The 144,179-nt window shown below is 37.2% G+C and overlaps 1 protein-coding gene and 1 long non-coding RNA gene across 6 annotated transcripts; one reads left to right on the top strand and one right to left on the bottom strand.

The window, feature by feature from the left end:
- Positions 1 to 32,244: 32,244 nt before the first annotated feature.
- LOC136015258 (uncharacterized) lies at positions 32,245 to 43,787 on the top strand. Of its 2 annotated transcripts, XR_010613129.1 has the most exons (4): positions 32,245 to 32,445; positions 34,192 to 34,277; positions 41,409 to 41,505; positions 42,418 to 43,787. It is a non-coding gene; the product is annotated as an uncharacterized LOC136015258 (long non-coding RNA). The 2 variants fall into 2 exon arrangements; XR_010613130.1 differs by lacking the exon at positions 34,192 to 34,277 and having other exon boundaries at positions 32,246 to 32,445.
- On the bottom strand, positions 43,329 to 127,495 carry TBC1D32 (TBC1 domain family member 32). 4 transcript variants are annotated; one of them, XM_065680980.1, is made up of 34 exons: positions 127,307 to 127,495; positions 124,885 to 125,039; positions 121,013 to 121,174; positions 119,924 to 120,101; positions 119,229 to 119,300; positions 117,940 to 118,065; positions 117,024 to 117,102; positions 116,815 to 116,915; positions 116,669 to 116,730; positions 116,041 to 116,185; positions 115,258 to 115,317; positions 113,708 to 113,807; positions 113,000 to 113,137; positions 111,527 to 111,619; positions 111,142 to 111,284; positions 107,615 to 107,742; positions 106,332 to 106,533; positions 103,476 to 103,558; positions 101,703 to 101,841; positions 101,023 to 101,110; positions 99,374 to 99,492; positions 98,640 to 98,756; positions 95,423 to 95,511; positions 83,570 to 83,692; positions 82,243 to 82,351; positions 81,349 to 81,442; positions 73,251 to 73,376; positions 66,162 to 66,245; positions 55,202 to 55,271; positions 54,264 to 54,379; positions 53,416 to 53,570; positions 51,520 to 51,660; positions 49,170 to 49,358; positions 43,329 to 46,063 (listed from the first exon to the last, which is right to left on the bottom strand). In XM_065680980.1, the coding sequence occupies exons 2-34, from the start codon at positions 125,037 to 125,039 to the stop codon at positions 45,944 to 45,946; spliced, it is 3,906 nt and encodes a 1,301-aa protein (XP_065537052.1). In that variant the 5' UTR covers positions 127,307 to 127,495; the 3' UTR covers positions 43,329 to 45,943. The 4 variants fall into 4 exon arrangements, with proteins under 4 accessions (XP_065537052.1, XP_065537055.1, XP_065537054.1 ...); XM_065680983.1 differs by having other exon boundaries at positions 121,013 to 121,081; XM_065680982.1 differs by lacking the exon at positions 127,307 to 127,495 and adding an exon at positions 126,882 to 127,055.
- Between the last annotated feature and the right edge of the window lie 16,684 nt (positions 127,496 to 144,179).

Here is a 144,179-nt window from a genome sequence, read left to right as displayed (position 1 = left end):
ATGGAAGCTTTGTTCCAGGAAAGGTTATTCTCAGTTTATTATTCACACCTTGTGGATGATCAGCATAGCCTAGAAAATGCTTTTCTAAATGAGCTTACTATGCTAGCAGAGCCTGTATGAATAAACTTGCGGGCTTTCAAAGAGAGGAGAAAGGGAGAGGAGTGTCCAAGACAGCAGAGGTTCTCATCAGAGTGCATTCAACCAGGAACCAACCCCTTCTGCGTAAACACACCTTCACAGGACCTAGATGAACTCTAGTTTTCTGCCCTATGTTTCAAACCTCTGTTTCAGCTCTGAATCTGTCCATGACTGCAGTCTATACACAGAAAAAGGTTTACAGCTCCTCACCTGTCAGTTTTGCTGGCACAAGAGAGTTATCAAAATACATAAAAAAAGAAGTAAATCCATTCTGTGTGCCATTGTATAGAGGTAATTTGAAACTTAGGACTCTGAAAATTTGCTATTCCTTCTCTGAAGTTGAAGAGGTCATTTTTTCTCATTATTCGTTATTTCTATAATTGGCTTTTTTGGTTTCTTTCTGAATACTGACTGGGTCAATGATCGTCAAACCACCAAATTTTGAAACTTGGTAAGATGATATAATCTTAAAATGTTTTGGATACTGTAGTAGAATCACACGTTTATGGGCTTTATGACAGGAAACTGTTACTATTTGTGTAGACGAAAAAGCAAACTTGAGATGTTGTCAGCTTATTTTTCAGACATTTTGAGCTTGCCTGGGCAAAACATATCTTTTTTCTGCTTCAGGCAATAATTATCAAAAGCTGTGCTACAGTTCAGTTTCCTCACCAGTCATTTTTGATGCTGCTTTTCGTCTCTGATTGATCTGGGTTTTTTTTTCTTTTTTTATATCTTATAGTCCACTATGTCCGGTATTTTTCAGACACCAGTGGCCAGGGTGGTCTCCAATACCAGGCAGAGCTGAAAGAGTTTGGGGCAGACTGCAGGGGCTGCCAATGGATGGCAGCAGCCCACTGCATGCCAGAACACGGTGCCTTGCTCAAACACACTTAAGGGCAGTAGCCATTGGGGTAGGAGACATAGGGTGATGCAACCAAAGGAAATATAGCCAGAGATGCTCTGTGCTGGGGAAGGTATGTCTCTGAGGGGCTGGGACTGCAGGCAGCCCATGCCAGTCTAGGGGCACTCCTGAGGGACTCTGGCCTGATACCTGGCTTGCTCCTGACTCTGTAGCATTACCTATTTAACTTATTTTTGCTTGTTAAGTTTTGAATCCTAGATCACTCCAGCAGGTATGAACTGTAAAATGATGTTTCAGTTAACTGCTTTTTAAGGTGTCTTTAGATGCAGTCGCCATCTTATTCAGGTCACAATATTTTTTTAAAAAGGCAAGAACAGCCCGTTTTCAAAGTTACACATGGCAAATGAGCATTCATACAATCAGATCAGTCTTTGCAGAATGTTGTGAAGGGTGGGTTTAGTACACTTTGTAACTTTAGCATGAGTAAAGAAGTAGTCATATATTCCCATATCTCCTAATATGTCACATTCAAACTTTCTTGTTTTTACAGCAATCAGCATGTCTTAGATTTTCCTAAGCCTTCTGCTGAACAGGGAAGTACCCTTCTTCCCTCACTTTTCCTCTGCCAACTCTACATGAGTAGGCAGCCTGTTAGCTAATACCAAAACCAGTATCTGAAGATATGGGGCAGTAATTGTGTTCAATTACTACTGTCCTTCATTGCTACAGGTAATTAAGGAGGGCATTCAGTAAGTTCATCTACAGCTCCATTGTGTTACTTTTGGGTTTCTTCCCCTCCCACCCTCTTGTGGCATTTTCTTGATCAGATCTTGTGTCAATTCACGTAGTTGTTTTCCCCTACCATTATTCGCTCTCAAAACTTACAAGCAGCAAGGAAAACACTTTTCTTCAGAGATGGAGGAGAAGGAAGGAACCAAAGCAAGCCATCTCTTCTGGAAAAAAAAGAAAAAAAAAAAAAAAAAACAAAAAACTGCAAACGCAACAAAACTTCCAATTGACATCTTCATCTCTACATTAGATTTTGAGTATTAGGAGATTTTCCCACAAGATTTGTTTTTGATCCTGTATGTTCAGGGAGTCAGTTAAAAGGATGGCCTCACAGATGCTTGCCATTGAAGTGAAAGGCATCACTGCAGGAGCTGCTGCTGGAGACCCTGTATCATAGAGCTGCTACTTTGCTACATAATTGCTTCTTCTAAGTGGTGTTCATCTCCATACTAAAAAGCAGAAGGAAGTGGTTGGGAGGACAACTAAGTATAGAAGCGTAGAAACTAACAGTTTTACTTACTCAGAGCTTTGTCGTTCAAGTGTGTTTGTAAAAATATGAAACCTTAAATGTTTGTTCTTGCACTATATCATATAACAGTTCCTGAAGGCTTATTCAGACTTCCTCTTTTCCTTTATCTAAAGAATCAGGTGTTTGGTTGGTCACTTTCATGCCAGGTGCTCAAGGTGGTGTTTTCGCCTTTCTGCTAGTCATTTTCAACAGATGATGTTTGTGTTGTGGAGACAGTTTTTCCATCAGGAACATTCTGGCAGTCTGGAATTTCCATTTATGCATGGCTCGCTGGCTTACTAGCTGTAGTTTTATAGTTACTGCAATTAATTAAGGCATAAAATAAAGGTTTCACTGTGCACTGCTGGGGCATTTTACACCTTGCTGGCAGAACAAGCATATTTCTAATTATAATGCCATTCTCACACTGCCATGTCTGACCTTGCTGATAAATCTGAGTCAGAGAAGTGTACAGGAACCTGTAATTCAGAAACTGTCACCATTCCCAAAACACTGAAATCAGAATTGAAACCCGTATTGATTTGAAAGGGAAAATTATTCTTCTTAATGACTTAAATGTAGCTTTACAGAAAGAAAGTAATAACATGGAGAAAATCAGCATTTAAAGACATAATTTCATGTGGAAGAATGTGTTATTTTGTTTTCTTCTAAGTATTGGTATTGGTTTAGCTAATGGTAGGTTTATAAATAATGGCTTGATCCTGAATTCAGACACACAAAACAATAAACTACCATCTACATACTTGTATTTAAAACAATGTAACATGCTTTCCTCTGTTGTATATCTTCTGGATTTGGAAAACAAAAATGCTGCATACTATATCACCTGGTATCCTGTAATACATCTAGCCCTGATTTAAAGAGAAACTTTTGTGTGGTTACGTGGACTTGTAGGTGCTTGGCTGATACAAAAGGTCAGCAGCAATATCACAACCAGGTTGCCAAAGCATTTGGATAAGTTGTAGATCCATGTTTGCCAACAAAAAATGTACAGGATCCTGGAAATGAAAGAGGCAGCAATACCCAGATGCCTGACTCTAGTCTGTTTGTTAGGACATTTGCTTAAGATATTTTTCATTTACACACGTGCTCCTAGGTTAACTTCCTTCCTCTTTTCTCCCCCTCTTCTCGTCCCTTTCCTCCCATGGATATGAAGTGTGGAACTTTGTGTGCCACTAAACTTTTTAGACATTTAACTAAGATTTAGGTCATGACTATCAATTGCATCAGGCCACTACTTTCAAGACTGAAATTATAGGCATCTTGAGAGGCTGGTTTCACCCACCTAAGTCATAGAATCATAGAATCATAGAATAGTTAAGGTTGGAAAGGAACTTAAGATCATCTGGTTCCAACCCCCCTGCCATGGGCAGGGACACCTCACACTAAACCATGCCACCCAAAGCTCTGTCCAACCTGGCCTTGGACACTGCCAGGGATGGAACATTCACAACTTCCCTAGGCAACCCATTCCAGTGCCCAGTAAAGAATTTCTTCCCTATATCCAATCTAAACTTCCCCTGTTTTAAGTTTTAACCCATTACCCCTTGTCCTGTCACTACAGTCCCTGAGTAAGAGTCCCTCCCCAGCATCCTTATAGGCCCCCTTCAGATACTGGAAGGCTGCTATGAGGTCTAATAAAGTCCTGTATTGCTGTCTAGATACTATTTCTTACTGAGATGAAAGACCTGAGAGAGGTGGGCTTGTTCAGCCTGGAGAAGAGAAGGCCCCAGGGAGACCTTATAGCAGCCTTCCAGGATGTAAAGCAGGCCTACATGAAATCTGGAGAGGAACTGTTTACAAGCGCATATAGTGGTAAGACAAGGGGCAATGGCTTTAAACTGAAACAAGGTAAGTTTATATTAGATATTAGGAAGAAATTCTTTACTGTGAGGGTGGTGAGGCACTGGAACAGGTTGCCCAGGGAGGTGGTGGGTGCCCCCTACTTGCAATTGTTCAAAGCCTGGTTGGACAGAGCTTTGAGCAACCTGGTCTAATGGAAGGTGTCCCTGCCCAGGGCAGGGTGGTTGGAACCGAGTTCTTTAGTCCCTCCAACCCAAACCATTCTGTGATTCTGTGATCTTCTAATTTGCTTAAATCTCTAACATCTATGAAACCTCTCCATGTTATACATTTAACCCTGTATTTGGGTTTCTACAAGATTCCCTGACAGTAACCTTGAAGACATAAATCATTCAAACACCAGTTTGAAACTACTGAAAGAGGAGTTAAGTCTAATCAACTAGAACTAGATTTTCCTAGATTTCTGGTTCTTTGAGAAAAGAGGTCCTGAAGTAGTTATTTGAATGCAAGCTAGCAGAAGGCCTGACTTGATCAGGATTTCCTGATTGCTTATAAGCACCAAATCTTATTAAAACCAGTAAAGACATCATAGAATCATAGAATAGAATCATAGAATAGTTAGGGTTGGAAAGGACCTCAAGATCATCTAGTTCCAACCCCCCTGCCATGGAAGGGACACTTCACACTAAACCATCCCACACAAGGCTTCATCCAACCTGGCCTTGAACACCGCCAGGGATGGAGCACTCACAACTTCCCTGGGCAACCCATTCCAGTGCCTCACCACCCTAACAGGAAAGAATTTCCTCTTTATATCCAATCTAAACTTCCCCTGTTTAAGTTCTAACCCATTACCCCTTGTCCTGTCACTACAGTCCCTAATGAAGAGTCCCTCCCCAGCATCCCTATAGGCCCCCTTCAGATACTGGAAGGCTGCTATGAGGTCTCCATGCAGCCTTCTCTTCTCCAGGCTGAACAGCCCCAACTTCCTCAGCCTGTCTTCATACGGGAGGTGCTCAGTCCCCTGATCATCCTCGTGGCCCTCCTCTGGACTTGTTCCAGCAGTTCCATGTCCTTTCTATGTTGAGGACACCAGAACTGCACATAATACTCCAGGTGAGGTCTCACGAGAGCAGAGCAGAGGGGCAGGATCACCTCCTTTGAGCTGTTGGTCACACTCCTTTTGATGCAGCCCAAGATTCGGTTGGCTTTCTGGGCTGCGAGCGCACAGTGAAGCTGGCTCATGTTCATTTTCTCATCGACCAGCACCCCCAAGTCCTCTGCAGGGCCGCTCTGAATCTCTTCTTTGCCCAACCTGTAGCTGTGCCTGGGATTGCTCCGACCCAGGTGTAGGACCTTGCACTTAGCATGGTTGAACTTCATAAGGTTGGCATCAGCCCACCTCACAAGCGAGTCAAGGTCCCTCTGGATGGCATCCCTTCCCTCAAGCGTATCAACCGGACCACACAGCTTGGTGTCATCGGCAAACTTGCTGAGGGCGCACTCAATCCCACTGTCCATGTCAGCGATGAAGATGTTAAACAAGACCGGTCCCAACACCGATCCCTGAGGGACACCACTCGTTACTGGTCTCCAGCTGGACATTGAGCCATTGACCACAACTCTTTGTGTGCGGCCGTCCAGCCAGTTCTTTATCCACCGAGTGGTCCATCCATCAAATTGATGTCTCTTCAATTTAGAGAGAAGGATGTTGTGTGGGACAGTGTCAAAGGCTTTGCACAAGTCCAGGTAGATGACATCAACTGCTTTACCCTTGTCCATCAGTTCTGTAGCCCCATCATAGAAGGCCACCAAATTGGTCAGGCAGGATTTCCCCTTAGTGAAGCCATGCTGGCTGTCACCAAGCACCTTGTTGTTTTTCCTGTGCCTTAGCATGCCTTCCAGGAGAATCTGCTCCAAGACTTTACCAGGCACAGAGGTGAGACTGACTGGTCTGTAATTCCCCGGGTCATCCATTTTCCCCTTCTTGAAAATGGGAGTTATATTTCCCTTTTTCCAGTCATTGGGAACTTCACCTGACTGCCATGATTGTTCAAATATGATGGCCAGTGCCTTAGCAACTTCATTCGCCAGCTCCTTCAGGACCCGCGGATGGATTCCATCAGGTCCCACGGACTTGTGCGCGTTCAGATTTTTAAGATGGTCTCGAACCAGATCCTCTCCTACAGTGGGCCCAAGGTCTTCATTCTCACAGTCCCTGCATCTACTTTCTAAGACCTGGGTGGTGCAGTCAGAGCCTTTGCCAGTGAAGATGAGAATCTAAAGTCTGGAAAAGCTTTTTTGATATGTTGACTATTTAATAGCTGACTTCAAAGCAAAGGTACCAATTGATGTAGAATGTGAAGAGTGGAAAAGGTAGCCCAAAATGCACAAAAAATCCGAAAACCAAACACACAAAATTGCATACAAAAAATGCATAATAATTCAAAATAACATTACGTATTTAACATGTTTCCAATGGGAAATTATTCCAATTTATCCTAATAAACTTCTAAAATAAAATTTATTTTTAAAATTGCAGTGCTTGAGGAGGGAGGCTATTCTTGGTATAAATTCAAGATATTCTGAAAATGCTTGTAAGAGGAAAAATTGTTGTCTTTTAAGTTGCAATGACACTTTTAATTTTAGGTGTCTTATTGTAATTGTAAAATAGTAAATTATTTCACAACAAATTTGACTGCATATTCAATTTAATAAACTTAATTTGCCATCAAAACAATTCAAAGTGTTTCCCAGCTCTAATAATAATCTTCAGCCATGACATTACTATTTAATTCTTTTGTCTAGTGGATGATTTAACTCTGTATAAGTTGACTCTGTACAAAAATTTTAGTTTTGAAATAGCTGTAAGAGAATCACCAGAGGACTGAGGTAGGAAGAAATATTACAACGTAAGGGAGGGTTATGGAAGACAGGTAACCCAGGGACAGTGATATTCGAAATTATAAATATCAGAGATTGTGTGTCAGTTGAGAAGGTCTAGGCTTTTTTGCAGTCCTGGTTACTGTGCCTTCCGATAGGAAGACACTAAGTGGCTTAATAATAATAATAGAGTTAATAACAGAATTAATAATAATAACATAAATAGAAATATTTATATGTTAGTGTAATATTTCATCATAATAACAGATTTTTATCTTGAGCATTTCTTCATTTAACATCTTATTTCAGCAGGTGTAGGAGAGGTGGTGGTTTAGAATTATTTGTTATACCTAAGGCAGTGAAAAAAGTTCTGAACAAAAGTGGAAGAGAAATAAATATGGAATAAAAATGTAAAATGCAATAATTTACTGAGAATGAGGTGGTGGTGAGGCTTTTAAAATTTACAGAATGCTTTAGAAGGCTTTTTTCCTTTTCAAATATATTCATTCTGATGATCTCATTCTGACCCAGAATTTTGAAGGGGAAGTAATCAGTTCTGGAGAGAAGTTCAGTGTCTGCTATCTGTGAGGTACTCAGGAGCTTCACATGGTTCATTTATAATGTGAATATATCTCTGTGGACAACGGTTAGTCCGTCCTTCAGTATTCACAAAATATATACATGTGGATTCCCTATGAACAAAGAACAAAGAAGGACAGAAGGAATTATGTAAAACAAACAGAGAAAGACCCTAGCTAGTAGGACTTATATTGACAACTAGAATTGTAAGGTTTAAGAGATCCTATTTTACAGCAATGGTATTCTTAATAATGAGTTATTTTGGAGATATACCACACTTCTTTTTTTTTTTTTTCCTTTCCCCTTTCACTGTGATTCCAGGTCCTGAACTTCACATGTTAAGAGATGTCTGTAAGAAATAATTTTGCTTGTAAGTCCCCCATGCAGTTCTAAAATGTTACCAAATCAATATCTGCATAGCTCATCAAAATGCATAACACCTTGTGTTGCATGATCTTTTTTACCAGCACTCTGGTGACCTTTACTGGACACCTAAATAAGTATTCCTCAAAACCAACCTTGATATATATAATGCGACCAGCTGAAATTCAGACACATTGACTGCTTATATATCACATTAATATGCATTTTATTTGGGGAAGAACATCTCTTACACATCAACATAGAAATGTGTGCTGTGTACACATTGTGCGTTTCATCTTAACATTGCAAAGTTAAAAATCTAACATTTACAAAACGAAGTATTATCTAGAAATGCTTCAAAGTTTTGAGTCCTCTATAGAAAACACAGGGATATTTTTTGCTTCTATACAACAGGGCTCTTCACATGCGCAGCCTCCTTGAGTTATTTTTTTTTATTAATCATTGGAGATCGTTCTTCAGTATTTGATGAAGAGCGAGCATTTGCTTTTCCTCTTGCATCTTACTGTATGCTGCATACTGTGACCTGGTGTCTGGTAATATATCTAGGCCAGATACTAATATAAACTTTTGTGTGATTATGTAGACTTGTAGGTATGGGCTGTAGCCATAGAACGAGGAGTAACTGTTTTAAACTAAAAGAGGGGTAAATTCAGACTAGATAGAAGGAAGAAACATTCTACAGTAAAGCTGGTGAAACACTGGAGCAGGTTGCCCAGAGAGGTGGTGGATGCCCCATCCCTGGCATTCAAGGTCAGGTTGGATGGGGCTCTGAGCAACCTGATGTAGTTGAAGATTTCGTTGCTCATTACAGGGTGTGGTTGGACCAAATGACCTTTAAGGGTCCCTTCTAACTCAAGGTATTCTATTATTCTATGATTTTCAGCGCTGGCTGTTTCAGTTTTCACTTTTAACTCAGTATAGTCTTATGACTAATGAATGAATATTGAGGTGTTCTGATGTTGTTGGAGAAAGTGGAATCTAAATTTTGTGGTGCATGAGCAGCTGCTCAAGTTGTAGATGCTACTTCTGCACACCTCACCTATTTTCCTCTTGCAATTATGGCTCCATTTTTTTAATGGAACTATTACATATTCTCTGCCAGAAGTGATGGTCTAAATTCTGGCATAGTTCCCAACAAGAGTATTTCCACAGAACTCTTCTTCATTATGTTGACATCAATTAGCTTTTTGTCACTACGGGAAAAAAGGTTACTTACGGTAAGAACTTCAGTATGAATTTAAATTACTGTTTGTAAAGGAACTTGATTTTGAATATTAATTATAGATTCATGTATTTGAATGTATTAAGGATCATTTTCTGCATCAAATCTACTTTCATCTTTAGATCCTCTTCAGTTGACCCTGTAATTGACAGTTGCTGGGAGAAAAGGTGGTTTCTGCAAATAATTTATTCAACATCAGATGCAATGGAGAGCAAGAGGATTGTCTTTCTGATCCTTTCAGACTTCGCAGCTTCATTATCTTTGTGATCTCTCATGCAAGTAAAACCTTGACTAGCTGCAATAGAATAATTCAACTCTGAAGAGTGTTGCAGGTGGGCATTTGAGGTGTTGACTTTGTCCCCATCAAATCTACAGTTTTAGTATACATTGTATGGAGGGGTATTCTCTTGAAATGGTCTAAAATGACCACTTTATGATTTCACCAAATTTTTGCTTTGTTTTATACAACCAGAAAAGCTATAAAGTATAATTTGATCAGTCTTAAGTGTGCAGATTTTGATTACGAACATCTTAATTTAATCTCCATTAAATTGCTTCTGTCCTCACCATCTAATTCTCATAGTTAGAATCTCCTGGCATATGTAAAATCTACATTGTAAAAAAAATTTCTGCAGATATATCATGAGGTAACTCTGCCATAAAGGTTATATTGAGCTTTTCAATTAAAGCAGACATAAATGTCTCTATTTCACACTTTAATGATCAAATGTAATCTTCAAAGTTTCTAATACCCATTAAATTTTTCTGAAATGTTTATAGGCTAAAACAAACTGTTTCATTAGTAGCAGAACTAATGAAAATACTTTCCTATTGTCACCAGTCCTTGTACACCAGCCCACATTTGTATATTTTGTCATGCAACTGCCACAGCAGGCAGTGTAGTTTGTCTGAAGCTGTGCACCTGCATAATAGATAATAGATTTTTTTTTTTCCTTCCTCTATGGTAACTGCTGCCTCTTAGAATAGATTTGAACTGAGCTCTCTGATTTTTCCATTATCAAGGGAATAGCACATTTATCCCTAGAAGAAAATTTCTAGTGGAAAAAAATATATAATAATAATTAAAAAAACCCAAACCACACCGCAAAACAATTTTAATATCCTAAAACTTTGTCTGCTTTCAAATGTGAATGAAATTAATGTATCGAGGGAACAGTAACAGACAATAATCGCTTGAGTTTTATTTTTAGGGAAGCTCTGATATGCTCTATAACATTAGTGAATTGAGAAAACATTTGGTTTCAAAATGCACCTTTAAGGGCATCATTTTACTTTAAAGTTATGCTAAGAATTCCTAAGTTAAAGTCCTAGCTACATGGAACCTGGTGAAAGTTTTCTATTCATTATCAAGTTGGAGAGAACTGGGTGCTTTAGGAGGAGCTTCAGCTGGCTTTAATGTTGCTGAACGTTTGCTTTGCAATGCAGTTAACTCTGACTAGCTCTATTCTGATTCCAAAAAGGGTCCATGTTGAATGATTCACATACTGATGGTTAGTTAAATCCATCCACAGCCATCTATCACCTGCTCTTTGGGTTTGGGGGTTTTATATTAAAAAAAAATATTCACCCACCCAACCTCATGTCTTCAGGCTTGATCCGGGATGTTTCATTTAACAAATCTGTTGCAAATAAGCCCAAAGCTGAGTTCTGAATTTGGGAGTTACAGTTAGGACGCTGTTTGAAAAGGGACCTGTGAGTGACATTTTGGCCCTGTTTAAGCTGATGGGATTTTACTGAAGATATTTTTGTAGGGAGGAATTCACATGGAATGCGTAGTGCAGCTCCGAGCTCTTTGTGTTAGGGTTGCATGGTGCTTGGCAGCCCTTTCTACTTCAGGTTGGTGGGGCAGCATTGGTGGTTAATCTGCCTTACTTGTTTTTAGGTAGAAACTTAAAGATCCTTTTGCTGTATATGGTATAATCATACTTCTCTAGTTTTCTACTTCAGTTTTCTTTCTTGTGCTTTCATAACACTCTGAAAGGTAAGAAAGAAGAGACTTTGTAGTATCTTTTCTTTTTTTCCTGCTGCTTAGAAAGCCCACCCTGAACTATTAAGATTAAGGGCATGTTTCATTGCAAAATTTCCACCTGAGAGTCTAGTGTTTTAACAAAGCCAAATGATATGATAGAACCAGTTATTTAAAAAAAAAAAAAGATACATAAAGTCCTAGTTTCTGTGATATTTCAGGCAAACTTAGAGACGTCTTTGACCTGAAGGAGTTACTTTTTATTCACAGTTCAGTTTTTGTTTCTTGATTTGAAAATACAGGGTCTTGATTTAAACAGGCTGTAAAACTGCATTGGTAATTCACTTTTTATGGGGGTAATTATTAATTTGCAGTGATAACATTATTTGCAAATGAAAGAGATGCTAATGTTCTGCCTTTCTGCTAATGAGTATGGTAACCTGAGGGCTTCTTTCGGGGTTTTTTTGTTTGTTTGTTTGTTTATTTGTCCCACAACTTCCCCTCTGTCCCTGATTTAGTTATAACAGAAGTTTATCCCAGTTGCTTGTAGAAACCACAGGTGAGAGGGGTTGTGGTCTGAACCAAGGAAGGGATGGGAGGGCAGATTCTGCATATGCTGACTGGCAGCACACCCAGTACCAAGACACAGTGGTGTGGATGCTGTTGCGCATTCGGTTTGCCCAAGAAACGCGCTTCTGCCGGAAGCAGGGAATCTTCTAGTTTGGATAACAGTTTGTTGCTGCAGTAGCTACTTAAAAGCAACAGTGACTACATGAGAAGTAAACTGATAAGAAAACCAAAGATTCAAAAGCCAGAAAGATAAAAGAATTAGTTTTTCCTGAAGCTTCTGCACTGTGAAGTATGAGTGCTGAAACAACTCTCAGGCTTGTTGCAATTAGCTTCCACTAATTTCTAGTAACGCAGTGTTATGTATGCAGTTGCTACTTTTTCCTGTGATTTTTTTTTTTGTTTCTCAAAACAGTACAGCAATTAGCACTGGTACTGCTGGGGGGGTTGTGTTTTTGTTTAACGAATCGTCATCCTCTATTACTCTGACAGGTGTATGAGCCGTTTTGTCAAAAAGATTTCTCTGAAAAAGAATCAGTGTGCTTTGTTGCTTTTCAGAAAACAACTATGATTTAGAAGATAAAAACAGTTAAAAACAAAAGGCCTTCATTTACATTCAGGTATCATTGCTCACACAAGTATATGAAAGAAATCCTTTTTATTATGTATTTCAAAGCTGAGGGAAGAAAAGCAATTCTACCCATGGATTTAAAATGTACTCTTGTTAGTGTTGAAGAAGCGAGTAATTTAAAAGGATGATGAAGTCTTAAATTATCTTAAACCTCATTTGCTGGTGCAATCTCTGATGACAGTCCTCAGTGGGAAGCTGAGATTTTAAAACTGCAAGGCAGCTAGAACATGAAACCTTGTGCTTCTGACAAACTCCTGTCAGTCCCAAGAGATACAGCTGAGATGGAAGTTTAGAGTAATGAAATGTTTGAATTGAGGAGATTCCAGACTCTGGAAGGAGATAGAGATAGGAAGCAATTTTGACTTAGATACCACTTTCAGACAAAAATGTACAATGTGACTTTGTGCAGGACTGTGTGCAGTTAAAGAACAGGATCTGTATTTTCTCTCAGCACTTGCTAGAAGGAAAAGATTCTGAAGTTAGGTCATGACTGTTTTTTGTTTTGGTGTGATATTGTTCTAATGTGGTAGTGAACCTTATAGCTTGGTTTTTCCCTTGTGAGAAAGTTTAAGATCAAAGGCAGGAGCTGTGACACAGCTGGTGATTATGATAACACTGCACTTGTTGACACACCAAGTTCAAATTATTTTGAAATAGAAGCCTCCTATGCTCATTAATAATCTGCTTGGATGTTTTAAAGAACTTCTTTGTTAGAAACTAATAGTAATGTAATAAAACAAAATGAAACAAAACCCTGTTGCATTTTACATGTTCCATCAGTTTAACATTGTTCAAATTGTCAGCAATGTTTACATTTTATTAGACTGCCACTTAAGAACTCACTGTGAATTCTGGGCACAGATTGGAAAAGGTGCCTATTTCCTTTTATTTTCTGGAACTAACTAAGACTCTCTTTCATCTTGTTTCCTCCTTTAGTTGTAGATTGCTAAGACATTGTGGCCTAAGAGGTTTTTTCTACACTGCTATCTTGAAATGGGAGGTTAAAAATACTGCAGTGACCAGGAACATACCACATTTTCATAAACAGAAACAGAGTTTCAACCCTGTTGGTTGTTTCTTAGTTCTTGGGTTTCTTGAACTAACTGCTGCCACCATATACTGGCCTGTAACTCAAGGATCTTCTTAGCCTTCTTTCTGTTCTGTGTGTATATCAATGTTTCAATGACAACTCTAAGCCAAACTGCAAAAAGGGCTGTTATTTTCAGTTTTTCCTTGAGGCCACTGTGAATTTGGTATTTCCTTTTGAGTTAACTGTTATCAGGTCATGTGTAAGGAAAGCTGAAGTGCTATAGAGACTATTAACAGGTAGCTGGATCTTTATAACTTTTCATTTTACACAAGCCTAATAAATCTAACTTCTGAAGAAAAACCCATGTTCATAAAGGTAACTTTTTAATCCTCATTTCTTCTTTCTATTTTTGATGAGTACAAGGTATTTAATAATAACAAATCTGTGATATCTAAAAACTTGGTTAATTAAATTAGCTAGTGAATATACTGGCTTTAAAATGTGCAAGCTTTGATATTCAGCATCTTTATTAGTATTCCTTTGCAATTATTAATCCATTTATACTGAAGTCATGGGAAAAGGATGCATCTCCCTAGAGGTAATGTAATATCTGTGATCTCCCATATCTATTAACTGATGAAAAGGTACCCTACTGGTTAATGTAGCAGTATTGTATGTTGGAAGGCTGAGAGTTCAAATTCTACTGTGATTGTCTTAATTTAAAATAGGTTACTATTTTGTTACATTTTGCAGTCAATTTATATATGTGTAAAATGCTTTTTGTATAAAGGATGTTTGCATCTTTAGCATTACAATAATTCGTGTTACCAAAACAATTCTCCATATTTTATTTTTTATTGAAAAATTTTGCTTCTCAGCCACAATAAGTTAAAATAGTGTTCTCCCTTTGAAATAGACAGAAAGGGGAATTTTCTTTTTGTGGTTCATGGTTTTCTAAGTGGAAACTGTTCTGTTGGCTTGTTAGAAGTAAATTAATGTTATTTGTCTGCTTTAAAGACATTTCAAAAGGGCTTTTGCTCGTGAATGTGCGTTATTTATTTGTAGTGCTACAACAAGACAAATAATCTAAACAATTTTTCAAACTTCTGCATGTTGTAATTAAGGAAACACATTTATCTTATGGTATCTAATATACGAGATACAAAGAAATTTCTATTTTCTATCCTATATTAAAGGAAATTCCATTTTGCAGTTGGAACATATATGCGGTCTGTGTTTCTATTATTGCACAAAAATGCAGAGTATCATTTCCAAATATATAATTCTTTTGAGCCTCTGTATATTCTCAGCCTGTGTTGCATCCTTGAAGAAATCTGATACCTGCAGCCAACTTCTCTCCTTTCCAGAATCTAACAGAATACCAAATATGTGTAAAGCTTTTTATCTCCAAAAATATTAACAGAAGGATTTCACTCTGTGTTTGAAGAATGAACTTTTGAAATTCTCTTCAAGTCTTATTTAGTATGATCTGACAGAATATGTTGTAGCTGACTAAGATAGTCAAAGACTTATACCTAATCACTGTAAGTTTGTAGTTCTACATGGACTCAAGGCAACAGCACAGGACTATCTTGATGGAAGAGCCACAATAACAGATGATAAGAAAGCTGATTACTATCATCACTGGTGGCTGGGTTTACATTATTGAACCACTCCTAATATATTGAGAGTTCCCATTCAGAAAATGACAATCACAACTCGCACACCTGTCAAGCTCTTATTACCAAGCATGGGTATTATGTGGACTAGATACTGGGAGTCTCTACAGAAGAAAAATGTGGCTTCACAGGTCTATTGGTTTTGACAGACAGAAATAATCTTTGTGGAAATACAGCTTATTAGCTAAGCAGGTAAATATTTCTCATGAGTATTTTGATTTTTTTTTTTTCTGAATAAGTTCTAAACTCTAGAAGAACTAAGTTCTCAGTATGGAAAAACTGATTTAAGTATCTTGAAACACATGGCACTCACACGCACACACCTGACCCTGTCACAAGAGGGTTTGGATAAAGCTGCTGGAATCTTCACTCTTAAATGTTTCTCTTAGTGTAAACTTAACTTTGTTCAGACTAGAAGCATATGTTTGCTCTTTGAAGATGTGGAAATGAAATGACTTTTCAAAGTGAGTAGAACAACTCTAATGTCTGTCAAGTGAGCATTGTTCCACTATCTGAAAGCCGTTGTCACATACTTACGAAAGTCAAGAGCTGTGTCTCTGCCTTCATCAAATAGATTGTAATGTTCAGCAGTAAATTTCAGAAGGGTGAGTGGCAGGCACATGAGACAGTTGTAAAGCATAGAGGATTTGGAGAATCCTCTATGAATAGGCAAAAGTAACTTTTGGAATCCATGTATTAAGGACTGTATAAAACAAAACAGCATTAGTGGGACTGATATCAAGTCCTTGGCCAAGTCTTAAGTCCTTCAGCAGATCGGAGCACCTATTATTTTGGTTTCCTTTCAAAAGTGTTTTATTAATGGACTGAACAACATATAAAAATTAAAATGTGTATGTGCCTTAAGGGACTTTCAGTCATTTTAATAAACTACCAAATATCTTATACAAAACTTGGTACTGACATTGTGGTAGATAAAGCTGACGCTGAATCTTTGTAAAATTTGTTTTAAGTAATGCAAAATTTTGCCTCTTTATCTTAATATTTGGAGTAGATTGAATCAAATTGTTTTTAAAATAATTTACTAGAATATAGTAAGATCTGTTGGATTTTATGGACTGTTATAATCTGAATCTAAACCACTGAATATTAAAACCTTTACTCTTTAAAGTATAATATGCTTGAATTTAAGTAAGTACAGCATCTGGTTAAAAACTCTATTGTTCCTAGAATATTTTCTTACTGTCTTTAAGTCCCTCTTTTCTAAACTTCAGTGATTTACTCTGAATAGTGAGGTAAGTTAGACTTTCAGAAAGGGTGACTGAATATAGTTGATATTTTATGTATAGAGAAAAAATTCAAACATGGACCTTGAAGGTAAGCCTTAAACCAATCTTTTTTTTTCTTTTATTTTTTTCTCATTTTTTAGACATCTAAAATTAGGACTTCAAATGTAAGTGATAATGAGATGCATGGTGTACAACATCAGATGATAAGATCCTGTCTGTTCATTCATGTATGACAGGTCACTGACTGACAGAAATTCGCTAAGTTCAGTAACCAGTATTCGATAGGCATATCTGATCAAGAAGACATAAGTTATTGATGTGAAGATGTTAAGAAACCAACATCTACCACTTTGGATAGCTTGTTTCAAGCGCTATCATCTTCTGATTTTAAATATGCTTACTTTTTGAACTGAGTACTTTGTAACTTTCTTCCAGACTGTAACATTGAATGCTTGGAGCACAGAGGATGTAAAAGATTATCTTTCTTCTAGAAAAGGGAGTAGGATATTTGGATGCAGATGGGAAATTTTAAGAGTGGGTCTGCATGGGTGTAGCGTATCTTACTGGCAGAACAGGACATCAGAACTTGACCCTAAATTCTGTTCAAGTAGAATAACAGAATGGTTGGGGTTGGAAAGGACCTTAAGATCACCTAGTTCCAACTCCCCTTCCATGGTCAGGGACACCTCACACTAGACCATGTTGTTCAAGGCTCTGTCCAGGCTGGGCTTAAACACTGCCAGGGACAGAGCACCCACCACCTTCCTGGGCAATTTATTCCAGTGCATCACCACCCTCACAGTAAAGAACTCATTCCTTATATCTAACCTAAACTTCCCCTATTTAAGTTTAAACCTATTACCCCTTGTCTTCTTGCTACAGTCCCTGATGAAGAGTCCCTCTCCAGCATCCTTATAGGCCCCCTTCAGATACTGGAAGGCTGCCATGAGGTCTCCATGCAGCCTTCTCTTCTCCATGCTGAACAGCCCCAGCTTTCTCAGCCTGCAAGTACAACTGCATGATCGTGTTGTTTTCTGAAAGAGTTTAGAAATGTCTTTATGCAATGTTTGGAAGATAACACATTCGAAAACCTTTTTCTTTTAATGTAGATACATTTTTGTGTGTATGTATGGGCTAAGAAATATTTTGCCTCTGGCTCTAACATAATATTGCATATCCTAATGTTTTAACTAGTGTTAAAAAAGTGGGCCAGGTTCTGAGTTAGATGAAAGGCAGCTTTACCAAAATCACTGGACCAACCTGAACTCCCGGAGCTAACGGTTCTACTTGAAAATCTGTCTGAGTTTAACCTGGTGAGTTGTTTCTTTTTCTGCTTTGGGGATTTCTGTTTTTACCAGAATATGGTTTCTGTCCATTTTGTCTTCTAACTGATATAGAACCTTTGAAAGCAAATCCAACACTGTTTGTATGAAATTTCTTTCTTTCTTTTTCTTTCTTTCTTTCTTTCTTTCTTTCTTTCTTTCCTTTCCTTTCCTTTCCTTTCCTTTCCTTTCCTTTCCTTTCCTTTCCTTTCCTTTCCTTTCCTTTCCTTTCCTTTCCTTTCCTTTCCTTTCCTTTCCTTTCCTTTCCTTTCCTTTCCTTTCCTTTCCTTTCCTTTCCTTTCCTTTCCTTTCCTTTCCTTTCCTTTCCTTTCCTTTCCTTTCCTTTTTTTCTTTTCTTTCTTTCTTTCTTTCTTTCTTTCTTTCTTTCTTTCTTTCTTTTACAAATTGCTTTTCCAGAGTGGTTCTCAGTCCTTTACTTACGATGATAACATATATGTGGGAGAAGGGAAAACTGATTTAATTTGGTTGAATGTATCTGTATGACAGTGCTCAACCAGTTAAAAAAAAATGCAGTTAATGTGTGTTGGAGCATGCCCTCAATGAAAGTTCTGAGCAAAAAAGCTCTTTTGCTTTCACTGATGCTGGGAAATTAGACAGGAGAGGGCTGAACTGCAACATGATTCAGCAGGAGGAATGAGCTTTACTAGAGTGAATCAATATTTGAAAGTGTGCAACTTGTGTTACCGGTTTTTCTAGCATGTATTTAGCATGTGCTCTGATATTGTCAGAAAATTCTTACTAGTACTTCATGTTATAGAGATTTGATGAATGATCAATTTGTAATCCATGGAGACGTGAGATCACCCTTCATGAGAAATTTAAAGGCTATCGTTTCACTTGATGAACAAACACAAGGTATTACAAGGTGTTTTATTTATATAACTAATATTTACACCATATAGATATATAATTTTGTTGATACAGGAATCACGATCAAGAAATATGTACCATTGCTTATTTTGTATGACATACACTTCCTATTCTAGATTGTCTACCTCCTGCATACAAACATAGACGTATTTGAGTATGATAAATATCTAGCCTGGAACAATTTTCATTTGGGGCTGTGTAATTCTATCAACACATATTTGCTCTAATGTTGTGTTGGATTTATAAAAAAATATGTATTGCAATTGACAATGAGTTAATACAACAAAGAAATGTAATTAGGTAATTAGTAATATAAATAGGGAAATGTAAGTAGTTAAAGATCTCAAAATAATGCTTACTTGCAGTAGCACTGGAAAGGTCCCTTGTTAAAGGGTACACTGAAAATTTGTTTTGTAATAACAAGCCAGATTATTAATCCAGAATCAAATCTTCACCACTAACCTTTGGGGGGTTTCCCTCCACTAATATGAAGCGGAATATCTGTGCCTCTGGGACACTTTTTGCATGGTCCTGAAGGACTCTCTTAATGCAGTGAATCAGGCAACCTTTCAAAAATACCCTATCCCCATTTTAAGAGTCTGAGCATGCAGCTGTTTTGGAGAAGTATCTCTAAATGGTCTTCGTGTAGACTTTCTTTTGTTTCCTAAGAGACTATGATCCAGAAAGTTTCATGGAAGTTGTATAAGTCATCATTATATCTGATACAATAAAGAATAAAGTAAAATAGAAGTAAATGTAAGTTTAAAAATAATAGTAAGTAATAATGTTTTGGCCTCTTATAACTGAAAGTTTATTATTTGTCAATTACATTTTGCTGTATGAGCCTGTGAATATGTATATACATGTGTCTACCTCCATTTGTTTTACATGCAGTGTTTGAATCAAGAACTAGTTGCAGACAGGATTCTTATAAGCCTTGTCCTACTCCCCTCTGCAGAACCTTAACCTGCTTATGGCAGGCCAATGGTGATAAACAAAGTCTGCAGTTCTGCTACTGTTTGTTTGCAGCTGAACTGCGTATCCTGGAAGTCCCTGTGGTGACATACTCCTGTATTCAGCTATGCAATCTGGACATCTGTAAATCGATGGGTCCGGATGGAATGCACCCACGGGTGCTGAGGGAGCTGGCGGAGGTCATTGCTAGGCCACTTTCCATCATCTTTGGTAAGTCGTGGGAAACGGGCGAGGTGCCTGAGGATTGGCGGATGGCAAAGGTCACACCAATCTATAAGAAGGGCAAGAAGGAGGACCCGGGTAATTATAGACCGGTCAGCCTTACCTCCATCCCTGGAAAGGTGATGGAACAACTTATTCTTGACTCCATCACTAGGCATATCAAGGATGAGGGGGTCATTAAGAACAGCCAACATGGTTTTATGAGGGGGAAGTCATGTATGACCAACCTTATAGCCTTCTATGAGGAAGTGACTAGGTGGAGGGATGATGGTAGAGCGGTAGATGTAGTTTTTCTTGATTTCAGTAAGGCATTTGATACTGTCTCCCACAGCATCCTCATAGATAAGCTAAGGAAGTGTGGGCTTGACGATCAAGTAGTGAGGTGGATCGAGAACTGGTTGAAAGGAAGAAGGCAGAGAGTTGTGGTCAATGGCGCAGAATCTAGCTGGAGGTCTGTGACTAGTGGAGTTCCTCAGGGGTCGGTGCTGGGACCGGTGCTGTTTAATATTTTCATCAATGACCTGGATGAGGGAACTGAGTGCACCCTCAGCAAGTTTGCTGATGACACAAAACTGGGAGGAGTGGCTGACACACCAGAGGACTGTGCTGCCATTCAGCGAGACCTGGACAGGCTGGAGAGTTGGGCGGGGGAGAAACTTGATGAAATTTAACAAGGGCAAGTGTAGAGTCTTGCATCTGGGGAAGAACAACCCCATGTACCAGTACAGGTTGGGGGTTGACCTGCTGGAAAATAGTGAAGGGGAAAGGGACCTGGGGGTCCTGGTGGATAGGAGGATGACCATGAGCCAGCAATGTGCTCTTGTGGCCAAGAAGGCAAATGGCATCTTAGGGTGCATGAGAAAGGGAGTGGTTAGTAGGTCAAGAGAGGTTCTCCTCCCCCTCTACTCAGCCTTGGTGAGGCCGCATCTGGAATATTGTGTCCAGTTCTGGGCCCCTCAATTCAAGAAGGACAGGGAATTGCTTGAAGGAGTCCAGCGCAGAGCCACAAAGATGATTAAGGGAGTGGAACATCTCCCTTATGAGGAGAGGCTGAGGGAGCTGGGTCTCTTTAGCTTGGAGAAGAGGAGACTGAGGGGTGACCTCATCAATGTTTACAAATATGTAAAGGGTAGGTGTCAGGATGATGGAGCTAGGCTTTTTTCAGTGATATCCAGTGATAGGACAAGGGGCAATGGGTGTAAACTGGAGCATAGGAAGTTCCACGTTAACATCAGGAAGAACTTCTTTACTGTAAGAGTGACAGAGCACTGGAACAGGTTGCCCAGGGGGGTTGTGGAGTCTCCTACACTGGAGATGTTCAAGGCCCGCCTGGACAAGTTCCTGTGTGATGTACTGTAGGTTACCCTGCTCTTGCAGGGGGGTTGGACTAGATGATCTTTTTAGGTCCCTTCCAACCCTTGGGATTCTGTGATTCTGTGATTCTGTGATTCCCAACATGTTAGTTGAGATTTTTCCAAAGGGACCAAACAGGCACAGGAGGGTTAATCCATTATGCTAACACTGTTAAAGCATTTACCAGCATTTTTATTTCTGAAGCAGGCTTTGAAAAGGATATGTGCCTCACTTGTTTCCCCCAAAATGAGTGGAGTGGTCTTTGGAACAAGACTGGGCTGAATCTTGTGACTGCGTGTCCGGATCAATACACGAAGTACACTGCTATCAAGATTTCCTTTTTCACCAAAAAATGAAAAGTTTTGACAAGCTTTTGGTGAGTAAAAAAATAAGGCAGCTCTTCTGTAAAGCTGACCTCAGATGTAGTTGTGGCAAAGACCAGGATTCTATCTCAAAATTTCTCCCTGTGTTTTCAATAGACCGTCTTAAAAATGAACTACAGATATTTGCTACCTGTGAGGTGCCTGTGAATGAGGGAAGTGATTTACACTTGGACCGTAAAAAGTAAGCTATTCCCTGCCTAACTGCAGCTCCTAGGCTTGTATTATAGACTACAGTGTTCTGCAAATAAGCAACTAAACCCTGACTGACAAGTGACACCATGTAGTGCTTAATATGTGCAGCTGCAAAGCAAACTAGGTATTGAGCTGGGCAATGGGTATTCCTGTAACAGTCCCTCTGCCTACCTTGTTTTGTGTGACCCTAGGCTAACCATTTTGTTTCTCTGTCACTGCTTAGAATGAGAGTAATATGTGACATACTTAATTTCTTAATATTGTTGCTTGGAGAAACAATTCTCCAGAGTGTACATAGAGTTCTGAAAATGTAAAATTCTGTATGAATCCACAGATGGCATTTGATTCCTCATCTAGAGAGACAGCTGTGTTTCTTAGCATACTACTTTGTTAATTGCTCTCAACGTTTCAACAACATGAGTAATATCTTAGAAAATGTTTAGGTAGCATCAAAGGATTATTATAAGGAAAAAGACAAAAATGACTGCTAGATCACTGGTTGGAAAAGACTTGATAACTTACTGCAAATAATACCAAAGGTTAATCTACAAATTACAAAATACTGATTATTGCTTAGGTTCACAGTGTTTTTTAATTTTTCCTAATTTAGTGCCAGATTTCTGAGTCTGAGGTTTTAGACAACTACATCTATTGTTTTCACTTTTGAGAAACAGAACTTCTCCTCATGCAGTCAAGCTATAAAATCGTCCTTTCTGTAGTGTAGGGTAAGCTGTTTCATGGGTTTGAGGTTCCATTAACCTTATAAGCCAAGGTGCTGATGGGTTAGTGTCCTTAGATGATTGTTTTAAAGTGTTCGCCTATTGCTAGCTGTAGCTTTTCCATTGCACTGGGAATTAAAGATTAAGGAAGCTTGTTTAAAGAATGCTTACTGCTGTCTTTTACCACAGAGAGTACTAATTTGCCATTGTGAAAAGATATAAAATACAGAGATTCTTCAGCATCTTGGGGTCTGCAGTGAAATAAACTCTTGTGAGAAGAGAAAGGGATTTGGGGACACTTCGGGAAGTGTAAAAGCGTCAGATGGGTCATAAAACAATCAACAGTGGCAGCTATGTATGAGACTTAACTGCCACTGTAAAGGTGGATGAGAATAATCTGTTATTTTCACATGTAGAGTCAGGAGTTAATAATGAAATGGTGTCTTAATTCCTCAAAGATTCATCAGAGAAAGAAAATAGCTGGAGAAGAGGCCTGAAACATCTTGCTAGCTGTAGACCTAAGAACAACCTTTTTCTAAGGAAATCTGGGAGGGGCTTTGCAAGCTGAATAATTTCAGGCAAAGGAACAATGTAAGCCCTTGCATTAGTTTCCCTGTCCACCTACAGCTTCTTTACTGAGAGGCTACAGGGGCGCTCTTGTCAGATTTTTGTTTAGACTTCTTTCGCCAGCCCTGCTCCTTGTCAGAAGTTCTCTACACTCAGGTTCTGCAGTTCTCATATACGATTTCAAGAGGTAGTTTAATATTTTCTATTATTCTTCCAAATAAGAGTAACTACTTCGTCTATGCTTGTGACAAGTATAGTTTTCCAAGTTTAATCAAAGGCAGCAAGCAAGAAGCTTTAAGACCTTTAAGACCTTTGAGCCCAATCGTTAACATAGCACTGCCAAGTCCACCCTAAGCACCACATCTACACGTCTTAAACACCTGCAGAATGGTGACTCCACCACTTCCCTATGCAGCCTGTCCCAGTGCTTAACAACCCTCTCTGTGAAGAAATGTTTCCTAATATCCAATCTAAACATTCCTTGTTGCAACTTGAAGCCACCTCCTCTTGTCCTATTGCTTGTTACTGAGGAGAAGAGACCAACCCCTACCTCTCAACAGCCTCCTTTCAGATAGCTGGAGAAAGAGATATGGTCTCCTCTCAGACCCCTTTTCTCCAGGCTAAACTACCCCAATTCACAGAATCACAGAATCACAGAATCCCAAGGGTTGGAAGCTGCCCCAGCCCTCGGAGCATCCCTGTGGCCTCCTCTGGACTCGCTCCAGCAGCTCCACTTCCCTCTTGTGTTATTGCCCCCAGAGCTGGACACAGGGCTGCAGGGGGGGTCTCAGCAGAGCAGAGTAGAGGAGGAGAATCCCCTCCCTTGACCTGCAGGTCACGCTGCTGGGGATGCAGCCAGGACACGGTTGGTTTCTGGGCTGCAGGTGCATGCTGCCAGGTTGTGGTGAGCTTCTCATTAACCGACAGCCCCAACTGTGAACGGTTTCAGTGGGCAGCACAGGCAGAGAAGCCCAGTCTCCTGTTGTGCTGTGTCCCATGGCTCAGCTCTCAAGTGCCAGCAGTGTTCCCACTCTGCTTGAAGCTTCTCCTGCAGCCGGGAGCACCCATGGCCACCCCACCAGGTACCCGCTATTCCTGCACCCACACTGATGGTCCCCACCATCCCCTTTGCTAGTTAACCTGCAGGAACACAGTATCTTGCAGACTTCCAGCCTTCTGTAACCTTTGGCCAAAATGAAACAGGAGGTTCCCAAGTCGATGAGGACAGACCAAGAAGCAGACTGTGTGACTGACAGAATCACAGAATCACAGAATCACAGAATCCCAAGGGCTGGAAGGGACCTAAAAAGATCATCCAGTCCAACCCCCCTGCAAGAGCAGGGTAACCTACAGTACATCACACAGGAACTTGTCCAGGCGGGCCTTGAATATCTCCAGTGTAGGAGTCTCCACAACCCCCCTGGGCAACCTGTTCCAGTGCTCTGTCACTCTTACAGTAAAGAAGTTCTTCCTGATGTTAACGTGGAACTTCCTATGCTCTAGTTTACACCCATTGCCCCTTGTCCTATCACTGGATATCACTGAAAAAAGCCTAGCTCCATCATCCTGACACCTACCCTTCACATATTTGTAAACATTGATGAGGTCACCCCTCAGTCTCCTCTTCTCCAAGCTAAAGAGACCCAGCTCCCTCAGCCTCTCCTCATAAGGGAGATGTTCCACTCCCTTAATCATCTTTGTGGCTCTGCGCTGGACTCCTTCAAGCAATTCCCTGTCCTTCTTGAACAGAGGGGCCCAGAACTGGACGCAATATTCCAGATGCGGCCTCACCAAGGCTGAGTAGAGGGGGAGGAGAACCTCTCTTGACCTACTAACCACTCCCTTTCTAATGCACCCTAAGATGCCATTTGCCTTCTTGGCCACAAGAGCACATTGCTGGCTCATGGTCATCCTCCTATCCACCAGGACCCCCAGGTCCCTTTCCCCTTCACTACTTTCCAGCAGGTCAACCCCCAACCTGTACTGGTACATGGGGTTGTTCTTCCCCAGATGCAAGACTCTACACTTGCCCTTGTTAAATTTCATCCAGTTTCTCCCCGCCCAACTCTCCAGCCTGTCCAGGTCTCGCTGAATGGCAGCACAGTCCTCTGGTGTGTCAGCCACTCCTCCCAGTTTTGTGTCATCAGCAAACTTGCTGAGGGTGCACTCAGTTCCCTCATCCAGGTCACTGATGAAAATATTAAACAGCACCGGTCCCAGCACCGACCCCTGAGGAACTCCACTAGTCACAGACCTCCAGCTAGATTCTGCGCCATTGACCACAACTCTCTGCCTTCTTCCTTTCAACCAGTTCTCGATCCACCTCACTACTTGATCATCAAGCCCACACTTCCTTAGCTTATCTATGAGGATGCTGTGGGAGACAGTATCAAATGCCTTACTGAAATCAAGAAAAACTACATCTACCGCTCTACCATCATCCCTCCACCTAGTCACTTCCTCATAGAAGGCTATAAGGTTGGTCATACATGACTTCCCCCTCATAAAACCATGTTGGCTGTTCTTAATGACCCCCTCATCCTTGATATGCCTAGTGATGGAGTCAAGAATAAGTTGTTCCATCATCTTTCCAGGGATGGAGGTAAGGCTGACCGGTCTATAATTACCCGGGTCCTCCTTCTTGCCCTTCTTATAGATTGGTGTGACCTTTGCCATCCATCAGCTGTTCCTCATAAGATTTGTGCTCTAGACCCTTCAACAGCTTTGTTGCCTTTCTTTGGACATGCTTAAGCACCTGTTTGGCCTTTAGATTTTTTACTTTTCTATAAATGCAGGTTTCTTATTAGTGCTTTAGTCCTTATTCCCTTTGATCCTCAGTTTACCTACAGCAAGGTTTGTTCAGAGCATTTATTTTATTTTGTCCTTTTGGAATGCTCCTGATTGAATACTTACACCCTAATTCCCTCAAAATCGTCAGTCCATCCCATTAGCATTTTTGATATGGGACTACACAGAGCATATGGACTGACAAGCTATCATAACACAGGAGCTATTGTCCTCTTATTCCACATTTTCTACGTATGTATTCATTTCTGTTTGTCAATAATTAAACAGGACAAGACCATATCCTTTGACTGATGTATTTATTACTCAACTGCAATGATAAAAGTGGAGACCAGGTGACTGCAGATGGAATAATTTCTGTTGAAGTAGGTTTGTGTCATCCCAGTATCTAGGTTTTCATCTTGGCAAGGACAATGCCACATTTCTATATGCAGCCAGTATGTGTCTGTCCATCAATAGAGTCAGTGGGGGCCTAGCAGTTCACAGATTAAGTGACACCTAAAGGATATGGTCTCTATCATAATTTAATTTAGCTCTTGATTGATGAGATTTGACCAGTTTCCCTTCCATTCCAAGATGAAAAGCTTTTAACCACACCCCAAATAGAAGAAAGCTACTCTGTTTCCCACAGAACACCCAGCAAGGTAGAATAAATTTTGAAGTGATAAGAACAAAACAGCGCACCCCCTTTACACACCCTAGTAAGATTAATTTTTTCCAACTCTATGCACTACGCATCCAGAGGTTGAGTATCGGTTCTGATGGAAACCAGAAGCACTAAGCCAGTTTCACTTCTTTCCAGTGTTAGCACCATTTGGGTTTAGAGCCCCTTCACTAAATCAGGAATGCCACTTAAGTCTAAAGTTACAACATCTCTTTTCCTAAAGCCAGAAAAAAATCACTTGCTTTTATGAGGAAATGTCATTTGCCACATGGGCTATGCTTTCTAGATGTGGCCTGAAACTATTTTCACAACAGTTAGAATCACCTGTATTAATTAAGTGTAGGGGAACTAGAGGCCAAATGCACTACATCTTTTCAGCTGAATTCAATTTGTGATTTTAGAATGAAGACTAGACATTTACTAATAAAGATTGTAATGAGGTGAAGAACAGAAAAGATAAGGCCTTTTGCTACTTGTTTTTGTGTTTGAAATATGAAGTCTGAACTTTTGCAAAGGTGCAAAACAGCACTTCAGGATTTCTTGAATAGCTTATTCTTCTTAATAGGCTTTTAAAAATCCTGTTCTGAATGTTTTCCAAATAGTAGTTTATTTCAGCTTTAATCTAGAGTTCTACCATTACTCCACACTAACTCATTGTGATAGTCAGAGACTGCATTATATATCTGTGTTTCAGGGAAAGGCAAATAGAATTTTTGTTTGCCTTTTTATTTTTACTTAAGGCTTCACATCTTTTAGTAGAACCCAAGGAATTTACTTGTTTATTGATGTTCACATTGCTTATTGCTAAAACTAGTGTTCGCGTTTAATCCTCACTGCAGCCCTAGGAGCAGATTCTCATATGGGTTTATTTCTGTAGTTGCCAGAAATTTTGATGAAGTGCTGACCACTTTATGTCAACAGAACATTGTCTCTGCTCAGATTTAACATTCTATCCATCTTGCTGGGAATTTTCTCATCTCTTCTTGAAGGAAAAATGGAGATATAAGGAAGAGACAATATCCCCCATAACTGTAAATCATTCTGGGATTGATTTTGGAGGAAGAGGGAGATGGGAAGACAAAGGTATAAGGGTTTATAAGAGTTGAGATATCTGGCCATAATAGGCAGGCGAAATAGGAATTCATTGCAGTGCAATACCATATATTCCTTCTTTTGGGAAAGATCTTTCTCACACAAAGGTGGCATCTATATGAGTTTGTAATGTGTCCAGGCGTCATCTACTGCAGTGGGTGAGGGGACTGCGGGGAGGAATTGCACTTAGCCCTACCTGCTGCCAGTATTCTGTCCACAGATTTGGCCCTGTGAGGACAGTGGAAACTCAATGCACTATAAAAAAAACAGTGAGCTAAATTAAAGTCAGGAAAGGGCAAATTTCTCATCAAAGTGTGCTAGCTGAACAGAAGAGCATCAGTATTTAATATGAGCTGATAACAGGTTCAAAAGCTGTAGTGTAACCACCACTGCCAGGAGACAGCACAGGTGAATCATCTCTTGTCTGCTGCTGTAGAATAGAAATTACGCTGTCCTAAAAGGCTGTATTGAAATAGAACTTTGTATCTGTGTTTTGTGCTTTATAAAAAGCTGTGATACTTGGAGATCGCTGAACCAAAAGTTCTTTCTGTTTGCTGGTTGGGGTTTTTTTTCTGGTTTTTTTTTTTTGTTTGTTTGTTTGTTTGTTTGTGTTGTTTTTGGGGTTTTTTTGTTTTTTTTGTTTTTTGTTTTGTTTTGATTTGTTTGGTTTGGTTTGGTTTTTTCAATTTCATACCTATCTGAGGAAGTGGGTGAAGTTTTAGTGTTGCGGTATTTGCTAACAGTTGTTGGAGGTGTAACAACATTTGCTAACAGTTGTTGAAGGTGTAACAACTTTAACAGCTCAGTGAAAACTTTTAAGCAGGCTCCAGGGTACTCAATAGGCTCTGTTTTGAGGGATGCTCTTGATTTTACCAAAGTTAAAGAACGAAAAGCATGAAAGGAAATATTTTCCAGGAAAGGTCTTTCTGAGTTAACCTTATTAATGTCTTAATCTCCAGTCTCTGCTGAACGAATAGTGAGGGGTTCAATACTGTAAGTTGTGACACATGCAGAAAAAAAATACCAGAATGTGAAAGAGAAATAGTTCTCTGTAGTTCAGTCAAGAATCATGAGAGTTACAGAATTATGTGAGGCATATAAGACTCTGTGCACCTCGTTGAAAGGAGAAACACAGTCCAGAGGCCTGTTTCATTAGGTCTGATTTTACCTCTGACTAGCTTTTAAGAGTACGTCAGTCTGGCATTTGAAATCCACAGTCACCTCATAGTGCTGTGCTACTGTGGAACATCACTTTTGCATAGGTGATGTAGACTGAGGTGAGCATTGCTCTTAGGCAAAAGACAACCTCAGTGTCCTGGTTTGAGCAGCAGCAGTCAGTTTTCTCCTTCTTAGGAGCTAGTACAGTGCTGTGTTTTGATCTTTTGGCCTTGGAACAGTGCTGATAACGCCGATGTTTTCAGTTGCTGCTCGAATGTTTGGTCTGGCCAAGGACTTTCTGAGCCTCATGCTCTGCCAGGGAGGAGGGGAGGCCGGGAGGAAGCAGAGACAGGACACCTGACCCAAACTAGCCAAAGAGGTATTCCATACCACAGCACGTCATGCCCAGGATGTAACCGAGAGTTACCCCGGAAGGGGTAGGGGGACGGCAGGGTTGGAGAAGGTATCGGTTGGTGCTCGGCTGGGGGGAGTGGGGCGAGTTATGGGTCAACTGGTGTTGAGGTGTTGTATTCTTTCCTCTTGTTATTTCCTTTAGCACTATTATCATTGGTGGTAGCAGCAGTGATTTGTGTTATACCTTAGTTACTAAACTGTTCTTATCTCAACCCGTGGGAGTTGCATTCTTTTTGATTCTCCTCTCCGTCCCTCCAGAAGCAGGGGGAGGGCAAGAAAGGGGGGGAGTGAGTGGACGAGGTTTGTGGTTGGGTTTAAACCACGACACTCAGCTATGAAATTTGGATCCTGAGATGGTGATTCATAAAGATTTAAAATGCCTGAGGGTTTTCTAGTTTTGCAGATAAACACGAGCCTGTAATTTAGCTTCACTGTTATTACAAAAATAAATCATGATTTGTTATTCTTCCTAAGGTGCTAAAAATGTATAGAAATTTTCACTTTCAACTTCTAGTAGAATTGAGGAAGAGAGGAAATTTTTTAGTTTTAGAGATTTTTATCCTTTTATTGTGAAGGTTTCCGCACGCACTGATGATGTTCAGAATCAGAATTTTACAGAAATGTAATCTTTATATATATATAGGCTAAAGACAAGATTGATTCTGAGTGAAGATAAGGAGGGTTGATCTAGTGAGTCAGTTATGTTCACAGCAAATAAAAGACAACTTGTAAATGAAAACTCTCTGGATAATGGCATCAGTTCTTAAATGTTCTTACGATATGAACAGTTCTGATTTACATCTGCCTTTTTAGCTGCCTGTGTTTTGCAATACCACATCAATTCATCAGCACTGACATTCTATACAAATGTCATTGTCCATCAGTTATGCACTAAAAACCCTATTGTTCAAGACCACAGTGGTAGATAAAATGGACGCATTCTATTTTACTCCTATCTAAAAGTCTGAGTTTCTGATGATGACTGCTGCTTTCTTAGAAGGGATTATGTTTCAGATATTTGAGAACACAGAGAAATATCCTAAGTACCTCAAAGAGGCTCCACTGAAGAATGATCAATTCTTGTAATCAACAGGAAACAAATATCTAATTTCCCTGACAAGCTGCACATCCAACATTGATTTATTTCTCATGAAGTCCCTCTTCTTTCTCACTGCTGCTATTAGACTACCAGGCACCCTCACAGAAGAGTAGACCATTTTATTCCCCATCATGGTGTGGAGTAAACTCAGGTAGGATGACATTAAAAATCCTGGGATGAACTAAACACCTGGAACCTTCAAAAATCCAACCCTTGACAGAGCTGACCATGGTCTGGGTGTAGGTATGGCATGCTAATGTCTGATTCAGAACTTAGGACTGAACTAGAGCTAATCACTGCAGGCAGAATTGCAAGGCAGAAACAGAGCAAACTGTGACATTCAAATAAAGGAAACGGAAATTGTGCTAAATAAGGATAAATTGAATAAGCAGCTTTTTTTATTATTATTCTGTAATGAAACTTTGGTTTTGTTACTGACCTATTGCTCAAACCAGTGGCATTAAAGTGGAACTGGAATGTTAATAACCTAAGTATTTATTCCTGATGATTTTGGCTTAATGCACCTTTAATTAAATTTATTGGAACAAGTGCTTTGCTTTTCTTGGAAAGGTGAAAAAAATTTCATAACGTTCCATTGCTAATTTAGGGATTGTATTTTTGTAACAATCAATTCAATTAGTGAAGTTTGCTTAGATTCTTTGAAGCAAAATGTAATGTTAGAGCTTTGAAATGTTTTCTGTAATCTTCATGTTTAACTCTTAGCAAACTGCTATAATAGGATAGTGATAACAGTGAGGTGATTATTCTTTTTTGTTAATTTTTTGGTGCTTTCCCTTCAGCAAGTGCTGCCAGGTGTACTATTAAAACAACAACAACAACAACAACAACGACAACAAAAGAGTTGGAAAAAGAGAAACCCAAAGCATCTTTATTCTTTCCACTTTATTCTTTCTGCTGGACATGTGAATGATATGCCACTAAATCTTACCTTGTATATAACAATAAAGGCAGAAATCCAAACAGTGGATTAGCAATGCTGTTGAATTTGATGGGAAAACTACCCTGACAGAGTAGAGGACAGTGTGGACTCTGAATGAACACTAAAAGAACACTAGTTCAGTTCTGGCAGTAGATACAGGAAGCATGGCAGGCTGGCTGGCTGATATAACTCAGCATTCACTGGTGCCTCTTCACTTGCCTGTAACTTCCAGCCGCAGCTGTGGTGGAAGGGTAGTGAGCTTGGGTAGCTGCAGAGGAGCCATATTCTCCTCATTTGCTTTTTGCATGGGGACAGTGCAGAAGGGAAAGCAGAAGAAAAAAAGGGAGAAAATGAAACCTACTTCTGAGTATTCTTTTTCTAAAGAGGAAGAAAGTATAACGTTTAATGGGTGATGATAAGCTCCTTCTGGAGTCTAACAGAAGAGCCTATTCATTTCTATTCAAGAATATAACTGGGAAAGCTTTTCCACTGCTCCAATATCCATGGGAAAAGATAAAAAATTGCTAGGAATATCGTTAACACAAAGGAGCTTCTGTTCTCATTAAAGTCCCCCCATGCTGGTATATAGCTCAATTTGCTGCTATTCAGTGTTATTTCGATGTCTGGCATGATGCATCAACATGGAAAGAATCCTCCTAAACTGTAATCACTGGGCTATGGCAGTGGGTGGTGGTAATGACTCCCCTGGGGCTGTGTTTGCAGACAGCAATAAGGTCTGCTGTGGAGTATCCAGTATTGCTTTGCTTAAGACAGAAGAGTTTGTACCAGGAAGATACCTTTAAAACAAAACAGCTGGTATCCAGTAAGATATCATTTGTAAGATACTTGTGTATTTCCAGACCAGTGTGGTGGGTTAGCCCTTGCTGGACACCAGGTACCCACCAAAGCTGCTCTGTCACGCCCCTCTTCAGCTGGACAGGGGAGAGAGAATATAATAAAAGGCTCATGGGTTGAGATAACAACAGGGAGAGATCACTCATCAATTACCACCATGGGCAAAACAGACTCAACTTAGAAAACAGCTTTAATTTATTACCAATCAAATCAGAGTAGGGTAATGAGAAATTAAACCAATCTTAAAACACCTTCCCCTCACCCCTTCCTTACTCTTGGGCTTGACTTCTGATTTTCTCTACCTCCTCCTCCCAGCAGGAGGGGGATGTGGAATGGGGGTTGTTGTCAGTTCATCACACTTTGTTTCTGCTGCTCCTTCCTGCTGAGGGGGAAGGATTTCTCACACTCTTACCTCTTCCAGGAAGGGGTCACCTCCCACAGAAGACAGTCCTCCTGGTCAGGTAAGAATTTAAGAAAGCATTATTTCCAAACCTAGAGAGAAAAAAAATGTCTGCGGCAGCATATATAGACTGAAATTTTGAACCCCAAAGCCCTTCCCAAAGTCCTTTTGCATTCAGATTTAACACCCTGTCCTCAAAGGCATATAACCAAACTAATTTTCAAAGCATAATCAGTGAAACCCTAACTGAATACCCGGACGGAGTTTTATTTAGAGATAAGATGATATTTGTGTTTGTATTAGTACAGCAGAGGGTATCAGACTGATAAGTCTGCATGTTGGTTTCTGAAGTATGGTAACAGTGAACCCAGCGATTTGTTTTCCTGACTTATAAAAACAATATAAAGACACCTCCACCTATGTAATGAGTTATAGTCAATATATATATAGTGTCTAGATACCCTTTTAAGTGGGATAGAATAAATGAGGTTTTCCAGAGCAGAGTTGTTAGATTGTTGTTAAGTTGAATGTGGCCATAGTTTGCCCATTGATGATGTTGCAAAAATGGTGGAAATAGTATCACTTCCTCAGTATGTCAGAAAAGTAACTATTTGAAAGAATAGGAATGAGGTAAACATTATCAGTTTTTAAAAAACAATTGTATCATTTACTCCAGTATTATAAAAATGTGGAAAATACCAGAAATAGTTGTTCATTTTGCTGGGTGGAGATAAAACAAAGCAACTGTCACAATTAAAACCAAAGTATTTGATTTCCTCCTAAAGCATGGGGAAAAGGTGATTGATAATATCAGAGCAAACACCACATTGTGGTGGGTTGAACGTGGCCAGCCCCCCACCCAGCCAGTTACTGTCATGGGCAAAACAGACTGGACTTGCGGAAAATTAATTTCATTTATTGCCAGTTAAAAATAGAATAGGATGGTGAGAATCAAAGACAAAACTAAAACACCTTTCCCTTGGCCAACTTTTTCCCTTCCTCAACTTCACTCTTTCATTTCTGACTCCTTTTCTTCCTTGTGCCATGAGTGATGAGTTTCCTCTCACTCTGTACAGCTGGGCAGTGTTTTCCCCTTCCTTAAACATGCTTTAGCTGAGGGGCTCAGCTGTGTCCTGTGGTAGGTGTGTTGGAGCTGGCTGGGCCCAGTGTCCAGCACAGGACAGCCCTGACCACTCTCACAGAAGATGCCCTGCAGCCCTCCACCAGCACCTGGGCTGCTGAAAGGGATGCTGGAAAGAACAAAACAAGAACTTTTAGCATATGCTGCAGAAGAGGGGAGGATAATGCAGGGAGAAAGAAACTAGTACTCATTTATATGGATATCATAGCTTTGTTCTTGGTGTGGTTTCCACGGCAGACTGAAGGAGTGCCTTCCTTGCTGCTTTTAATTTTTAAAATGCAAGCTTTGAATGCAAAATGCTGAGTTTAGTTTTGGCAAAGGTTCAGAAAGGCATTGTATAAAAAACCTAAGGACCTCTATGTTTCAAATAATGCGCTGGAAACAAAGCAGGGTTGAACCCGTGTTGGAAGCAGCATATGGCATCACGGAGCCCCTTACAAACTGGGGGCTCATGCAGCCTGCAGCTCTGAGCACTCTTGCCTGACTTCTGGAGATAAAGCAGAAAAAGAATGAGTAGAAATGCTACACAAATGAGTGTTTATCTAAGGACTAATATAATTCTAGGTGGGTGATCAGTTATAAAGCTTATGTCAGAGAACTCTGGCCTGTAATGACTTAATCTCTATAGCTTTAAATTGCAGGTATTCAGATATTCATATATTACAGGTGCTACAGGCAAACTGAGTTTGAGGGAAATGGAAGCAACACAAATGAGGATCAGTGTCATGTGCACAAGCAGTATGGAGAAAGAGGTAAAGTCAAAAAAGTAATCATAGTAAACACAGGAAGAGTGTTATCAGTGGTCTTGGGTTGTGAAAAAATAGGTCCTTAGAGTTTCCTTTGAAATGTTACACATGTAGTGGTAGTAGCTGGTATAAATTTCTTTTACTGACATCTTCAGTGCACAGGCAGGAAAGCTGATATTACACCCAAGAGTTAGGTATTACATAGCACAGATTTAGGAATTACAGAAGAGCCAGGTGTAAATTTCAGAGTTTTAGTAAATCTAAAACGTTTGGATTAGGTTTGGAGGTCTCCCTATCTGAAATCCCAGAGACTGAATTATCTACAGGGTTACATCAGAGATCAGCAGTGATTTTTATAGTCACAAAAGTAGATTAATCAACAGATTTATAGGTAATTGGGTCCCAGTTCTCTTGGTATTGTGAAAAATGGCCTGTCTTATAATGTCATCACAAAGTATAAATCCCTTTCTCCTATTGGCGTTAGACTGAGATGCAGAAGAGAGAAAGATTCCCTATCCCCATTTTTATTAATCTTGGTGGTTTGAGGGCTTACTTATTTGTTTGTTTTATTTTACTTCTCCCCTCTCCAATTAGCTTTTGTTGCTTACTGGGAAATTTGAGAAACCAGGATAATTTGTTATTAATTCCTCTGTAATTTCTCTTTTGCAAACATCTTATCTATAGCAGGTTCTAAGAGTGGTGTTTTGCTTTCGGTCTGACAGACAGCAAGAAAAATGTTCTCTTATCAAATTGGGCATGGGCTTAATCCTTACTTTTTTGTGGGTAAAAGGGATTAATTTATCTTTTTTTTTCTAGTCTGAAATCCTTCTTTTTGATGAATGGCCTATGCTGCTTAAAAGCTTTTGTACCTTTCATCTCTAGATCAGGTGGAGTCTTGCACTGCTGCATTTCAGAACACATTTTCTTTCGGTGTTCCCTATTCACAAAAAAATAAATCGCTCTTGCAGAGTCACAGCAAAGCAGAGCAGGAGATGGGGACAGTCACAATTTGAAAATAGTCAGAAAGAAGCAGTCTCCTGAATGAATGCTTTCTACTATATGTGGCTAATTAAAATCCATTACTGATTTCTGCTTTGCAAAAAGCAGTTGAATAGATTATTGGTGGCTTGCAGATAAAGCCTGAAAAAGAACATGTTGAAAAGCAGTGAACTATTTGGATGTTAATGTATGAGAGACGTATATCTGAGACTGAGTGATCAAAGTATTTTAAAGAAACTGAGCAATTTCTTAGGATGCACATCCATAATTGGCAGTGGAACACTTACTTGAAACACCAGTTTTAAAGCCTTAGATCCTTCTAAAGATGTGAAAAATATACGGCAATTTGAATGTCTATACAAAGAATTAGATGCCAAGTATTAAGTGACCCAAACTTTGAAACAAGTACGTTTCTTGAAGCTAGTTTCCAGGATTTGCTATCTGTTGTAGTGCTGTTGGACTACCTTTGCCTAAACAAATGTGTAGACCTGTGGCTTCCACGTGATATTTTTAATTGCTTTTTGATTCAAAAGCCTGCAACTGTTTTAGCACTTCCATATAATAAGAAGTGTTTGGAGCTTGCAGTTTCTCAGGGAGGTTGGAACTGGTTAGGCTGCCATGGAGATGTACAAATATGTGCTAACTCAAAGCTGATCCCTCTTGCCTGGAAGTTGTATGGACATAGCATGGGCGTATGTGCATTCATGTCTTTGAAAGACTTCCCAACCTGGACTGGGCTGTGCATTGTCAGCTAACAGCCAACTTGTCTAGTCTTACAAGGTAAGTACTTTCTTGTTCACTCTCAATGAGGTTGCCAGCACTTCAGATGGGTCAGGAGGGTAGAAAAGATTGATCCCAGCTAAGGCAAGCTGGGTTTTTAAAATAGCTGCCATGGGTTTATGGAAAACTCTTCACTGTAAGATGTTTCAAAAGAGCTGCCTGAGGCCAATACACTGGCAGTTCTAGTAAAATGGTTCTGTCAAGAAATTGGCAGCATTGCACAGATACCATTCTACAGTTGGGTGAGAGCTCTGTTGATTTCATATGCTCGTTGGGGCTGATTTTTGTTGCAAGTGGCTGATACTTTCACATCCATTGGAACTGCAATTTTAAATTCAGATGGTCTCTGTTGTGCTCTGATTATTTTATGAAGGGCCTTGTTTTCCAACTCCATGCTGGCATGCTAATTTGATAGTTATTTCTTTTCTAATTTCTTAGTCTCAGACCTAATGTTTACACTCTCTCTAATTGTTTTTTATTATTGCATTTACTATTTTAAATTCTGGTTTCTCTCTGTACCTTAAGTAGCTTGTTGCCACTGCAGCATCTTTGCTACACCACTGTGCACACAGTGTTCACTGTCTGAATTTGCATAATGAGCTAATCTTTGTTGGCTGATTACTTTGTGGAAAGAATTGAACATTTAACTGATAATAATTGCAATCCATCAAACTGCACAGTCACCTCACAAATGACCACAGTATGCTTGCTGAAACCTCTGGTGAATTTGATGAGCTCTCACTCTCCATACTGATACCTGGCTAGAAACTTTACCTAACATTCAACTCTGTCAGAAGAAAGCCTACGAATTTATCAGATCAGTTGCTCAGGAATTAATAAAAGCAAGAGATTTCTCCAAAAATCCCTGTTCTTTGTTAAAGGTAATGATGTGTCTTAATATAGAACAGCTATGGGGGACACGACATTACTGTGGGGATCTGTTACAGACCACTTGATAAGAGGACTCTGGATGAAGCACTCTACAGACAGATAGGAGCAGTCTCATGCTTGCAGGCCCTTGTCCTCTTGAGGGACTTCCACCACCCTGATATCTGTCGGAGGGATGGTATGGCCCAGCACAGGCAATCCAGGAGGTTCCTCAGTTGTGTGGAAGACAACTTCCTTCTGCAAGTAATAGAGGAGCTGACAAGGAGAGGTGCCATGCTTGACCTTGTGCTCACAAACAGGGAAGGGCTCGTTGAGAATGTGGTGCTCCAGGGCAGCTTTGGTTGCAGCGACCATGAGATGGCCGAATTTGAGGTCCTCAGGAGAGTGAGAAGAGCGTGCAGCAAGCTCACTGCCATGGACTTCAGGAGAGCAGACTTTGGCCTCTTCAAGAGCCTGCTTAGTAAGCTTCCACGGGATATAGCCCTAGAGGGCTATACTGCTCTGTAAAGTCAAGTCAAGCTGTCTGCTTACAATCCAGACTACGGTATGTCATGAAGTATGTTAATGTATTTCTTTGAATCTTTCACACTCCTCCTTCAATAGTTGGAATTTATAGTAGGAATACATTCAGGGGGAGGGTGAGGAGGGTAACCAAACTACTCTTACGTTGGAGTTCTGACAGTTTCATGTTCTCTACTGTAACAAATAGCAGTTTAACTGTGCATGACGTGTGAAGGAGAGTTTTTTTCATGCGTGCACTATTACTCATGTTACGGGTTCAGCTCACAACCCTGATGGGGCTCCCACTCCCCAGCCAAGCATCTAGAAAACAGCTCCCACAAAATAAAATGTCCTTCTACTGTTTTAATGATATAAACCAGCTAGTGGAAGGATCTGATAAGAATCAGAGTGGTACAAGAGGTGGCAATATTTAACATAGGAGCAGGGATTACAGCCAGTAGGGCATGCTATTTGTGTGGGAGACATTTAAGAGGGTTTCCCTCTGTAAAGAAATGCATATTTGATGAAATCTGATGTCGAAATTTTGTTGTAGTGAACAATTCCATTATTATTCTCAATAGAGAATGAGCTAGTAGCTTGTGGTTCAAAGATCATACTGTTTTCCTCAGCATAGCATGTTAGGATTGCATGATGCTCTCAGTAGCTGTTTGAAACTCCAACCTCACAGACAAAAAGCAGTTGGCATTAAGAACTGCCATAGTGGTAGTCTGTAGCAGCATTGCAGAATAAATCCGGAACAGTGGTTGCTACGAGTTAGACTGAGATTTTCCTATCCTGCAGCTCAGGAAATTTTGGAAAATTCAAGTCTACTGCATGTTGAAAGATGAAGGCAGTTATTCAGGATACAAAATTAGTTTCTCTAAGGAAGAAAGCTGTTTGGCTCCATGTGATTTGGCCGAAAATTCATTAAATTTAATTTTCATGCAAGTCTGAAAGGGTTGAGGTATCTAGAGGCCATGGTTCCCCCTCTCCCCCAAGATCTGTGCAAAATGAATTTCCTGTGAGTATCTGAATGACTCCAAAGTGATTTAGACAGATGGTCTAGCTGGCTTCACGGGTCTATAATTTCCCTCAGAAGGAATTCCTTGCCAAAACTGTATTTGTTCCAAACTTTGGTTTCCTATTTTCTAGCAGCAGGCTTTTCTTTCTTGATTTAGAGCTGGAGAAAAATAAGATTGTAATGAAACACCATCCTGAATTGAAATGGGGAATAATTTCTGTTGGACCTGAAAGCTTTACCTAGAAGGTCCATGACACAAATTGTGACAGTATACAGCATTGTTCACAACAGTGCATAAGAAAAAACGAGAAAAGATTGATCTGAAAAAAATACCTGTAATTTGCCTTCTAAGTGAAAATTGTGCCACAAGAGGTAGTCTTGATAACTCCAGGAAATGTACCATATTTACACATTCGTAAATTTGGAGGAGAGGGAAATTCAAATAGATGAATGCAAATATGACAGAATGGGCATCTCTTTTATGCTTTGTTTGAAATTTCATCTTCTACTGTAGAGAAAACCTGACAAATCCATTCTGTTATTAGGCTACTTCCCCTTTGAATGTATGTTCATTTTATCAAAATGGTGAGACCCTCAGCCTCCTGGTTTTGTTAGAACTATTGCCTTCTTTCAGCAGTGACCTTATCTGCAGCCATGGTGCAAAGGAATGCTGCATTGTAAATGGATTGTTGTGTTGGCTTATGAATGTCTGTATTAATTTAAAGAAACATTCTCAAAGGTAAGTCCTTTTTAAAAGCAGCTAATTCCCATATCATGGGTGAATGTTGATACCATGGCAGGCTTTGAGTTAGAGGAAATGCCAAGAGCAGATGAAATCTTTTGAGAGAGCAAATATTGATTTCTTTCCCTTGGAGTTCCCTTGGTTAATTTCACCTGGAGTTTTAATTTTTGTTATGTTTGTTTCTTTAAAAATCTACCACAAAAATTAAGTATACCAAACAGAAAAAGAAAAAAAAAAAAAAGCCTGCTTTCCCCATTCATCATTCTAAGTGAATTTCATGTATTCCCCTTGTCTCATTCCATTTCTGAGCAGGAAACCGACCTGATGAAATATTAGTCAAGTGTCAGTTCTCGATTTAACCCCATCTAAACTAATTTTTCAGACCATGTTGTTACCTCCCTATGCACCACTGCATTTGTATGTTCAGCTTTAAGACCATTTCTTTGTGTGTGATGAAACAGAATCAAAAAGCATTATGCTCTGGAGCTGTGGGGCTTTTTTAATTTACTGGTGGTTTGGTATCAGAGGAACAGGGAAAGCATTTTTTTCCCTTATCCTCTGCTGATTATGCAAAACTTTTTGAACCAGTTCTTGTTAGATGAAGTAACAAAACTAATACCTCATTCATGATCTGAAATTAAAATATTTGTTCTGCTTTAGCTTAGATTTTGAACAAAAATAAAATGAAAAATGAAAGACATGGTCTGAAAATACCTGGAAATAGTATTTTAAATTATGGGAAATTAAGTTGAATAATCTAGCTTTGAAGAGCCATACATCTGTCCACTTATGTGTGATCAGTAAATAAACAGCGCCAGAAGAGGTGTCGTGAATATACTCCAGTGATTTGAGAAACAGTACAAACAACATTGCAGCTCTTCAAATGCCTTCCTTAGAGGAAATAAATGCTAGTTACTCCTTCTGACACAAATATAATGTTATGTTTCAAACAAGTTAGATTTTCTATCTGCTCAAAACTTCACTTCTAGTCCAATGTTATCTATAGACATGTAATTTGAAAGGGAAAATGTATGCTGTCACTACTATCTATTCTTGAATTCTATATATTTTTGCAATACAATTCCTTGTATTGATTTTGGTTTTGTTATGATTTGCCTAAAATGCATCAAAAAACTGGAAGATATCACAAACTATTGATACTGATTTTTATTATTTTTTTATATGTATTTTAGGGAGAGAAAGGTCACGTATAAGTTACTTCACTATAACTTGGTCTGTGGAACTTCAAATAAATTATGTATTTTAGAATTGCATGTGTTCAGCACAACATCTCAACAAAACAGATCAGGACTGATGATTTATTATCTCAAAAGTAACTTTGTTCTACTGGATGGTTATCTTCATTGTAAAATGACAACCTCTTCCAGTCTGTTTCCACAGCTCCTCACTGCTAGATCTCACAGATTCTTGACGGCAATGCGTTTTTCTTGGTTTTGGGGTAGGGTAGAGGGGAAGACGTTTGGCTAGGTTAAAAAGATGTTACCAGAAATCTCTTCCCCATGCAGGCAATCACAGACAGTGAGCAAATAATCTTCCAAAAACCTAACCTAAGAGTCTTCTAGTGAATGGCCTGAATAGACTATGTCTCATAGGTCCCTAAGTGTATGAGTTATTTAGTATGACACTTACTGTGGCTTTTTTTACAGCATTCTGATTTTTACACATGCTTCTTGAAGTGTGGGAATAGAATAAGATGGTATTTCTTTAAACAGTCCCTGATGTTACAAATAGAGGAAAATAGTCTCTTTTATAAATTAGGATTTCTTTGTTAGCCACAACTCATAAATTTCTCTATTGTGATAGTACAGGATTCTTTCAGACAGCAAACTGACTGGTCTTTGTCACTGCCCTTTCATAGCAAAGTAAGTCCTTCATGCTGTAAACATGATGTTTGGCCCCTATTACTCAAAACACATTATACTGAGATTCAGCCTATTTACTGGGATCTTTTACTGTTACTCAAACTTAGTTCCTTTTGTAATCTATGGAATATTGCTACGGATTAGCTAGAAACTATTTAAGACAACACAAAATGGTTTAGAGAAGCCGAGAGACCCACTGATTGAGCTGGACATCTTAAAACAGTGGAAAAAGGAGTCTAGAATGTAACTATTTAACTGTTCTATTTTTTTTTTCCTACCAGATCTAAACCATTATTTATTTTTTTTTTTTTTTAACTTTCTAGTTGCTTCCACTGCCAGGATTTCTCTTGCTGCATGAACACTGCATGAACACATGGGAAAGTGTTTCCACCTGCAGAACTGTCATTTCTACAAAAGCAAGTAAGCAGTATTAATTTAATTAGATAAGTACTCAAAGTTTTCAGAAATAAAATAACTTGGCAAAAGGCAACATGGCAGACATGAACAGATGAAAAATATATTTGTAGGTTACTGATTTTATCCCAAAGGGCTGAGTCATATTGCAGAGGCTGCTGGAAACTGCATGTCTTTTAAGGAAAATATCTGTTCAGAGTGGCATCCCGGATGACGGTTAGGTGGACGCGACAGGCAGAGTCAGCAGTGCTTACCTCTGCCCAGTGGAAGACTGGGTCAAGACTGTTGATGGCTTACTTGGGGGGTCATGTCTGGTTTGTCACGAATTGAGGAATTTAGACTACATGTGATGGTTAAGTTAATATGTTAGAGTTACTCAATCTGTCCAAAGAAAAAAGAAAATCTTTATGTATTCTGCTTGCAAAGAAACACCTAATTTCTCAGTCTTTCCAAGTTGGGATTTTTAGTGTTTGTGTTGCCTTGTTTTATTTGTTTGGGCTTGGTTTGTTTGGGGTTTTGTTTTTAAATGCTATGTCTATTTTAAATCATATTTAGTTACAAATTTTAGAGACGAGCGAGGGAACACTTATTAACCATTAGGGCTGGGACCCTCACTGGGGATTGTAAACAATGAAACATCTGAAAATAAGAGAGAAGAAGCCTGAGAGAGGTAAATAAAATCATGGAAAGCAGGGAAAAAGAATCTGGAAGAGGCAACCAGAAAAACACATAAAGATTTAGAGACAGAAAATATCTACATCTCAGTAGACTTTAGTTTCCTGAAAGAAAAGAGGGAGTGGAGTGGAGAAGCTATATATAAGCCCAAAAAGCTGGATGAGGAAGGCTTCAAACCAGAGGTAATAGAGGATGTGAGCATGTCTTCAGATGCCTGTTGCTAAAATGGTAATTTGTTTTCAGACTGTTATGGATCCACATTGATGGATATGGATATGATATGGATCCACAAGATGCCATTGCTTTCCCTGACCACCACCACTTCAAGCTGCTTCAGTATACTTGTAACATGTGCCAGTACCCTGCTTCTGTTGTAGGGCACAATGGAATTTCATATTATCTGGTATTAAGATTTAGCATTTACATAGAATTTTCATGCACTGAATGTTTTACAAATACTCTCCAATTAATCATCTCAGTACCTACATGGATTGTATGAAAATATAGCTGTTTTGCAGACGGGGAAACTGCAGCTGATGGAATTGCTGGAGGCAAGGCAAAATGTGCTTTTGTCAATAGCAGCATATGGTACTTAAGCTGTTTGCTTTATATTTGTATTTGACTCATCTTCCTGATTATTGTGTGCTGTACCTCTTTGCATTGATTTGGTGCAGTATTGGTAAGTCGTTAATACTACAGTCAGCTCTGCAGTGCCTCTCTCTCGGGGGATGATGAATAGAAAGTGGCACCTATTTAGATGGCGAGACCCAAATACCTAGCACAAGAGCTGATTTTCCTGACAAATATCTGCTGCTGATTGATACAAAGGAACTGATGAGTTCCTAAATGGCACCTTAATGAACTATGGTATCTTTAAAAATGTAGAGAATTTCCAGAGAGACATATATATTAGTTCTCTAATATTATTCACATCTGGATGTTTGTAATTTGGTTGAGATAGATGCCAAAAAAGTTATTTTAAAAACAGAGAGTGCTATGAAGGTTAAAAAAAAAAAACAACCCGAATTTTATGGGAGTCTTAACATTCTTTACCCTGGTGTCAGGCAAACACTTGGTTCCATCAGTTGTAATCTTTTCCTCATACTTGCCAGCCTCTTTTATTAATGTAAGAGAGCCAACACAGTTCACAGAAGTCAAAAAATATTTAAGACTTTTATTTTTTTATAGACAGGAAAAAAGCTAAATCTATGAATGCAGTCAGGAAAACATAAATTAGTGGCAAAGCCTTTGTCAGTGTTCACTCTTAGGTTGGTTACATATAATTACAGAAATTCACTGCAGGTTCTAATGTATTTTATAATTTGAATTTGTGTATGTGCTCACACATTCATTTTAGCTAGTGAAGTTGTTTTTCAAGAAATTTACAGTAATGTTTAGTTTGTCTCCCAGGGATGTGGCAATAATATTGGATAAGTTTACATTCAACACATGTGGGTTTTGTTGGGACTCCTAAAACATTTATTGTATGACAAATTGTCATCAAAATACTTTGAAATTCCAGACATTCTGTAAAGCAAGTGCTACTGCAGCTGTTCAGAAAGCATAATATTTTCTCTACTTCTTTAATCAAATAAAGAACTACTTAACTTTCACTATGTAATATCATGTGGTAATGTTGCCTAGATAACTTGGATGCATTTGGGGAATTTATAATGCTTAGTTATGAAATTAGCTACAGCAGGGATTTGACCAATTACGCCGGCTCCTTACCACCCCACAGCGTAAAGACTTCTTGTGAGAACACAGCAAGTTTTTGCTAAAGAAGCTAGATCTTTTTTCATTTGATAAAGCATCAATGTCACTGGAAACATCAAAGTACCAAGGGTCTGATATTGCAAGGTATAGGGCAATTTACCAAACTTCTATGCAAAATAATTACCAAGACCAAAAATCTCTTTGAATGTAATTGCAGGGATAGGGCGTATCACTTTAAACTGAAGTAGTGCAACTATTATTTTGGCTGAAACAAAACTGAAATCCTAAGAATAGATCTCCTTATAAAAAGATGTATTTGGCATCCACCTGAGGCTCTGGGTGGTTAAAGGATGAAGCATGAGTTTAAAGAACCTTCAGAATTATTGATGCAAATTTACTTAGGGAAAAAGAGTATTTCAGGATGAGAACAGGTCTGTTGTCCAAAAATAATCTTGTTTTCAAGAAGCGGTTTAGAAACTTTATACTGATGACACCAGAGAATCTCTTATACTCTCAAAGTAATCAGGTATTTGCTGTTTTCTGCGAAGTCTGTTTAGATGCCATCACTGAACGTGCCATTAGTGAGTGATACTATGTTCCAACACAGGATCTTAAAACCTTAAATGAAAGTTTTGTGGGAAGACATAGTAAATACAGGTGCTGGGTAAGTCTTGTTGAAGGCTGGGCAAGGTGAGAGGGCAGCTGGGTTAAATCTGAGGTTTTCCTTTTTTTCCAAAGAACACAGTTTGAAACAATGCACTATTATTAGTGCATGGTGAGGGGGGAGGGGAGGGTGTCTACAGATGAAGCCTTCTAAGCAAAATCTCCACTAAAGCCATTTCTTTCTTCCAGTAAGTCAACTTTCACCTAAGTCTGAGTTTTTGAAACATTTTTTTGTTTTGTTTTGGGTTTCATTTTGTTTTGGGTTTTTTTCAAAGAATATATTGTCATCCGAGTATTACTGACTCAACATCATGCCCAGTGCTTTGAAATTTGGATTCAAAAAAGAACTATTAATTGGTGCACAAATACATACTGAATTCTTAATATTTAACAATTACTGATATAATATGGAAAATAAAGCTGCTAGTAGAGTGTTTCCTCACCTGCCCACTGATCATTATCAGAAACCTATCCTTACAGTGAATGGGGTGCAACAGTCCCCAAAAAAACCATGTTTCTTTTGAAATTGGGAATGTCAATCAGTCAACTTCAGTAATGTTGAAATTTTACCTACACTGCACTGGTGTTAGAAAATACCTAACAAACAGCCTTAATTCTTGCTTTTCATTTATAATGAAAGGCAAGCATAAATGAAGCTTCTTAATAGTTTTCCTGTCTGAATGAAACCAGAATATTTAAAAGTTATCATTTTCCAGAGGTATGAAAAGCAAGCTCCTCAGGACTTCTCATTTACTTATGCAGCCAAAGTGTGTATGTTTCAGATAAATGTTTTATGATGTAAAATTATTTATTTTTTAGAATCACAGATTCTATGACTTTATTTTTTAAAAAGACAGGAATATCAGTCTTTTTTTATTGCATGTATTTGAGCACTCCATTTTCTCAACCTTGCCCACAAAGTCAGAACAGCTGTCTACATGGAATTTGTTTTTCATTTGTTGACTTTTCATGCATGTGAATACATACTAGCATTGTTTCTCAGAAAAATCACTTTGTCAGACCTTAGCAAAATATGAAGGCTTTAGGACCATGCTACAAGGAGGTGACAATGCAGAAAGTTGGGAACAGGCCCAGGACTTTTTAAGGAAGACACTTCAGCATCCTACAGGTGGGTTTTGAAGCTGCCTTCTGCTAACTGAAAATGAGGCTGCGTATACACTCTTTTGGGGAAAATGTGTAACTTAAGGTCCTTAAATGTAGATTAAGTCCTTTTGCAAAATCTATATTCTGAAACCCCTCATTTATTTATTTTACAGGATGTATATTCACATAGCCTGACTTATTTTTGGTGAAACTGATATATCAATCAATCAGCATCCCTTTAAAGGATGTAACCAAAACAGGAAAATGAAGTGCCCATTTGTTTCATCTATGCATTTTGCACTCTTATGTTCCTCATGTCTTCCAGCAACATAGGTCTGTAGATTGCCTCCAAGCTTTCCATGTATTCTAAATAATCACTCACTCGAAATCCATGGAGTGGTTCTTCCTGCACAAATACACACAGAAAACATTTATAAGCTAGGAAAAAAGATGCACAACTCAAATTTAATGAATTCAAAGCTTCTAAAGATAGCTCATTTTGTTCTGCTTGGGTGTTTAAAATACATTTTATTACATTTTATTTAGAAACAAAGAACTGCTAATATCTGTTTCCAGACACTTCTTTTTAATTAAAGTCTTAGTATCAAATAGTTTTTTCAGGTGGGTGCTGTTCATCTCATTTTTGAAGAACATTACATACTGAAGATTTTCAAGATTAACAAAGTAAGCTTTAAGAAGACAAAACCATGTACACAAATATTCTTCTAAAACATTTCTATAAAAGCACATGGCATGCTGGAAGTTTGTTAATGTGGTTTTTATATTCAACTAGATTCTCAATAAAACTAGGACAGTAACAGTAGATACTTACTTTCAAAATCAATGATAAAGATTGTTATAAAGTGCTTAAAAAAATACTAAAGACTTCCACATCACTACACATCATTAAATTTTCACTAATTCCAAGACATAGAGTAAAAAAGGGGACCCTCAGGAAAAAAAAAAAAGAAACAGACCATGTTCTTTCTATGGCTACTAGATTAGAGGGTTGGGAAGGGAGCACAGCAGAAAGTAGGACCTAAAGAACAGTTTAGATAAAACGGGTGAATTATTTGCTGCTTTGAACTGGAAAAATTAGTGCGCCCAGCATCTACTAAGTAGCATTACCACTGTCAGCACCATACGCTGCAAAAAGCTCAGTGGAGCCAGAGAGTCATTGTGGACACATTTTATCTACTGGTGTATTGACTCTACATCTCTGTTAAGTAGAACTTTCCTGAGAACGTCTACTCAGGCTTGGAAGGCTGCACTCTGGCATCTGAACAGGAATACAGAGGAAAAGAAAATGGACTTCAACAGAGAATTGTAGTAGGTATTTCACTCTTTTTTTTCTTTCCCTTTTTTTTAAGCAAATATTATATTGATTAACTGTGCACACATATTAAAACATTGGTTAGTGATTTAGCTGTCAATAATATGGCCCATACCCACAGAAATTAAAGTGAGCAGTAGCTAAGTTACTTCCAGAAGACTGACATACTAGCTCTGTATGTGTTATTACAAGTCACAAACCCTGTAGCCCAAGTTTCTCTATTTTATCCAAATTAAACCAACGAAATCAAGATAGTCAAGATGGGATCACTGAGGTGGCAGTTTACAGTATTCTTGGTTTACATGTAGAAATTACAAATCTATGCACTTTCACCCTTCCATGAAAGGATTAATAAAGGGCCAAGCAATAAATTTAAAATTCAGTTAATGCCGAAACTCCAAGATATCTCAAAGGGATCATAACTGCTAGCAATCCATCTCAGCCAACGGAAAGAACCAGAAAAAGGGACAAAATGTTCATGGACAATTCATTACTTAACTTTCCTCTTGGCACAGAGGAAAGGCAAATAGTAGAGTACTAGAAAATGATCTCTTTCACAGGTGGTCATGTTTTTATCTCTAGAAGGCCATACTGGAAGAATGAAAGTTTTACTAATTAATAATGTTTCAACTTTAAGTGCTAGTGAATTGACAGCAAAGTTGTTTCCAACTTTGTGTGTGCAAATAAAAGTACATTAATAGTGAAGAAGAAAATATTTGGGTTTAATTTTAACAGCTAGCTGGAACTACTTTTTAGATAATACCAACAAATGTGTATTGCTATCAAATCATCATATTTCTATTACAGACATAAAGCATGTTAGAAGCTTAAAAATAGAACATACTATTGGTTCTTGGAAGGAAAACAGGCAGCAGGACTTGTTTGTATAGCAAATGGTCATTGCTAGTATGAAGTCCAAGATGTGACATTTCATTGAAAAAAATATAACATGAATATTCAGAGATTGTAGGTGTCTTCACTTGGAGTTTTTCTTCACTTGGAATATGTTCTCAGAATAGTTTATACTTCCACTTTTAAAAGAATTACTCCATAACAATAATCCAAATTCATGAATGTTGTGCTGAGAAATAGGCTAAAACTTGAAAATTAATTTGGTTATTTCTAAAAAAAAAGGGCAGCTAACGCCTTTGCAAGTATTAAACCCAAGTAAAGTCACATACAATTGAATGAATATAATAGCAAAGTATTTTTTTTATTTTTTTTTAGGTTAATTAAGAGCAATTGAAACCAAGATTACTATTTCAGTATGCCGTTAACGCCCCCTTTTCTACAGTAGTCACTTAAGGAATTTTAAATACTCCAGTAGTGCACTAATATACAGCATTTCTCATTAACAGTACCATATTAAATCTTTGGCTTGTTTATGCTGTAGGTGATGACAAGATATGAAGTCTCTTAAAACTTCCTAAAAGTTACATACCCCATCCAACTAAAACCATCAAGACGAAGTAGTTTTTAAGCCACATTGACCAAAACCAGGTCAAACAAAACAATCCAATCATTAGACCTTAGCAAACATTTCAAGGAAAATGATCAGCTTATTCATATTTAAGTATACGTAAGTTGGACGCAAATTAGTCAGAAAACTGTTGTTTTTAGGATAGAGTAAGATGTAAATATCTAGCTCTCAGAAGAATTTTGACTGAAGAAAAAGACCAGTGAAAATAAACAGAGGTGTCTCTGGGAAGAAGAGTTATGACTGTATCTGTAGCTGAGCACAAAGAATCCAATAAGGAAATGTAATTTATAATATGGCAAATATGAAATTTTGAGGCTGGCTATATAGTAATTGGTGTCTGTTCAAAATAACAACTCACTGAGCTTTGTGCCACATCTCTTCTCTTCAAGCTTCAGGAAGAGACCACTTTGTAAACCCACCTCTCTGAAGAACATCTAGTTTAATGAGACTGGGATCACTTACAGAGAACTGAATTAACTGACCTCATGACTTAGTGTGGCTATTTACTTTGCTGACAAAGGGAACTGATCAGGACAAATGCAGGAAAGCTATTCTCTGGAAAATACCACAATTTTCTGCAAAGAAGTAAACAAAGTATCATTTCACACAAAATCTGTGAGTGAAATTCAGTAAGAGCTTTCAGTACTGAGAGTTTTGCTTCTCTTCAGCAGTTAAAAAATTTTAAAAAGAAACCCTTACTTTAAGGAAAACCTGGAGATCTTGGGCTTCAGTGTGCTTCAGAATGTCTTGCTGAATGTGTTTGAACACAGAAATACACATATATATTTGATAATCGGGACCAAGCAAGATACATGTAGCAATGTAGTGGCAGATCTCCCTCCAGTCCATGTAATTCCAGAAACACTGAGTTATCCATTGCAGACAAATCTAGATGAGAACAAAACGATACATAATTAAATTGCTGTAGACATTCAGTCTTAACTGGTCAGCTTTATCTCTTTTCTATACTATGGACCCCTTTTTCTATACCATTACCCTGCTTATGAAAATAAAAGTGATAAAGTACAAAAGAAGCCAAGAATCGCCATTTTTTAAATCACAGCCTCCAAGTAGACTTCCAGTGGGTTCTGCTAAACATAACATCCTGCATGTGCGCATCTCACTTATCTAAGTATATTCTGGCGACTGAGGTTGACACATAAAGCTCAAAGTCCAATAAAAGCAAAGGGGATTTTTTCAAGATTTTTTAAAAATGTGGCCTAAAGTGTAATGAGGGTTATGAAGGTATGTTTAACACAGATTTTCCTCTAAATAAAAGCAGTTCTTTGCTTATAAATTAATGTTAACCCCTTCCCTAAGACATGTTTTCATTTAATGAAGTATGTATGAAACACACTTAGTGACTCCTTTTACCAGTTCTAAATCACAACCTATTGAGAAGCATACAGCACATTCCACTTCATTTAGTTCCAGACCACAGATCTTTTGCTAATCAGTCCTTAAAGGGTTTAAAAATATGCAGAAGCACCAAAATTCTAATTAGATGACAGCATCCATACTCTGGCATTGAATCTGTTTTCAGGTATTTATTAATGTACCCGCACCTAACTACATCAGAGTTGTCTTCACAATTCAGGGTTCATTTGTTTTTAATCCTGCAGTAGAACTGCAGAAGCATATAGAAGATACAGTAGCACCCACCAGTGCCATTTCAATAACACATGAAATAAAAATAAAATCCCCAAACAAAAAACCTTGTCAGCAGTTCAGAACAATAACTAGTCTATTACTAATTGAGTGTAAAAAAATATAAAAGCAGTATAACAGTATACAGTATAACTTACACAAGACTGAGGAAGGAGTGATAGTCCCTATGTGTTTCCCCACCCCAAAACAAGAACCTTATTATGAGCACCTCATTCCTATGCTGAGATAAAAGTCCCTCATCTGCTGATCTTCTCTCCTCAAAGGCCAAATCCCAAGCTGACTTTTTAAAGTAATATCTGTACCACACTGGCATCTGCTCCCATTAAGAAGTCTCTAAAGCTGCAAAGGGATTTTGAAGGAGTAAGATGAAAAATACTTCCCTTGGAACAGCACTAAGCTTTCCTATTGTGGCAAGAGGTCCTTTGCACTTGCAATCTAATTTATTATTGCATGACACTGTTTACACTTCATCATGACTGTAGTCTTCACAAGTAATTCTCCACATATATTACCATTCCGTATTACCAAAGAATCATAGAATCATAAAATCATAGAATAGTTAGGGTTGGAAAGGACCTCAAGATCATCTAGTTCCAACCCCCCTGTCATGGACAGGGACACCTCACACTAAACCATCCCACACAAGGCTTCATCCAACCTGGCCTTCAACACCACCAGGGATGGAGCACTCACAACCTCCCTGGCCAACCCATTCCAGTGTCTCACCACCCTAACAGGAAAGAATTTCCTCCTTATATCCAATCTAAACTTCCCCTGTTTAAGTTTTAACCCGTTACCCCTTGTCCTGTCACTACAGTCCCTGACGAAGAGTCCCTCCCCAGCATCCCTATAGGCCCCCTTCAGATACTGGAATCATAGTAAGTAGGTGAAATGAAAGCTAACATTATGTATAAATACTCTTCTTTAGTAATATCTCTTTAATATAGAAGGTTAGTGTGTTGACTGATTGTAACAGTATGGGTAGTTCATATAAAATTAATTTTGCTATCATATTACCTGAACTAGTTCCTATTATACAGCTATCCAAAATTACTCCCTTCCTATGGAAAATTTAAAAAGTTATTTCAGGGAATAAGATATTCTACTTATTTTTAATGATAAATTTGAAGTTTTTAGTAAACAGTACTTTTATCAGGTTTTCTGCATGAACATGTAATAGAAGGTAATTAGCTGCAGTTCACTGTCATTATTCCACCAAAGTCAGTTTCTTTCTATTTTCAGATGCTCTAAGTCACTCACTTTCAATACTATCTCTCACCCACACTCTCATAACCGCACACACATGCTGTATGAACATACTTGATTTGGTGGATTTAAGTGCAAAAATTTGATGATACTTTGATATGCTTTCATCAGTTACCTGGGATGGAGTAAAACCAGACCTTTGGAAGGCTGCAAAGACAAGTGGCAACTTAGCTTTCAGCAACATTTCAATGTAGTGAGTGCTGCAGAAATAGACTGGATGGATGCCAGATTCCACTGTGGTAGCAGGTAGGTGCATCTGATTAACAACAAAAACAGCAGCAGCAGCAAGAACAAAATTGAGAAAAGGATTACAGAAAATATGTTACTTTAAAATATCTTTGTGGGAACAATATATAAAAGTACACATCTTTACTTGTAGGATAAGTAATCCCAGTTATTTTAGAGATAGGAAATATAATTAATAAAAAAAGTATTACCATTAGGAAAAATGTGTAGTTATACTAAAGAAAATTAAAAGTTAGAAACTGATATTAAATATATCCTGACTATTCCTTTGCAATAGCAACCTAGTTCTTTATTTCTTTTCATGTAAGCTTAAACTGTGAAAGCAGGGATGGAGAAACTATCATATTTTAAACAAAAGAAGGGAAAAAAAAGACTATGTTGCAATTTTTTTCCCCCATTTACTGGTGAATAGAGTTGAACTTGTATTTGAAGTTGTTCTGTGTGTACATGTTTCTTTGCAGTACGTATGGCTGGTGAAATTCTGTTCTGTGCAGCAAAGGTAACAGAGATCTTATCGGTACGGAAAGCTCTGGAAATCAGGGTCTAGTTTCCAGGTAATGCTGGGCAGTCAAGGTACATCCTTTGGCATTTTGCTCCTTTCTGAAGTAGGCAGCTACATAATCCAAAGGCTGGGTAATTCGTCATTCATGTTTTGACATTTTAGTTGACATTGCAGCAGTTACGCAAATAGGTCAATAACTTTCTCGTTGTGTCTTGAAGATATATTATGAAAAAGAAATAATTTAGGCATTGAGAATGAACATTAGCACTGCAGTAACCTGCCTGCACTGCTGTCTAGTTCTTGTAAAGAGAACTGTACAGATAACTGAAGTTCTCAGGAATGATGGTGTTCAGCACAATTATATTCACACAATGGACCAAAATTTCATTCTGCTGGAAAAACCTCATGGCTAGACTCAGTGCTATGAGTGGACCAATACAGTCACTTCTGGTGACAAGAGAGACCAATTCATATTAATATGGAAGACTGCATACAGAAGAGGTAAGGAATCTAATCCGTGCTTCTTGTACCCTGGAGTTCTCTAATAAAGACTAGAGTTGTTCTACAATTTCCATTCAAAACATGTAAGACAACATAACAATGTACAAAGTAAACTCAAGGGGTTTTACCTTAAATAGATGGAATCACACCTAATGAAATATGGAAATGTTGTTTCCTATACTACAAACTTGAACCAAAATGCTAATAATTTCAAACTGTCAAACAATCAGTATTTGGGCAGTAATAATTTTTTTTATTTACCAAATATATCCTAGTTTATTTAATAAATTCTAAAACTGATTGGTAGTTTTACTAGAAAAAAAAAATCAAAAGGATGAACTTTCACTCTATAACAATAATTACAAAAAAAAGATCATTCCCCAGTACCGCAGCCTTCACACAGAATTTAATAGCACTAACAGTTTATTTTACTAGCAGCTTTAAAATTAAATAGTGTTCTCTTTATTATCAGTCGACCTGTATTTTCACTACTTTTAAACAACCATTTGAGCAAATGTCAAATCTATATTTTTCTGAGAGACTTTTTCAGGGTGTCTTGGGTTGAGCAGCAGCAGTCACTTAGCAGACACAGGGTCACTTATTCAGTTAGAGGTCTTTGAGGAAAACTTAATGCATTTAAAAAAATCAACAACAACAAATAAACACACCAAAAACACCCCACCCAAAGCTAAGGAAATTAATAGTCTCCTTTAGACACTTTCAAAGTTGCCTTTCAGAAAGAGACAGCTTTTGAGTTCTTACAGATATATGCAGTCTTGGTAGCCACAGAAATGCTGAAACAAGAAGACGTGAAAACTGTTTAAGAAACATCAGTGTCTTCTCCCCGTCCCCTGACATTATGAGGAAGATAGAAGAAGCAAACCAGTCATAGCCAGGACAGTGTTCCTGCAAGCAGCCTGCATGAGAAGGTTAAGGAACTTGGGCAGAAAACTCCTCACTATCCTTCGGGAACTGCAGCCTTCCTTTTCCCCAGGCCCATGCACAATAAAGGCAAGAGCTGGTTTGTTAGAGATGGGACAAAGGGAATACAGCTGCACAGAAGCCAGGCTTCCTGAGGCACAGATGCCTCTCAAACTGAATTAAGAGAAACTTAAGCTATTTTCCCAATACACTACTTTTTTTCCAGTCTGGAATCTAAACATTCCCATTGATCAGTTTATACAGACACATATCATTACATGGACAATACCATTAATACTGTTGGTATTGTGGGAGTACCACAAATACTCATTAATGCTCAGAGATTCATTGCTGCAGACTCTTTATCACATACAGAATGATGTGATCCTACTCCAAAACAGTTTATGACAAAAACGAGGAAGACTTACAATTTTAGCAAAGTATAGGAACAAAAGGATGAAGAGTTTCTGGAATGCATTGGGTGTGCATTTTAACTTGCTTAACAAAATTTCAAAGTAAAAGTGCTGCTTTGGGGTGTTCGGTTTGTGGGGTTTTTTTTGCCTTCCCACCCCATTTTTCACATATGTGGATGTGCATATTATACATTGACACTACACCAAAAGCCCAAACTGAGAGTTCCAGTTCTGGCATTTTTAGGCAACAGAGGTTATACCATCAAGAAAGGATACAAAGTGAGGATACCACAGTTCTTTGCTCTTGTTTCAAAAAATTTTTGCAGTTCATTAACACGAAGCACAACCCATTTTCAGCATGTTCTTTTAGCAAGTTTAGATATTTTCCGTACCTAGCACAAAAAGACAGAATACCAAAACTGTTTAAATGTTGGAGGGTTTCTTTTCCTAAAAAACAAGAAATCATACTCAATAGACCTGTGAAAATTAAGCTGTCATAGTGTTGGTCATTACAAACACTATGCTGTAGATACACACATAAATGGTTTAATAAAACCTACTATGCTTTATCTAGGAAGGATGCACACCAAATATCTGCTATTCAGTGTTACACTTCCTCACCTAAATTCCTTTTAGTTGAGTTTTAAAGTCTGTGGTGGGGAGAAGCATGTATTCTAACACGCATTTTCTTCACATACATTATTTAGAATTCCGTCTAAGTATACTTCATGTGTAATTATTAGCATCAGAATTCAAATATTATTGCTAAAGAGTACAATCTGTGGAAGTACAGACACATTAGCTTTTCCTTCATCCCGGCACTACAAATTACCAGCCAAGTAAAATGTTCAAATGGCATATAACTAAGCTTAGCTAAACAGAACCATTTAGAGAAGTAATATACAGGGGAAAAAAAAAAAAAAACAAAAAACCTACCACATATAACTAAGGATAACGTAATTTTATGGTAAATCTTACTAACAAGTTACAATTACCCTTTACAACACTAAAGGATAATAACATATAATATGTAAATATTATGTAATTATGCATTAATACCTTTTCCACTTTGAAAGTTAATTTTCTTTAAAATGATATTTAGATTTAAAATGGTAGAAAGCATTGAGATGATGGATTAAGTATCATTAAAGTCATTCCATGAAAATCAAACAAATCTTAGAAATACACTAGGGAAATGTTTTAATACCACATACCTGACTGTCATTTCAACACCAAGCTGCTGCACAGATGAAAGGCTTTCATTCTTCACATCTCCATCCATGGCTAAAACAAAAGAAAAGATATAATAAAGTATTACAATAAATATGATTTTAACTGAATACTAAAGTAAAGCTTCTATTATGTATGAATACCAATTCTGGAGAACTGCTTCTTAATTGAAATGAGTTTAATAGTGTTTGCAAAGGGTGCATCAGGAATCTGAATTCATCATGTATGTTGGTTTTTTTGTAATTATTATTTATTAAAATCATCTTCTTTAGAAGGAAATCTTCACTGTTAGTATGGTTATCATTAGCTTTACAGCCCAATGTAAACAACCAATATATTTTTCAGTCCCATTTCTTAGTAGAGCTTTATCCCTTCTGGCCAAGAAATTCGATAAAGCAGCATTTTCTGATCTATTTTCTTCCATTCCAGTGTCCTTTAAGTCTCCTAGCTGTAAAACCACCTTTATTTACAAAAATTCTATTTTGATGTGAATCACAGAAAACTTTATAATTAATGGATTTAAGAATCCTGTCTTTCTTTGCCTTGTTTTTTCACATGGTAACATATAACCCATTTTCTGCATTTGTTCAAATTAAAAAACCAAGTTAGACTAATTAGTAAATCATGAATTAAAGCTACATCTGTTGTAATATTTTCGCAAAATTTTAAATTGCAAATGCAATTAAAAATAGGGCATTGCTTCTCTCACGTACATATATCATCTAATATAACTATAGATAGAAAAAAACAGTTTAATAATATTACGATTTACAAAGCTGAGGGCTTAAACCTTTAATTTACTTCTTTCAAAGTGCTACTTAAAAAAATTAAGTAAATTAAAAACAAACAAACAAACAAACCAAACAAACAAAAAACCCCCAACAACCCACAACTGACATAATTTGCTAAAAATGTAAACAACTGATATGGCAGCAGAAGTTAAAATATATTCATGTAAGTGACTAATGCAAAAATCTGGTTAAACAGATCACACAGTAACCTGATATGTATTTTTTATAAACCCTGCTCAGACAGAGAACTAAACCAGAAATAAAGCCAGGATTCCCCGGCTACCTATTCAGGTAAACACTCTATGTTCCGAGTAACAGGGAGTAAGGTATTACAGATTAAATATTTACAGGTTAAGGGAGGAAATGCCTATGGTTGGGAAGAAAAGCTCAAAAAAAATAATTTAAGGAGCATCTACTCAGATGGGATAAATTTCTTTGAAATTTCTTTGAAGAAAACAGCATAGTAAAATTACACTTGGCAATGAAGCAATAAAATTCAGCAAAGGAAGTATGGTAAAAAAACCCTACTCTGTATTGTAACTTTAATAGAAGAGAATGATCTAAGTGTTAGGGTCATGAGAAATTAACCTTGTATTTTTGACAAATACGTTTATATATAAGAAAAATCAACTGGTCTCTGAGTAGAATGAATTAATTTATTGATCTGATGGGATTGAAGTACCAAAACCACATCAGAAATGTGGTGGGGTTTTTTACGCAAAGTGCAGAAGTTCAAATATTTTTTCCACAGCATACCAGCAACACAATATTTGGAAGAATACATATAAAACCACAGATCAGTTAAAAACCCACAGACATGAGTGAAACAGCTCGTATCTTTTCACAGCTCCTGTCCCAAGTTACCCGTTTACTCAGGCTGCAATTACCATAATAAGTCAATTCATGTTCAGGCTCCTGTGTGTAATCATGAAGGCAACAGGCAATCTTATAACCTAAAAACCGGGGGAATCTGAATGAGTTTGCTATGACTAATTGCTAATTCAGTCCTGACACGAGCATATTTTATGACAGAAGAGGGGCAAGCAATATAACAACTTCTAAGCCACAAGGAAGCCCTGCATCCACTAGGCGGGGGGATCATCCCGTGGGTGGCAATGCAGGAGCTGGTATCCCAGCCCAGCAAGGGTGTAATTAGGATCAGCTGCATCACAACCCACAATCTGAGCCCAGTTTCCATGCTGTAACAGTTTACAGCAAATACTGAATGCTTATTTCTCATTCACACTGAAGGAACACCACTTATTTAATTGATTCTTATTGCCTTTTCTTCTCTGTTGTAGCAATTTCTTAGTTACTGAAAAGGGTTTTCTCCCTATCAGTTTTCTTTTTGATATTTTCCCCTGTATTGTCAAAGAAGATAAAATTAACATAGAGTTTGGATTGAATAATAATTCTATATTACACACTACCTCATCAAGGCAAAAACTCTTGCTTTTGTACACCAGTGTATATGATATAACCATAGCTCCATACATTATGTAGTAAAGTTGCTGCCAATCCACAATTTGCAATAGGAACACACAAACTGTGGTTCTTTGTGCTGGGTCAAAAGTTTTGATTTTCCATTTTGTTTACCAACTACAAACTGGGAAGATTAGGCTTTAGGAAACTATACAGTCATATAGAATATACAAAGGACCACTTCCCTCTGATTAAAAACTGGACCTAGAAACCTTAAATGCTCCATTAAGCTTAGAAAATTGTTATTAACAAGAAGCAGAATACTCAAATACTGTGTATGGCAATCCACAGATAAAAGAGTTGTTGACCAGCATGATTGCAGGAGTATGTTGTCACTGTACTACTGTAATGATGCTCATACACCTGATTTAATATACTGAATTTAATTTTCTGCAAAGCTCACTTGACAGATATTTATCAACATACCTGATTTAACTGTCTTGAAACACAGTGGGTTTCATAACTTCTGTTATGCATCAACAGATCAATTTTCTGAGTAAAAATGCCATTTATGCTCAAAGAACACACCACTTCTCTGAACTGTGAATTAGATAAAACGTGACACAGCGCTGTGGCTATACAAAATGGCATGAAGAATATGCTTTGGCAGCTTTTTATTTATCTAGTAAAAAATTACGTTAAATAGGTATTTTATACTTTATAAATGTAAACACTGTAAATAGCAATTGAGTCAAAATTAATCCAGTGATTTGAAGGATATCCAAATTCTCTAGGAGCAGATTTACAATTAACAGAAAAATTATATAATAGAAAGTTGACTTTATCTCTCCTTCTAAAATGCATTAAAAAAACAACATCAGTAAGTATGGACCATTTTTAAGACTAAATAATTTTATTTTTTGCCTTTTTCAGCCAACCAACTGCTCTTCATACTAGCATCCTACCATACACGCTTCAGATAAGCTAATCATATTAAATATTGGTATGTCTGCTCTGAATTTTTCTTTTTAGTCCACTATTTAACACAATCTTGCTCATTGAAGAAAACAAAATACTTCCTTTGAAATGCTAGGAACTGTAAACTATTAATTGTCAGTGATGACTTGAAACAAACAAACAAACAAAAGAACACTACATGTGAAAAAATGTTGAATACTATCTTTTTCTATGACCTGGACTATCTTTTTATGACTTGGTCATCTTCCTCTTAACTCCAAACCTTCTATCTCTTGATCAAATTCAGTGTTCCACAGAGAACCAAAAAAGAGAGAGTTAGGACTTCTACTGCATGAGCGGGAGAAGCAGCAAGGGTAGGGAAGAGGGTTCACTGAGACACCTGTCAGTGTGAAAAAGATCCAAGAATAATTGCTGAATTATGTTGCTGCCTCCCCATCAGAGCTAGATAATCTCATATGCAATTCCACCTTGAATATTGAAAGTTCCTGTTATGTCAACAGTAAGCTTGTCATAACAATACAAAATCAAAATGTTCATACCTAGAGCTGCTTCTTTATGTACTGGCCATTACAAATACTTAAGCTATTGGCAGCAACATTATTAAAAACTAATAAAAGTTTCATTCCAGCTACACATAAACTGGTAAAGGGCAAAATGCTTTCTGCTAACAGCATCTTTAAAGCGGGCACCCATCTTTAAAGAAGTGAATACATCAAATGATGCAGGAAGAAGGGAAAAATGGGATGGGATTGCAGTCTTGTAGTTCTCATTTGCTACTCCTGATCAGCTCTCAATAGACAGCTTTGCATTGATGTTTTTAAATTTTCTCAGTTCATTACCTGATACACCTAACCCTCAGAAGATTAAGAATTCATTAAATGACAGAAAACTATCATGAGATTTTGTTCAGCAAGAGAACTAAACTTCATCTAGAGAAGGAACACACCATGACATATCAGTTTAATGGCCAAAGCCTGAAATCCCTGAGATTCTGTCCCTGTGGCAATTCATGGTCATCCACACAATCAGAACTACCAAAAAAAAAACACCAGTTGATACTGAAAGCTCATAACATTCGCAAGCTTGGGCATTCTGCAACACACAGAATCATAGAACAGCTTGGGTTGGAAGGGACTGTAAAGATCACCTAGTTCCAAACCCCCTATAGGCAGAGACACCTTCCACATGTCGGAGATGAACTAAGACATCCAGACACCAATGTATTAGATGGCACAGCAAGCGGAATTCTTTGAGAAATGGGTTTGTTGGAAGCTTGAGAAAACGAATACATTTCCACAAAGCATTTATGTTGCAGTGAACTGGAATCTGCTGACAGGAAGAGCAAGTGGCTATTTAGGAACTTCATATCCCTAATGCATAATGCCTATTTTACTAACATAGCAAATTTCAGTTTCATACCATTCTATCGCCCATTACATGTAAATATCAGTGATTTGGTTTTCAATGTTTGGTGTTTCTTAATGAAGAAAGAAAAATAAAAGCAAACTAAAAAGTATTAATTCTAGGAAAGGAAATAGATAGCGTTCATTTACATTGAATGTACATATTGTATGTTATCTTACTTATCTGAATCCACATCATTGCTACTAGCATGACGTAAACTTAAGGTAAGATTCCTGCTACTGTTTATAATTAAACACTGCAACTGCATAGTGGTTTATTAGACATTTTTTCCTTATCTCTTATACTGAAAATGATAACAACCCAAACTAATTTGATTTTTCCCTATTTGCAAATTTTGTAATAGACTCAAATCCTGAGGGATTCCACAGCAGATGGATGACTGTTATTCTAATTACAAGTACCTACAGGTTCAGAAAGCTGTCATTTTTTAAGAGAATCAATTTCTCATTGCAAGAAACATGATAAACACTGAATATCTATGCACTGCACTGAATCCATTTTCATGAAAATCATGGCCTCTTTTCATTAAAAATTAAACAACTATTGGAAGCCATTTTTCAGTTCCTCAGACTCAAATTTATTCAAGACAGTGGCGGACATACACAACTGCCAAGCACATGTTTGGCTTACTTTGATATGCAGCTAGAAAGATGCATCTGGAATATAGATTACCTTCTAACAACTCATTAGCTTTAGCTTAGACAGTGACTACACATGCATATACAGAAAAGATGCTGTGAAGTAACACAGTGTTCAAATAATTAATAGCTCTCCTTGGAGAAATTCCAACCCTTCATATGCATTAGAAGAAAATCCTGGGAAATGTATAGAAATCTGATCAACTTGAGTTTGACTGACTGATCAATCTGATCAGTGAGAAAACTAATTTTAAGTAAACAAGGCCTGAAAAAGATTTGAGCATGTTTTCTTTGTTGCTTCTGTACAAACAGGAAGTGTAACACAAACCTGGGTTCTCAAAGTGCATTCCTATCTTCATAAGTATTCCACGCTGTATATTTTATTATGTAAAAAAGAACCTGAAATGAATGTAAATTTATCTATACAACTAATTCTTACAATCAAGCCTTTTTACTGTTCCAGGGTGGAGTATTATCATAGCTTTTAGAGCCATACTTTTGTTTCATTTTCAAGTCAATTACCATGAATTTCTTGGTCTAAACTAGTGTCCCTGGACTCATTGCCACACCTGCCTGAAAAAGGTGCTATGAAATGTTAGTAACTATTATGCTATAAAAGTTAAAAGAAAGCCTTGATGAAACATACGCTGTTTCCCTGAGCAACACTCTTTTCTGGTCAGGAGAACTCTTCATAGAATCACAGAATAGATAGGGTTGGAAAGGACCTCAAGATCATCTAGTTCCAACCCCCCTGCCATGGACAGGGACACCTCTCACTAAACCATCCCACACAAGGCTTCATCCAACCTGGCCTTCAACACCACCAGGGATGGAGCACTCACAACCTCCCTGGCCAACCCATTCCAGTGTCTCACCACCCTAACAGGAAAGAATTTCCTCCTTATATCCAATTTAAACTTCCCCTCTTTAAGTTTTAACCCGTTACCCCTTGTCCTGTCACTACAGTCCCTAATGAACAGTCCCTCCCCAGCATCCCTATAGGCCCTCTTCAGATACTGGAAGGCTGCTATTAGGTCTCCACGCAGCCTTCTCTTCTCCAGGCTGAACAGCCCCAACTTCCTCAGCCTGTCTTCATATGGGAGGTGCTCCAGTACCCTGATCATCCTCATGGCCCTCCTCTGGACTTGTTCCAGCAGTTCCATGTCCTTTTTACGTTGACGACACCAGAACTGCACATAATACTCCAAGTGAGGTCTCACAAGAGCAGAGTAGAGGGGCAGGATCACCTCCTTCGACCTGTTGGTCACACTCCTTTTGATGCAGCCCAGGATACGGTTGGCTTTCTGGGCTGCGAGCGCACACTGAAGCCGGCTCATGTTCATTTTCTCATTGACCAGCACCCCCAAGTCCTTCTCTGCAGGGCCACTCTGAATCTCTTCTTTGCCCAGTCTGTAACTGTGCCTGGGATTGCTCCGACCCAGGTGTAGGACCTTGCACTTGTCGTGGTTGAACTTCATAAGGTTGGCATCAGCCCACCTCACAAGCGTGTCAAGGTCCCTCTGGATGGCATCCCTTCCCTCCAGCATATCAACCAGACCACACAGCTTGGTGTCATCGGCAAACTTGCTGAGGGCGCACTCAATCCTACTGTCCATGTCAGCGATGAAAAAATATGTGATAATGGTTTTGCTGACACGAAAAGAAAGCTTTAAGACAACACCAGCCCTTTGCCTACATTTCACATCAGTTGCTTACCAGACTACTATCCTTAAGAAGGCTGAATCACTCCCTGATTTCCAACCTTGACCTCATTCAAGCACATGGAATATCAAAAGCATTTGCAAATGAAAACTGTTTATCAGCTGACCCTTTAAATTTTGGAGCTTTTTTGAACAGGCAAACTTCCCCAGAATTCATGCCCAGTAGTGCCTGTATGAGACTAAATGAAAAAAATATTCATTAAACAGAAACAGGAATTTCATACAGATTGGGTTTGCTCATAATGAAAAAAGAAATAAAATCTGTCAAGCTCAAGAAAATCAAGAATTGAGGCTTCTACTATGTCATTTTGTTTCTGTATCTGTTCTTTGTGATCTTCCATTCTAAAAAGATAATTTAATGTATGCAATTGTCACAGGATTTCCCAACCTAGTGTTTCTTCAAGCTAGCATTAAATTTTAGATAAATAATGTAGTGTTGTAGTTATATACACCTAATCAGTGGTTCATAGGGAAATCAATGAAGTAGAAGATCCAGGTTACATTTCCTGAACATGTTTTAAATCCTAGCTTTCAATGAAGAGTTGAGGAGAGTAAACTGAAACTAAGGTACCCGACATCTAAGTGAACAGAATATGGACTACTGCTTTCCTTCATTAGAGTTCTTCCATACTGGATGGAAGCACTTAGCTGTTATGATTAAGAAACAGCAGGATGCTGCCTTTCCTAGGAACCTGGAGATTGCACAGCTAGATGTCTGTTCCTCCTCTCTTTAGTTTTTGCCTTATTCAAACAATGTGAGTTTTCCTGTTTTTTTAACAGGGGACACTAAAATAACCTTGAAAAGTTTGATTTCTAGGCTATGCTGCTCTCCAAAGAAATGGGAGATGTGCATTCCCCAATGCAGAAAAGAAGACTACACCTAGCCTTCCATATCATTGGAGAATGTGTGACACTTTGAACTGTGACCTAAAAAGAGAGATGTACAGAGAAGAGCAAGAAGCACAGTCTAGGTGCTGAGTAAATCATTTACACCATGAAGATACTATGTGGGCTTTTAAAGGACAATCAAAATCATAATCTGAATTGGAAAGTATCAGAAATACGTAAGTATCAAGTCTGATGAGTCCATGAGAAGACTTTTATTGCTCATTATGCCTCCTGGGAACTTAAAAAGTAAATTACTAACTAATAAAGGACAACAAAAAACTCCTTAAGCCTCTTTTAAGAAAAAGTAAAATAGTGATGGAAAGAAGTGTTACTTCAGCAACTCTCTTCATTAAGAGGAGAGAGATTCTCAAAATTAAGGGTATTCTGTTAGCAAGCTTTCAGAAGGTAAAGGCCATTACATAAGAGATCCTCTAAAGGGATTTTGTGCTTTGAAACTTTAAAGGCAAGTCTGAAGCCTCCAAGGACACCATATTTGCATCCTACAGATGTGAGAATTAAAATATCAGTATAAATAACACTCTCCTCAAAGCAGGCTTAGTTATCCAGAGTTAGTGGCAGAATAAGTACACTAAGTGACTGAACTACAACCTAAGAGAAAAGCCCTGGACAGATATTAAAGAATGGAAGTGCATTTTCCAGTGGATATTAACAATGCTTCTAAATCTTCTAATTTTCCAAATGCCTCAAAATATTAAAACGTATTACTTCACACTCAGAATAAATTAACTTTATCATTCATCCTTTATTCTTGGCTGCAAGCACGACATCTGTATGAAACTAACAGATTACTCTGCCAACAATAGCAGTTCTTTAATAAATATCCTTTAATGCTTTTTTTTTTTTTTTTTTTTTATTTTGCGAATAAAAGACAGACTAAGGACAACACAGGCCCTCTCCAGAAGCTCTCGGGAGAATTGGCTACCCTGGATTTGGAGAAGGCTGAGGTTCTGAATGACTTCTTTGCCTCAGTCTTCACTGGCAAAGGCTCTGACCACACCACCGAAGTCTTGGAAGGCAGGTGCAGGGACTGTGGGAATGAAGACCCTAGGCCCACTGTGGGAGAGGATCTGGTTCGAGACCATCTTAAGAACATGAATATGCACAAGTCCACGGGACCTGATGAAATCCATCCACGGGTCCTGATGAAATCCATCCACGGGTCCTGAAGGAGCTGGCAAATGAAGTTGCTAAGGCACTGGCCATCAGATTTGAAAGGTCATGGCAGTCAGGTGAAGTTCCTGACGACTGGAAAAAGGGAAATATAACCCCCATTTTCAAGAAGGGGAAAATGGATGACACAGGAAATTACAGACCAGTCAGTCTCACCTCTGTGCCTGGAAAAATCTTGGAGCAGATTCTCCTGGAAGGCATGCTAAGGCACATGAAAAACAACAAGGTGCTTGGTGACAACCAGCATGGCTTCACTAAGGGGAAATCCTGCCTGACCAATCTGGTGGCCTTCTATGATGGGGCTACAGAACTGATGGACAGGGGTAGAGGAAGTTGATGTCATCTACCTGGACTTGTGCAAAGCCTTTGACACTGTCACGCATGACATCCTTGTCTCTGAATTGGAAAGATATCAATTTGATGGATGGACCACTCGGTGGATAAAGAACTGGCTGGATGGCCACACACAAAGAGTTGTGGTCAATGGCTCAATGTCCAGCTGGAAACCAGTAATGAGTGGTGGCCCTCAGGGATTGGAGTTGGAACCAGTCTTGTTCAACATCTTTGTCACTGACATGGACAGTGGGATTGAGTGCACCCTCAGCAAGTTTGCCAGTGACACCAAGCTGTGTGGTTCAGTTGATATGCTGAAGGAAAGGAATGCCATCCAAAAGGACCTTGACATGCTTGTGAGGTGGGCTGATGCCAACCTCATGAATTTTAACCATGCCAAGTGCAAGGTCCTACACCTGGGTTGAAGCAATCCCAGGCACAGCTACAGGTTGGGCAGAGAAGAGATTCAGAGCAGCCCTGCAGAGAAGGACTTGGGGGTGTTGGTGTACGAGAAACTTAACATGATCTAGCAGTGTGCGCTTGCAGCCCAGAAAGCCAACCGTACCCTGTGCTGCATCAAAAGGAGCGTGACCAGCAGGTCAAAGGAGGTGATCCTACCCCTCTACTCTGCTCTTGTGAGACCTCACTTGAAGTATTGTGTGCAGTTCTGGTGTCCTCAACATAAAAAGGACATGGAACTGTTGGAACAAGTCCAGAGGAGGGCCATGAGGATAATCAGGGTACTGGAGCACCTCCCATATGAAGACAGGCTGAGAAAGTAGGGGCTGTTCAGCCTGGAGAAGAGCATGTTGCATGGAGACCTCATAGCAGCCTTCCAGTATCTGAAGGGGGCCTATAAGGATGCTGGGGAGGGACTCTTCATTAGGGAATGTAGCGATAGGACAAGGGGTAACGGGTTAAAACTTAAACAGGGGAAGTTTAGATTGGATATAAGGAGGGAGTTTTTTACTGTGAGGGTGGTGAGGCACTGGAATGGGTTGCCCAGGGAAGATGTGAATACTCCATCCCTGGCAGTGTTCAAGGACAGGTCGAACCTTGGGTGACACGGTTTAGTGGAAGGTGTCCCTGCCCATGGCATGGGTTGGAACTAGATGATCTGAAGGTCCTTTCCAGCCCTAACTATTCTATGATTCTATGATTCTAATATAAATTGCATAGCTTTGGGTTGATTATGTATTATTGGGCTTTCTAATGTGAGCCAGACTGCTTACACTATCTTAAATGTTTATGCCACTAGTTTTGCAAATCATTCTATAATAGGTGTCAACAAATACTTTTATCATACTCTCACCTGCTCTGTATCTCCAGCTTTCCATTACACATTCAGAAATGTGAAAGCCCATCATTAATAATTATCTGTACTATTTACACACGTACATCATATTTTGTGCCAAAGGTATTTCCCACCTGTTAAGAAATTAATTTCTAAGCTGCTAAAGACATTTTAAACAACCCCCAAAATGCTACAGATGCATTAAGAAGGAAAGTAATTTAAACAGAAACAGGCTGCTGGCAATAAATTATTAGGAAACTGACCTTTATCATTTCCCGTGCTGAAATAACAATCCAATTGGCTTTCAGAAAGATGTGACACGAACTTCTCAATTAACTCAGCCAAAACTGCAGAAAGTAAAACCCATTAAAACATTAGAAGCAGGGAACAAAATGTGGAATTACATAACCTACCAAGTGACAATATGTGAGAAACTAAAGCTATTTGAACGCCTGCATTTTTATTTACACTTTATGGTGGAACAATTCAAATCATGCATAGCCCTTCTGCATTCCTAACAGTATTCCAAACTTAAATTTTAACAGCTTTACTGAAAATATATTGTGTATAAATAAAGAGAGAATTGCATAGTATCTTTATATCCTCCAGGGATTACTTCAGAATTTGTTACATGGTTTCAATATGAAACCAAATTAACTATAATTAAACTACAATATCTTACCACATATCTGTGTATGTAAACAGGAAAGAAAAATAAACAAAAACACCACCACCCCCCAGAAGAAGCCAAGCCAGAATCCCTAAAAAAACCCAACAACCTGCACACAAGAAGAAACTCCCATGACCCTGAAAAGATGCTAACAAAGTGAAGTTTCAGGGATGTTTAAAAAAAAAAAAAAAAAAAAGAAAAGGTTATAAATCCACCCATGCCATCACAAGATACAAATTATTCACTTAAATTTAAGAATTTCCTCTGCGAAATGCTGTATTTTATGATGACCATAATATGTTCAGTTCTTGCCATTGAACTTTGAGTCAGCAGATGATGCATAGGGTAAGTCAGATGCTGACATCTAGTTATTATGTAGGAAATCGTATCTCCCACCTGAACAGTATAGTAGCCAGGAAGTTAGCAAGAAATCAAATAACAAATCATTAACAAAAACTGATTCTTCAGTTCTGCAAGTTTGAGGCTACTGCAACTGCGCACGTGCCACCTTACAGGTTTAAACAAAGGAACAAGGAAGCCTTGATGTATACTGCATGTGCATACTGCACGGAGGAAGCCCATAATGAGATAAAGCGTATTAAGAATTTGAGACAGCAACAATGAACAATTTTTACAAGCAAATACTATCCTAAAAGTGTTGTCATGATAAACAGGGTTTAAAGCACAGTGGTATAACCTTCTTTTCACAATAATGCAAAGCAAGGAAATGCATTTAGAGAGTAACAAGTGCTGCTACCCATGGGCTTTCCTGTTCTAAGAGTGCATGTTACCATTTTATTGGCAGCATCTGAATGTAATACCACCAAAGATTCAGCACCTGGTCCCACATTCCTGCACATAATGCCATGCTCTCAAAGGTGCTTTTGCTGGTTTTAAACTGAATAATTCCACTACACCATTTTAGCAGATAAGTGTGAATAGTTGTGATAGGTGTGAACAGCAGCACAAGTAAGGCATAAAAATCTGTGGTGGAGGTGGCAGCGGAGAATGCCAGAAAACTCTTGCACTAGTCTTGAACAGGAAAACTAACACAGGACACTGCAATGCAAGAACTTTTGTGTGTGAGGAGGAGAAGAGAGAATCTCCAACCACATTGATGCTTGTGATACCAGAAAAATAATGAATATATCATAAAGACAATTAACTCTCTTTCCAATCATTTTAAGCCAACATAATGATGTTAAATCATGACTGGTTTTTTTTTTCTTTGCTTAGTTGTCTAAAACATGCACAAAAATTCACTGATACTGAATAAGTCCAGAAAAATGTTTTAAAAGGCTGAGTTTTGGCAACACTACACTGATGGTTAGGGGAAAAAAGTTTACACTACAACAGCTAAACACGGATTTACAGTTAGAATAAATGCCAACAGTAACAAAGTTAATTTTGCACTGCAAAATACTAAATCAAAACAAAAAAAACACCCCGCATGTAATTTATATTCTTAAGCATTTTTATGGTGAGAAGAAACTGTTAATTAATTAATAGCTATTTTTAATCGTAGTTAATAAACCAAATGGGGCTAGCAAAAAGCAATTTATTTTATAGAAGAGTAATAGTTTATTCATTTTGTGAGAATGAACACAATAAACAATCTCACTGATCTTCACTAATACGCTTAGTGGAATTTGGTCCACAAATAATATAAAAGTATTTGTGTAAAATGAGCAAAGTTGTCTATACCTGGAGCTACAGATAGCAAAAAAGCAGAAATTAAGCTTGAAATTTGTAACTATCTAGATGATTACTGTATGTCTACTAGCACAGCGGTTACAGAATTATGCCATACTACAATAACAAACAGGAAGTATGTTAAAAAGACTAAAATACCACATAATTCAGAAAATTTAAAACTGAGTCAGAACTCTGTCCATTTTTTCCCTTTTTGCTGGAAGGCAACCATACGCTTGACCTAGCAGTTGAATACTTTAGTTCAGTGCTTGACTTAATGGGAGAAGTGACAGCTCAACTGCTAAGCAATTTTTTGAAACTCAAGCACTAAACTGATTTCTACCATTTGAATTTATCTAAGTGCCTAACAGGATCTTTGAAAAGATTTTAATCAAGTTTGAGAGCAGAAAACACACAAGAATTTATCAAAACAAACACGGCTGATACATAAAGGGTTTTCACAGGACACTCGAACATCCATGTGAAATGACAAGTAGTTATTTTAATTTTTGTCTCTTAACACTAAGTCACTTATCTGCCATTTGGACACTCCCTGATAACTGTTACAAAGGTGGAAACTGGCTTAGGGATTTTTCATTTAACTGAAAAAGCAGACAAAATAGGAAAGTTCATTGTATATACTACAGTCAGTATTGTAAAAGCTCACATTCTTATGCTGAGGTTATGTTTAGAGATAGAAATGAGTGCTGTGGCCTACTAACTCAGTGAAAATGTTGATTTTCTTAAATTATGGTAGCTTGGCTGTATTAATATTGAAGTTATTAAGAGAATGACAATTAACTCATGCGAATTTAATCGTATATCCAAAATAAAGAGAATTTTAATTTAGAAATGTGTAATCATATACAAAATAAATGAAGTTTTACAATTCCCTAAACAATTGTTGTATGCAATCATAAAATACTTGAATTCCTGAAGGATGCTTTTTTTTCCCCCTTGAAGAACTAAAGTACGAAAGGAAGGAAATTAAAATAGCTTCTAAACTGCTTAAGAACAGTGATTAAAAAATACATGTGATTAAATTTTTTTAATAGGTAACCATGAGAGGTTACCTAATTCCTACTCTGAAAGGTTTATGCCAAAAATTTCCAAGATTGTAAAAAGCAACAGATTTTTTAGATCCTCTAATGTAACTAGTGTTACTGGATCATATTCTATATTGGATCTTATTCTATACCAAGTCACAGATGCTTGGGAGGAGTTTAAAAGAAAAAAAAAGCCTTTCTTAAGAGTTAACAGTAGCCCTGCTTGACTTGTGTTAGAGGTTAAAAATAACAAGAGTAAAAACCTTGGACAGCTGACAAATTTGTAAGAATAGTGTCAGAAATTTTCAACATCAAATTCAGTTCAATAAATCTATGACAAACGCAGCTGGCAGTTCCATTCTTAATGGCAACAATAAGAGTACTTTTTCTAATTGTTAAGATAACAGGAGAGACTTTCAATTATTGTACATTGAAACAGCAAAGGAACAACTTAGAATCATAGAATAGGATAGTTAGGGTTGGAAAGGACCTCAAGATCATCTAGTTCCAATCCCCCTGCCACAGGCAGGGACACCTCACACTAAACCATCCCACCCAGGGCTTCATCCAACCTGGCCTTGAACACCGCCAGGGATGGAGCACTCACAACCTCCCTGGGCAACCCATTCCAGTGACTCACCATCCTTACAGTAAAGAACTTCCTCCTTATATCCAATCTAAACTTCCCCTGTTTAAGTTTTAACCCGTTACCCCTTGTCCTGTCACTACAGTCCCTGACGAAGAGTCCCTCCCCAGCATCCCTATAGGCCCCCTTCAGGTACTGGAAGGCTGCTATGAGGTCTCCATGCAACATGCTCTTCTCCAGGCTGAACAGCCCCAACTTCCACAGCCTATCTTCATACGGGAGGTGCTCCAGTCCCCTGATCATCCTCGTAGCCTCCTCTGGACTTGTTCCAACAGTTCCATGTCCTTTTTATGTTGAGGACACCAGAACTCTACACAATACTCCAGGTGAGGTCTCACAAGAGCAGAGTAGAGGGGCAGGATCACCTCTTTTGACCTGCTGGTCACGCTCCTTTTGATGCAGCCCAGGATACAGTTGGCTTTCTGGGCTGCGAGCGTACACTCTTTGAACACAACTTATAAAAAAATTCCTCCAGTACTTCCATCAGAGATGAAGGTTCCATTTCTTATACCAATATACAAGTATCGTCTTTACTAGTGGTAAACACAGCCTTTCAAATCCTAATCAAATGGTGTCATCTTTACAGACATGCAGGCACATTCACATGCACTTACACTGCTTACAGGGTATTAGTTTGGAAATTACTCCAAACTGGTCTGAGGGACAGAAGAAAGAAGTTTTGATCTGCAATTGTTCTTCTTGTGTAACATGAAAGACTTAGTATTCCACTCTAATTCTGAAACAAGCCTCCTTGAAAAACCAAGTAAGGACATAAAAAGGTAAATATCTGTTTTACGATTATTATTATAAAGGCCTCTTTTGCAATGCAGTATTTTTAAATTGGTCACAGTAAGAATGTGAACAGAACACAGACAGAATCTAGATCTAATTGAATGATCTTTGAGGCAGAAAATTTGGTCCACATTTAAAAAGATCAAACTGAGCTTTGAGAATGTGTTCTTACAGAGAAGGTTCCTCTGATGATCAATTCAGAATGAAAATCTAATGCAGAATGGAAATCTAATCTGTTTTTTTGAATTTGCAGCCTTGAGAATTCTCTCTCACATACTTGGCAAGAGCCTTAGGAAAACTACTATGCTAGACTAAAGACAGTCAAATCTTCTATAGCTGGACCTAACGAAGACTGATGACTTGTTAATGCTAGTCTCCATTAGACAGGGTCCAGCACAGGAAGCATAAGTATGCATCTTTGTTCTGTAATTTGTGGAGTTTGCTCCATCTGTAACTGAAGAGAAAGTTTTGATTGGAAGATTTCTTGGGATCTAGACTGAAGCCTCTCAGTCCTTTGAAATTTGGGAGAGCTTGGGAACGCTGTCTGTCATAAAGCAGTTTCAATTAACATGATGTTGTCTCAAACCACAGATATTTTGCTACATCTGAAATATCTTTATATTCACCTTAAATTACCACTAGTTACACTGAGTTTTTATTATCCTTTTGTACGGTGTTTTTATTTGTTTAGCACTTCATTATGCTATTCTATTTTCCTACTTCATTTTTTTGTGTGCTTTTTGAAAGCACTTGCAAAAGACTCTGTGAGACATAACAAGAATTCCATAGATACTTTTTTGCTGACTTTTACTCCCAGTTCCATCTCAGCTGGAAACACTTATCCAGAAAAAAGAATAATTTTTTGCTTGGGGTTAACAGTCTTAATGGCTCTCTTTCATTCCGCATTCTAACTTCTAATATATCTAATGAAGCTGCAGAAAACAACCTACACAGGTTTTGAAGCTGCAGAAAACAAAGACTTTTCTTTTCTTTGCAAGCCACATATCATCTGTTTTTTTGTAAAAACATGTTTTTACAACAAATAATTCCTTTTAGATGCAAGAATACATACAAACAATTTTCAACAAAAATTTCATATAAACCAAAAAGAGATCAGTCTAGAAAATATGCATTCAAATAAAACTGATTTTACAAGGACTAAATTATTTGTGTTTCACAATACAGAACATCAAAAAAACCCTCATCGAACTTTTAGATCACAGTCATGCAAGAAAATAAACATATAATTTTACTAGAAAAAGCTAGGCTTTTGTTAATAGCTACTCCTCAATTTATTTTTCTCATACTAACAGAAGCTCACATAAAATACATTTAGGTATTTCTTAGTATTTACAAATCTCTATTTGTTCACCTTTCACAAAGCTCTCTGAATATATGCCATTTGTGGATGTGTACAATATGAAAGTGCATAAATGCATTATTTACAAATACATAAGTATTCTGTCTAAACACACATTCTTCCAAATGAAAGGTGAAAGCTCAGTTTACAATCAGACTATAGACTCAAGCTTGTTACAAACAAGCAGCAATAACAGAGAACTCAAGAGTTTAGAAACATTCAATAATTACTGCCTTTAAGCATATTACACAAATCACAAACTTCGTATTAACTATTTTAATATTACATCAGTTCCTGTATAAATGACTTCCTTAAGACTTCTGAAACCACACTGTAGCTTCTATATTGCTATGTAATTTACATAAAATTCAGGGCTCTTATGTAAAACACAAATGCTGGGTTACTTTGATCCCATGTAGAAGATACTTCTGTCTTCAGTCAGTTGTATTAATTGCTTACCTAAAGAATTTCAAGGGAAGCCTTTGCATCTGTAAAAAAGGCTAGACTATGTATTGACCATCTGACCATAATCAGAATTTTTACAAAAGTGGAAGACACTCTGAGGTACCTTCTGAGGTACAACTTCCGGAAAACTCCCAGCTTCTTTATTGCTACACAGGTTTATATGACATGGCAATTAAATTATTAAGTCTGTTTCCTGATGATCTAAGTCATATGGCTGATCACTGGTTTTGTTTTGCCTGCTATGATGTTTTAGCTGATCTATCCCAATGCTCCTGCTGAGTGTACTCTCCACTAGAAAATACATATGAAAATGAAGAAAAACCTGAATGAGTAGGTTCTTTGATGTTTAGTATGGCCTAATTCTGAACAGTTTTACTGGACTGCCTATTAATATAATTTCGCAACCCATCTTAAAGTCATTCATCTTAATGCGTCTTCTTTCTATGTCAAATTTCAGTAAAACCAGCCAACACAAAAGGATGATGGCTACAAAGAGAAAAAAATCGGACATGAGGCATAAACTTTGTTTTCTCAGGAAAATCCCATTGAAATGGTTTTTGTGACACAAAATTATTGACTACATGTATAGGTAATGTAATCTTCTATGAACCTTTAAAGAACGGTTGTTTACTAGTTGCCTTCTGTTTGCTTTCTCTGTTAAGCTCATTAAGTCATACTCACTTGTTCCACTGATGATATCTGGTCTGGCTTTCATGACTTTGTAGAACTGTTTTCTGCAAATTTCTGTCCACCCACTCTGCTTCTCTGGACTTCTTAAGAGTGATAACAGCTTGTCAAGATCTTTATCTGGAAGAAATAAAATAAATAAAAAAAAAATAGTGTTATTCTGTAATGATAATCAAGGCTTTTTTCTTTTTTTTTCCTTTTTGTTTCTTTTAAACTTACTATATAAGCAATAAGAAGCTAGTAGTTACAGAGTACCATAGAAATGAGTAGATAGAAATTAGTAGATGCATTCAGAAACTAGAAACCATTTTAACAAAGAACAGGAAAGTCAGATGTAAGCTTAGAGCCCTGTCACTGCCTGGTATTTTTGGCAGACCTCACACCTTAGGAAGAAGAGACTAAATAAATATCTCTTATCTGACAATTAAACTGGAGAAGCAGTGCTAAACCTGATGAAATTCTGCTTTATAAAAAAAAAACCAGAAATATTCATTCTACTTAGTGATGGGTTTTAAACATTTAAGACATTACTGAGGCATATTTTATAACTCCTCTAAAGTTGTTACTCTTCTGTCCTCAAATGATAAGAATTGGAAAGCCAGTTCCATGTAATTTCACCACTCTGAAAATCAAAAACAGAAGAGAGGTAAAGATCCTCTACCAAATAACACTGGTTGAATAATAAAACGGACAGGCTGCAGTATTATTTTGTAGGGCATGAAATGAAGCATGATAAGACTGCTACATAACAGTGTTTCACTGAAAATTTTTGCTTCTTTTTGTGATCAGGTTCCCCTCACAGGCTTCTACTTTGGACAGATATTATGGCACATATATGTATGTCTTCAGGTTCCTAGGTATACCTACTGAGTAAATTCTGCAAAATACATTGGGATGCCCATGGTGGAAGAATTCTTTCAAAAGCTTTGCAAATTATCTCCAGTGTTTCCCAACTTTAGCACGAAGACTTAAAATTGTGACAAAAGGTTACATTAAAAATATACTTCTGCTGTCACTGAAATGTTACCTTGCATGTTTTGCATTAATATTTAGAGAAAATTAGAATTTCAAATTCTGAAAAACCTAGGTGCACCCAGCATGGTTCAGCCCTAGACCTCAGGCTCATTGTTGGTGTTGTCAGAGCCTGCAGCAATGTAATTCAGGCACTTTCTAACTTCTGAATGCTCGACTTTTTACCTGAGCACTATTAAAACACAGTCTTTTGGTGCAATTGTTACATATGAGGCACAAACACACCAAATAACATTTTTTATTATATGCTCAGATTGCTTATAAAACAATTTTGCAGAAAAGTTTACAAAAAGATCTTTATGAAAGACTCCTTTTGAGTGCAAAGAAAGAATTTCAGAGATTGCTCCTTACTGTTACTCTTACCTTGTTACTAAAGACACATTCTTGCTTACAATAGAGACATGTCTTCAAAATGAAAACTGCCATTGATGCAATGAAAAAAGGATAGCAAGTATGTTCTCTTCTGCCTAAAAGTGTTTCTCTTCCCCCAGCCTCCCTTCTATTTTCCACTATGTTAGAGGAAATTGCATGTACTCTACCAATTTTCTACAGTAAAATATCACAGGCTGAGGCAGTACATTTCACAACTACCTGAGTCCTAAACAGATTTGAAAACAGAAGAACCATAGCAACAAATGTAAAACCAGCATGTGCAATCATACATGAAAATGTTAATTTGGCTTTCAACTACTCAAAGCCTTGAGAACTTTTTTCTTTAAATCAAACATCTTCTGCAACCAAAATGTGTACCTTGGAATTCACAGTGAACAACAAATATCAGCAAGCTATCATGATACCTGATAACACAGGACACTGAATAATAAATGCAAAGTAATGAATAAAATAATGCATACAGAGGCTTTGGCAAATCAAAGAGGAAATAATTTTTTTCCATATACAACATTTGTTTAAAAATGCAAATATATCAGGAAGGGCTGACCATTCAAATTCTTTTTCTCTGAAGGCAGAACAAATTTCAAGTTCAAATGACAAGTCCTTTCATAAAGTAATTTTACATAAGATAAAACTGATCAAACTCAAGTTTTCTAACAGAAAATACTGACTCCTACAAAATGGAAACAATCAGTTAAGCTGCCTTGCCTTAGGCAGCTCCATTCCCAGACTACTTGATGCTACTATGAAATATTTTCTGATCAACTTGACGGGAAAAATAAAGGTGGCATCTGTAACAAGGGAAATGCACATACACTCACTCCAGCTATGAGCAATCTCTTTGCTGTGGGACCATGCAGTTCCCATCATTATGAAAAGATCATAGCCTATACCACTACTGAATATTTACTTGGGTGATAAAGGTTCTTCATAACTTGCAAGCTCTCCTTTATTCTTTTTCTACATTTTTGACACTATAGAAATGAATCCTGTCATGAAAGGTGACTTCTGATTAAAGATTCTACAATTGTTTCAGCCAGTCTATGGCTATTTAGAATCTTGTGAATACTTGCTGTTACTTTTACTTAGTATTTCAGTTTTCATTTTTCCTTTAAAACTTAAAGGTTTCCATAAGCAAAATGCTATTTTCAAATTATCTTCAAATAACCTAAATATTTTAAGATGATTCGTATATTTTCCATAGAATTTCAATATTGCATATAATTTATTTTAAGCTGACCTAAAACCTAAATTATTTGTTATCAGTAAATTGTGTCCTGTCATTGCGGCTTATTATACAATACACAGTATTTCAAAATAAGCTTATTATAGTAACTTATTATCATTAATAATTATTCCAATTTAATTAACCTGGAATTCCTTTATCCACAAATAACTAAATCCTCAGTTAATATCTTTCTAAATAAAATGTACATATGCTTAGATTACGTGAATATGAAAATTTAATGTGAAGAAGGGTTTAGTTTTATAGTATTATCAGTAGGATTTCTACTTTTCTGCCCTTTACTGCTATTTTTATAAAGGTGAAGATTGAAGAAAATCTTAGAACTGCAAAACAGTTATTTTACTTCGTGAAGTACTGCAGTAATTTAGTTTGGCAGACAAGGATTAGAGACTAACAAGCTGAGATTTAATCAGTCAATTTACCAAACAGAGACCAGGGTGACCTGATTCCTGTGAAGGAAATACTACCAAAAAAAAAATAAAAAAAAAAAAAAGAAATCTCTCAAAAATCTCAAGAAAGCAGGATTTCAAGATTACGGCCCTTCCATCTCTGCTGCCTCCTTCTGACTTCTTGATCCAAGTCCTATTTTTCTTTTCACTGCTTTTCTCTCTAATATGCTTCCTCTCCTGCAGGTTTTCCAAAAGTAAACCTTTATTTTGTGACTGCTGAAATGCACACATGCTAGTATCTAACAGCATCAATGCATTCAAAATTGTACTTTTTAAACATGTAACCTTTTAAAATGCTGATTTATGCTCCAACAATAGGATAAGGAAATAAAGATTACAGTATTACACTATTTTCTGAAATTTTGCTAAAGAACATTGACCACTGTATCTGCCTTAAGGTTCCTTTCGGCAGATAGTATTTAATAAAGGAACTTAAGCAACTTCAAGTATGTACCAAATACAACTAATGCAGGCATGTGTTCTGCCATTAGAACAGTGACAGGCGACTTACTGAAAAGAACCTGTCTTCATATAAACCAGTAGATTTCCAACCTCCCCTTTCCTGTCAAGGAAGGATACAGGACTTAAGAGCCTCAAAGAGTACACAGGAATGTTCAAATTCAAATGACAGAGAAACAAGCTTAAAAGCCACGCAACCAAGAGCATAACCCTGTATTTAATACATCCATTACATACTGTAACTGGTATCATACAGTGGCAACTTACAGCATCTTATTTCATCCAACTAAACCACTTGCTTCTCTTAACAACTTGTCATTCAACATAGACTATCGCTTCCACCAATAGGTCATCACAGTACAAAAAAAGGAAAATATGTTTGTTTGTTTTTTTTTTTAATGAAAAGAAGTTCAAAAAACCTCATAATATCAAATAAATGTTAACTCACTTTCACAAGTTACCAGGCAACTATAACTTGACCAACAGTATTACCATGCAGTTGAACTCCAACTACCATACAGTCCTGGGTTATGCATATTGCTGGTTACTGAGTGGGAGGGCTTTCACACAATCACTAGAGGTGTTCTAAACACATGCTAATGCCAAAAGTGAGAAGTCCTGCTCTTCTTTCTTCTCAAGTACATTATTAAATGGGTTCACTAGTTATGCTACATTAATTACTTGAATTTCTTTCTTCTAGAAGAAATACCATAACTGCAGAGGAAGGTGAAAGACAGAAGGAGAGAGAATGGGTGGGAAGAGAGATTAAAAAACAAAACAGCAAGGAAGGAAATGAGGAAGACCTTCCTCTTCTGATGATAGTTTTCTTTTAAATATGCTCAACCCTAAGAGTGTGACTGAAGAGAATTTTATTGTCAATTTAATTAATTAAGCTGCTACAGTCCTGCTTTCTTCCTCACGTGGTCGTATCTTGCAATCCCATCCCTTCTTTTGTGCTAGTACTGGTTGCTCTGTATAGCCTTGTCACAAATAACTACATTTACCAGTTTTTTAAGCTACGGAACTGCACTACAAATAACCTAGAATTACCTGCATATATGAAATCTTAACCACCACAACCATAATTTTCTGCAGGTTTAGACTGATCTCATTCCTTAGAAGATCCTGCTTTACAATTCTTCAAATAATTCTTCACTGAACTTTTGTATCTAAAGAGGGTAAGACTTAGGAAAATCCATAGAATCATAGCATGGTCAGTGTTAGAAAGGACCTTAGAATCACCTAGTTTCACCTGCATCCTCCTCTGAGGTCTCCACACAGCCTTCTCTTCTCCAGGCTGAACAGCTCCAACTTAGCCTGTTTCATACAGTGTCTTCATAGTTATTTTCATAAACATCAGAAATGCCCCAAGCCCTTTCTCATCTGATTGGATGTTGCGATAAAAATGTTTTTCTGTGACTAAGATACGAAGACCTGCAAATCCATGTGTATCTTATTCAGAACCTAAACTTGAGATAACGAATAACATGACTACATTATACTTGACTATTACATGAAAACAGATCCATATAAGGATATGTATTTTAGAAAGCTCAGGTACATTTCTGATGGACATGTCCACTCACTTCTCATCAACATTTCTTAAAAAGTGGAGGACAACAGGCTCATACATGAATACAGAGACAAATATAAAAAAGAGGTCGAGTCAAATAAATGCAGATGATGAAGCCATTTAAGTGAAATTCTAAGAGATAACAGGAAAGCCACTATAGCTGGCTCTTTAAGTTAAAAAAAAAAAAAAAAAGATAGACAGCTAGTTTCAGGCAGATATAAAAGGAAAGAGAAAAAAAAACACCAAAAAAACCCACCCATGGCTGAAAGAGATCTGATTTAAAAAAAAAAAAAACAAACAAACAAACAAACAAAAAAAACCTACCAAAACTGAAAACCAACCAACCAAAACAAAACAGAAAAAAAAAAATATGTGATGGACACAGGACCAATTTTCAAACAAGAAAGAGAAGGTAAGCTTCTCTTAGGTGTCAGTGTCACCTAGGCAGTAGGAGAGGGGGTAGCTAAGAAAGCAGAACAGACAGAATAAAACCTACAATTACAGCCTTTTCAGCTAAAGAAACTGTACATTCTTTACCTGTACTAAGGATCTAGTAGTCTTAATAATCTAAGTAATAGAAACACCCCAAGAAGAGGACAGGAATAATACCACACAGGTTACATAATGAAACACTTCAGCATGAAATCTGAACACAGCTTCAGGGAATTGCAGAAACATTGTGCTAGCCTTCAATTCTTGGTGACAGTTGTAACAAAGCAGTCATGCATTTCCAGCCATACAATGTACAAGTGTTTGCATGACTGCAGAATTTTTGCCATTCAGAAAAATTCTCTGTGAATCCTGTCCATCTCCTTGCACTGAAGCAGAATTAAAGTTTAACAAGTATTTGTCTAAACAAATTTTAAAACCTTCGAGCAAGCTGTGTAACACACGACACGAACTCTGAATATTCACAACATCAATGAGGTAGTCTTAAAACCTCCAATAATGATTTCACTATTTCCAAATGTATCCAATTAGAATTTTTTATTAATTTATAACAAATCTTCATTGCCAAGTAAGAAAACTATTCCTTTTTCTGCACATGGACATAGAAAACCATCAACCTGCTTTCCTTGTAACTGCTTTTAAAATACTAAGACACTTGCATGACCTCTGTTTTTTCAGCATCAGCCAGTTCCAATTATTTCAATCTATATTAGCATGTCACATTTCAAAGTTGTGATATGTAGCTGTGCTCCAGAATCCCTCAAATCTACCTATTTTCCTTAGACTGCAAGTGCCCTTGCTAGAGATACTCCACCCAAGGACTCACCACCTTCAGCTGATAATCATCTTCTGTCTTCTATAAATATAACTCAGAGATCTTTCTCACAACCATAGTTTTAAGCTCTCCTATCACTACCATACCATAGTGCTGAAGAATACAGTTCAGATATTCCCAATCTTCTCCTCATGTACTTGATTTCTTTTTTTTACTAAACACTGGAAATATCAATTTATGAATTACATTATTCTCATTTTTGATCTATTTATTCTGATACTTTCTTTCAATATAACTTACATCCTGAAAGCTTCAGTCTGGCAAATCAGATACTCAGTTTGCTGGAAGAATTCATTTATTATTTTTTTTCTTTTAATGAGAACTAAAATAGAGCATTTTCAATGTCTTGTTTTCCCTTCTTTTTTCAAACAGAAAACACAAAATACTTTGACTATGAAAACAAATGTTCTGTTCATTTTTAGTCTTTTACTTCATTACCTTTAATATCAAAAATACTATTTAAAATTAAAACATTTCAACACTTCATCAAACATTTGCAAACTTTGAAACTTCATTTTAGCCAATTTACTGTTAGTCAGAAAGTTTTACCCAAGCTTTTCTAGGTGGCTGTCACCTACAAAAGTGACAACTATAATATCTATTCCCTTATCCCACTGGTTAATGATGAGCAACAGAATTACTGTGAACAAGAGAGCAGAGAGAATGTAGGATACATTAAAATATGCTTGTTTCCAATCTAAGAGCAGTATTACCTGCCTCCTTAAAGACGTATTTAAAACAACTGGGCACTCATTTTACAGTGATTTTGTTGCTGTCCTATGAAAATTGCCTTGGGAAGCTTGGAATGGTATTACTAATGTTAAGATACAGAAAAAAATCCCTTTTATAACTACATGGCCTTTCCTTATTAGACAAGGGAATCACCTTTTGGGTTTTTTAGGGTTTTTTTCCTAGACATTCATAAACAGACTATTTTATATTACAGAGTTAATGTAGAGTTTCTGTCATTTCTGAAAATCTGCATCTGCTAAGGAAATTCACAAATAATTTCTAATAAGTACATCTCAAGGATACAGTAAACATGAACAAATACAACAAATTATTTATTTCCTATAAACCATTCATCAGGTTCTTTTGCATTTTCTATGCAAATTAAAACCTTAAAATGGTTTCTCTGTATGAATTAAACTGCTTTGCCTAGGTAGTTCTTGAAAGGATTCTCCAGTCTGCTCACATTCCAAATTGATGTTCAATATGGAAACCAACTATCCTAAACACTGTCTATTTCACACACCACCAAGCTTTGTAAACATAGGGATCTGAATCATGAAAATAGTGTACAAAATAACTGTAGCTTAACCATACTGTCTTGCTTCAGTTCCTGGAGAGATGATATAAATGTATCTCCTGAGTCACTCACCTAAAGCGAGCCAAAAGGTTAATCTTGAAGTCTGCATACGAATTAGATTACTAAACAGAGCTTTGCAGATTGACAGTTGGACAAAGCCAGACAAGCAAATCCAAACCAATTTATTTAGCTACAAATGTAGTGAACAATAACAAAAATCCTTAAATACTTATGAGATTATAATTTGGGGGATGGAGGGAGGTGTGGAGGAAGGGTAAAAAAATAGATACAAAATCAACCCAGATGCTTGTTTGACATCTGCACTGTTTGCATGCTTCATACGTACCTTGTCTGAATTCACCTTTCTTGGGGACTTCAGCAAGATAGCACTTTGGCAAAGGGAGCGATGAAAACATTGGCCAAGGATATGAATTACTGCCCTAGAAACAAGACCAGAAAGAAATTAATTTAGGAGAAGAATTAATAGCATTTGTTTGATTAACACACACAGGTAAAGTTCCCAGAATTACTGTCTATGCACCAAAATTATGCTTGATACAGTAATTTGCAATTAGATTTTCTGTAAGTAACAGGAAAAAAGTTAAAGGATATAAAAATCTAAAAAGCATTTGAGCCAGGGCTTTTTTTTTTTTTTTTGTATATATCACGAAATAAATAAACACACAAAAAAACACTCCACAAAACTGTATTTCCAATTTTATACATTGATCTGTCTTCGCTGTGCTGACAGCACAGTAATTTGCATTTCATCTTTATAAGACTGACAGCCAGTGAGAAGCTGAACATTTAAAGGAGCTGCTTACAAAAACTGTATTGTTAGAACATTGATGAAAAGCTCCAGGTATTAGATGCTGCAGATGAAACCCAAACATGGAAAAAATATCAAATAAAAGGAAGATAGAACAAACTCAAATATGAAAGTAAGTAAAAGATGAGTTGCATTGACTTTTATAGTAGCAAAAGTAACATTGACATAAAGCAATATAAATATTACATCTGAACACAGTATGTCCTTCACATATGCACGTTCCACCACATAGTGGAAATAAAGTGGTTTTTTTTCAGTGCATCACTTCTTAAAAATTTTAGCACTTTCTAAAGCTAAAGATGGACTGGTATTTCGTAAATCATGTTTAACATGTTGATTATCAGCAAAAGTGCTCAATTAATGAAGGCAGGAGTTATGGTAAGAGAAACTCTTAAAACTTTAGTTGCTAACCTTATCTAGTACTCTCGAAGGCAAAATCCTTTCCTGTGGTCCTCCAATCAGATTTATCCTTACAAGAACATGATTTCTTTCCACTGATAGACCATCGACTATAAAATCTCTGGGGAAAAAAAAAAACAAAACCCCATAACCTCAAAAAATCAGAACAACTTTAATTTACCAACAGTTTAATTTGGAAAACTTCAATAAGCAAGAATACCTTGAGACACATGCTGGAGTTAAACGTAAATCTGGAAAACAAATGCATAAAGAAGCAAACAAAAACATAAAGTATTCTGAGATGTATGCAAGCATTATTGGAACTTTGTACTGACTGCTGATTGGAAACATCTGAGCAATTACTGTATGCAAAAGAGTAGAAAACTTTACAAGCTTTATTATGCCCAGATGCTCAGTAATTAGGGCACAGCTAATGGCAATAAAATTTGCTCCTTATTTGGCCTACCAGCAAATGTCTGCTGTCACAAATAAGCAGAGTTACTGATAACTTGACACGCCGCCAACTTGTTATCTGAAGTCACTCTGCGGCCCAAGCTACATAACTTTTTAAATGGAACAAAAATCAGCTTTTATACATCAAGTTTCTTACAATTTCTTACGTAGTAAGGAAATAATAAGCTTCATCCTCAAATGGTAAATAACAGTCATCTGTATTTGCTGAGATCTCACCCATACTGTTTGGTTTAAACTGTACTGGTCCCATGTAGCAAACAGTAAGAGGAAGATTCTTAAACTCAGCACACTGAGAGAAAGGACAACATGACTATGACTAAATGACTACCCATTTCTGTCCCAAAAACAGAGTTTCCCTTTTGAAAGGATACAATGTGCAATTTTATTTAGAAGTCAGCAATGAAAAGTCACAAAAGTTGGAGAGTTGACTAAGTTATACGTAAATAAAAAACAAAATAAACAAAAAAAAGTACTGATGGTGCCTTTTAATTTATAAACATTAAAACAATACACTAATTTATATTATATACAAAACATAAAGGGATACTATTAATAGGCATATTTACATCCATAAATTTTGTACTTTTTTGTTTAAGAAATAAGATAAACACAAATAAAAATGAGAAAAACGTTTGCTTTTTTATCCCTTACACTTTTAACATGGACGTGGGATTAAAACCAAGACTACTGTATCTTGCCGTAATTTAAGACTGATGACAAACTTGCATGTAAGTAAACTTTCATTATTATAAGTCAGCTTCAGTGAGACCACTTGTACGTTTAAAGCCACTAAAGTATTCATGTATTTGTTCTCAGGAGGAAAGGTTTATAATTAAAAATAACATTTCCATCAGTCACTTCTTACCCTGGTCCTTCTGAAGTTTCTATGACATTTTCCTCCTGAGCTGTTAGTAAAACTTGTGACACTTTATATTGACTCTCCAAGAGCAAAAGGGTATTGAGCTCACAGCACAGCACATTTAACAACCTGCAGAAGGACACACGAAATGACAGCACATAAGTCAGGAATCTAGTAATGCGGAGTAAGACAGAAGCAAACATGTTTAAGAGATCTCAGAATGGAAAAAGAGCGAAACAAAAAACTTGAGAGATACGAAACATTAAAAAATACCCAGACAGAACTGGGTCAGGAAAACTCTTTTATATCCTTTTTAGCCACTAAACAGGCACCGCCTTCGCAAACAGCGAACAGATTTTTTGTATGCACTGATCAACCGGGAAAAAATATTCACTGGTCAGCCCAATCTGGTTTTGAGCTTAAATCACGGAATAACACAGACTTAATAACGCATTCCATGTGAAAGAAGAGGAAATTATGCAATAATAGGCTGATAAGGATACTCAGAATCAGTTTTTCTAAGGGGGAAGAGTGAGATAGAAATACATCTTTCCTTCGGAAAACAGGTCCTTAAGCATTTCTGTATAATCACATTTAACACAGTTCAAAAGAAATAAAGGATTTAAAATGTAAATAAACCCCAAAACAACTAAGTCTAGTGTTTTGGGGTTGTTTTTATTTGAGAGAAACACAAAACAATGGTAAGTGAAATTAAGAATCACGAGCACACAGCAGATTACATACAATTTTTATAACTTCAGGACAGTGAAAGTACTTCAATATATTTCATGTAAATCTGATGCAGGGCAATTCAAATCCTATTACTTTTTTTTTTTTTTTTTTTTTACTTATCTATTCACTCTAACTCAGCAGCAGAAAAATTTCATTCAAGGCTTCCCATTCCTGGAAAATATGACTAAACACTCTTAGTGCTAATTTTACTTCCTGTTTTATCACAGTCATAAAACACCACGTAAATTAGCCTGATCAGCATTATATTTTGCATTCATGTAAGACTTAATATGAACTAGACAATACATAGTTTGAAATTTGAAATCTGTTAGTCAATGCTTGTTCTCTTCCATGTAATTCCCAATATGCTTCTACTGACAATAGCAAAAACGCCTTTCTCCGGATAATTTAACACCTGCAAATTCACACAGTTGTGGCCAAGGACTCAATAGTCAAGATGATAATACATGGGGGCTTGGTGTGGTTTTTTGGTTTGGGTTTCAGTTTTTTTATTGCTTTTCTTAAATATAACTTGATCTGTTCAGTTTCAGCCATCTTCAGGCTTTAGTTAACTATTTCCTGACATTAATTTGTATCAGTACTTTTCCAAATCACAGAAAAAGAAATTACAATTCCACTGTATTTTTTTTTTAATATATATAAGAAAAATCTACAAAAAGTGTACTGAAATTATTATGAAGATAGACTATTTCTTCTGTTAAGTATGATGACTTTAGATGGCAAAGAACTTGTTTCCAGCAGCTAAAAACCCCTTGGGAAAAGACCCATGGCTGAGATTGCTTATAACATCTCACCTGGTACACAAGGCAGAGAAAGGAGAGGTGGGGGAATAAAAAAAGAAACAAAGCATAAGCAAATAAAATTAGGTAGAAGGGATAGTTGTAGGATAAATGACAAAATATATGAGATCTAATATTAGGAGCCTCTACTGAAGCATTCAAATGAAATTTACATCTACATGGAAAAATCTATTTTAAAATGTCATCACTAAAATGCAGATATTTGGTTGAAGGCAATGCTCTATTGCTTTATCTTCCAAAGCCATAAATGTATAGACTAAAGTTTGAAACTTAAAAAAAACAAAAACCCACCAAAAAAACCCTCACATTTTACACTGTGTATATTTGTGATCATGTCTGCATATAGCTATGAATTTTTTCTTTTTTGTTTGATTGCATTGGGAACGTAACAACTGATCAAACCATTCAGCTCAATATCCCATCTATAAGGAGCGTAGGCATATAAAAAAGTATAAAACTTTGACAGATACAATAAAAATCAAAGCATATATTTTCTGAGATGCATTTTAAATTTGGGTTTTTTTTAAAGCTGAAGATAAAATTCCAATCTAAATGTTTCTGAAAATTGGAAGATAGGTTTTGATGCAAGGTCTTGTACCTGGAAAGGATGCGTGTGTTCCTACCTGGTCAGTCCCCACACAACAGAACAGGCTGGGGGACTGACCAGGTAGAGAGCAGCTCTTCAGACAAGGATCCTGGTGCTCAATAGGTTGAACGTGAGACAGCAATGTGCCCTTGAAAGCCAAAAGCATCCTAGACTGTGTAAGGAAGAGTGCTGCCAGAACATTATGCGAGGGAGGTGACCCTTCCCCCTCTGTTAATACTGGTAAGTTCATACCTGGAGTGCTGGGTCCAGTTCTGGACTCCCCAGTAAAAGCATGAGATGGAGTGGGTCCAGCAAAAGGCCACAAAGATGATTAAGGGCTTGGGCCATTTGACACAGGGAAGGAGGCTGAGAGAGCTCAGCTTGGAGAAGGCCCAGGAGAGAGCTTGTCAATGTGTATAAATGCCTCACAGTAGGGTTTGAAGATGGAGCCAGACGCTTCTCACTGATACCCAGTGAAAGAACAAGAGGCAGTGGGCACAAATTGAAACACACAAAATTCCACTGTAATACACTGTGACAGTGGTGTAATAGTGGAACAAGTTGCCCAGATATACTGCAGGATCACCAACCTTGGAGATATTCTAAACTGGACATAGCCCTGAATAATGCTCTCTAGTCAAAGCCGCTTTGTATAGCCCAACTGCTCTTCTCAATCTTCAATCTCCCTATCAATCCTGAATCTACAATTTCATGAAAACTACTACTAAGATATACTATATTCCCAGAAACAAACTGCAATACAGAAAAAATAACTTTTAAATTTAAAAAAAAATTTAAAGAAATTGAGAAAACTCAAAATATGCATCACAGTTGTGAAAACATGGTATTAATAAGCAATTTTGTTTCCTAATTCTCCATTTCCTGTTCTGTGTCATCCCCGACTTTCTTGGACAGTCATGCATGGACTCTCCCCCTTGAATTATAATTTCACAACTAATACTTCAATGTAGAACTTTCTAGTCTGAAAGAAGGCATTCTAACTAGTACTTGTGTACCTACATAAACTGGTATCTGCTTGGGTTTTGGTAGGTGGAATCATAATGAATTCTTTAATTACGCAGAACAGAAGGTCCTCTATGGGACATAAAACAACTAGTAAATAATACCAGCTGCTAATAAAAATTAAAATGTTAATTTTTACGTTGCCTCTAAATTTTTTCAGCTGAACATAGTATAATTAAACCACCTATGAATTTCTCCAAGTTGCTAAAAACACACATTATGAGGATAACTTATGATCATATTTCTCTATATTTTTTCTGAGTTCCTTTAAGGAACATAAAATATGATGTTCCCTCTACTCCCATTTTCTGTTGTCTCCCTCCCCCTCAACTTCAAATCACACCTCTCTCAAACACTATCTTTACTACAATAAACCCAGTTCTAGTTTTCAGCAGTTCCCACTATACTCCCATAGTCTCTTCTTCCTTACTTTCGTAACAATCTGATGCTCTGTCCTCACTTCAGAGATGCCTGCAAATGCTCAGATGGCAAGGAAAGATGCAACATACTGTTCATGAACACAGTACTAGTCTGTGGTGGGTTGACAACAGACAGCAACTAAGCACTCATCCAGCTGCTGTAATCTCAGTAATAATATGAATCCAGGCAGTGTGCAATGGCTAACCAAACCTGAAATGCTTGCACCTATGCTGTCTATAAAGATGTGACCCCAAAACGGAGGACTAAACTGGGCTTTTGTATAAGGTTTTCTTTTGGCTTAGAGTTACTGCCTGCTATAGGTACAGGCACAGCTGCCCCAGGCCAGTGTAAAATAACTGTCCACAAATGTTATGCTGTATATGGGACAAAGTAAGGTCTTTCTTTTCCAGGAATCAATATTAAAAACATAAGTTGAAAAAGCAAGGACTGGAAGCTCTCTGAAGTAGCAGGACCTCCTTTTTACTAAATGAACATATGTACCAACATTTATACCAACAGAGAAACCCTAACCAAAATTTTCATTAAATAATTCCAGCGTCAGCATCATGGGGGATGGCCTCAAAACAAACATCACAGCCTACAGAACCATTTTGCTTTTTTACTAAGCTTTAACTAATGGTCAGGGGAGGGGGGCGGGGGAGAAAGCAAGCCAGAAGTTACCTAGTAAATACTAGAACACATAGGGCATATGGAAGCTTCAGCCATGCAAAGCTTTGCACGCTGCCTTTGTAAGGCTGCACAAGAGCATTAGTAATGAGCAGAGAGAACATGGCTCTGCATGTGGTTTTGCTAAAGAATCAAGGCTTTTAGTTGTTCCACTGAAGGCAATGCTCATAGTGGTCCTGAAAAACATCAGATCTTGTGGATACGGAGTACCCTGAGTTACACCTCTGACGCCTGGGGCACTGGAAGCTACTACCTCAGGGCAATCATTTCTCTTCCAGTAAGAAAACTCAGGGACTGGTGTATTCCTTACAATGTTTTCCACATGAAATCATTTTCAAAAGAGCACCTACAGCTACACGATGTACTTACAAACGACATGCAATGTGATTACTAAGATAAAAGAGTTTCCCTAGCTAAACAAAAATGCCTTTCATGAGCATCATTTGCCAGCCTAGAGGACTCAGAATTGAAGGAGATTTTAAATTGCACAAGTGAAGCATTTTAATAACCCTTGGTGAAGAAAAAATAAAAAACATCAACAAGTGACACAATCCTATGACGGAATCTATTGTTCCTATTTTATTAATTTTAAATTGTTTTAAATTAATACATCCAACAAACTTCCACTAACATCTAGACTAACAAAAAATTAACTCTATATGGAAGCATGCCAACTTAATCCTGTGGCAAATCTCCATCACTACTAATGTAGACTCTTGTCACCTCTGGATCATTAAACAAGGCTCAAAGATTTAGAGCACACATGCACTGTCCAGTGATCACTACTACAGAAGTACTACTACACATCCAGCATGCACACTTCGAAGATGTTTGTTTCCAAAGAAATGTATATCACTTACCAAACAGAAAACATACTTAAAATAATAGAAAATAGCTCACTGATTAATTATTAACTCAACTCTCCTTATTTAATTGAAAAAAATTTGGTAGAAAATAACTGGAGGACTATATAGCCTTTCATGCCTCCAACATAAGATAACACAAATCTGGCAGATTCGGAGGAAGAAAGAAATACTGTTACAGGCTCAATACCTCCCTTCTCTTACCATACTTCTTCCTCTAAGAAGAGGAACTCCATGAATATGGCTTTCTTCCATAATACACAAAGACATAATGATGTTGAATGCTCCAGGATGTGGCATGAATGCATCCAGCCAACAGCACCACAAATCTTGTTGCAAGAGTAAATGTACCGGCCAATCATTAGAATGTTAGTGACCAAAAAGATTCATCAGTGACATCAGACAACAATGCTCATGGGCTGTGACAGGATATTTAAAATAAAGATACGTGAAAAGCAAGACGTATGGAATTGTTTCTGGCTTTGCAGTGAAGATGGGAAAGAATGCAAGAAACTACTAAAAAAAAATGCCAGGTTTTCTAAAGGGGAAACTGAATTTGCTTAAAACCAGTTTTAAATAAAAAGTCCTGCTTCAATTTTTAATGAATGACACTTTAAAGAATTATATAGGAAGGCTTCTGTTATTCATGATGCTTTTTAATACAGAGAAAGAGGGAACAAATCTGAACAGCAGAATGACCTGAAGAATAATGATCAGGATTCAAATCTTCTACCTTAAGAAAACAAGGTAATTAATGCTCCTTCCACTGTGTTGCAATCATTAAAATCAGACATTTTCTTAATTAACAATACACATAATGTAAGTACAATTAAACGAGCAAATTATTTTATATGCTGAATCTACCTGATTAAAATGCAATTATATGGAAAACAGCGTGTTTAAAATGCAGATAAAAAAAAACAATGGAAAAGAATACAGGAGTGTTTATTATCTGCATTTCCTAAACCCACAAATTTATCTCTTGCCCATCACGTTTGTTCATCTTCCAACTCCTGTAGGATTTAATTCATTCATCTGTATTTCACTCGAGTGCACTATATGAAATTTTCATTAATACATACTGTTTTGAGGCAAATTTCAAGATGCAGATTGATTTTGATGTATAAGTATCGTATAAGGCATTTAAATTCTTGCTCCTAAATTTTTCTCCTAGTAGTTCTGTAGGCCAACAAAATGCATTTTTATCATCTCCTGCACTCATTCAAGCAAGAAAATGAGTATTATAAGAAAAAACATATTCACAATGATATCTTATATGACAAAAAAATGACTTAATGTCAAAATATTTATTATACAAATCTGAAAATTACAAGGCAATTTTTTTTTTTTTTCTATCTGCAGAGGGCTCTGCAGCTCTACAATCCTGGGGCTGATACTGATGAACATGTCACTTAGACTAATATTTACAATATTCTATAATTTCACAGAAACATAAATGTATTTATATGATTCACACAGAGCATTATAATCGTAAATACTTCTTTTTCAGCCTTACCCAGGCTTAAAATAAATCTGTTTTTCATTGCAGATCAACTTGTGACTCTACAAAATAGGTAATCTTCAGATATCTCTAATGCCAAGCAAGCACACTGTGTCTTTAAAATTAAAGAGTCCAATTTATGTATCTAAAGGAAAAAGATTTAATCTGAGTTTCCCAGGTATTTTCCTCAGAAAGCCGAAATCTTGAACACAGTGCTGTCCTTGGTGCTTGATGCTCATTAGCAGGAGGTATTTCAGGGAACAAGTGTGAGGCTAACAGTGATTGTTCTAATTCAGAATGTACATACAAAAGGCCTTTCTACCTCATAATATTTACAAGTTTTACTGACTTATAGCCCCCAAAAATTATATCAATAGTGGCATTTGTATATAATATAGCCAAAGCAATAAATGAGGGGAATTTTTGCAAAGCTGTCTTAAGACCAGCTCTGATCCCCTTCTACTGCCTGCAGTCTGTGTCTATTCCCAGCAGTCTTTCTCCTGTTTTTTATGCAAGCCAACACTGATGGAGTATCTTTGGATTTATTTTGGAGTACTGATACTTATTAGGGATTGGGGGTTGGTTATTAAAGGTAAAAATTTAGTACTTTGCTCCATTTTAATCCAGCTAACAGCACAGTGTCACTACCATTCACAGAAAACGCAAGTTTCTGAATGGAGAGAACAGCAATATGTAAATACCTGAATAATGCTTTATGTGTAGGCTTTGAAAATATATATTATGCATACGTTTATATTTAAATATTAGATAAGTTGCCTTGACATAATTTACCACTCTGAAAAAGTATATTACTGCTGTTTACTTAATTCCTTTGTTAATATAAAAGAAGAACATTCAAAGAGCTTTGCCTTGAAAGGGAGGTAGTTAAGATCTCCAATGTTACACCTTTACAAGAATATTCTCTCATATTCAATAACTTCTAAAATAAGATCAATGTGTACACTTTTGCAAAAATAAAGAGATTTTTCCATGTTAAAATTTATTACTGTAATTACTGCTTTGAATTTCATTTCTCTAGGATTTGTTCTCTGACAGCAATTTAACTTCAGAATCTTGCAGAAGAAAGAGACTACTGAGAATTTTTGCATTAGTTCCTACACATCCATATTTCTCGGCCACAAAAGAGTGGCTGAGACAGCCTTCGGTGCTCTTTTATCAACCAATATTGGCTGTTTGAGAGACTTCCTGATTCTAAATAAGTAAAATCTGCACTGAAACTGAAAGTTGAACTGACAAGCTTGAAAAATCTTTCAATACAAAAAGTAGGAACTATCTATCGACTTTCACTTTTCTATTCTTATCTCCAACTTCTTGCCTGAAGTTTTTCTTTAATAATTATATTTTAAAAAAAATAATAGTTTAAAAGGACCTTCAAGAGACTAAATCTCATCCTAGAAGCATGCAGTAACTGCAATTAAAGGAATACCAGGTAAGTTTCTGTGAAACTACTGAAGAAGAATTCTAGGCCAAGATACTTCCAAGCTAAGAATTGGGGAAAAAAAAAAAAAAATTTGCACTAGGCTATAGCTTGCTGTGGAACAAAGTATTTTACCTTGATCACACAGAACCTAGTCTGTATGAACACACTCTGTACTCTTTATAAAATATATTCTATATAGAGCATTCTTTATAGACTGAGAGATATTGATTATGCGAAACCGTATCTAGCTTCCCTATGTTTCCGCTTTGACTTCTACCACATGCACGTAACTTTTCAGAGTGGGCAAGCTTCAACAGGAAAGTTGACCTCAAAGCCTCTGCAAGACTGCCAGGCTACATCAAAAGGACTGTGTCCAGCAGGTCGAGGGAGGTTATTATGCCACTCTACTCTGCTCTCATGAGACACCACCTGGAGTACTGCATTCAGCCCCTGAGCCTCCAACACAAGAGAACATAGAACTACTGGAGCAATTCCAGAAGAGGGCCACAATGATCAGAAGGCTGAAGCATCTCTCCTGTGAAGACAGGCTGAGAGAGTTGGGCTTGTTGAACCTGGAGAAGAGAAGACTCAGGGGAGACCTTAGAGCAGCTCCCAGTGCCTAAAGGGAGCCTACAAAAGAGCTGGAGAGGGACTTTTTATGAAGGCATGGAGTGACAGCACAAGGGGTAATAGCCTTAAAATGAATTAGCGTAGATTTAATTAGATATTAGGAAAAAAATCTTCACTATGAGGGTGGTAAGACACTGGAACAGGTTGCCCAGAGAAGCTGTGAATGCCATATCCATCCCTAGCAGTGCTCTTGGCAAGGTCAGGTGGGGCTTTGAGCAACCTGGTCTAGTGTGAGGCATCCCTGCCCACAGCAGGGGGTTGGAACTAGATGATTGTTATGGTCCCTTCCAACCCAAACCATTCTACAATTCTATGACCAGAAAATGCAGTATTAACATTAAAAGCATAATAGATATGCTTGTGAGTTTTGGATTAAACAGACTGTGCAAATACCTATACGCTTTAAGTCTTAAATGCAGTTACACAGCTAGTAACCAAAATAATTTTAAGTCACTGAAGCACAGTATATATATATATGAACAAAAATGTAGTTCTAAATTGCAGAGTTGCTCAACATTCAAGTAAGCAAATTTGTCATTCTTTTGAACAATAAAAGTGGGTTACAGGAACTCAAGAGTATAACCTGTAAGTTAAGGGGATCTGAATTTCAGCACTCGGCTCTGGGTGAGCCACGTATACAAATAACAAAGTATATAGCTGGGCAGATCTGTGAATGACTAAAAGAATGTGGGTTTGGCTGTATCACTGGTATTAAGTCTAGAAGAAAGAAATGTTTCTAGACAAATGTTTCACAAAACTGTCCACTTTTTCAATAATGTAGTTACCATAAACATTTAAATATTTTATTTCTACATAACAGCAAAGAGTTTTGCTCTTTCTAATTAACTTTCTAAATTTTCAGATCTGTTAAGCATTTGATATTACTGGATCTAACTGCTGCTGAAATTGGTATTCTGATGGAATTTGGTCAAGGAGCAAACCAACTACACAAGGCACGGTTCACTTTACAGAACAGATGTCTGCAATCAAGAGCACTCACAGAAACGTTCATGGAACTTGTTTTCAAAAGGTATTTAAAATAAACTGTAATACCTCTCATATTCAGATAATATAGCCCAGGGTTTCTTTTAAGCCTTAACTCTTTAAACAGTATAGCAAGCATGATGAATTCCTGAATCATCCAGAATTCTGGTATCATTTTAAAAGGGAACTTCGAATAACTGTAAGAATAAAAATTCCCACTGTGCAGGCAATAGAATTAGTCACAATAAAAGGCTTGCATGTGCCAATTCTCCATTATGTGGAAAAAACATTTGTACAGCAAGCCCCAAATGCTCCTGAGAAGCCATATGATCAGTATGTAAACACACTCTTACGGTGTTTGTGGTATAAAGAGGCTCATATGAAAATCATTAGAATTTTATCTTCCTTTCTTTTACAGCAAAGATAAAGCTGGGGGGCAGGAAACATGGCTTTTTAAGAGTTAAAATTGAAAAAAAAAAAAAAAAAAAAATGTATCACTGAGATTTCAAAAATCCCTGCAGAAGACAAAGCTTCCACTGAAAATACTTAACTGCTTCAAAAATCTTTCCTTTGCCTGATTACTACTTAATTATTACGATATCTATCACTTTTATGAGCAGGCTTACACACTGAAAATATTACTAAAACTTTTCTTGAAATCTGGGAATTTATCTGGATTTTCACCTGGTTTTTGACTTTGTCAGTGTGCAGCAGTAAACATCATTTACCACAGTGAACTCTAAAGCTCATCTTATCTGTTTAACAATATTTTTTTTACATGATTACAGATGAGTTTGTTACATTGCTCATACGTGTACTTACAAATAGTTCTGTTGCTTCACAGGGTGTAGGTCTCCTTAAAATAATACTGCAAGCATTCACCACAACTTCAACACATGTTCCATGTATTTGTGTACCATCAGCCTCTGTCTTACAGCATGGGAGTCAACCGCATACACAATCTGATTAAATAATTCAGTTTTGCCTATACCTTATAAGTGTTCTTAGCATCATTGTGGGATAAATCTGTTCTTTTACCTTACAAAGACAGAACACAATCTAAAGTAAACTGTAATTTTAAAACCATAAAACATCTCACTTTCCCTTATCCTAATTCAATCAATGGGAGTTCTGTCACGCTTTTTATGAAGTCAGTATAATCCTTAATGAAAAATAGTATCTCATTTTTCAATTCTCACCTTGAGACTTCCCATTCCTATCCAACTAGTGAATTCCTCCAAAGCAGCATTTGAAACTTCTGATTTGTATGACAAAATCATGTATCTTTCAATTCCAAATTCTGCCACTGTTCATCTCCTCCATGCTCATCTTTACCAGCAAGTTATACTATATCTTATGGTTAATCATACATAGTTATGAAATAATTTTACTGTGATATCAAAGTAAAAATACAGCTGCAGAAAGCTAACATCACAGTACTTAATCAATTGGACTGTATCTTGTCAAGCAAGGTTATGAAATTTTTCCATACTATGAAGTACAATCCAGCAGATCTTCTACTTCAATTGCATAAAATATGTTAATAACAAAAATGTGAATTCAGGATTTATATACTCAAATTTGAAAAGAATCAGAAACCAATTTCTATGTTATAATATTATAAAGCACTTAGTATTACAAAAGATAAGCATGACATAACAGTGTGAGTGTAAGTGTTCCTTTATGTTCTAGAAATAGTTGGGATTAAATGGTACTTTCCTTCTCAAAACAGTTTTTGGTGAATTGAGGATAATTAAACTAATACTTTAAAAAAAGAATTTTCAGTAAAGGGAAACTAGATAAACCAAATTCCAATATAAGCATGGTAAAAAATACTTTATTTTAGTACTGTGGAAGGGTTTTTTGTTTATGCACTACGATGGCTGTGCTGCATGTTCTTTACAATCAACTAGGTGAAATAACAACATGCAATTTCTGTTACTGCATATCTTATTACAATATATCCATTTACAGGTAATAAGATTAGATTCATCACCGTTTCCATTTTGTAGGCCATTTTTCATTTAATCTTCTTACGTTAAAAAAAGAGGGAATTTCACCTTCATGCATAATAGAAACCAAACATTGTTATCTTATCAGAAGCAAAACATCCAAGCATGCTGTATCCTATTTAGTTAATGTGACCAAAGAACAAAAACTGAGCATCTTACCTCAGCCCAAAGATATGTGACTGCTCATAACTGAATAAGGAATGAATTTTAGCTTCTGAGTTCAAAATTATAAGCCTGTCAATGATATCCTGCCAAAAGACGACAAATATTAAAAACTTTATGTATGATTTCATATTTTATGCATATAACAGTTTCATAGGGATGTTTTCTATAAAATGAAACCTACTATTGAACACACAGTGGAATTATTTCTGTCTATCATAAATGTCAATGACAAAAAAGAAACCATACAGAAGGTTAGGGGGGGATAAAAGATCCTAGCATATCAAATATCCTAGTTCCCATTTAGTATTAATCCACAACAAAAATGTTAAACTGTTTTTCCTATGTTTGAAATGTGCATACATCTGTTTTACTGAAAGAACAGTAAATCCTTTAGTATAATACCCTTTCTAACACTGGTTAGTGCTACGTGCTTCAAAACACAGCTATTTATTCTCAGTGTAGCAAGGCCTGGCTTGGATGTTGAGGCTTACATCTTATCCTACAGCATCTCATGTAATAGACAATGATCTGTGGCCGCTTCCCACTTCTTCCACAAATCCAACCTAATTATCTTCCACTTTGGTTCACTGCATATTGAAACTGCTTCTGAAGAAATAATTTCATTAAAAGACTAAGAAATGCATAAACACATTCACTGATGCTATCATTTCAGACACAGACTGCTATGTTATGGTCAGAAGAAACAAGCTATAAAGTCCTTGTGGGTTTTATATAATCTAGATTAAATACAAACTTTAATTTTCTCTGCATATAAGAAGTATAGTTTCAGAGACTTTTGAGGGAGTAGTTATTCAACTAGTTAGATCAATGAGTTGTATCAATATGATACGAGAGAAAAGTAAGCATCCGTTGTTTCATGAAATCAACCACAGCTCTGGTTTTTAACAGAGAGCAAAGTAAACTCTACAAGTAAAACTTCCAGGAAGAGAAAAAAAAATATAATCTAGTACTTGTCAAAGTACTTGTCTTCAAAAAATGCATTCTTATTTAGAATACAGTGAAACCATATCTTCCTATTAGATTTTCTGCGTGGCAGCTGTGAAAACTGCACTTTTTTCACGTATGTTCACAATAAAATTCACAATAAAACAATTCAACTCAGACCTCAGGGCTGTTGATAAAATTGGTAATAAAAGTAATTGATTTGTTTGGGGCTTTTTCGGTATTTCAACATACAGAAAGTTAAATGCCAAGGGCTATTTCTCTGGTGACAACCTCCTACTCTCATCTATATATCAAAGCTTGGAGCTTACAAAAGATATGAGACTATTGAGAAAGCAGACCAAGCTCTGATCTGGGAGAACAGGAAGGAAGATAACAAACAGGGTCCAACACAAGACCCAGTAAGAAAAATGTGCAGATAGATCTGCACTGCCCAACCGCAGAGCACAGCTTAAATATTACAGGTAGGGTGTCATCTACTTTGACTACCTAAGAAACACCATCTAAAAATAAGATTCTCCATATTCATGGGGGAAGGCAAAGAGGGGGAAATTTCACCCACTTTGGCATGCCTTTCAAAGCTACAGATCTGGAGGGCACCTTTCAAGCTAGATTCCTGTGTACTGTAGAACCTCACAAAGGAAGAGTGGTAGAAGGTAGAAGGATTTCTCTCCTGATATCTGATTTATCTGCTCCATTTTCTAAAATATGGCAAGCAGAGCTAAAAAAATAATAAAATAAAAAAAAATCCCACCCAACAAAAAAGAAAAAGAAAGAAAAACAACCAAATCAATGAAACACCAAAAACCCCAACCAAACCAAAACCAAACCAAAACAATGACAACACCCCCCCCAAAAAAAAAAAAAACCCAAGGCGGTATAGATTTAGAAAAAAAAATCCTAAAGGCACAAAATAAAAACCTTATAAACCTGATCAGTCAACAGTTGAAAGTAGTAAAAGCTCAACTGATGATCTGTTCAGTCAATGATGCAAGTAACACAAGTAGTTAGCCAAAAATAAAGGAGGAAGAAAGGTTTAAATCCTGTGTATTTAAGAAATAAAGGGCATACAAAGATGACAAAGTTCTGTGCACTATCAAATAAAGTTCAGCATGAATATTAAAAGTCAGATTCTGTGGTAATGTGACATGATTCACAAATATAGAACAATTCAGCACATAGAGCAATTAAGTCTTCTAACCAAATCTTCTAGTGGCACTGAAATTGCCTTTACTTTGCTTTTTAACCATAGTTACATCTGGTCAAATCTTTTATCTTTAGCTTTCTGCAGTCATTGCCCAAAAATATAGTTATATCTATACATCTGCTTAACCCCAGAAGTTTTCTGAGTATTTAGACTTAGCCATTAGATGCTAAATTAACATCAGAGGAACTATTTCCCTTCTGTTACGTTACATAATCTTGGATGCCCAGCTTAGGGTTACAAAACCCACTGCTGCACAGAAGTCAGTGAGACAACCCCCACTCAAAACACCTAGAACTGTTCATGGAACTTTTAACTGTATCATACATAACTGTATCAGTATTGCTGTTTCTAGAAACTGGTAGAATTCCATCAAAATATTGAAGTGCCTTAAAAGCCAAAACAACATGAGCTGTCAACAGTCACAAAAATTATTACTTAAAATCTACCCCAATCTGAAAGCTCTCAAATATGTTTCACTTTCAACACAGATCTATATCCCCTGCCACCAGTGCTTCAGAAAACTTGATGACTGAAGTGAACTATCCACTGGCAGACACACTAACATTGAATGAATTGGAAAAATAGAATTGATAATACAATTTCCTCCTCAAATCATTAAAACAGCATTACACAAAAGAACTACAAAATCCCTTCCAAACATACACTATCATGCTATACTCTGTCTAAACAACTTCAACTAACATAAATCCAGATCTTGTGCTAAACAAACACTTAAACACAGCTGCAATGCAAAGTGCTAGCTTATTAGAAAAAAAAAATAACAAACATGATTTTAACTGCCACTCAAGGTCACAGATTAAATTTTATATTATCTTTAGGATTACAAAATGATAATTTAGGTTAACATGAAGTGATACGTGCATATACTGCCCTCATGCTGTATATAATATAAAATGCAGAAAATTTCAAAATCCTTCAGTAAGAAAAAAAAGCATATTATATTATTACAGTAACATTTTCTCAGGAAAAATATCTTTAGAGAAGTATTTATTTTTCTCTCAAAATAAAAACTGTACTTACAATTATATCTGTAGGTACTTCACGGAATGAATACACTGGCTTATTTGGTATATCTTGTTTACTCAGGAGCTCAAAAACTGCAGGATATGTAAGCAAGTTTATCAGAGACAGAACAGACTAGAAAAAGAAAAAAAGGGGGGTGGGAAGCATTAATCCATTAAGTCTAAACAGGTAAATATTAACAATTATTTGACATTTACTTTAAGTTTGCTCTTATTCTTCTTTATAGGCTGAACTTTACATAAATAGAGCTGCCTAAAAAGGGACCACAAAACCTGGCAGGTGTCTATATAATCTAAAAGGGCAGTAATGTCTGTGAAATACGTACTATTTACCAAATTGTACAAGCCATTTTTAGAATTATAGTATTTTCATAACCATGTAATTAAATCTAGAGACACAGCATACTCTTAAAACATGTCACTCTCTCTGATCTAACTACAGTAATCAGAGACATGAACTGATGACCAGTATTTTCAGAATTTCGCTTTTGTCAAGATTGTTATAAATTATTTTATATTTACTTTAATGGATCCTTGGCATTGTGACTTGCCATGAAACGAAAGAATCTTTTCAATCAGTCATCCTTTGACTATTGTATTATACTAATTTTGTCCCACATGTCAAGAAGCTGGTATAGTTGCAATGAAAATTTACAGAAAGGTATGTATATCCTATCTGACATACATCACTGTTTTTTCCATACCAATATAGAAGATTAAGTAATTTCTCACCTTCTGACAGCTTTGGTCAATAGGGTCAATGGGAGTAGATTTGGGTTGGGTTATCCTTAAATCATCTTTTCCACACTCCAGAAGAGCCCATAATTCAGTTACAAGTGCCTTTATAAAGCCTAAACAAATTTTTTTCTAATCATGAAAATGACAAGAATACCAGAAAAACAATTCTCATAATAAAAGCATCTTACACCACAATTGTAACTCAGATTCTCAAATATTCTCTACATTGTAGACTACAATTTTACAAGACAGACTGCCTGACGGGTACTTTCCCTGCCATTCTCAATCCTTTGTCAAGCTACCTCCTTATATTAAATCTAAGCTATACAGCAACAGTTTGAAAAGACTATTACACTAGAGTAGGATGATATTTATATATCTTCCACATATCTGACCTTCTTTAACAAGTTAACTGCTACAGATCAAGGCTTAGCTAGCATTGTCTCTATGGTTTAAAAAAAAAAAAATACAGATTTAGTATAACTCATTAATAAATGAAAATATACCACAGTGAAAAGCTAAGGACTGAAACAAATCTTTTTAAGAGAAGCACTACTAGATGACTTTATAATGTTACCTTTTAAAATACAAGAGAAAGGTTTGGAGATTTCAGAGTTAGATGACTATCCTAAGTTATGTGCTTAATACAAACTTCACGTCCATTACACAACCTCCTTTCAGGGTTGAAACACAATGCTTATTATTTGTCTTTGATGCCAAGGGCTATACAAAGCAACCTGGCTGAGAACCATAAACAAGACGGTTACTCCTCAAGTAGATCCGCTCGCTGCTTTCCGAAAGACCCCTGACGCATGAATAACCAACAAGCAATCAGTTTCCTTGAATTCCTGGCAGAATTTGCCTAAATTTCTGAGTCTTTCCATCAAGTCATTTTAATTACACATCAGCCACTTCTAGACACTCAGAAGATACTTGGAAACTTTTTTACCTCATGGACTTCCTCAGCAACTTAAGCAGCTTTACTTTATTGGTAAGATTCTAGTCTTAATGTAACAACCACCTAGACCACTGAGTGGCATGGCAACAGTTGAGGTATCTGGAAATGAATCTGAAGGGACTTTGTGGTACGGGTTGACACACGAGAAGAACTGTCAATTCAGACAATCTGAATTCCATCTCACTATTTTATAAGAGCACCGATGACATTCAGGCCATTGCAGTTTCTCACTCTTTGAGCACTCAGTAGCCACGGAAAAGTACATATAAATTACAGAAATCAACAGTTATCAATTCTGATCTGTAGATCAGTAAGAAGCACTTGAAAATTGTAAGCAACTTTTTTTTTTTTTTTTTTTAACAGATGCAAATGTCTTCATGCACATACAGGAAATTTCTGGAAATCCAAACTAACAAAGTAAAGATTTTGATTAATTTAAGGAACTAAAAAAAGACAAACCGAACCAAAACAAATACAACTCTGCATCAAGATAAGTAGATGACTTAAAAGTTGGAAAGAATAAAGTTCCATCAAGAAGAAATCAATGGACATCTAGGCATTCTTTTCTAATCAAGTATAATTATTCCCTGCAGCTGATCTTTTTTAAAATCATTCTCACTGTCTTTTTCCAATAAGCAAGACTACAGCAGGTAAGTATTCATAATAACACCATTCTTCAATTTACCTGAACTTTGCAGAGCTACTGCACCTGATGGTATTGTTGCCATTTGTGTAATAATCACTTTATTACCAAACTCTTCATATTCATTTGCCTGTTAGTAACATATATAAAGCTCAGTGTTAGTTATTCAGAGGGCATGAAACTCTCCAATGATCTCTTAAATATTGATCTCTCCTACACCTGTTTACAGAATTTAATCCACTATATGGTTAGACTTGAACAATTCAGAGAAACTAGCCTCTACAGACTTACCAGGGTCAGATTCCAAATCAAACATCTTTATCAAGTATCTGCTAAAAATTTAAATACAAAATATTATGGCTGAGACATGCAACATCAGCAATGAATAAAAACATTGGTATCATGGTTTTTGCACACATTCACTAAGATGCCTGTAACATCATCTTTCTTCTCCTGATAACTCCTAGCATTTCAAACTTTACAGTAAAAAGTCTGAAAAATAAATATATGCCTCTGTATCTGAAGATGAGTAACATCCAACAAACTTAAATTAATGTAGTACAAATATCAAAGATAAGCTGCATTTAAATTCATTTTTGGGGAGAAAAAAAAAGTGATGAAGTGGTTTCTGGATTCTTTTTTGTACTATTTTCTTCCTTTTTTATTTTATTATAATCACTAAAAGAAAGTAAAATTGTACAGACAGACTCTGTAATGCTTACCTGGAGTTTCTTTGATAAACTGCCGAATATAAGGTCCACACAGTCATTCATGGCACCTGTACTGTGAAGCAGAAACAGTCCTTTCGGGGTGGCAGAAAAATTTAGCAAGGCGTCTAACAAAGTCTCTTCCCATAACAGACTGCAAGAGTAGCAAAATAATAATTTTAAAAGATATGTAAAAAAGCAAGGGGAAAAAATTAAGAACACAATTTCTAGCTTTGAAAAAGACCACCACTTCATTTCCTGGACTCTATGTTTACTCTATGTTTACAACATTTATGTTGGTTTTAAAAAAAAACATTTGGGAAACTTACGTGTTTGACTATATTTTATACAAACATTCATACTCATCCTGGCAAAACTAAGGTTAAATAGGAACACGTAACAGAAAGATGATGTAATGGGGAACCCAAAAGACCTATGCCATCTTTAAATACATTTATGACTTACTACCTGACTCTAGACAAGTCTTGAGATTTTAATGTGGTAGTTACAAACTAGCAAAACGGGCACAGAGTTTCTCACCAACATAAGAAGACTATAAGGAACTAAAAAACTCACATTAGAGGAGATAAAGCACCTTCTAAAAATGAGTACAGAATTAGGAAACTAAAATGCTATATATAAAGAAAATATATTCATGTACCAACAACAATAAATGGAACATATTTTCTACAGACATGGCAGGAAGGACAGCAATTGCAAGAATGAAGTATGATGATATCCCCTGCCCTACAAAATATTCTACCCCCCATAAAGAAAAGTGAAGCAATTACATCACCTTTGACTAGGTATCATCCCTGCAGGTACCATTAGACTCTTGTGATTCTGCTTCTCTTAAAGCACTTGCTAAGTGGATTCTCATCTTGAGTTCTGTTCTCATTCCCCATTTTTGACTCCTCTCACCAGTAAGCAGCATGCAGCTTTCCTCATAGCAGTCATCCATTACCCCAAGCTTTAATCACTTCTGCAGAATCCCTGCCATGTCATGTTCAGAAGCAAAAATTTCACCCAGAAAAGACCCAGCTGTCTTGTTCCACAGCTAAATGAAAAATCTAGATACTAGGAGAAAAATTTATGTCTCTGGTAATGACTAGTAACAGCCTTCACAGTCAGAGCTCTGCACCCTAGATTTCTTTTTGCCACTAGATTTGAGCTGCTATAACCAGTTCACATGCCACCATCACAGACTAGAGCTGCTGAGGTATCTTTGTAAATTATGCATGAACTCTATTGTAAAGTATAAACAAGAATCTAGTTAATTAACTAGGTTCTGCACTAACACCAATGTCTCCCTGAATTTTCAGGCTCGCAAATACCTGTTATTTCTCATCTTATTGCACACAGATTTCTATAAAAGGACATTAAGTTTTTGTATAAAAGGATGACTTTCACTTAATATGCATAAGACATTTGGCAGAACAGCATTTTAGACTAACACAACATTAAACCCATAAGATAAACTCTGACAGGCACTTTGTTTTATGATTTCTAATTCACATTTTCATCAAGTCAATTTCTGTAGTCAGAATCAACCATAAATCAATTTTACATAAATGAGACACAATTCTGTAAACCAAGAAAGTTGTGAAAGCTCAAGAACAATTCTGTACTAAGGCCTATGCCAGGATGATTTCACTCTACCAGCCACTATGCTTTTGGAAAAAAAAAAAAAAAAAAAGGAAGCAGGGTAATTAAAATGCCTCAGTTGTGGATGAAGAGTCAGTGTGTGCTCTACACTTATGCATGGGTATAAATTAAGTATCAACTTACCTGTTTTTTGACTCTAGACTTACTGATGAAATTGAGTCCGCACCAGTTACAGGAGTCGGTACTCTTTCTGAAAGCAAACTCATCTGTGAAATAAAATCAAAAATAAATAAATACCTCCTTACTGTTTACTTATACCATTTTTAAACTCCAGAAATTCTTGTTCTATGTTTAAGGGAAAAAAAAAATAAAACCAAAAACCAACAACCAAAACAAACAGCGAACAGGTTGTAGTCCAGCCTTTGGCACAGAACACCCTATTTCACTACATTTTTTATTACAGAAAAGGTTGGCATGTTTTTCTTCCTTGCGTAAAAACCATTTTAAAGCTATTACATTTTTATTAGAATTCTTAAAACTCTTCTTACTTTTTAAATCTAATATTGTTAAAAAAATAAAAAAAAAAAAAACAACTCTTCACTTCTGTCACAGGTAATGGAAATAACAGCCTCTGGAATCAACATATGAAGTAATTCTGACAATTGGTATTTATAAATTATATTAATTTATTTATATTTGTGTGGATATAATTATATATTTATCTATGTAGCTCTATACGTGCCCTTATATTTGATGAGGTTTCTTATTTAAATGATATTTGAAAATAATTGGTGTGAAAAACACTGTATATTTCAGATGACTGATTTAAGTGGCTTTATGTTTCCAGAGATAAAAGCAAACTGCACCATTCAAATGAAAGTCATTAGTCATTAATCTACTCTCTCATAAATGTGATTTAATAAAGATACAAAAGATTCTTCTATTAAAATAGTCAATTGTCCTGGATCTGTTGAGTTCCCCTTCTATTACCCTCTGTAGAAGTTCTGCCCCAGAATTCCAGCAGAAACTGCTAAAAAAAAAAAAAAAAAAAATTGTTTCTCCATCAATCTTAAAACTCCAGGAGGTGTGTAAAAGAGGAGGAATCAAATCAGCAGTCTATCCACTAAAAAAATTGTCACTGCTGCTTGGATAGACTCCAAAATCCACCATTTTTGCTACGCTATGAATGGCAAAATATTTTATAAACTGCAGATATTTTAAAATCTAACAATAACAGAAAATAATTTAAAAAAAATAATCAAGATGGCGAAGTTCAGAATGTGACTTTCCTGTAATAACTTGTCGATTCTTGAAGTCCTGAATATGTAGATTCCATGTCATTTTTTTTAACTCAGCACATTCAGCCTACTTATCTTGTATGTGTCAAAACAATCTGTTTAAACGATGTTCTAAAAGATTTTCACATGGAAAGAAGCCTTTTGTGCATGTGTAAATGTTGTTGTGCTTTAGAGCAAATAACTGGAAATGCCCATCAAAAGCATCTACTGTTTTGTCTGTGATAAACATTAAATAGACTAACAGGTTAGTTCAAGGAAGACTGACTAGCTGCACAACAGATTGTTATGTAAATTACAGCATGATTCAAGTGAACCAAACTCTGTAATTCAACAAGATCCTAAAGTTCTCAATGCAAAGAAGAAAGTAAGTTCCAAAACCAACGTTCTCTGATGAGAAACAAGAGCTTACTGTGATGGAATTATGACTGTAAATAAGTAAAATGTATGCATTCATAATAATATTAATATATATATATATAACAACAGTGAGAAATATCCACAAGCTGGTGATTTAAGACTCTCTTCATGTTTCATCTTTCTAATGTTTTCTGCCTCAGTTTAAATTGCAACTGTATTTCTTAAAGTTTCTAATTGTAATAAAAGCATACAACATTTGACAGGAAGAACAGCTGATTCATTTTCTCTCCCATGCATTCAATCTCTCTCCCACTTCCTCGCATGAAAAAAATAAAATCCCTTTAGCCAGCTTTTTCTTCCACCTTGGTCTGATCCTTCTCTAAGAAAATATTTTATGATTACGGGGTGGGGGGGGGGGGAGAAAAGTGGTTCCATTTCTCAATATAAAGTGAACCAAACTAGCTGTTTTTGCTTTCCACTAAGAGTTCTAATACCTATAGTTTAAATATGCTTTAAGTTTAGCTGGAAGACAAAGCTGAAGCTTTGTGTGCTACCCTTCCCTAAATGCTGCCAATGTCACTTTAAAGGATTCAAACATTTGTTTGAGTTTTACTTCAGTGTAAACTTTTTGAAAACTAATCTTGCAGCATCTGCTATCATTTTTCCATCTTAACTAAATTTTTATAACAGGTAAGAATTTTCACACTTCACATGGCTATCAGAACAATGCAAACAGAATAGTGAATAAAGCAGAGATCTATATGACTTTTTCAGTAAACCTCTTTACCGATTATGCAGAACTGTTAGATCCAAGCTCTTAGTGGACTAGCAATCAAACTGAAGTACAGTACAGAATTTACACTTCATAAGATGTCTAAGTACATAGGTAAGCAAGCACCCTTAACCAGCACTTCTGATTATGGCTTCTTCAGAGCATTTCAATGCCATCTAAGCCAAATATTTGGAATCTCCCTTTTCGTTTTCCTCTGTATCTCCCACCAAAATGAACTAGTTTAATCTAAAAATTACTAAGACTACGTCTTGGGAGTTTTTCCTTTCAATATTTCCCAAATCAAGAGTGAAGACAAGATCTGTAGTGGACACTGGCTATCACGATAGCAAGAGACCTCTAGCATCAAGAACACTGGTCTTTCCACCTTGAGAGTTCCTGGTTTAATCTTAAGGCATCAAGTCTCAAACAAAGTTTCTGCTAGGTTCACATAGAGAAGGTAAATTTGAAAAGTAGAACTTCATTTTTAGAACAATCCCAAGCGTTACCTCACTACTTAAATATAAGCAACCTGAAGCAAAGTACAACTACTGCATAAGCTGAATCTCTCAGGACCTTTTTTTTCCACTTCTCACAGTCCAAAAGAAGATTTACCTTTTTCCAGGCCTCTCCCATAGATTCATGCAAGCCATAAGGAATTAGCACCTGCAGGCCTTCACACGTTCTGTACATCTGACGGCATATAAAAATGAAAGCTCCTTTAACAACTGGCAAAAGCTCGGATCCAGACAAAACAGAAATGTTGTCATGAAGAAGTTTCTTTGTAAACTGAACAATTACATGAACAGCTGTGGGACTAGAAATAAAATAACACTTTTAAAATGTTGTTTTGTAGTCATCAATAAATCTTGAAACAAAACCTCTGACCAAACATACTCAATTTTTTCTAGGGGGGGAAAAACTATGATCCACTATGTCATAACTTGTGGCACCAGTCAGAAGGGAAGAAATGTACAGGAAGTGATTTTACTTTGGCTACAGGTCTACATAAAGCAAAAATGCACCCATTGTCTTCCATCCATCCCACATGGCCATGAACTACACAGACTGTGTGTTTTATAAGAATCCAGTTGGGAAGAGTAACAAGACAATCATTTTAGCTTCCACTTAATCAGTGTTAAGGATATCACTACAAGTCAGTATTTGTCCTCTTTTCCTCCTTTTTCCTATCTGAGATGTCATTTTTAAGCCTTCTAGGTTTACAATACAGGGACAACTCTTTCTCAAAAATACTTTCTTTTACTTCCAACCCCCCCTAAAAACGTGCCAACTTCGGGGATTCGTCCACTTAGCAGACATATTCCAAACATTTTCATCACCTGCAGCTTAGCTATTTTTAAAGGCTAGTCTCAATTTTACTGTCTTAAGTTTTAGCATCAGCTAACAACATACTGCCCACAGCATCACACTTCTGAAGTTAGGTACAGTGTTACAAATGTCAATTTCTAACAGATCTGTCTTTACCAGATGTATTGAAAAGTGAATGCTATATTAAATCTATTCTTTAAATAAATTGATTTTTAATATTTATTCTAAAAAGAAACAAATGAAAAACAGAGAAGAAAAGCCTTTGGCCTGAGTAGTAGCACTACAAATACAATGGAAATATATTCAGAGAAAGAAAAGCTCTCACATGAGTAAGAAAAACAAGAACTGTTGAAATCTCCCTTAATAAAAGTATTTCTTTAAATTGTCATTTCACCTGGTTATACGTGACTCCCTAATACATCACTTACTACTTTACTTGATAATCAGGTATTTTACTCCAAACAAAACACATCACATTATAGATAAATGAGAAAAGAGAAAATAAATCTCATAAGATTAATCTAATGCATTAAAGTACTCACTAATGCCATTCATTAAAGCACTCTTACCTATCTTCTTTGGCAGTTTTTTTGTTTTCTCCATGAAGAAGAAAAGAAAGACCATCATCTACAGCAGCAATCCTTGCCAAAATATCAGCTACATCAATTAAAGTGGTTTCAAGACAATTCAAATACACCTATATGGAAGAAAAAAAGAAAAAAAAAGAGAAAGTTTTAAATTAAATGCTTTTGTGAAAGCTGTTTATTCAAGTCTGGCTTATGTATGCAGAACCTGAAGGCCACCTCTCCTATGACTGCTTAATCACTTAAACAAAATGAGTAAACAGCCTATCACCATCACATACAAATCTTCATCACAAATGGCAGTAATCGTCACTTTTAATGATTATGGCAGAAGTCCAAATATTGCACAGATACAGAAAACAAAGGTTTCTGAAGTCCTTTTTCTCTTTTCCCACATGAATGTGAAAAGGCTCTTGATATGCCATCTAGGGGTTTAAGAACATCTGAATCAAGGCAAGAGACATTCTTACTTGTTTGTTGCTGCGTAAGCGCTGACAGCTTTTTGCTAGAAATGGAGTTCAAGTTTCCAAGATCATCTGCATTCACCTCACCTGTAGGCTGCAGTAGGCTGAAACAGCTGGTTGCTTTGGAATCATGAGGAGATTCTTCCCCACTACAGCAAAGCAAAAGTCTTCTACCAATTTCTTATTCACTTCAGATTACTGTATAGCCGTAACTAGACTGTAAGCAAGCAACCTGAACATTTAACACTGAGATTCAGACTGTTCAGTATGGTACCATGACTACTGAAATCAAGGTTGAATCCAAATCAAGGTTAAACTGGCCACTGCTTTTTAGTAAGTGAAGTCAATATGTCCCATGGTAGACAAGCAGAACATGGATGTTCCATGAAGAACCTGTCAGGGAGCAGCAAGGGCAGAATACTCTACAAGGAACAAAAAGCCAGAAACAAAGCATGATAATGATGATGGCAAAGGCAATGGCTTACCATCGGATGAACAGGCAGTCCCACCATACCCAAACAAGGTGAGCAGACAAGGTCCAGTCATAGTAACCAGGTTCACCCAACAGGTCACAGTGATGACGAAGGCCCAAGGTTAAGCCAGGAAACCAAGTCAGTGAGTTAAGGTCAGCTCCAGACAGAGCAACCAGAGTCAGACAGTGCTCATCACGCAACTGAATTTTTAGGTCTGAGGTAAAACAACCTAAGAAATCATGGTCTGTGGGTCAAGGTTCAGATTAATGGGACAGGAGGCTTCTTTGCTGCTGCAACCTAGTACAGGCAGTGAATGAGAAGAATGTCAGCTTAAAAGCCACTCCTGTGATGAGTCCACACTGAACCTTGTTAGAGTCGTCACTGGGGAGATCTCTGCTGAGGCTTCCTAGCAGAGCTTTCTAAAATGGTTATCTTGAAGGCTGCACACCCACAGCATTACCTGTGCTGGCTCTGAGACTAGGCTTCCAAGCCCACATGAGGGGAAGTTAGGGGGAAGATGTGCCAAGGCCTGACAGCAAAGTAGCTGTAATTCTGCAGGACTTACAGTTTCCTAAAGGGGCTCACCAAAACTCTGTTACTGTCCATGGGTCTCAACTATATAGTCATGACCTAGCCAGAGTGTACCTTCTCACCCAGGGACTGAGAAACACTCCAAATTCCTAGGATTTATGCATAAACATACTTAAAAGGAGAAGGATGGTTTTCAAAGTGAGAAGTCCTCTTTGGTAGTTTCCCCATGCCCACACCCAGAACTATAGAGTGGAGGCAACAGTGAAATGACTTTGTGTCAACAATAAGCTAGGTAGGATAACTGCTCCCAGTAACACTTGTTAAGTATTCTTAACAAGTTCATACTCTTAACATATTCTTAACTCTCCTTATGAGAGACAGCTGAGCATGACAGAAACAAAAAAAATGAAAATGAGCAACTGTTGAATATTAAAACGTTTTCTTTTTTAATTACTAATGTATAATAAAGGTTACAGTTGCATATTCTTTAGCATACCATATGACCACAGAGACTCCATCACAGCAAATCAATGAAGTATTGCCTTTGTACGGTTTTTTAGTTTGACTGTATCCAAAGTATTCACAGGCTCAGCCTACTTGAAAAACTTTGCACTAAATTTTTGCAAAGTATGGTAAAATCAAGACAAAGTATTAATCTTGCAAAAAGATCCATAGATAACCTTATAATGAAATGTATAAATAATGCTACTGTATTCGGTACAGATACCCACAGAAGAGCTAAATTATCTACATGATCAAGTTTTTGCAGGACTATGGTTTTGCAGGACTATTATTCACAGAATAATAGAATGGTTTGGGTTGGAAGGGACCTCAAAGCTCATGTAGTTCCAATCCCCCTGCCACAGGAAGGGTCACCTTCCAATAAGCCAGGTTGCTCAAAGTCCCATCCAACCTGGCCTTGAACACTTCCAAGGATGTGGCAGCCACAGCTTCTCTGGGCAACCTGTTCTGGCGTTTCACTGCCCTCACACTAAGGAATTTTTTTCACAATAAAGAACTCTAATCTACATCTACCCTCTTCCAGTTTAAAGCCGTTCTCCCTTGTCCTATCCCTACATCCACTTGTAAATATATACTTTAAAATATTTACTTGAAAATTCATTGTTTACACTTTTGAAACAGCACTGGAATACTTCTGTATAGGTAAAAATGTTTTCAGGAATTAATATGAAGAATCTTTTCTGAAAAACAAACAAGCTGCTCTGAAAATATAATTAGAAGGATTCTGACAAAATTCAGCTTCAAGAACCCAGCTGAGGTATTTAAGTTGGGGATCCAGACTCTTTGCAAGCATGAGTCTCAGGAAGCAAATTGGGAAATTCTCAGCATTCATTTCTCTCAAAGTCTGTTTACATGGGACAGGTCAGGCTCATCCACAGTCATGTCAGGCCTTTTTCTTGAGACTTACAGTTACCTAGATCAATTAAATCATCTCAGTCAAAACAAAAATAATAGGACAATCTAAAACTGTAACTTGACTTTTAAACACCTAGAGGTAATGTTTCCCAACATTTTTATAACTCTTACAGAAATGTTTTAGAAAAAGGCAACAACAACAACAAAAAAATCTTGCTTTTACCAATTCAGAAAGTAATATTTTTCCATGAAGAATTACACGTTTTTCATATACTATTATTAAGAATACTTTGCTTCAAGCAGCCATCTGAATTAAAAAGAAATAAATGTATGATGCCTTTTAAATAGCAGATAGAGTAAATAAGCACCCAAGAAATATCCAAAAGACATCAGAAGGGAAAAAAATAAAAAAAAAAAAAGATATGATTTTCCTGAGGGAACAGTCTCACCACAGCAGATTTTTTGCTACTATTTACATGATTTCAAGAAAGCCAAGTTTGTCAGACCAATCATAATGACAGCCTTTGCTATTTAAGGCATACTATAACAGCAAATGCAGAAAATATTACAGAAGTTACCATTTGACTACATGGAACTTATACATTGAAAATACAGAAAAATGTAATATTCTACAGATTTAGAAATTACTTGTAAGATTTCTACAAACCTCTGTGCCACTCAGTACACTTTGAACAGGATGAAGCAGGGCATCTATCACTGCATCTGCATATAAACATTCAGCAGCACATCCTGTCTGATCACAAAAAACTTGCAGAATCTCCATAACAAGACTTGCTGGAGAATAATTGTCTGGTGAACACAAGAAGTATTTATTTACATTTTAGCTTACGCAGACATATCTATATGGCTTATATACATGCTACTGAATTATAATTTTGCTAAGTACTGACTTCACACAGAGAGCAGAAAGAAAGGTACAGGAGAAAGGAAAAAGGAAAATCTTCACAAATAACAGACCCAAATTAAAAACTGCACAAGAAGTTACCAGGTGCCTCATTATAATTAGCAGATTTTAAAACCCAAGCATTTACCTGTATGCCCTGCCAAAGCTGTCTTCGGGTAACTTGGAGAGTAATAAATAAGCTGAGTAAACAATACCAACAGATCAGTTATGGATACACGATCTATTAAAGAAAAAAAAAAAAAAAAAAGAGGTACTCTGCCAATTAATGTGCAACTTTAATTTCACAAATAAAATGGATTTTGTAGATATATGGTAAACAATTTCTTGCTATATTGCAGAAATCAACATATGTACAATTGGTAAAGGAAATGCACATCCCTGGGATTCTACCAAAGTATTTCATGATCAGTTTAGAAGCCTACATCTTGCTCCCAATTTAGCCAATTGCAATTTTACTAAGTCTTCCATTAAAAAACAAAAAAACAAACAAACAAAAAAAAACCCAAAAAAAAACCCCAAAAAACCAGCCGCAAACATTTGAGAATACTGAATATACACAGCTGTAGGACAAAGCGCTACCTTGTTATTGGATTAAGTGAAGCAACTGGAAAAGAGATAAGCTGTCAGACAGCTCTTCCTCAGGTCTGAAACAAAAACGTGTAGCTAAATGTAGGTTGGGAACTACTTCTCCAAGTTTAATGTAATTATGCTAATAAATCAGACAATTTGTGAGGAAAGCATTGCTATCTACGAGGCTGAGAAGGCCACTTAAAAAGACTGAGATTGTTACTTTTGTAGGGGAAAGGAAAAGAAAAAAAAAACATCACCAATGGATCATTGCTTGAATAGTCTTGTACAGGGAAATGACAAAAGCCTTCTATTAGATGTTTCTTCCTCACAACTGCTCTGTTGGATCTATTAAGTCCTAATCCTCAAACCAGAAGGAAAAAATACCTTCAAAAGTCTCAGAATTAGTATACAGTAATGTTTTGAATTCTACACTGAATTAATAGAGATATTAATGTAATGGAACACTACAATCCTCACACACTTATATTGGCCAACCCTGCACAACGCAGATTTTGCTGGGTGTCCAACAGCTTTTCCATCTCTTACCTTCTGTCCTTATTAACACATCTGTTCCACAGGTACCACCTTTTCCTCTACCATTGATTTTATTAATAGGTTAAGCTCAGAGCAATCATTTTCAATGCACAATTAGCTTGAAATACTGGTTTTCACACACCTGAAAAACAGTTCTGGTCCCTGGATATGTCTCTCTTCCAATCAATTATATTGATAATTCAACAGAAGTTATTAGTCATACCTAGAAAGACTGAATCCCATACTAATCCAACTCCTTCAACATGAAATTAACATATTAAACATAAGGACAAAAAGCAATCTATTCAACCACATCCATCAAAGAAACTGTGCTGATGCTCAAAGTTACCCATACCATCTTTAAAGAAAGGTTTCCAGGCACAGAATTATTGAACAGAGTATTGTCCAATAATGTCCACAATGTTGCAGTAGAAGCATATCAAGTATGGATAAAGTGTTTCCCAACAGCTCCCATTTTCCTCAGCCCTGCCCTTACCTTTTTTATTTTTCAGTTGTACTGGAAAGAGATCTTGGCCTTGCTTATAGATCAACAATCTTCCTAAAAGGCACAGTGAATGAACAAAATAGACATACTGCAATTCTTGTCCAGTGTAAGAAAAGTTCTGCTGATCACCTTTAGCAATAAAAAAAAAAAAATTAGAACTTGATTCTTTTAGTTTACTTCACTAGTTTACTTCACAATACCTAGCTATTACCTGCAACATAATATGGATCATTTTGCATATAAAGACAGACAGCTTAAGTAACAGAATCACAGAATCACAGAATCCCAAGGGTTGGAAGGGACCTAAAAGATCATCTAGTCCAACCCCCCTGCAAGAGCAGGGCAACCTACAGTACATCACACAGGAACTTGTCCAGGCGGGCCTTGAATATCTCCAGCGTAGGAGACTCCACAACCCCCCTGGGCAACCTGTTCCAGTGCTCTGTCACTCTTACAGTAAAGAAGTTCTTCCTGATGTTAACGTGGAACTTCCTATGTTCCAGTTTACACCCATTGCCCCTTGTCCTATCACTGGATATCACTTAATCACTGGTATTAGTCCTCTCTCAAAAGACACACATACAATATTTTGGGAAGAAAACGAACAGATAGAATGTCTTCCTCTTGAGGTAGCATACTCAAAGACCTACAGAATGCGGACATACATGCATACAACGCAAGCCGTGCAAAGATACTCACTACAATACTGATGGGAGAAGTCATTCACACTGGAATTTTTATTAACTCGTGCCTTGCAAGATTCAAAATAATCAAGACATTGCTGGACAGCCGCATTAATCTGTGAAGCACAAAATAATAAAATACCTGATATTTAACAACATCATCCTCTCTTGTATCCAAGTACTGCCCTTTAGCACACGAACCTGAACAGCCACTTCACAGCAAATACCTCATGTTTCAGTGCTTTGGATGAGTTAACCAACAGCAGGCAAACTTTTACAGGATTAAAACACATTACAATTATTATTACATTATCACACTCCCAGCTCTATAAGCATTAAGACAGTCTATGAAAAAAGAGTACAGAAAATAATGAAAGTATTTTGCGAAGTTGACGGCTATCTGTGATTGCCATATTGCTGTTACTGTGGAACATTTTTATTGTCAACATATGAAAAACTTTGCCTTGAACACACTTACTAAAATGTAGGTTTAGCTGTTGGGTGCTCTCAGTGCTATTAGTGTTCTTTACAGGAGTGTTATAAATTATCATAGCATTGTCATCTAATCAATGCATTATAAAAGTGTAAAAATTATCAGCATGGATTTAGAAAAGAATCATAGATATACCAAGAAAAAAAAGTACATTTTTGATTTATTACAGTTTGGAGCTTCTAAGATTTACTCACAAGTCTAAATAAAATATACAGACATACATAATAAAAAGAAATAATTGGAGGTTTACTCTATGCTTGTAAATTAAACTACCCTGCTCACGGACTTCCTATTATAAACTTTTTGTTGCATGGAACACACTTTATTCTATGCTCTGCTCTATGCATACAGATAAAGACAAACAGCTATTATAGCTGTCTATATCCTTGTCTCCCGCCTTAAAGTTTTATCAGCCACATACATCTTACACTATATTTCATCTGTACTACAAGACTTTACAAAACATAGCCAAAGTCCTGTCTATATGAATTGAGCTCACATCTGTATTGGTCTTACTGACACAAATGACAGTTCTATCCCATTGAAGAGATATGCCCATACAGAATATGTGACAGGATTAACACCTCCATTACTAAAGATGTTTTCTCAGTTTGATTTATCTTTGAATCCTTAATGCTTTGTATCACAATTTTAAGAACACAATGGTGTTTTTTTAATTGACTTCCATCAAAAAACCCAAATTCAGAATAGAGGTTTCATGATGTTTTTTCATGCACCGTTTGCTATTTTATACATTGTCAGAAATAATTCTAACTATGAATGTAACATCAGGATTTAAGAAATAATAATCCTAATTAAACACCTGCTATAAAACATTCAAACTTCCTCTTACTCAGAGCTGGTCACATACCCTTCTTTGCATTTAACAGTAAGTAATTTAACCAAAAAGAATTTAAAAATAAATTTTGAAAATCCAGAAGGCTTATCTAGCTAAACAACATGGAATAGCTCTGACAATACAGAAAAAAGGAAAACACATGTTCAAACCACAATGTGCAGAGCAGGAAGTTCCAGATAAAGTTCCAGATAAATTTACCTTGGGAAATACTTACCAAAGATTTGTATTTCTTTTCCAAAAGCCTAAGTACCACTGCTCTGCTGTAATATGCATGCTAAAATGACAAAGACAACCTGATGTCAACTTCAAATACCTAAGTTTTATTTTTTAATTAAAAAGTAAAATTATCTCCAATTCTATTCTCTTAGGGATCCTGTGCACAGTACATATTCAATGTATTGAACTTCAGATTGTGTAAGCCAAATTATACTCAACTGAGTCTTTTGCATGCAGTACATTTAGGATGACAAAAAAAATGTCATTAGAAAAATATGTAGCAGAACACGCAGTAAACAATAACCACATTGAAATGTTAAATTACATGCTTCCGCATAGCCATGTAAATCCTAAACTATAATTTTACACATGGTAGGCTGGAAAAAGCTCTAATATCCTCTGGAGTTTAGCAAGTTGTGTGGGGTGTATCATATATGTAACTGTACTTTCATGCTCATCATTTCTTCCAGAAAAATACTTGTATCTTTTGATGGCTGTCAGTTGATCATGACAAAAGGGACTGAAGTCACTAAGCGCAGCAAATTCTCAGAAATCTTATGAAAACTATTAACTGAATAGAAATGGAGGGAGACAGTAGCGTTAAAGTGCAAAGGGCACAAATACCTAAAAAAACCCCCAGACTTCCTTAATTAGTGTTCATTATAGGTTGTTATCAGGACACAATGGGTCTGTGATAATAACAGTCATAAATCAAACTTTTCAAAACACATGTCAGACCTGAACAAGTCATGGGTTGCTGGGTTGGAGATTTTTTGCTTACCGTCCACTTTTTAAACCATACTGCTTTGATATCTAGCAAGGCCAAGAAGTAGACTGGACTCAAAAAATCTGGAGAGGCAGGATGATTAGGCTCGTGGTTTACTGATAAAAGTGAGAAGGTAGTATCCACTACTTCTTCCATGTACCTTATGACACAAATAGGAAAAAATGAGCAGAAATCAAGAATTATATAAATCCTTCTACCAGTAATACCCAGGGAAAAAAATTCTTGTAAAACCTTGCAGTTCAGATAAATCATAAATATCAACATCATCTTTAACTTGATCTTGTAAGAATATTCATTCTTTGTATTATAATGAATAAAACTAATATTAACATAATCATGCATTCTCCTAAATCATTTCATGTTTTGTAAGTACCAAGTACTACACTTGTCACTTCTTAAAAAATCCATATTATTTTTGTTAAAAAACACTTGGAACACTTCAAAAGCTAAATAAGCAGTTTAATATGACCCATGACTACTCCTATACAACTTTCCTATTACGCCACTGACCAGTCATTATGTATCTTGTAATTAACCCTTTGCTAAGCAATTACATGCATCTAATTATATGTCAGAAGTCATTAAATTAGGAAACAGCGACAGATTTTTGCAGGTAACATACTTTTCTGGATGCCGAATCCAGGAAGAAGGAGCTTCCTTTTGGTACTCATTTAAAAGGCGGACCTGAAACACAATTATTAAAATTTAAAAAGAAATAATGCATGATGTTTTAGTAATGATAAAAAGGTACAGAGCGTTTATTTATACCTTTTTAAGTAAACGATCTATATCTGGGTTAGATACATCCAGACCAACTGAAATACGGAAAGAATATTCTCCAGAAAGAAAATACAACTCCAAGTGTTTTGCTAAAAAACAAGAGAAACAAACAAAAAAAACCCTCCATGAAACTAGTGTCAATACAGACTATACTGCACATGAATCATGAAGTCTTAAATATAATTAAATGTACATACCTAAACTTGTATATACATCTCTTGTCATATTAAATGGAGAAGAAGAAAAGGCTTTAGCATAGAACCTAAGAATTTTCTCCTAAGGGAGAAAAAGCAAGCAATGTATTAAATAGTCATGCAACTGTGTATTATTATTGCACAATAATCGACATGTAGTGGCATTATTCTTAACATATATTGCTCTGATATCCACAGATGTTAAGTATAGTTCATAAAAATACATCGTTTCGGACAACAGAAACCTCCAGTCTAAAGGAGATTTTATTCACATACTTTAACTGACAGCACCAAAGTCTCTCTGCAATACAAACAACTAGATCAGGGTATACTGCTGTACTTTTCCATTAGCATTAATGCTTTTATGTTATTAAACATACCAGTGACCTGTAACTAGCACTGTTTTAAAAGAAACTGTATACTTTCTATGATGACAGACAACTACATGACAGCAGCTGAAGCAACTTTCCTATTAACTTGGTAATCACTTTAAAATTCAAAGAAATCAAAAAAAAAAAAGACTTAATTGGTATAATAAATAATCTAAAAGCAGTTTAAGTAGCTGCTATGTTTTTTCCTTATCAGGGCCTGTGTAATATTACCATCATTTTCACCACGGAGTACATACCCGACTTAAATAGGAAATATTAACACGACATGTTTTACAGAAGAATTTTGTCAACTTTTATTTTTACATGCCTTCTAAAAGATATTCAAACCTCTTCATTCCCATTAAAAGATACAAGAGTACTCCAGTCTCTAAATATTCTGAAATCTGAAATATTGAAATCCTGTTGTAATCCTTTAAATTAAGACCTACAGAGATCATACAGGTCTTTTACTTCAAAAAGAGTTTGTGACTTCAGTACTCTTTACTATGGCTACACATCTGATAACTAAATACAGAACATTAGCTTACACTGAATGCGGCATCAGGATCTGATAGAGACATCGTCAGATGCTTACGCAGATTTGGCCAAGTCTCAGAGTTCAGTATATCAGAGGGAGGGGCAAAGCACAGTGTCTGCAATGCTTCTTGGCGAACCTGAAGTTGTCAGAAAGAAAAACACCACAAATCCATTCACAACAACCTCTCAAATGTTTAATTTACAATATCATTTGGAGGAAGGAAGGAACAGGACCCAGCTGTACAACAGATAAGGAATTCCAGAATAGTTACCTTCTGCTATATTTTTATGGCAATTTAGGCAAACCATTATATCACTGAGATAAGGTTAAAAAAAAAAAAAAAGCACATATTTGAAGAAGTAACAAAACTATTTCATGTAAGTTTTCAATGCTGGGTGCAAAGATTATGTTCTACTTTCTGCTTGTACTCAGATATGTTTGTATCAGGGCATATAAGAAACTATCACTAAATAGTAAAAATGTGCCCAGCAGCTCTCCAAAATGTCAATAAATTGGAAACAGAGTTATTAGACACTGTTTTACTGCTGAATTTCATCAGCATTATAATCTAAATAATTTAAAATATTTTTTTTTCCTGTTTGTAGATAACTGTAATCTCTAGTAATTCATTTCATATTACTGAAACAAACTGGAAATTTTAACAACATTAAATAGCATCAGACTTTCTACATGGTTTTCTCACTTGATCACAATGTTTATACCAATCCCAACCTACCATGCATTTTCCAGCTGGCAGGCAATCCCAAATGTTAATGAGACAGCATTCTCAAAATGATGCTTCTAAAAGCTTCAAAAATATCAGCAGCTGGTACCGATTGACGGTTAGAGACCCAAATTAGTACTGCCACTGACAGGAAGGCAAACCTAACTTGGACTTTATATATTCCCTCTGGCAGTAGCCTGTTAGCAAACCAGCACAAGGTAACACAAAGGACAACATGAAAGTTACCAAGGACAACGGACACATATACAGAAAAATAAGCTTCAATAACTTCATCTCAGACAGAGCAACCTTTTCCAAACTATAAATGCCCATCTATAGGCACATAAACTCACAACAAAACAAAACAGATACTTGCTACAACACTAGTTTTTGAAGCACATGGTTATGAACAATGAAATACTGCACTGCAGAGCAGTTGCTGCTGCACTGAAGCCCAGAGATACAAACCAACACAGATTCCACTTAGGTACATACGAACTCTTACGTACACAGTCTGTTTTCCAATATGCCATAAATATTAATCATTAACATTTTATTTCTGCTTTTAAACTTACTTCCATAGGCTGAATAGGGTCAAGCCTTTCTACAAGCAGCTGCAATTGTTCTTGACTCAAGAACGTATAACTCTGCAATATGTATTATAGAATGATCATTAGTATATTTCATTAAACTAAACAGCAGAAGATTAAAAACATCCCTCTTTTTGGCATCTAATTTACTTTTAATAATTAGGACTTCAACATTTATATTAATTTAACATTAAAATCAACATTCTAAATGTCTTCTGCCATTTGTCCAAAGTTAAATTTACAGCAACAAAATTACTGTTACATACTTTGCTTTAAAGTTTCCTGTATCTTTGTAAAATCCCTTTTAATAATTTTTTCAGTAAGCAATATAGCATAGCGCAGTACTCTGGAAATGAATTGCAGAAGTAAAATCACAAAAATTTATATGATGTATTGCTTTTACCATTATTTTATCTTTTTATCTGCAGTACTTGCATAGGTACTTTAGAGCATATGGCCATCATATTAATCTCATCTAGCATATGCTATCTAAAGGTTAGATAGCTAGCATACGCTTAGTACTTCAGTGTGAGAGAAAGGTAATTAATCAGTCTCGGGATATATCAAAGATAAAGAGGATGAATGTTTTTCTACAGCTGCTCTCAGTCTCCACTGACAAACTGAACAGTTTTGCAGTATCATGCTTATTTCGTAACAAAGAGAGAGAAAACACATTGTACTTGGTTGAACGAGGAGTCACTGTCGGAACAGTTGTCTGTGTAATGGCCACTCCGACGTTCCTTCTTTGTTTTACTATCCAGCTCCTTATTATGCATCCGATCTTCTTCAAACTTGTTAATCAAAGATTCTACCACAACTATCATGACATTCTTCAGGGCATGCATCATTTCTCTGTATCTTCAAAGTAAAAATTTTTTTAATATTAAAGAGCATAAGGATCCCCAATTAAAAAAAAAAATCTCTAAATCATGAATAACTGAATATGCCATAATGTTAGACCCAAACTCAGCAAATTTACAGAAATGAATGAAAAGCAAATGCACATCCAAAATAAGCAACAAAATATGTACGCACCTTAAATGTTTAAGACTACTATATTTTTGAGGTTTTACATATTTCCTAGAAATAACAGCTGTATACACTAAAATCCATCTCATAAGCACTACAGATCACTGCTTTAAAGTTTCACAGCAACTATCTGCCTATGCAAATTTAAAATACAAAGCATGAAAATTCAGTAAGACTGCTACCAGCCTCTGTATTCCAAGGAACAGTTATTTTAATATCCATGGTAATGTGAATAAAGTTAGTAGGGAAGAGACGACTGAGAAAAAATTTAATTGGTACTCACGGAGCTTTTTTTCTATTTATGGCTTCTTTACTAAATACATTGTTCAAAGGGAATTAATCTGGACTACAGACCCCTGTGGTAATATGCTGTTTTGCACACCTACTTATTTCTGGCCATCTGACAGCCTGAGTCCAAAAATCTTGGCTAATTATAGACAGTTGGTCTGCATACCAGTTCTACATTACATGGACAGCACTGAAGAAGCATCTTTGGCTCATAATAAATTCAACAAGTTTAGGTCATAGCTCATAATCTCAATTCCAGAGCGAGATGAAGCATGACAAATTGCAGTGTAGGGTGGGAATATCTGAACTGCTTAGCACTGGGTTTTGAAAGCAAAGAATCACTTTTGTTACCCACTGCTTCAGAATTTATTTTTTCAAAACAAGTTCTGGCAAAGAAAATGGAAGAAAAAGGCCAAGAACTAAAAAAAAGTGAATTACATGTATATACTCACTCTTTTGATTCACGGGTCTTCTTAGTAATATGTTGGACAAGCGTGTCATAACCAGATACTTCACCCTGACTTTGAGCAGAAATACATTTTTCTGTTTCTTCTTCAATCACAGATCCCACAGTGCTATTTATACATTTCCTAAGGTATTTCACAAACTCATAGCTGCAACAAATATACAATAATAAAATGTAACAGATTTCCTAAGCTCACCATCAAACATTTTCAACATTACATGTGCTATCTTCTATCCCAGCAGACCTGTTACTTTAAGGTGAGGTTTTATGACTTTATCGGTGTAAAAAAACACAATAGAGTTTGATTTTCTTCAATATGGTTATTATCAGAAACAACTATACAATAGTTTGGATTGGAATGGACCTTGGAGAACATCTAGTTCCAAGCTCCCTGCCATGATCCAATAGATCAGGTTTCCCAAAGCCCCATCCAACCTGGTCTTGAACACTGCCAGGGATGGGGCAGCCACAGCTTCTCTGGGCTACCTCTTCCAGTGTCTCACCACCTTCACAGAAGAATTTCTCCCTAATAACGCAATTTAAATCTACAATATGAAACAGTTCCTAATTTCCTTTTGCACTTCTTTTAAATGAAAAATTCTACTGAGACAAAAGGTTAAGGTTTTGTAGACAAAAATCAGAGAGTATCAAAAATTCTCAAATTTAAAATTCCACAAGAATCTTACTTGGGGCATCCTGAATACAACACTGTCTTACAGTATATCCATCTGGCATTACTATTTATGCCATTGTATATGAAAGGTAACACAGAAAACACAATTTACAAATTCAGGCATACAAGCATGATAGAAGGTTTTCTGAAAGTTTTATAAAAGTCAGTATGTCCTGACAATATGCAGAAGATCACACTCTAACTCTCTGTGATTACATGTACGTCTCAAACATAAAGAAATTGGCACTTGACTCTCTTACCAAATAATAACAGAAACTAATTTAAACAAAAGGATAAGCAGACAGGTTTCAAAAGAGAGCCTATCACTGGGTTCCCTTTATTAGCTACAGAAATTGCTAAAAAATATTGCTCATAATGTGTAAACTTTTTTTTGTTAGTCTTTCAATTTGTGCAAAGGACAAGACAAACAGAAACACACAAAAAAGTAAACATACATAAACAGTAGATGCATCATTGTATTTTCTATGCATCGCTGCATTTTTATTACATCAAACGCAGATGTGCAACTACTTTGTGTTAATTTGGCTAAACACAGAATAAGAAAAATTCAAATAAAAAAGTCAGTTCACCATGTAGGTACAGAGTCCAAAGCTGTAAAATGCAAATATAAGTAAAAACAACTGTTAAAACAGGCAGCAGCTTTTGCCTTTCTTGTTTGTATACACATAAACAGACTACATTCAAGATGTATATAAAAAAATAAGCATCGAATATTGTCTTGTATCAAGATACGTAACTCCCTCATTGCATTGCCCACCTCAAGTTCCATCAGCTATAACAGTTCTATCTCCCCCTTATTTCCATTCCTACATCACTTTTTATTCTCAATGAGAGTAACAGAAATACACCACAAGAAAGATGCAAACATTTAATTTCATTTGTCTTCAAGGCTGTCTTTTTACTTCTGCAATAATGAAATTGCATGACTCTCCACCGAACGAAAGCTTTCATAAAACTTTCTCCCATTTGTTTTATGACAGTAACATTTTCAGGGCAACATTTTTTGCAGTGACTGCTTCACCCTGAAATACATAGCAATCACATCACTATTCATGTCCCTAAGTTTGTGTCTCCTTGATGTTGTAGCCTTGATCTTCTGCATCATTCTTCCACCCTAAAAATGTTTCATAACAAGTAAGTGTTTCAGCAATTACAGAACTAATTCTTCACATGTAGAATCAAATAGGGTTTACAAACTAGCTGTAGGACTTTTAATTTAATGAAAAAATACAACAGAAAATATGCTACTTATATAGTTAAAAATCCTGATTTCTATCACTGCACATAAATTTTTGATTTTATTCAATTTTCCTTTTTATTAGCTTTCTGAGGATCTCATGCTTCTGTCTTTTCTACATCATAGTGGGAACATCAGAATCTGATAAAATTTCTGAGGCAAAATAACCATGAAGCAAAACAAGTGCTCATCAAAATACTGCGCTGAACTAGCATACAGGACAATCCTAAGGCACACACGACTAATAAAGGCATTTGCAGTCCAGATGGATGGGCTAAGGGTCAAAGAGAAAGTTTCTTAATGGTCTTAGTAATAAACCACCACATGATCTCTCTGACCTTCCACAAACACCAGGCTATACTGCCATGGGTCATAAACAAGACTAGAATACCTCCAGAAAGATATTCCAGCAGTGGAAAGTAATGCTCACATTCTGTATGTAAAGCATCACTCGGTTTTCCATTAAATGAAAATTAAAAGCTTTTCTCATGAAAACAAAGAATCCTTAGGATGACCCAAGTTTTTACCATACCAGAAAGATTAATGGATGCCATGGTTTCGCTGTTCTGAAGTGGAAAGCTATATATGCACTGTTTCCACCAGTAGCGGGCTTTACTTCCTCATTCTGGGTATTCTCCTCAGAAGAAACACTGACAGAAGTAATTTCACTTTTTTTGTTGTTGTTCATACTTTTTTACTGTATATATCCTCCTTTAAATTGTTGCAGTTTCATTTTTTTTCTTTCCAAATTACATGTAATTTTCAACTTGATGTGTTTATAATCAACCTTTTTTACTCTGATGCTTGTTGGCAGTCTTATCAGGTGACAAAGTGGTAGTTGATACAATTCGTAATACAAATTAAAACTGAGCTAAAATACATTTTAAAGCATTTAGCATCTTCAGAAGATACAAGACCACAAAAGCTTTAAAATTATAGTGAATTTTTAGATAAACAAGCTCTATTTCACTTATTTTCACCTAACTTCTTTCATTGAAAAAGAAATTCTAAAAACTAGACAAATTTAAGAGAATACAGATAGTGCCACTTTTGGGGGGAAAAAAAAAAACTAACCAAACAAAAAAACAAACCCACAACAAACACAACTGGCAGGGAACCAGCTTTCTCAGGAATCAGTTCACAAAACTGTGGTCTTCACTAAAATGTCTCCAAAGTATTTCCAGCTTGATATTCTCTTGACTTGTCATAAATGCATCCTAAAAATCTCCCATGTGTAAAAAAATAAACAGTTAGAATACCATGGAAAGGGAAGAGGAGTGTGGGCTCCAAAAATCTAGACTGCATGTAAGTAAGGTCACACTGGCATGTCTGATTTAACAGGAGTGTGATGGGGATACATTTCTGCTTTATTCAAAACATAAATTAAAGACCAACTACCTGTAAGATATGCAAGGGTTTGGTAATATAAGCCAGACACACCAAACGTGGAAATAGCCTACTGAAAGTTTTACCTTATTTTGGGAGGGGGAAAAAAATTAAAATTAAAAAAAAAAAAAAAAAGTCTAGCAGATGTCAAAAATACTGCCTGACAACCTTAAGTGAGGATTTCTCCTAGCTTTTGTTCACGTGTACATTTAGTACATTACATGTGGACATGCAGAGTCGGCTAAGTAAGGCAGTTTTGCAAGTTCCTCTCACAAACAGCTGATCAATTACTATTGCATTAGAAATATACTACCAAGAGTGAAAAAGGAAAAACAAAACCCACAAAAAAGAAATCTGACAAAATTAATTTCGTTCTTTAATTTAGCATCTTTTGAGAGCTGGTTAGTGACACGAATGCCTGTATATAAAAATGCATACACATTCACACTGCAATATAAATTGTAAACATTTCCCAGGAATAATACAATTCAACACATTTCACATCCCTTCAAAATATTAAAAATAGCAGAAATAGTTTTACTTGTGAAAATTCTCATCTGTTTCCTCCAAGTGCAAGAGAATCTCTTCTGCACACTCTACTGATGGGGCTCCAGTAATTTTTTCCTTCACACTCTGTAGCAACTGTCTAAGCATAGGCTGTAACTGAGCTTCATCTTCACTTGTAAAGCGAGACATCTGTATAAAGCAAACACAAGAATAACAAGCTTTCAGAGGTTCCTCCCCTCAAGATTCTAAGAAAAGCATAAACCCTTAAACACTTTTTTCCTGTTATAAATAACAAGCGATATTATCAAAAGACACAATTACAGACAGAAAGTATTTGATAAGAGCTTATCTTCAGACTAACTGGAAACAAAATAACCAAATCAGTTTTCATAAACCTATCTTAGTACAACATTCTTAAATTAGACACTGCATTAAGAAAAACCTGATTATTCCTTTTTGTAGTTGTTTAAGGACCTGCCTATCAAACAGTCACAAGATTACACCATAATTTAAAAAAAAAGGGATTTTTACAGATGTAATGATAATTAGAAACCTCTACATGTCTCTCAGCTGCTTCTCATCTATTGTTACTACCCAGTTCTGACTTTCGGATCCTGCTCCTCAGAGCTGCAACCCATGACTGAAGGTGCTGGCAGCTTTTGCAAGGGCCAGGTGGAATAATGAGAACTGTTTAATTTCCCTGCAGTAATCAATTAAAATGACCCGGCAAGAGTCCTGTCAATTTAACCCTACAGCTACTGGGAAAAACTGGGAGAAGCAGCAGCAGTGAGAAACTGGAGACATCTGCCAAGTTCAGAAGACTGTCCATCAGCTTAATTTTCAAAGGTTGAAAAAAAAAAACCACAAAAAAAAAAAAACTAAGGAAAAAAACCCAAACATCCACTTCTGTCATGGATTAATTAACCTAAATTCATGGCTTAAACTTCTTTATATGCCAAAGAATACTTTCAGGGGCAGTTCCAACTTACATATTTCTAGTCTATTTGAGGAAGGCTGATTTAGAGACTTTTATTTTAAAAAGTCAATCAAAGACTCTCTTTGAATAAACAACATGCACACTTGAAAGAAACAATATAATAAGTCACTTCTTCAGACTTAAACATTATTAACTAACAAAACAATCAAGGCCATATAGCACCAGCTGGAAGAATTACCCCTTCATGAAAGTTGACTTCTGTGTGAGAAGTAACACAGTTGATGAACATTTTACTTTGACCAAACACAGCTCAGCATTAACTCAATCATCTTACCAGAAATGACATTAAAATAAATTAAAAAAAAAAAAAACACACATAAATCCCTTGTAATAATCTTAACTCCTTGATTTGTAGCCCTCTTTCTTTTAGAGTCTCAAGATGTTTAATCAAAGTCAATGCATTTTTAGGTCTATATAAACCAGTCTCATAAGTCTTCTATTTTGACCTTAGCACTGGGTAATATTCTAATCCCCTGCAAAAAACTTCACTTAGTATTTTGGTATAACTAGGCATTTTTAAAAGCACAACTATATCTGGATACTATCTGGCAATCAGTGCAAAGACCCACTCAAATTGTTCATAAAGACAAATAACGAGAATACTGCCATTTCACCTCCAGTTTGTTTTGAAAAGACTTATTTGACTTCTGTAATCACCAACACATTTATTTATCTTAAAATTAATTTGTAAAGGTTTGAGTTCAGGGTTTTTTTGGCCGTTTTTTCTCTGCAGACATATCCCCCATTCTGCTTCCAGGCAAAATTCAAATTCATTGTTTTCTCCCTAAAAACCCTTGCCCCAAGCCCAGTTTGTGCTGTCTTTCCAAGTTCAAATTCATTTTCCCAGCACTGTTCCACATCTTAAAATCCTGCCCCAAAACCCATGGGATGATTCAGAAGCAGCAGGTTGTGGGCAACGTTTATCTTTGCACGAGCTTTTGCTTGAACGGGACTTTGAACAAAAGAAAGTGATAATTTTAGCAACAAACATACAACACAGTTAATACACATAAAAGTAGTGTGAGAATTCTCACCCCCTCTTGATTTGTATCATCATTCAACTGCGCATCAGTTTTTGGCAGCAACCAGATTTCTAACAACTCACATACGAGAGCAGCTTGTCTTTTTAAGTATTACGACAAGCTAAGCCTGACCAGGTCCTTCTCTCAACGCTACCTCTAAAAGCACAGCGGAGCTACGCCACGGCATCTTGAACGCGCTCAGCCCCAAGCGCCGGACTAGCACCGCGGCTGCTGCAAAGAGCTCTCTGAGGGGCGCCCCGCCCGGCCCGCTCCGATCTAGATCCGGCCCCAGAGCCCCGCAGGCCCAGTTTCGCCCAGCCCCAAGCTCCGGGGGCCCAACTGAGCCTCGCGGGTTGCGGAAAGGAGCGTCACTGTGCACGGCTCCGCCGCCTCTCCGTCCCCGCCCCATCCCGAGCGCCCGGGCTGGAGGGAATCACCTTGTGGCGGCGGTGGCGGTGGCGGCGGTGGCGGCGGCGGCGGCGGCTGCCCTCCCTCTCCCAGCGGCCGCGCGTCTCCCCGGGCGGCGGCCCTTAGCAACCGGCGGCGCCTGCTGCCGACTCTCGCAGGGCCCGTAGCAACATCGCGAGAGTCCGGAGGGACGAGGGAAGGCTGGGCTACCGCAGCCCGCTGCTGGTTCCGCTCCTGTCGGGGGTGGGCAGCCGTACCGCCGTCCTAGCTCAGCGTGGGGCTGAGCTGTTGGCCCTCGCTGGCTGCAAACCCTGCCTGTACTCTCGGTGGCCGCAGGGATCACCGCCACAGAGGCGTCGAGCCGTGAAACCGTGTCGAGCATGAAGCTTGTTTGCTGTGCAGGGCCTTCTGGCTTTCTCGGCCCTTCATAGCGTGCCTTGGTGGTCTGTGTTGGCCAAATACCGCACAACGAAGATGCCGAGGTATAGCACTAACCTGGGAAAGACTGATTTGCGGTTTGCCCTCTTAGCGCTGTGATGGCATATTCTGAAGACAAAATTACTAAATTCTTATCGGTTATTTTACGTGGATGAATTGTAATTATTTCTTTAAAAAAAAAAAAAAAACAACATATATTTGAGATCCTGCCCAATAATTAAAAAAATGTTCCAGAAACGTTCTGAATTACGGAATTTGCATGCCGTTGAGAAAAAACGCATGCAGGAGGGGACTAAGTAACCTTCATGCACGTTGTCAAGTGGAGAATTATGTTAATGGTGGTTACAAAGAAGACGACTCCACTTTTTACAAGGAGGCACGTGGAAAAAGATGAGTAATGGGCACAGGTTACTCCTTGGGAGATACTGACTGGACACAAGGAATATTCTTCACAATGAGATCAATCAGCCATTGGAAGTGCTGGCCATCAGCAATAGACGCTTTTAGGTGGACAGGGTGCTGGGACATCTAGTCTAGGTCATGCTTTGCCTAGAAAGGTCCGACCAGGTGATCTTTAATGTTCCTTCCTACCTGGTAGCCTACAATTCTATGATTTATATCCTGAAGTACCCTGCACCCAGGTAATGACAAGGGAAAACCCATGGCGTAGGTAACTGGAACACATTTATCAATAATTCCCCACCCAACCAGCAAAACTCTATAAACTCCACTCTGCCCAGCCTTGGTGGCCTGCAGCTGCCTGTGTGGCATAGGTTTTCCAGAGAATTCAACGGAAAACACTCATGCCATTTCTTCCAGTTTACGTCAGCAGAGGAGCAGGTTGTCTCAATAGATCGAAACATGAATGGAAAGGTATTTTCCAGTGCTTTTCAACTCTCTATCCCCTGCTGAGATGAAGGACATATTAGAAAACCAACAAATAGTATTTTAACTATTTGACAGATAAATGCATAACACAAAACAGCAAAAGCATTTTTATTTGAAATCATTTTCAATTAGCTTAGCTATAGCAAGCCAGGAGCGAGTTCCAATAAACACCAGTAATAATGTTTGACAGTGCTTCAATGTAATGTGGCACCTTTTTTATCCTTTACTCCTGTTTCTTTCTAATGATTTTGATAACGTCAGTAATGCTAATCTTCCATGGGGACATGTTCCTTTAAGTGTATCTGTAGCCCATTCAGTTAATAGAGCTCTACCTAAGTGAGAGGATCCAGTCTCTCACAGAACTGCTAGGATACTTTGGTCAAGCATGTAAAATGCAGTATTTCTATTGGAAAATGATGATTCGAGAACTGAAACATAAACCTGGTAGCTCGTCAGAAACAAGATTTTAATCAGTTGGAATGCAGTCTCTGGGGTACCTTTAATGCTGTTGCCTCCAGCACTTCAAAGTGGTTGGTGCCCTCAGGTTCCTACAAAACAAAAACTGGAATAATTGTCTGCTGGCTGCTGCATGCAAAGGATCTTCAGTGAATTCACCAGAGTCCTGTTAGCTCAGCTGTGTACTCTCCATGTTTTCTAAGTGCGCTGTTCAGAATGGGCTACAAGTGACAGCAGCTTATTCTTCATCCATGCCAGGCTCTTATTTCACAAGCAGCAGAGCAACTTACTCCTTACCTGTCCCCCTACCAACTGAGAAGTGTTGTGGTCCAACACTTCTAATTGCTCTGTTGCTTCACAAGTACTGATTCAGGTGACAGCACCTCAATTTCATGGCTGGTATGGAATAAAGGAACTCAATATATATAACTTTCAGCATTCCTAGTCTTTACTGAAAGAGCCTCCATTTTAGCATGTCATTCCTATCTTTTAAAGCATCTTATAAGACAAATTTCAGTTGTAGTGGTATCGCAGAAAGAAGTTCTTGTGGTACCTATAGTGATTCCAAAATGCTTTCATTTCTTTCTGTTCTCTCCTACTTTCTGGATCTCCTTCAGCTTCTCTTGCCATATGTTTTGCAGCAATTGGAACCCAAAGCCCTTTCTCCTTAGCCAAACTGGCAGATCTCAGATGCCATTTGGCATGGTCATTAGTGTGCATCCAGGCAAATACCTTCTGAGGCTGATAACTCCAGACTGAGCAACACTATATCAGTCACACGAGAGATGTTGCAATCACCGTGAAATTACTCATGCCAGTTTCATGCTGCTCAGATTCCACAGTCTCTTAGACCAAGACATCCTTCTAATTGACAAAAATAGTCCAGTTGTTCTCTCCTTGTTGTACAACCAGGAAGACCCCTGACTTCTATAATTTTAGGAACAGAGGAAACAGCAGGTGCACCAGTTCTTGGAGTGTGTAGCACATAGGATAAGAAAAGTTTCAAACTCTGAAACATTATAGAGATGTGAGTCAGGCATGATAGAGGAGTTTAATTTCCATACCTTATGACTCATAAGAAGATTCTCTCTCCATACCTTGAACATGTACCAAAATTTGAATTACTAATTTACTCTAAGTTTCCGTAAATTTAAAATGTACCTGCAGTTTCTCCAATGTGGCAGTTCGGGACGGAGGAAAGTGGACGACAAAATCTTCTTTACAGCTAACGGTAGTAGTGGGAACAGCCAGTCTTAATGCTGATGTCCTTACATCAGGGACATAATTTCTCTCTTTCGTCATTCTCTTTTCTTGCATTTTAACTGTCCAAAAGACCACCCTTTTGTGGACGTCACACAAAGGTCTGGAGAGATTTTGATTTTATGTAGTTTATGCACAGCTATTAGTGTCTCCAAGAATGTTTAACTAAGACTTTCAGCAACTTTCAGTAGGTAGGCCTTCTTACATTTTATTTTTCTTTTAAGCAAAAACTAAAGAACTTTTTGGGTTTTGTTTTTTTTTTTCTTTTTGCAAACTAAAGGGGTTATTTTTTGGTATCTTGATAGAATAATTTACCATAACCAGTTTATATTGAAATCCCATGTCATGCTTTTCATTGGCTGATACAGTTTTCAAAGGAGTATGTATCAAAGAAGAACTAAAGAGAAAAGCAAGCTGCACTTGATCAAACCAAACCAAACCAATCTTTCTGTACTCTAGTCCACAGCTAAGTCAAGACCAGGAGAATCCAAGATATCCCCACTTTAAACAGGGGATAGGACTAAGATAAGTGTCAGGAAAGGAGAAGTAAGTGTGAAATCTGGCTCTGGAGGTAACAAAAGAAGCCTACCACACTTTTCTGAATACTCTGACATCCCTTAAGCAGTTCTTGAGCCCCCAAGTAAAGATGAAGACCCTTTTATGGGTCAACCCTTTTATGACCACTGTGGCATTTGTTGCCCTCTCCCATCATTATTCATGGGAGTTTCCCAAATTTGGAGGAACAATGAACATGTTTTGAAACTTCATTAGATCATAATCTTACCATAAATATCAAAAAGGAAACTGCTTAAAATATTACTGCTGATGGGAAAGTCTTTTTAAATAATCTCCAAAGGAAATTTTCTGTTTTGGAGAACATCTGTCCTTTCCTCCCTGTGCACTCTGGGGACATACTAGAAATACTAGCACATTACTAGATGTTTCCGTTAAAACAAACAATAAGGAACTGGTGGGTAAATGGGCATGAGAGTTGCATGATGGATCACTTCATACTATCAGCTCTACTTTGAAGGCTTGTGTTAAAACGTACCCATACAGAATTTACGTCGGTTCCATAACAAAATAAGTATCATGACTTTTGTCTAAAGTTACATCAGCTGAGTTTGTACCCTACTACTGAGATCTAAGCCAATAGGAGATGCATGCAAGCTCTTACAGGAATCAAAAATTAAAATTGGGTTAGTTTATTTATTTGGTAATTAAACTTCAGTTAATGCTGACATTTCATAAAGACTGAAGACCTTACATTGCTATTTCTGATTTCTCTTGTCTGAGAAGAAGTGAGAAACTAGCAAGAAATTGGTAAGACTCGCTTATAACATTGTAAGGCACCAACTCAGAACCATTCTGCCCAATAGCAATCAGGAATATTATTGACTAAAATTGTAACTTAGTGAATATATAGACACTGATTTTTTCATCTGTATTTTATGGTGCAGTTTTCAGTTTCTGCATGTGGTTGTAAAAGTAACTACTGGAACTGAGGTTCAGTGTGGGTGATAAAATTTACACTGCAATGCTAAGTAACTGCCTCAATGAATTAAAGACAAAATAAGCTTCAATGACAATATAAATATCCAAATGCCAATAAAATTGTTTTCTGATCCACAAATCTTTCTTGGTGAAACTTCAAGGAGTGAAGAACATCCATGTCACTGGCTCCCATTGGCCTTAGGCAAGTCTCTTAACATTGGACTTACATCTTTATTGGAAATTGAGAATAATAAAATTATCTTTACATACCATTATAAAAATTAATGTCACAGAAATACAATATAATCAAGTGGCATCATAAATCTCCAATTTATTTTCCATTTCTTTTCTAATTAGTATTTGGTCTTTTTTTTTTTTTTTTTATCATATGTTCCCTGAAGGTGGCAGCAATATTCTGGAGTTGCATGGCTGGCTGACTTGATTCTATTGACCTGTAATACTCATTTCTTTCAATGTAAGTGTATTTATACTTACGTATATTTCTGATGTGCAAAAATCAAACTTTGATGCCATAGATATTGCAGTTGTCGACATATGATGTACAATATCACCACAGAATATGAAGAAAATATGTTGATCTGGTGTGATGGGATTGAATATTCTTTTGTCTGGAAAAATTCAGAAGGTAAAAGAGTATTCCAAAAGTATTTAAATTAACATTTTACTGTTGCTTGTAGTGAAAGTTATCCATTTCATGGGTGTCAGTGAAGTCTGGATCATGTACATTTTCTGAAGTGAACTGTTAGCTTGCTTGTGGGCACTGTGTTAGCACTTCAGAACACTCCAAATACTATCTGTGATCACTGAAGGAAGATCATAGACTGACTATAGGGTTCCCTGCAGTTCCGTTCCTCCATTTGAGCTTAATAATTTACCACTGCTAGAGTCACTCAGGTGAACTGTACCTCACACCAGCATCACGGGGTTTTAATTGGGAATCTCTATCACTCTTCTTTTGCCTTAGACTCAATACACTTCGCATTATTGTGAAATGTTTTTGCTGTGATGCAAGGCAATTATGTCAAGACTAGAAATAGGAAATAATTTACAGATCTTTCTTCTCCTTTCATTTTGCTAGCAGTTACCTGGTCAGGGACTTGCAGATCCCAGCTGCAAGTCTGAATGGAAAATCATAGAAGCCAGCAAAGACATCTTTGCAGCAGGGCTCTCCCCTCCTTCACCTTCCACCGCAGGACTGCATAATGTTAGGTGATTCTCATGCCTGTTATTCTTCTGTCAGCTCCAAGTCTGCTTTCACAACGCATCCAGGACAGTGGCCTAATGGTACTGCTGTCTGAGAAGGGTGATATTTGAGAAAGGGAATTGAATGGCTGCTGGTAGCTGTGCTACCAAATGAGGTGCAAAATGGAGGCAGAGGCTTCCTTGTGAGGCTTCACTGGTTCAGATGGACTTCCCAAATCCTCTCACACTTTCAGAGCTGAATGTATCATCCTGAGAGAAAAGTAAGGAAGAAACTGCATTTGTTTTAAACGTAATCTCCCCATGTGTGCACGGAACACAAAACCTACAATTTTAATTATGTTAACGGATTTTATTACATTGCAATTCCTAAGGAGTCTGCTCAGCCAACCTGATAACCTTTTTTGTAGTTGTACCTGAATATTCCTGTGCCATAGAATTGCCTTTCTTTTTATCCTCCCCAGTTACTTTCTGTGCTGCCTTGCAAACCAGTACTTTGATATGCTGAACTTGAATATTTTACAGTTGCTTGATTTTATGCTCATCTTTTGTGTAGTATCACTGAAGTAACTTCCTTCCGAGTTCCTCCCAAGATTAAAGTTAATTTCTGCACCTGTCATGCTGACATTTCAGAATCCATTCATTAGCTCTTCTGAGCTGCAGATGTGGTATTCCGTTGCAGATACTGCTATTCCTTTTTGGCTTTCTCTGTGTCCTAAAATGCATCATTGCTATAACTTTATTATACCATCCAAACTATCAAGCTACATAAGTGGTTTTCTGTTGATCTACCACACCTTCTTTGTCTGTCTTCTGAAAACTGAGTCTGTCCAGATAAACTACAGCTCTACTTATCCAGTGAGCTGTCCTGCTATAGTTCTGAATCCCACTATCAAACACAACGCAATTTCTTTCCTGCACCATCACACCAAGTGCTTTCTGTAATCTTCATGTTTGCAGGGAGAAGGTCAATTACTTGAGACGTTTGTTATGTAAACTGTTGATTTATATTCTTTTGTTAATACAAGTTACAGTCTCGTTTTATGAATTTCTTCTAAAAGTACAGATGAATCTAGCTAGATGTGACACATAGAAAACTTTGTTCCCTTCATTTTTGGAATGCTGTAAAATGCTTGAAAAGTAAGCAAATTGTGGTCTTTGCTGCTCATTTGAAACTACTCTTTTGTAAGACTAGCCCCGGAGAACAGAATTTGGCCTGTGCTCTGCCATCCCTTTTTGTACTTTCATCAATATGAGCTGTACACTTTGTACTTTGTTTTTCAAATATTTTGTGTACTAGCAAACTGTGACCTCCTCAAACATCAAAGTGATGTTTTAAAAAAATAGCAGAAACATTGCTTGGTAACAACACTGTTTATTTAAATTCCAGAAAGCACTTTTTTTTTTTTTTTTACTTTCTCTTTTATTTCACTTAAATAATGTCTGGGATCCTAACATAATTTTACATCTATTTGAAGCTCCTCTGAACAAATACCATGTCTGAAGTAAACAGAGATGGATGAAGGAAAATAAATGCCAGTCCTGAATGCCTTCACACACACACACAAAAAAAATGGTTTTGCAGTGTTGGAGTTGATATGCCACCCTCATCTCTGGTATAATTTCAGTGAATACTAGTGCTAAGGATGAATTAGGTTCTGTAACTCTGCAGATACATTTCTCTGACATGAATAATAATCTCTAAGTAACAAATAGAGCGCTTAATACTTTCACTGGTATTTATTTTAGTGCTCTCATGGTATGAGTAAAATTTTTTATGAGTCAAACTCATTTCAGCAAGGAATAAGACAAATACTTCTATATCTTGATACACCTCCTCAGTAACTGTCACAAATTTTGTAATGCATATTTTGTCCCAGACTGAATCACTGTCCTCAGAAGATACTGGCAACTAAATAAAATATTAGACATATATTACTCTATTCTAGTATTTTGAGAAAAAAAATTATAATAAATTTTGTGAAAGCCATATGGCTTGCATCAAAATGAAGAAATCCGTCCACAGAGCAGGCATAACAGAAATACCTAGGTCTCTCTGCCTGTGCTTTAGGATGCAAAAGTGCAAAGTTACAATCAGTTTGACAGGTCTTGCATCCCGCTGATTGGGACTTCAAGTATTACAGCCTGTTTGACATGACGTGTTCTGATTCTTTTAATCTCTGCCTGCAAACAATAAAATTGAAAAGCTTGCAAAAAATGTATCATCTCCGCCCCCCGCCATCATTTCAGAAAACTCATCCCTTCACTTTTTTTTAAGGGAAGCACCTCCTCCATCCACATCATTCTGCTTATGCATACCTGTTTCGGGCAACTACTGGAAAAAACATACAGGGAGTCCCTGTTCTCCTGAGTCAGAAGCTTATTTAAATCCACAAGTTGGGACTCAGGTCCCTTGATTCAGGAGATACCTTTTTTCCAGACTTGTGAATGGTCTTTACCCCACCAGACCTGTAGTGTACAGGTCAGTGCTGCTGAGGGGGAAAGAGCTGTGATTCTAGGGTGGGAGAAGTCAGCTAATGATGGGGGTCAGAACTTGGTAACTTGGGTTTACAAAAGTCAAAGAAGATGTGAGCATATCCTGTTTCAGTAAGGCTGAATGTAATCTTCAGTCCTTTCACATAATGAATATCTCATCTGTCAAATGGGGTTTGTGAACTTGTAATGACTTGATTGAAGACTTAATACTCTGCTTGGAATCCTTGGAGCACAATGCAAAGTATGCAAATAATTTGGTAATTATTATTTTAAAATGTTTCCCTTTTAGCTTGCTCTTTTAACTCAGGTTCCTTGGCTTGCGCTGGAGAATAATGCAATAGCTGAAAGGAAGAACTCTTGTGGATGTAGACTCTAGGCTGAAGTATGTTGATTAACTTGATTTATGCTGATGGATCTATCTTAAATTACACCAGTGGAGAATTCAGCCCCAGTTTTAAGGAGGATATGCTCACAGCTGAGTAGTTCTTGGCAAAGTTTACAAAAAACTGTAAAAATACATTCCTGATTAGTTTTCAGCATAATTTTGCTAGCTGCTCTGATACTTTATAGTGTTTATAGCACTAAATAACTGTAATGCCATCGTGTTTCATACTCTTTATTTTACTGCTTATGCACCGTATGGTATTTATGTGCATTATATTGCATATAACTCAATACAATAAACATAGCATTACAAAACAGAGCTGCTGCATTCTTTTTTATTATAAGTAGGTTACCTACTGTGATGAAAATAATATAAAAATATAGGGAAATTATTATTCCTTTTCTTCCTAATTTTAATTCACTAAATAACCCATGCTAAATTAGGTGCAATTTTCATGAAGTTTTATACAAACATAGATCTTGGTGTAAAACAGTAAATACACTCTGCTTAGAATTTTATGGGGATTACACCTGATTTTTAAAATTAGCTTATGTTTGTAATGCTTTGACTCAGAGGTTATTGGAAGATCAGTCCTCAGGGTTACTGCACATTCTTAGTTGTTTCTGAACAGTTTCTTGCCATCCCAGTGGATGGCAAGAATCTCATTTTGCAGAACTGAACCATTTATTCTTTCTATTATTTAACTGTATATAGAATTTTTTTTGCATTTTAACCAGGACACTCCAATTCCTATCCATTAGAAACAGAAATACTTGGCTAACTTACTGAGGTGAGCTGTCCTCTGCAGATGACTAATTACTTAGAGAAATATACTGCATGGCTCTCATTTCATGGACTTGATTCCATAGTGGGACCTGGTAGCCAAAAAAGACCATAGAAATAGCATTTTCTTAGGCCGTACGTGGGAAGGTTGAGTGGCCCAAGGCTCTCAGCTCATTCTTACTAGTTTTTTGTTTTGCCTTCCCCCAAAATCCTGAAAAAGAAAGACGCAGGTAGAAAATACAAAATGAGGAACTGTCCCTCAAATGCTGCTCTGGAGTTTGGGTGCCTTATGGAGGGCTGCAGGCACATGCCTCTACTTTTGGTATCCAGAGTCCATATTCTCTCCTGAGGTTAAGCACCCATCAAGACTGCCTGAATAGCTAGGCAAAGCTCCTGGTGTAATGTGCGTAATGTGAGCACCACAGGGAGGGGAAGGAAGTTTCCCAAAACAATGCTGAATTCCTGTAGCTGGAAAGCGCATACAGGGAAGAAGCTTGACTGTAGCGTTGTTAAATACTGATGTGAGGATGTTAGTACTTCTATTACTCTTAAGTCTAGTAACTGTTTAATATAAAATACATGATCAGTCCTGACAGTAGAGACAGTCGCACATCTTACTCCTACACAAGTGTCCTAATGAGAACAGAACCAAGCTCCCCCTCATTGGCTTTCCTTTCCTCTTTGGCAGATCCTGACCTCCTTCACAAATTCTCAGCAGTAGAAGAAAGTCCTGCCTAGATTAGCTTACTCCTCACTAACTATAAAACTCTCCTAGGAGCAGGTTTATGTTGAATTCCTAGTTTCTAGGGCTGAGTTAGATAGCATCAGTGAGCACTGTGAGACTTTGAAACAGAAAGAGGTGTGCAGGCATTTGGGATCTTCAGAGCCAAACAGGAGGTTACATCCTAATTTTCAGTTTGGGGTCTAAAGTTTACCAAAATCTGTTTATAGGAGAGTTCCTTCTGAACATGGTCCTAAACGTTTTCCGTTTTCACATGTGCATCTTTACTCAATTCTCTCTAGGTCAGTGACATTTCTTATACCAATTTCTGGTGCCTAGAACAACATAATAAGCATAGAATGTAGATGTGTCATATTTTTATATAAGCATAAGTCTCAAATTGTAACTTATTTTGTGTAAGTGAAAGGCTTTTTATCAGACAGATGTTAGAGCAAATTACCATCTACATGAGGCACAGAAGGGAGTGGAAGGCAGTCTAGATCAAATGTACAAGGAACTGCTTATATTTTCTGTATTTTAGAACTTTTATCAGAAAGAGAGATAGCATGTAGGAAAAATTCAGCCAACCTTTCACATCATCTGTCAAAGAACATTTTTTAATAAGTTACCAGAACCTGTCATCTTCCAACACTACAGGTTGCTTGTGTCAGAGCACCAAAGCCTTGGTTCATAATACAATATGAACATAATACACCAATACAGACTAATTTTTCCTGGATAATTTTTCCAGTGTCAGTAACACTGGCTTTATCTTAACACTCTTATGATTTTACAGCAACCCAAGACCCATGGAGCTACTTCACCTGAATCCTACTTCTCTTCAGTTTTGTGCTAGTGTAACTCAATAATCAGAAAGAAATCACATCTACCCTAGTGTTAGTGAACTAGTCATGCTTGGTAGTATAAAAGCATGTCATGCAGGTCCCATGGAAGGAGATATAGGGCCAGGCTCAAACTCTCCTCAGTCATTACTATTCAACCTGCTGCAACTGTGACCCTCCTGGAATTTTAAACAGAGACACTGCAGCAGCTCATTGGGAACAAGTGAAGCTGTTCAACTGCTGATTATTCCAGCAGAGCCTGAGCAAATTAATTAATAATTAGGTGTGAAATTAATGTACACCTTCTGTTTTCCCTGGTACTTTTCCCATGCTGCTAATTTGCTTCTGCACCACCAAGGGACAAAGTAGATTTAAAGAACATGTGTGAGATTTAAAGAATATGTGTGAGCTAAAAGTCCCCTCAGATAAAGCTTGTTACACTTGCTAGCTTTTTTAGTATTGTATAGAGCTTTGTCTTAGAATCATAGAATAGTTAGGGTTGGAAAGGACCCTAAGATCATCATCTTCCAACCCCCCTGCCATGGGCAGGGACACCTCACACTAAACCATTTACCCAAGGCTCTGTCCAACCTGGCCTTGAAAACCGCCAGGGAAAGAGTCTTAACACTTTAAAGTGTCTGACTCCTGAAATCCTAAATATTTTTAGTGCCTGTTAAGGCTTAATTTGTTGATGAGGAAGATAAAATAGTGTTTTATCTTTCTGTTCTATTATACTATTGTTGTGGTTTAAACCCAACCACAAACCTCATTTACTCACTCCCCCCCTTCTTGCCCTCCCCCTGCTCCTGGAGGGACGGAGAGGAGAATCGAAAAGAATGCAACTCCCACGGGTTGAGATAAGAACAGTTTAGTAACTAAGGTATAACACAAATCACTACTGCTACCACCAATAATAATAATGCTAAAGGAAATAATAAGGGAAGAGAATACAACACCTCAGCACCAGCCAACAGATAACTCGCCCCACTCCCCCCAGCCGAGTACCGACCGATACCTCGTCCAACCCTGCAGTCCCTAGCCCTTCCGGGTAACTCCCCATTACATCCTGGGCATGACGTGCTGTGGTATGGAATACCTCTTTGGTCAGTTTGGGTCAGGTGTCCTGTCTCTGCTTCCTCCCAGCTTCCCCTCCTCCCTGGCAGAGCATGAGGCTCAGAAAGTCCTTGGCCAGACCAAGCATTTGAGCAGCAACTGAAAGCATCAGCGTTATCAGCTCTCTTCCCAGGCCAAAAAATTAAAACATAGCACTGCACTAGCTACTAAGAAGGAGAAAAATGACTGCTACTGCTGAAGCCAGGACAACTATGTATCTTATTTCATTATGTCTTATCCTGTATGTTTGCATTTCAAATGCATAGTTTGAGAGTGTTTATATAGAATGTACTAGCTAAAAATGGTGTGAGTTGATGTCAGGGCCGCAGTATTTTGTTTAATGTAGCAATGTGTTGTTGGAACGATTTTTATATGTTTTTGTATGTTAAACAGGTTTTACTCTGAGGGAGTGAAGTTGAGTGTACCTGACATCCTCCATATGAGCACTCAATTATACACAGAACCAAAATGCAATGGATTTACAGACATTTCAGTGAAATGATAGCTTGGGTTGTCATCTGCAATATAAGGTTTGGGAAGATCTCTTGGAAATCTGAGGTAACACAAGTTTGAATCTCTGTTCCTCCTAAAAGGTGAGGTTAGGGACTTTTTGGTCTAACTGGGCCTTCTCTGGGCCCTTTACTGTGTGTAAGGCTGTAGCTATGCCCGATTTTTTTCTTGGTCCTCATTCTGTTAATCAGGCTGTGACTTTTGTTTTCAGTAGTTTTACTAACTTGACCACTCCAGGCTAATGGACAGGGATAAGGATACCTGTAGTGCAAGGGAAATTATTTACATATGGAAACTTCCATGAGAGTAGTTAGAAGCAATTTGCTTAAGAAGTTTAAGAAGTGTTCATTACTATAGGAGCAACACATGGCACACAAGAAGATGAAAGGTTCTTTCCCTTTTCAGAGAACAGAAGAGAATAGGAAATCCTTTTGTAGGCAGAAGGATATTCACAGCCCCCAGTTTTACCTCTTTCTGAATGTACTTGACCTGGTAGGAAAACTCATCAGGTCTTTACAAGATTGCTTTCTGCTTGTTTTGAATTTGGTGCTATTCAGGTATCTCACTTCAGTTACAGGCAAGAGTATGATGTGGTCCAGTTGATACGCTGGAGGGAAGGGATGCCATCCAGAGGGACCTTGACACGCTTGTGAGGTGGGCTGATGCCAACCTTATGAAGTTCAACCACGACAAGTGCAGGGTCCTACACCTGGGTCGGAGCAATCCCAGGCACGGCTACAGACTGGGCAAAGAAGAGATTCAGAGCGGCCCTGCAGAGAAGGACCTGGGGGTGCTGGTCGATGAGAAAATGAACATGAGCCGGCTTCAGTGTGCGCTCACAGCCCAGAAAGCCAACCGTATCTTGGGCTGCATCAAAAGGAGTGTGACCAGCAGGTCAAAAGAGGTGATCCTGCCCCTCTACTCTGCTCTCATGAGACCTCACCTGGAGTATTGTGTGCAGTTCTGGTGTCCTCAACATAAAAAGGACATGGAACTGCTCGAACAAGTCCAGAGGAGGGCCACGAGGATGATCAGGGGACTGGAGCACCTCCCGTATGAAGACAGGCTGAGGAAGTTGGGGCTTTTCAGCCTGGAGAAGAGAAGGCTGCGTGGGGACCTCATAGCAGCCTTCCAGTATCTGAAGGGGGCCTATAGGGATGCTGGGGAGGGACTCTTCATCAGGGACTGTAGTGACAGGACAAGGGGTAATGGGTTAAAACTTAAACAGGGGAAGTTTAGATTGGATATAAGGAGGAAATTCTTTCCTGTTAGGGTGGTGAGACACTGGAATCGGTTGCCCAGGAAGGTTGTGAGTGCTCCATCCCTGGCAGTGTTCAAGGCCAGGTTGGATGAAGCCTTGGGTTGGATGGTTTAGTGAGAGGTGTCCCTGTCCATGGCAGGGGGGTTGGAACTAGATGATCTTGAGGTCCTTTCCAACCCTAACCATTCTATGATTCTATGATTCTATGATTCTATGATTCTATGATTTTAGTCAATTAATTTCAAAGGTGAAATCACTTTTGACACACTCTAGCAGTCTTTGAAGTAGCTCATTTGTAATGCAGATAATTTCCCAAACTGCTCTTATTGCATACACTAAGAAAATAATCTGGACAGATTTGAGCTAACCTATTTTATTCAGATTAACCTTCTTGCCACCATGTTAGGAGAGGGACTTTTGTGGTCCCAAAGTCTGTTTATTTTAGTGATGCACCAAAAAGTAGCATTTTCCTTCTTTGGATGCTATTTACTATCAAAAGTTCTAGGGATAATCTGAAAGGTAAATAGTTAGACCACTTGTAAACTGTGGTAGGAATATATGCCAACGGTTAGTTTTACAAAGGGTAGTATTTGCATATAAATCCAAAGAACAGTTTACATAAAGATTTTTAAAAGGCTGATTCATCAAAAATCAGTTACAAAAATACATTAGGATTAAACAGAATCTAAATGTTATGGCTGGACTTAAACGGCATCGTTATGCATTTAAACGTCTGGCACTGTGTTTCCATAGTCCTAATAAACTGAATTACTGTTTCTTAAAAAATCCGTTTCTGCTGTTTATCCCATTTGAAGAAACGTTTGTGCTTGGACTGGCTGGTTAGGGCAGGGAGGGAAAACCCTTCCACTGAAGTCATTGCTGGTGAAAGCACTGAGCAGCACCTGCCATCTCAACCATGGCACATGTCTATGTGAGGGACTGTCCCCTCAGCAGTAGTTACAGAGTTGGTTGAGCCGAGGCTCACCATCTCCCAGTAAGTCAAATTTTAAGGCACTCTCTGTGCAATCTTAGGTTAAAATGCTGTTAATGCAAGCTTATTATTAATATGGATGTCACCAATTTTCTGATATAGATGTTCTGTTTCTTTCCATCTCTCCTCATAATCCCTTTCTAAGGCCACCCATTCTGCTTCATCCATGCAGTCAGAATCTCCTAAGTAAGACAGGGCCATTTATTCCATGCCTGTTTTTATCATATTTTCTGGTTATGGATCCTTTGTTTTAATCAGAAAAATTCATTTCAGCAAAACCTTTCTCTTCAGTATTAACTTATCAATATATACAGGTGTACTATGGCAGTGCAGAATAAATATAACAATATTTCATTATTTCATCAAAATAACAAAATCAGCATTCATTAATAACTTGGGTCACTTCTTGCTTTTCACTTTGTGTTTGATTTATTTGCTTAGGTTAGGAATGGAAACTGCCCTCTTTTTAGCTTTGGCTCTTACGTAGTTTAATAGGTAGGTAGGTAGATAAATTTCTTTTCCCCAGATGCACCTAACTTAAGCTTCTGTATCCCATTGAAGAGGAAGAACAAATTCTGCTGAACAAATTGTAAATGCTTATAGTGTGTGGTTGCTCTGTACCTTCAATAATCACATGGTCTTTTCAGTGGCAGAATCAGCTGTAGGCTTTTATCTCCACCTCTGTGAGGCACAAGTACCATAAGAGGGAATTATATTAAAATCCCTAAAACTGCATAGGAGGACAGAATGTGTGACATACACGAACTTTTCATTTCCACTACTTGAAGTCAGTGGCATGTGTTGGGGGCAAACAAAGCAGCCTGTCTAAGGTGGGAACCTCCTGTGTGGTTGGTTGTGTGCTGCTGAGTGTGTGATAGTGACAAAGAGAAGGAGGAGACTGCCCAATTGGCACACACCGCTTGCCACCGCACTGTTTCTCTTTTTCTGATTCAGTATTATGTTCAATGTTCTGATTCAGTATTACATCTGATTACACCAGATTCAGGAATACATCTCTCTCTGACACCTAGTGGCTACTGCTTTCAGTGCTTGGATGGGAAAAAGAACTGCATGTCATTATCTACTGAAAAAGATCAAACATGAAAACATCTCTTTCTTCCCCTCATTTATTACATCATATGCATTTCCCAGTCTTTCCAATCTTTATGTAGCTCAGAGAAGCTTTGGGTTCCTAATAGCCTTGAAGTTCACTGTATTCTAATATATGCTGCTATAGTACCAGAATACAAGACACTGCATTTTATATGTCTGGTTTACATTAATTTTTTTCCTAATAATTGGCAATGTCCTTCCACTTGCCACCAAAGCAAAGCTTTTCCTCTTTCTCTCCTCTGTTTTTTGTTTGTTTGGTTTTTTTGGGTTTTTTTTTTTTTTTGGTGGTAGTGGTGGTTTTTTGGGGTTTTTTTTTTTTTTTTTTGCTTTCATTTTTCTTGAATTTGTAACAGAAATAGGAAAGTGGGAGAGATTCATCAGGTACTTGGAGGATCTTTAACCCCTGCAGCTCTTACCAGAGCTCTGTGGAATAGCCACCAACTGCTTTCTTCATTGTCCTCTGCTGTGCCAGGCTCTTTCCTACTTCCTTGACCCAGCTTTCTAAAATCCCTATTCCCTTCACTATCAGTTTGGATCAGGGCCCCAGCATGTATCATTACCTTATATATGCCTCAGGGGAGAAAGTCCCAAAGTTGCTATTATTCTTTACAAGGTCTTTGTGGCCTCCTTCCTTACTATTTTTTCCCCTCTCTGGTTAGGCATGGAAAGATTAGGATCTTGTCCTTTGAGTTTTCCTGAACTTTGGTGCTAGCCATAAGTTCATTTCACTAGAAGAGAACATCAAAGTCTATTTAAGTCAGTGGAAAGGCTCTTGGTGATTTTGGAGAGGTCTGAATAATGGCCATGGGACCACAGGATGGGTTATGTTTGTCAGAATTGCTTTCTGCAGCAACCCCATCCAACAAGTCAGAGGAATTGCCATAGCTCACGCTAATTCCCCGGAACACTTGCTGTTATTGTCAGTAACAG

This window comes from Lathamus discolor, chromosome 5, assembly GCF_037157495.1.
Source record: "Lathamus discolor isolate bLatDis1 chromosome 5, bLatDis1.hap1, whole genome shotgun sequence".
Taxonomy (NCBI): Eukaryota; Metazoa; Chordata; class Aves; order Psittaciformes; family Psittacidae; genus Lathamus; species Lathamus discolor.
The sequence above is the reverse complement of the archived record's forward strand: the minus strand, read 5'-3'. Positions and strand labels throughout refer to the sequence as shown.

Bases quoted from the DNA above. Each gene is read 5' to 3' on its own strand.
- TBC1D32 (XM_065680980.1), bottom strand. From the start codon at position 125,039: ATGTCTCGCTTTACAAGTGAAGATGAAGCTCAGTTACAGCCTATGCTT. The intron at 99,493-101,022 runs GTAAATTGAAGA...AAATTTGTTTAG, and splicing joins AGTAGCTCTGCAAAGTTCAG to GCTTTATAAAGGCACTTGTA. The intron at 53,571-54,263 runs GTATCCTTTCTT...CTTCTCATGCAG, and splicing joins AACTGTGGTATCCTCACTTT to GCTGCTTGCAGGAACACTGT.